At 47.9% G+C, this 137175-nt stretch overlaps 1 protein-coding gene across 1 annotated transcript; it reads left to right on the forward strand.

Moving 5' to 3' along the window:
* The first annotated feature begins 14386 nt into the window (after positions 1 to 14386).
* Positions 14387 to 111021, forward strand: LOC137537288 (uncharacterized). The gene is made up of 12 exons (XM_068259366.1): positions 14387 to 14460; positions 19407 to 20592; positions 21780 to 22804; positions 43439 to 43466; positions 46534 to 46611; positions 49699 to 49796; positions 52618 to 53425; positions 56794 to 58155; positions 62922 to 62976; positions 77007 to 77040; positions 87955 to 89137; positions 109270 to 111021. The coding sequence occupies exons 2-12, from the start codon at positions 19485 to 19487 to the stop codon at positions 110637 to 110639; spliced, it is 7149 nt and encodes a 2382-aa protein (XP_068115467.1). The 5' UTR covers positions 14387 to 14460; positions 19407 to 19484; the 3' UTR covers positions 110640 to 111021.
* The last annotated feature ends 26154 nt before the right edge of the window (positions 111022 to 137175 follow it).

The raw sequence follows: 137175 nt of genomic DNA on the forward strand, positions 1-137175 counted from the left end.
TCATATCCAGGGCCGGATTTAAGGCAAGGCCACATAGGCCATGGCCTAGGGCACCACAGGATCAAGGGTGGGTGGGCAGAAATCTGTATTGGGGGAAGGATCCCCTGGCTACCTATACTGGAGGGGGGGTAATCAGGCTATTTATATGGAAGGGGGGAGGGTCATCTGGCTTCTTATACTAGCTGGAAGGGGTTATCAGGCTACCTACACTGAAGGGGTCATCTGGCTACCTATACTGAAGGGGGCGGCTGCTGACAGTGGCCTTGGGCGGTAAAGAGTACAAATCCGGCCCTGGTCATATCAGATCCCCGTGTTTGGTATTACTAGATTCACACAATTACGCCGATTGTGAATATTCATTCGGGTTCTTGATGTGACCTACGGGAACGGAGAGAGCGGGCAAAACATAAATTGGCCCAAAATCTCTCCCGGCCTAAGGGGGCACTGCCTTATTCAAACTGCACAAGGCTGGACTTTGACGAGTCATGATCCCTCCCATCTACAGTAGGATTAAAACTCCAATGACACAAAGGTCCAGCGTCCTTCACCTTTAATCTGACGTCGAATTAACATCAAATCGACCAGCCCGCAAGAACACGAGCCAAAACCTCCATCTTGGATTATTTCTCACAAAGGCCTCAGGCCGCATGGACTACCAATAACAGTATTTGAACTGTATATTAAGACATTCTGTTTCTTTTCATCTCTATTCTCTTTCTATCAAACCAATCTGTTCTGCCGGACAGGTATATCTATCTGTGGGCTACATTAAGCTGTGTGTATGTAGTTTTAAAATAAAAACGAATGATTTTATCGTTCAGTCTTGTGCCTGTTCTGGTCATCTGATTGTTGCTACAACGAATCCGCCCTCTGAAGAGTCAGTCATACTACCGCATTGTTTTATTACTTGCTTATAAATTGTTGATTTGCTAGCTAGGTTGTAAATAACCGTTTCTTTCTTTTAGGAGTAGCTAGTTGGAGACTGTCTGCTCCATTCAACCAGACAGTGGTGGAAGTGAATTTACCCGATTTCCAGTGCAAAATCGATATTTTTAGTTTACCGATTGTACATACAATCGTGATTGTACATGTATGGGCACCTCCAACCAATCTTAACCGTTTACTACGCACACAGTGAATTTGCCTCCAGGAGTCTCTAGTGCATGAGACCTGCATGGCAACAGTGGCCTAGAAATATGGGATTGGTGAGTGGTTGTCCCATTACATATTGTCGGCAGCTGCGCGATCAATCCTTATTGTCAGTCTGCTCACTGTACTTCCTGCGTATGCTAACGGGAGCAGATTAGACGGGATTGTCACACTCTGTCACATTAACCTTCTTCCTCTGATGATCCAGCAACCAGTTTTTGTTGTCCGTCTGCTCACCGTACTTCCCGTGTACGCTAACGGGAGCAGATTAGACGGGATCGCGGGGCTGGATTGTCACAGTGTCGTACTATAAAGTAAATTAAGGAAAATCCTTAAAGTTAGGAATTAACATTTCTCGACTATTGAAACAACATTTTTCAGGCAAATTTTCTTCCAGCTGGACTAAGAAACACATCCCTTTCCTTGGTATTAAAGAGTAACAGTCAGGCTGCAAAAGCTAATTTAAACCTCTATTCTCTCGTGTTAAACAGTTTAGAAGGAAGCCAAAAAGGCAATACTGCAGTTAAAAATCTCTCTTACTTTAGATGTTTGCTGACAGCAAGGCTCCGTATTCCCAGGCTCCTAAGGAGGACGCAAGCCGAATAACAGATACTGCAAAGCATTCTGGGGCCCTCCCCTGGCTGCTAGTGAGGCTCAAGTTTCAATAGCATGTAACAGTCTAGCTCACAGCACCAGAGGCGTAGCTAGGGTTTTCAGCGCCCGGGGACAAAGACTATTAATGCGCCCCCTAAGGTGAAGGGGCGTGGCCAAATATGGGCGTGGTTATGGGTGGAGCCAAATGTACATGGAGGTTAGCAGGCTCACGCTCACCCACCCTCCCTCAGTAGGTACCTTCCAGCATGTTCCAAGACAAATTCAGCAATCATGAGCCCCCCCCCATCAAGACAAATTCCGCAATCATGAGCAAACATGACCAACTCAGCAATCATGAGGCCCCTAACAAGACAAATTTAGCAATCATGAGGCCCCCAACAAGACAAATTCAGCAATCATGAGGCCTCTAACAAGACAAATTCAGCGATCTTGAGGCCCCCAACAAATCATGAGACCCCCTACAAGACAAATTCAGTAACCATGAGGCCCCCTACAAGACAAATTCAGCAGTCATGAGGCACATAAATAGACAGCATTTCACATAAATAGGCAGAATGCCCCCTTAATATGGTAGACACCTCTCACCTGGCAGCAGTTCCCCAAAATACACTCAATCTGACAGCAGTGGTTCCCCAAAAATAGGTAGCCCCAGAATAGGTGGCCAGCAGTATAGATGTCCCCAGAACAGGTAGCCAGGAGTAGAGATGTCCACAGAACAGGTAGCCAGGGGTATATGTGCCCAGTATATGTAGGCAGGGGTATGTGTCCCCAGTATATGTAGCCAGAGGTATATGTGCCCAGTATATGTAGCCAGGGGTATATGTGCCCAGTATATATAGTCAGGGGTATATGTGCCCAGTATATATAGTCAGGGGTATATGTGCCCAGTATATGTAGCCAGGGGTATATGCCCAGTATATGTAGTTAGGGGTATATGTGCCCAATATATGTAGGCAGGGGTATATGTGCCCAGAGTAGGTAGCCAGGGGTATATATGTGCCCAGAGTAGGTAGCCAGGGGTATATGTGCCCAGAGTAGGTAGCCAGGGGTATATATGTGCCCAGAGTAGGTAGCCAGGGGTATATGTGCCCAGAGTAGGTAGCCAGGGGTATAGGTGCCCAGAGTAGGTAGCCAGGGGTATATATGTGCCCAGAGTAGGTAGCCAGGGGTATATATGTGCCCAGAGTAGGTAGCCAGGGGTATAGGTGCCCAGAGTAGGTAGCCAGGGGTATATGTGCCCAGAGTAGGTAGCCAGGGGTATAGGTGCCCAGAGTAGGTAGCCAGGGGTATATATTTGCCCAGAGTAGGTAGCCAGGGGTATAGGTGCCCAGAGTAGGTAGCCAGGGGTATAGGTGCCCAGAGTAGGTAGCCAGGGGTATAGGTGCCCAGAGTAGGTAGCCAGGGGTATAGGTGCCCAGAGTAGGTAGCCAGGGGTATAGGTGCCCAGAGTAGGTAGCCAGGGGTATATATGTGCCCAGAGTAGGTAGCCAGGGGTATAGGTGCCCAGAGTAGGTAGCCAGGGGTATATATGTGCCCAGAGTAGGTAGCCAGGGGTATATGTGCCCAGAGTAGGTAGCCAGGGGTATAGGTGCCCAGAGTAGGTAGCCAGGGGTATAGGTGCCCAGAGTAGGTAGCCAGGGGTATATATGTGCCCAGAGTAGGTAGCCAGGGGTATATATGTGCCCAGAGTAGGTAGCCAGGGGTATATATGTGCCCAGAGTAGGTAGCCAGGGGTATATATGTGCCCAGAGTAGGTAGCCAGGGGTATATATGTGCCCAGAGTAGGTAGCCAGGGGTATATATGTGCCCAGAGTAGGTAGCCAGGGGTATATATGTGCCCAGAGTAGGTAGCCAGGGGTATAGGTGCCCAGAGTAGGTAGCCAGGGGTATATATGTGCCCAGAGTAGGTAGCCAGGGGTATATATGTGCCCAGAGTAGGTAGCCAGGGGTATATATGTGCCCAGAGTAGGTAGCCAGGGGTATATATGTGCCCAGAGTAGGTAGCCAGGTCAGGTGTCCCCCTCCCCAGCAGGAGGGGAGCAGCGCAGAAAAGAGCTGCTCTCTCTCCCTCGCTGTCCCCTCCAATGTCTGTCCGGGACGGTGCTGGCAGCCGCGGGCGGAACTTACCTCCGTCTCTCGCAGCGCAGGATGGATCTGCCGCTACTCTGGTCTGGTCCAGACCAGAGCAGCGGCTGCGCACCCGAACTTCCGGCCGGCGCTGGAGCGAGACGGAGGTGAGTTCCGCCCGCCGCTGCCAGCCCAGCCACCCGGACAGACATTGGAGGGGACAGCGAGGGAGAGAGAGCACCTAAGGTGAGGGAAGGAGGGGGGATATGGCCCCCCTTCCCCACCGTCCGCACAGCTCTCTCTCTTCTCTGCGCTGCTCTCCTCACGTCTCCGCAAAAAAAACAAAAAAACAAAAAAAAAACCCCCGAAGCTCAGCTGGGCGCCCTTGGGGACCCGGCGCCCCGGGGCACTTGTCCTACCCCGACCCCCCCTAGCTCCGCGCCTGCACAGCACTAATAAATCTCGGGCAGAGTACACTGCAGGAGTCCGCTATTGTTCCTAGCCACATGGCTCATTAATATTCACTGCACAGTAGTGTTATTCATTACCAGCGTTTGTGAGAGTGGAATCATCAGGAAGCAGGGAGGACATGACGACACATTTTGCTTCATAGGAGACAGACAAACATGGAACCTGCCATGAGCTGTCAGGAGCATCATTCTGTGCAAATACTATATAAAAATTATGTGAAGTACAAACATGGACAGTGAAATGCATATGTAATGTAAGTACAGCCAATCTTTAGCTACTGATATATGTGTTTATTTTCTCTGAGACCCCATACCTAACAGCTCCTCTTTAACTTTACTAGTGCAACACATAAGCTCTATGAAGCTAACTTTCTCCAGTTACTCACCTTTATACCCAAAGAATTAGAACTCTAAATGTGAACTCTCTTGTTTCGGTAAGGTTGCAGCTTTCCAAATGAAAATATTGCCTAAACTACTTTATCTATTTAGAACAGGGGTGCCCACACTTTTTCGGACCGCGAGCTACTTTGATGACGACCAAGCCGAGGCGATCTACCGCCTAGCACAACCTGCCGCCTCCCCCCCCCCCCCCCAGGAAAAAAAAAACACATAAAGAAAGTAGGGAAATTAGACTGGTAGCAATCACTACAGTTCTCCTGTGCAATTTATCATGAATGAATGAACCAGTGATGTGTGGTGTGTGTTGGAAGTGAGAGAAGTAGAGTGTGACTGAGTCCAGAAGTACTCACTTGGTTGTGAAGTGTGACAGCAGGAGCCGCTTGATCCACACAGCCCCGGACAGAGGAAGGACGGGAGACACTGCACGTGGGTGGTCTGATGCAAATCACGACGGGTAGCTAAACCAGGGAGCCGCTTGATCAGGGGCGTAGCAATAGGGGGTGCAGAGGTAGCGACCGCATCGGGGCCCTTGGGCCAGAGGGGCCCCGAAGGGTCCACCCTCTATCACAGTATTAGCTCTCTATTGGTCCTGTGCTGGTAATAATCACTTCTATAGATGCTTTGAATAGTAGTAATCCTTAACACACTGTTCCCCAACCCCTTATTGCACCTCTGACACTGTAGTGGCCATTGGCAGGTTTTGGTGCGCCGTATCAATTGTTATGTATAGAGTGCTTAGGGGGCCCCATGTAAAACTTGCACCGGGGCCCACAGCTCTTTAGCTCTTTAGCTTGATCCCCACAAACCCAACGTGCAGACTCAGCGTACAACAGCCAGCAGTACAGCGCTGCTGAAACATGCCCCCTCCTCCAGGCTGCATGTGACATCACAGGAGGTTTCAGCCACACTGATTGGCTGTTACCGGCAGGAAAGGGCGGCCGCAGACACATTCGCTGCCCTTATTGGCTGACAGTAAGCAATCAATGCATAACCTGTCTTCAGCGTCGGATCGCAATCTACCAATTAGCCCTTCGCGATCGACTGGTAGATCGCGATCGACGCATTGGGCACCCCTGATTTAGAACAATCCATAGTCCCTTATCTAACAGCAACTATTTTATGAAGTTTAGAAAAGAAGCTATCTATGGGGAAAAATAAAACACAGGATAGCATATCACAACTAGAGATAGGCCGAAGTATTTGCCAGGCGAACACTTGACTGCGAAGATCGCGTATTCGCATTCGCCTCCTTAGGCCAATATACTGTATGGTGGATTCAGTTCGCCCCTATACATCATAATTGGGCTAAACTTTGACCCCTTACATCACAGTCAGCAAACACATGGCAGCCAATCAGCCAGCACCCCCTCCTGGACCCCCCACCCCATTAAAAACGCCAGCACGGCAGCCATATTGGATTAATTGTCTGGCTGCAGTGATAGTGAGAGCAGGGAGAGAATGAGCTGCAGTGCTGCACATAAGGAAAGCATTAGCTAGGAATCTATTCTGTGCCACCACTGCCTTGCTAGCTGCTTATACAGCGTCCTGCGCAGGGCAAAATAGTCCTTTTCAGGACTGTTATTGGTATAGGTTGTGTTTGTATAGTCTCCTCCTGAGTCCTGAGGGAGCATTAAAAGCCCTTCTCAGGGCTGCTATACACATATTACACAGATCTGTCCATCAGTCCTGAAAGAGGGACACATGAGGAGGAAAGGGGGACAGGGGGAACTATGTATACACATATTACACAGATCTGTCCATCAGTCCCAAAAGAGGGACACATGAAGAGGAAAGAGGGACAGAAGGAGCTATGTATACACATAATACACAGATCTGTACATCAGTCCTGAAAGAGGGACACATGAGGAGGAAAGAGGGACAGGGGGAGCTATGTATACACATTTTACACAGATCTGTCCATCAGTCCTGAAAGAGGGACACATGAGGAGGAAAGAGGGACAGAGGGTGCTATGTATACACATATTACACAGATCTGTCCATCAGTCCTGAAAGAGGGACACATGAGGAGGAAAGAGGGACAGGGGGAGCTATGTATACACATATTACACAGAACTGTCCCATCAGTCCTGAAAGAGGGACACATGAAGAGGAAAGAGGGACAGAAGGAGCTATGTATACACATAATACACAGATCTGTACATCAGTCCTGAAAGAGGGACACATGAGGAGGAAAGAGGGACAGGGGGAGCTATGTATACACATATTACACAGAACTGTCCATCAGTCCTGAAAGAGGGACACATGAGGAGGAAAGAGACAGAGGGAGCTATGTATACACATAATACACAGATCTGTACATCAGTCCTGAAAGAGGGACACATGAGGAGGAAAGAGGGACAGGGGGAGCTATGTATACACATATTACACAGATTTGTCCATCAGTCCCAAAAGAGGGACACATGAAGAGGAAAGAGGGACAGAAGGAGCTATGTATACACATAATACACAGATCTGTACATCAGTCCTGAAAGAGGGACACATGAGGAGGAAAGAGGGACAGGGGGAGCTATGTATACACATATTACACAGATCTGTCCATCAGCCCTAAAAGAGAGAGACATGAGGAGGAAAGAGGGACAGGGGGAGCTATGTATACACATATTGCACAGATCTGTCCATCAGTCCTGAAAGAAGGACACATGAGGAGGGAAGAGACAGAGGGAGCTATGTATACACATATTACACAGATCTGTCCATCAGCCCTGAAAGAGGGACACATGAAGGGGAAAGAGGGACAGGGGGGGCTATGTACGGTACACACATATTACACAGATCTGTCCATCAGTCCTGAAAGAGGGACACATGAGGAGGAAAGAGGGACAGGGTGAGCTATGTATACACATATTACACAGATCTGTACATCAGTCCTGAAAGAGGGACACATGAGGAGGAAAGAGGGACAGGGGGAGCTATGTATACACATTTTACACAGATCTGTCCATCAGTCCTGAAAGAGGGACACATGAGGAGGAAAGAGACAGAGGGAGCTATGTATACACATATTACACAGATCTGTCCATCAGTCCTGAAAGAGGGACACATGAGGAGGAAAGAGGGACAGGGGGAGCTATGTATACACATATTACACAGATCTGTCCATCAGTCCTGAAAGAGGGACACATGAGGAGGAAAGAGGGAGCTATGTATACACATATTACACAGATCTGTCTTTAAGTACTGAAAGAGGAGCACATGAGGAGAAAAGAGGGACAGGGAGGGGGACTGGGTTACCAAAGAGGGACTGTCCCTCCAAAAGAGGGAAAGTTGGGAGCTATGTCCTCCAAAAGAGGGACAGTTGGGATCTATGCCCTCCAAAAGAAGGACAATTGGGAGTTATGAAAAAGGGACAAAGGCGAGACAGACTTATTTCGCTCCCAAAAAGGGACTGTCCCTTCAAAAGAGGGACAGTTGGGAGCTATGAGAAAGGAAATAAATATGGCAGCCTTCACATGTCTCTTACCTCGGGTCCCTTGTAAGTATCAGTGTCTAGCTACTTTTAGATGGCTGAGTGCATGTAATTTCTAGAGTTGGGCCGAACGGTTCGCCTGCGAACGGTTCCATGCGAACTTCCGTGGTTCGCGTTCGCGTCCCGCAGGCGAACCTTTGCGGAAGTTCGGTTCGCCCCATAATGCACATGGAGGGTCAACTTTGACCCTCTACATCACAGTCAGCAGGCCCAGTGTAACCAATTAGGCTACACTAGCCCCTGGAGCCCCACCCCCGCTTATATAAGGCAGGCAGCGGCGGCCATTACGGTCACTCGTGTGCTGCCTGCGTTAGTGAGAGTAGGGCGAGCTGCTGCAGACTGTCTCTCAGGGAAAGATTAGTTAGGCTTAACTTGTTCCTGTCTGGCTGCATACCTGTGCTGTGAACCCACCACTGCATACCTGTGCTGTGAACCCAGCACTGCATACCTGTTCTGTGAACCCACCACTGCATACCTGTGCTGTGAACCCACCACTGCATACCTGTGCTGTGAGCCCACCACTGCATACCTGTTCTGTGAACCCACCACTGCATACCTGTTCAGTGAACCCGCCACTGCATACCTGTTCTGTTCAGTGGACCCGCCACTGTATACCTGTTCAGTAAACCCGCCACTGCATACCTGTTCTGTTCAGTGGACCCGCCACTGTATACCTGTTCAGTGAACCCGCCACTGCATACCTGTTGTGTTCAGTGAACCTGCCACTGCATACCTGTTCTGTGAACCCGCCACTGTATACCTGTTCTGTTTAGTGAACCCGCCACTGTATACCTGTTCTGTTTAGTGAACCCGCCACTGCATACCTGTTCTGTTCAGTGGACCCGCCACTGTATACCTGTTCAGTGAACCCGCCACTGCATACCTGTTGTGTTCAGTGAACCTGCCACTGCATACCTGTTCTGTGAACCCGCCACTGTATACCTGTTCTGTTTAGTGAACCCGCCACTGTATACCTGTTCTGTTTAGTGAACCCGCCACTGCATACCTGTTCTGTTCAGTGGACCCGCCACTGTATACCTGTTCAGTGAACCCGCCACTGCATACCTGTTCTGTTCAGTAGACCCGCCACTGTATACCTGTTCAGTGAACCCGCCACTGCATACCTGTTGTGTTCAGTGAACCTGCCACTGCATACCTGTTCTGTGAACCCGCCACTGTATACCTGTTCTGTTTAGTGAACCCGCCACTGTATACCTGTTCTGTTTAGTGAACCCGCCACTGCATACCTGTTCTGTTCAGTGGACCCGCCACTGTATACCTGTTCAGTGAACCCGCCACTGCATACCTGTTGTGTTCAGTGAACCAGCCACTGCATACCTGTTCTGTGAACCCGCCACTGTATACCTGTTCTGTTTAGTGAACCCGCCACTGTATACCTGTTCTGTTTAGTGAACCCGCCACTGTATACCTGTTCTGTTTAGTGAACCCGCCACTGTATACCTGTTCTGTTTAGTGAACCCGCCACTGCATATCTGTTCTGTTCAGTGGACCCGCCACTGTATACCTGTTCAGTGAACCCGCCACTGCATACCTGTTCTGTTCAGTGGACCCGCCACTGTATACCTGTTCAGTGAACCCGCCACTGCATACCTGTTGTGTTCAGTGAACCTGCCACTGCATACCTGTTCTGTGAACCCGCCACTGTATACCTGTTCTGTTTAGTGAACCCGCCACTGTATACCTGTTCTGTTTAGTGAACCCGCCACTGCATACCTGTTCTGTTCAGTGGACCCGCCACTGTATACCTGTTCTGTTCAGTGAACCCACCGCATCAGTGCGCATACCTGTGCAGTTAAGTGAACCCACCTACCTACGTGAGTGCACGCAGTGTGATATACCACTCCGTGCATACCCGATATGGACAAAACAGGTAGAGGAAGAGGTAGTGCCAGAGCCAGAGGAAGGCCACCCGGCAGGTCTGCGCGAGGTCGTGTAAATGTAATTTCGTGTGGACCTGGCCCACACAATACAGTGCTCGGTAGAAGGCACGTCCCATCACCTCCCAAGATTGTCAGGACGTGGTTGAGTATTTAGCGACACAGAACACCTCATCTTGCTCAGCCACCAGCGCTACTACTAGCACCACTTCCGCTGCATTTGACACTTCGCAAGAATTATTTAGTGTTGAAATCACTGATGGACAGCCATTGTTGTTACAGCCAGATGAATTTTCACCAGCTCATATGTCTGAGTTACGCGGCAACACTATGGATGTAACGTGTCAGGAGGATGAAGGACCTACTGATGGTGCAAGTTTGGATTTGTCTGAGGCAAGCGAAGCTGAGCAGGATGATTACGATGATGACGGTAATAGGGATCCTCTGTATGTTTCCAATAGAGGAGATGAAGAGGGGGACAGTTCAGAGGGGGAGTCAGAGAGTAGTAGGAGGAGAGAAGTTGCTGAAAGAAGCTGGGGCAGCTCTTCGTCAGAAACAGCTGGTGGCAGAGTCCGGCACCATGTATCGCCTCCTATGTACAGCCAGCCAACTTGCCCTTCAGCATCAGCTGCTGAGGTCCCCATAGTGCCCACATCCCAGGGTGGCTCAGCGGTGTGGAAATTTTTTAATGTGTGTGCCTCAGATCGGACCAAAGCCATCTGTTCGCTCTGCCAACAAAAATTGAGCCGTGGAAAGGCCAACACTCACGTAGGGACAAGTGCCTTACGAAGGCACCTGGAGAAAAGGCACAAACAGCAATGGGATGGCCACCTGAGCAAAAGCAGCAGCAGCACACAAAAGCAAAGCCACCCTCCTTCTCCTCTTCCTCCTCCATCAGGTGCATTATCTGCTTCTGCCGCTTTCTCCCTTCCACCTTCACAGGCACCCTCCTCCACTCCGCCTCTGCCCTTGAGCGGTTCCTGCTCCTCTGCCCACAGCAGCAGTCAGGTGTCCGTGAAGGAAATGTTTGAGCGGAAGAAGCCAATTTCGGCCAGTCACCCCCTTGCCCGGCGTCTGACAGCTGGCGTGGCGGAACTGTTAGCTCGGTAGCTGTTACCATACCGGCTGGTGGACTCTGAGGCCTTCCATAAATTTGTGGCCATCGGAACACCGCAGTGGAAGATGCCAGGCCGCACTTATTTTTCGAGAAAGGCCATACCCCAACTGCACCGTGAAGTTGAGAGGCAAGTGGTGTCATCTCTTGCGAAGAGCATTGGGTCAAGGGTACACCTGACCATGGATGCCTGGTCTGCCAAGCACGGGCAGGGCCGCTACATTACCTACACAGCCCATTGGGTGAACCTGGTGGTGAACGATGGCAAGCAGGGCGCAGCGGACCAAATTGTGACACCTCCACGGCTTGCAGGCAGGCCTCCTGCCACCTCCTCTCCTCCTGCTACATGCTCTTCGCTGTCCTCCTCCTCCTTGGCTGAGTGGCAGTTCTCCTCTCCAGCTACACAGCCCCAGCTCCACAGGGCCTATGCTGCATGCCAGGTACGATGGTGTCACGCCATCTTAGACATGTCTTGTCTCAAAGCGGAGAGTCACACTGGAGCAGCTCTCCTGGCTGCTCTTAAGAAACAGGTGGATGAGTGGCTGACCCCGCACCACCTGGAGATAGGCAACGTGGTGTGCGACAACGGCAGCAATCTGCTTGCCGCTTTGCATATGGGGAAGCTGACACACATACCCTGCATGGCACATGTCATGAATCTAGTGGTTCAAAGATTTGTGGCAAAGTACCCTAGCTTAGCGAATGTCCTGAAGCAGGCCAGGAAGTTCTGTGGGCATTTGAGGCGGTCTTACACAGCCATGGCACGCTTTGCGGAAATTCAGCGCAAAAACAACATGCCGGTGAGACGCCTCATTTGCGATAGCCCGACTCGCTGGAACTCGACCCTGCTCATGTTCTCCTGCCTGCTAGAACAGAAGAAAGCCTTGACCCACTACCTCTACAACTACAGTAGAATGAAACAGTCTGGGAAGATGGGGATGTTCTGGCCCGACAACTGGACACTGATGGAAAATGCATGCAGGCTCATGCGGCCGTTTGAGGAGGTGACCAACCTGGTGAGCCGCAGTGAGGGCACCATCAGCGACTTAATTCCCTACGCTTACTTCTTGGAGCGTGCTGTGCGTAGAGTGGCGGATGAAGCTGTGAATGAGCGTGACCAGGAACCGTTACGGCAGGAACAGGCATGGGACCAATTTTCATCAGACCCAGCTGTTTCCTCAACACCTGCGGCAGCACAGAGGGGGGAGGAGGAGGAAGAAGAGAAGTCATGTGCAGAAGACGAGTCAGACTCAGAGGATGATGAGCAAGGTGTTTCTTTGGGGGAGGAGGAGGAGGAGGAGGAGGGGACAGCGGCAGGAGAACAACCTCAGCAGGCATCGCAAGGGGCTTGTGCTGCTCAACCTTCCCGTGGTATTGTTCGCGGCTGGGGGGAGGAGGTTGACTTACCTGACGTCACTGAGGAAGAGCAAGAGGAGATGGAGGGTACTGGATCTGACTTTGTGCAGATGTCGTCTTTTATGCTGTCCTGCCTGTTGAGGGACCCCCGTATAAAAAACCTCAAGGGGAATGAGCTGTACTGGGTGGCCACACTACTAGACCCTCGGTACAGGCACAAAGTGGCGGACCTGTTACCAACTCACCGGAAGGTGGAAAGGATGCAGCACATGCAGAACCAGCTGTCAACTATGCTTTACAATGCCTTTAAGGGTGATGTGACGGCACAATGCCAGCAAGGTACCACTGCCACTAATCCTCCTCCCGTGTCCACGCAGTCAAAGACAGGACGCTCCAGCGATCTCATGGTGATGTCGGACATGCGGACGTTCTTTAGTCCAACGCCTCGCCGTAGCCCTTCCGGATCCACCCTCCACCAACGCCTGGAACGGCAGGTAGCCGACTACCTGGCCTTAAGTGTGGATGTAGACACTGCTGTGAACAGCGATGAGGAACCCTTGATCTACTGGGTGTGCAGGCTTGACCTGTGGCCAGAGCTGTCCCAATTTGCCATCCAACTTCTCTCCTGCCCTGCCGCAAGCGTCCTGTCAGAAAGGACCTTCAGCGCAGCTGGAGGCATTGTCACAGAGAAGAGAAGTCGCCTAAGTCACAAAAGTGTTAAGTACCTCACCTTTATCAAAATGAATGAGGCATGGATCCCGGAGGGCTGCTGCCCGCCCCAAGACTAAGTCAGTCCCCGCACACACAGCATCTCTGCATGCACGCCGTGTGACTGGCTGCCTGGCCTGCCCCAAGAAGACTAAGTCGCTCCCAGTCCCTCCACACAGCATGTCTGCCTGCAGGCCGCTTGACTACCTTCTCCGCCACCACCAACAGGGTCCGGGACTCCAGGCGGATTGCTGAATTTTTTAGGCCGCTGCTAGCAGCGGCCGCTGTAATAATTTTTCTGGTGCGTGTACATGACTGCCTAATTTTTCTGGCTGCACTGCGGGCAGCTGCAACAACAAAAGAAAAGGCATGTACATGCGCCCATTCCCCTTCGTGATCATTACCTTGCCGTGGTGAAGGGGCTTGCGTATCACAATGAAGCAATGACCGGCGCCTAGATGAGTGTCTCGGGGGGCACACCCACGATAATAAGGTCGTTGCCTCATTGTGGTCAGACCAAATTTGATCAGCTGGACAGTCACTGTTCTGTCATTCAGCTACATCAGCCAGGCGACCATATGGGCTGTAAAGCCACCAAAACCTGCACTCTCGCCATGGTGCGCACCAGTCCAGCACGGCCGTCACTACACAAACAGCTGTTTGCGCTGCGTTACACGGTGAGTTTGGTGTGTCAGTGTGAAGCAGTACCTTAATTACACTACCTGATTGATGTATACACATGCAAGATGTTTGAAAGCACTTTAGGCCTGTCATTTAGCATTCAATGTGATTTCTGCCCTTAAAACGCTGCATTGTGTCAAATCCAGATTTTTCCCGGGGACTTTTGGCATGTATCCCACTCCGCCATGCCCCCCTCCAGGTGTTAGACCCCTTGAAACATCTTTTCCATCACTTTTGTGGCCAGCATAATTATTTTTTTTTTTCAAAGTTCGCATCTCCATTGAAGTCTATTGCGGTTCGCGAACTTTAACGCGAACCGAACCTTCCGCAGAAGTTCAATAACCAGGTTCGCGAACCTAAAATCGGAGGTTCGGCCCAACTCTAGTAATTTCACAACCAGAGGCTGCAGTTTGCCCATTTACCACAAGATGGCAACCTTGCACAGACAGGAAGTATTACATGCGGTAACACAGTAAGAGGAGAAGTTGCAGGAAGTGGTGGGACGCGTTAGAAGAGGTATTTGTGTGATTGTTGTTATATATCGGGCAGATCAGAGGTCGGGGTGGAAATTGTGTTACAGAGGAGGTCATAGTACATCTGTCACCATCCTGATCATCCCCCTTGAAGTAACTGCCACACAAGAGACTTTTATATAACTGCTTTGATTTCTAGCGGCCCCCCTTCATGTGCCATAGATTATGGCTGCCATATTACCTTCCGAGTAATAATTCAATTCAGTCACATCACAGAGACAAGAGCATCGCCATTATCCTCCAGTATGTAATGTCCCCCACCCCAGTAATGCCATTTCTCCCCCAGTATAGCCATGTCCTCTCCTGTGTCCCCCAGCATTGCCATTATCCTCCAGTATGTAATGTCCCCCCACCCCAGTAATGCTATTTCTCCCCAGTATAGCCATGTCCCCCCTGTGTCCCCCAGCATTGCCATTATCCTCCAGTATGTAATGTCCCCCGCCCCAGTAATGCCATTTCTCTCCCAGTATAGCCATGTCCCCCCTGTGTCCCCCAGCATTGCCATTATCCCCCAGTATGTAATGTCCCCCACCCCAGTAACGCCATTTCTCCCCAGTATAGCCATGTCCTCCCTGTGTCCCCCAGCATTGCCATTATCCTCCAGTATGTAATGTCCCCCACCCCAGTAATGCCATTTCTCCCCCAGTATAGCCATGTCCCCCCTGTGTCCCCCAGCATTGCCATTATCCTCCAGTATGTAATGTCCCCCACCCCAGTAACGCCATTTCTCCCCAGTATAGCCATGTCCTCTCCTGTGTCCCCCAGCATTGCCATTATCCTCCAGTATGTAATGTACCCCCACCCCAGTAATGCCATTTCTCCCCCAGTATAGCCATGTCCCCCCTGTGTCCCCCAGCATTGCCATTATCCTCCAGTATGTAATGTCCCCCACCCCAGTAATGCCATTTCTCCCCCAGTATAGACATGTCCTCCCTGTGTCCCCCAGCATTGCCATTATCCTCCAGTATGTAATGTCCCCCACCCCAGTAATGCCATTTCTCCCCCAGTATAGACATGTCCTCCCTGTGTCCCCCAGCATTGCCATTACCCTCCAGTATGTAATGTCCCCCACCCCAGTAATGCCATTTCTCCCCCAATATAGCCATGTCCTCCCTGTGTCCCCCAGCATTGCCATTATCCTCCAGTATGTAATGTCCCCTCACCCCAGTAATGCCATTTCTCCCCCAGTATAGCCATGTCCTCCCTGTGTCCCCCAGCATTGCCATTATCCTCCAGTATGTAATGTCCCCCACCCCAGTAATGCCATTTCTCCCCCAGTATAGCCATGTCCTCCCTGTGTCCCCCAGCATTGCCATTATCCTCCAGTATGTAATGTCCCCACCCCAGTAATGCCATTTCTTTCCCAGTATAGCCATGTTCCCCCCTGTGTCCCCCAGCATTACCACTATCCTCCAGCATGTAATGTCCCCCACCCCAGTAATGCCATTTCTTTCCCAGTATAGCCATGCCCCCCCTGTGTCCCCCAGCATTGCCATTATCCTCCAGTATGTAATGTCCCCCCACCCCAGTAATGCCATTTCTCCCCCAGTATAGCCATGTCCTCCCTATGTCCCCCAGCATTGCCATTATCCTCCAGTATGTAATGTTCCCAACCCCAGTAATGCCATTTCTCCCCCAGTATAGCCATGTCCCCCCTGTGTCCCCCAGCATTGCCATTATACTCCAGTATGTAATGTCCCCACCCCAGTAATGCCATTTCTCCCCCAGTATAGCCATGTCCCCCCTGTGTCCCCCAGCATTGCCATTATCCTCCAGTATGTAATGTCCCCATCCCAGTAATGCCATTTCTCCCCCAGTATAGCCATGTCCTCCCTGTGTCCCCCAGCATTGCCATTATCCTCCAGTATGTAATGTCCCCCCACCCCAGTATTGCCATTTCTCCCCCAGTATAGCCATGTCCCCCCTGTGTCCCCCAGCATTACCATTATTCTCCAGTATGTAATGTCCCCCACCCCAGTATTGCCATTTCTCCCCCAGTATAGCCATGTCCTCCCTGTGTCCCCCAGCATTGCCATTATCCTCCAGTATGTAATGTCCCCTCACCCCAGTATTGCCATTTCTCCCCCAGTATAGCCATGTCCTCCCTGTGTCCCCCAGCATTGCCATTATCCTCCAGTATGTAATGTTCCCCACCCCAGTAATGCTATTTCTCCCCCAGTATAGCCATGTCCTCCCTGTGTCCCCCAGCATTGCCATTATCCCCCAGTATGTAATGTCCCCCCACCCCAGTAATGCCATGTCCCCCACCCCAGTATAGCCATGTCCCTCTGTGTCCCCCAGCATTGCCATTATCCTCCAGTATGTAATGTCCCCACCCCAGTAATGCCATTTCTCCCCCAGTATAGCCGTTTCCCCCAGCATTGCCATTATCCCCCAGTATGTAATGTTCCCCACCCCAGTAATGCCATTTCTCCCCCAGTATAGCCATGTCCCTCTGTGTCCCCCAGCATTGCCATTATCCTCCAGTATGTAATGTCCTCACCCCAGTAATGTAATTTCTCCCCCAGTATAACCATGTCCCCTCTGTGTCCCCCAGCATTGCCATTATCCTCCAGTATGTAATGTCCCCCACCCCAGTAATGCCATTTCTCCCCCAGTATAGCCATGTCCATCCTGTGTCCCCCAGCATTGCCATTATCCTCCAGTATGTAATGTTCCCCACCCCAGTAATGCCATTTCTCCCCCAGTATAGCCATGTCCCCCTGTGTCCCCCAGCATTGCCATTATCCCCCAGTATGTAATGTCCCCCCACCCCAGTATAGCCATGTCCTCCACGGGCGGAGCCTGTTGATGAATTGACAAGCCACAGGTAAATAGCTGGCTAGTGAGAAGCAGAATGTCGCGAGCCTGGCAGTATTTTGCAGTAGGACAGCAGAGCTGGGGGGGGGGGGGGGGGGGCAGCAGCAGAAGGACACAGAGGCAGGTCATTGTGCACAGGACAAGTCTCTGTGTCCTATTTAGATTTGAAAATGCCGCCTCGGGTTCTCTTTAAAGACAGATAAGATAACTCTCTCACCGTGAAAACGTATCTCTACACCTTAATAAGAAAAGCTTCTTTAGTTAAATAACACTGATCGAGGTGTGCTGGTAACTTTGCCTTCGCCTTATTATCTCCAGCATGATCTTAGTGAATTGAGGCCATTGATTTTCATCTGCATTCTATTTGTGAAACGGAGGAAAGATGGCCATACATCAGGCAACTTGGCCGATCGACCATCCAATTCCATTATTATAATCGAATTGGATGAAAATTGGTGCCACCAAGCGCATGCCCAACTGTCAAAGCTACCATTTTCAGGACAGAAATTGATTGCATGGTCGAACGCGGCGCACGCCGCAAGATGTCGGGCCGAAGTTGGTTGGTCAGGTATGTGGCGGTACGGCGATGATTTCTGGAATGAGCAATGAGACGATGAAACGCCCCCCCCCCCCCCCCCCCGCAACTACCGCCGCAATGTATAATGTGCTACCTCCGTGTGTGCATTTATATGTTACCTTGTCCTGTAACAGCCTCCGCGCAGTGTCCGTAACCTCCGAACACGCCACTGGCACATAGCGTCTGATATATTTACTTTCCTCGCACCTGTGCAGTAGAGCGAACCCGATCGGACTCAGCTGCTACTGCACCTGCACAAGAGTGCGGTAGATAAACATTTACCATATTTTTCGTCTTATAAGATGCACTTTTTCACCCCCAAAAGTGGGGCGAAAAGCCCCTGTGGTTTTTGGATCTATTGCAAAAAAATGTGTGTGTGTACATGGTTGCGCGTTCGCAATCGCATACGCGCAATGCAAAAACGCATAGAAAAGGGGTGTTTTTGGTGCGTCTTAAAAGGCGAAAAATACAATACCTCTTTGGTGTTTGGGGGCTGCCAGTGCTGGATTCCCGAAAGGTGAATCCTTATTAGGATCCGGAGGTTCCCTTCCCCCGGTTTCCACAGGGATGTCTTTTTTGTTACAGATCCTCTTCAACTAAATGAATTACTTTCGCACGTCGCACTTTAATGCTCTTTTATGATTTCATCTGCTAAATAATATATGTTTTGCATGCAGTCAATTATCTGTTGGCCGGCGCATACAATCTGTTAGATGTCTGTTAGTTACGGTTTTCTGGATGTGAGAGGTCCAGAGCCTGGGTGTGAGAGGTCCAGGCCCACCTGCACTCCCCTCCAGGTTTCGCGCATTGGCCTTGGGGCCCCGGCCAGTGAGAGAGGTCCGGGGCCCCTGGCCATCGTGCGAACAAATCGTGTGTTTTTAAACGTTTTCTTTCAGCTCTAGGACATGGCGGACAGGTGAGCGGTTAGGGAGGGACCCCTGTGGGAGGGATGCCTGCACGGGGCGGTCCTGCTAGCGACGCAATCTTGCGATGGCGTCCAACTGAAGCCTCCCACCTGAATGCTAATGGCTGCTAGATGTGGTATGGCAGGTAAAGGGTGTATGACAGTGCATGCTGATTGGCTGACGAGCACCTGCTGACCACTTTAAATGTAGCTGGATGCATGTACTGCTGTGTTCTATTGCTTGTGTGTGTTGGATGTCTGTTAGTTACAGGAATTTGGTTTGGCTGTTTCATACGCCGGAGTCGTTTTGGGAATATTGGGGTTGATGCGCTAACTTGCGGTAATGTTGTTGTACGCAGACAGCGTATGGCAATATTCTCCTCACTATCAGCAGTATGTACCGCAGATCGCACTAGTAGCGGAACTTACCGTACACGCTGCCGGTAGTAATCATAATATTGCTGTGTGCTGTCTGTGCCCAACAACATTATCGCACGTTACGCTACTAGTGCGACCCACAGTACACACTGCCAATAGTGAGGATAATATTGCCCTTAGTTAATGCATCAAAGCCGTTGTGTTACTTCTGTGTTCACTATTTAAATAATCAATTGTTTTGTGCATTTAGGGTGGAGAACGAATACATTTAAATGCTGTGGTTAAAGAGGAAGAAGAATAGACATATGTGAGGAGTGATCAGCAGTCTATGGAGGAGGGTGACATGATGACAAGTAAAGAGGAAGAAGAAGAGACGTATGTGAGGAGTGATCAGCAGTCTATGGAGGAGAGTGACATGATGAGGACAATTAAAGAGGAAGAAGAAGAGATGTATGTGAGGAGTGATCAGCAGTCTGTGGAGGAGGGAGACATGATGAGGACAATTAAAAAGGAAGAAGAAGAGACGTATGTGAGGAGTGATCAGCAGTCTGTGGAGGAGGGAGACATGATGAGGACAATTAAAAAGGAAGAAGAAGAGATGTATGTGAGGAGTGATCAGCAGTCTATGGAGGAGGGTGACATGATGAGGACAATTAAAAAGGAAGAAGAAGAGATGTATGTGAGGAGTGATCAGCAGTCTATGGAGGAGGGTGACATGATGAGGACAAGTAAAGAGGAAGAAGAAAAGACATATGTGAGGAGTGATCAGCAGTCTATGGAGGAGGGTGACATGATGAGGACAAGTAAAAAGGAAGAAGAAGAGATGTATGTGAGGAGTGATCAGCAGTCTATGGAGGAGGGTGACATGATGAGGACAAGTAAAAAGGAAGAAGAAGAGACGTATATGAGGAGTGATCAGCAGACTATGGAGGAGGGTGACATGATGAGGACAAGTAAAGAGGAAGAAGAAGAGACATATGTGAGGAGTGATCAGCAGTCTATGGAGAAGGGAGACCTGATGAGGACATGTAAAGAGGAAGAAGAAGAGACATATGTGAGGAGTGATCAGCAGTCTATGGAGGAGGGAGGCATGATGAGGACAAGTAAAGAGGAAGAAGAAGAGACGTATGTGAGGAGTGATCAGCAGTCTATGGAGGAGGGTGACATGATGAGGACAAGTAAAGAGGAAGAAGAAGAGACATATGTGAGGAGTGATCAGCAGTCTATGGAGGAGGGTGACATGATGAGGACATGTAAAGAGGAAGAAGAAGAGACGTATGTGAGGAGTGATCAGCAGTCTATGGAGGAGGGTGACCTGATGAGGACAAGTAAAGAGGAAGAGGAGACGTATGTGAGAAGTGATCAGCAGTCTATGGAGGAGAGTGACATGATGAGGACATCTAATGAGGAAGATGTTATTACAGGGATGAGCATTGGTGAGTGATAAAAATGATATATTTACTACTGCTTTTCTGCAGCCCTTATTCCTTGTGCCTTTTTTTGCATAGCTTTGCATACAGTACCTTGACCTTTTATTACACCTGGCATGTATATCAGGATAATGGAACTTTCTTGCAGAGGAATCCCAGTAAAATCAGCCATTATGAGGATCCTCAGTGTGGCGGATTCCCTGTAGACATCTGTTGTACAGAACATTGCTGGTCAGTCTCACTGTTGTTACTCCTCAGGTGGGAAGCTGGAAATATAAACAAATGATGGTGCAGAATGTTGTAGAATAGGAGGCGCGGTCACTGACACCCAGGAGTGACTAAGTGACAGGGCAGCTCCGCCCACAATAGTAGTGACCACCGTGTACCAGCTTCAGCCAACTATACTGCCAATACCAATGTAGTACCACAGCCGGCTACACCGGGATAACACAATCAGCTCACCAGAATATTGGGCAGAAATAAACATCTATATATAAAGCTGCAGATCCGGCCCTCAGAGTCCTTAGCATTGCATCACTTCATATCCACATTACTGTAAACTCAGCACAATGCCCACATAGTGTAAATCCCCCAGTATAGCAGAGATACACAGAATTGCACTCGCATGCAGCGCCTGTACAGTAACCAGTCCATGTTCTGGGACCACATCCGGCCAAGTGTCTCAGAAATGTCATTATGAGTCCGTCTCCCAGGCCCTACCAATGTACATCGCTGCACAAATCAGCTCAGCAATGCCTGAGGATCATCATGATTGTAGATTTTACTGGGATTTGTCTGCTGGGACTGCGTTACAATATAAGGACAAAGTATTGTTTAGTCTGAATTATTGGGGTTACATTGGTGACTGAGAGACTGGAGGGGGCTGATTACCTATATAGTGTAACTTTTATTAAGCCAAAGCTATTGGCCGCCTGTAATGAGCACAACCTTCTGCAGTTCTCTGTCAGGCTGATAACTAGTGATGGTCAGTGACATGCCAATAACTCTGAGATGGTGCAAATTGTATGCTAATTATATGCAAAGTTATGCAGCTGCTGCATTTGGTCCATTTCCAATCTGCATAAACTTTGCACCAACTTGGAACTATCAGCAGCTCACTGACCCTCCCTAATGATAATTGTTCCCCCCTCAGAATTCTCTAACAGGAAGTGATGATGTTTCTCTATTTGCAGCGCGGAGTCCTGGCATCAGGAACCTCTCAGAGACTCGTCTCTCTGTATCCACAGACTGTACAACGGATGATGATGTCACTGGACAAGAGTCTCCTGCAGATATCCTGGTGACCCCAAATATTTCCCCAGACACCCCTCACCTGTCTAACCCTGAGGAACCTCATACCCAGCACAGCTCTCCCCCTGCTGGAGGGTCTTATTCCTGTTCCACGTGTGGGAAATGTTTTGTGCAGAAATCACATCTTGTCATACATGAGAGATCTCACACTGGTGAGAAGCCCTATTCATGTGCTGAGTGTGGGAAATGTTTTGCAGTGAAAGGAAACCTTGTCATGCATGAGAGATCTCACACTGGTGAGAAGCCCTATTCATGTGCTGAGTGTGGGAAATGTTTTGCACACAAATCAAATCTTGTCATACATGAGAGATATCACACTGGTGAGAAACCCTATTCATGTGCTGAGTGTGGGAAATGTTTTGCACAAAAATCAGCTCTTCTCAGACATGAGAGATCTCACGCTGGTGAGAAGCCCTATTCATGTGCTGAGTGTGGGGAATGTTTTAGTGCTAAATCAAGTCTTGTCAGTCATGAGCGATCTCATACTGGTGAAAAATCCTATTCATGTGCTGAGTGTGGGAAAGGGTTTAGGCGTAAATCAGAACTTATCGGACATGAGAGATCTCACACTGGTGTGAAGCCCTATTCATGTACTGAGTGTGGGAAATGTTTTGGACATAAATCATTACTTGTCGCACATGAGAGATCTCACACTGGCGAGAAGCCCTATACATGTACTGAGTGTGGGAAATGTTTTGGGTGTAAAGCAAATCTTGTCAGACATAAGAGATGTCACACTGGTGTAAAGCCCTATTCATGTGCTGAGTGTGGGAAATGTTTTGGTAATAGCTCACATCTTGTTAGGCATGAGAGGTTTCACGGTAGGGAGAAGCCTTATGCATGTGCTGAGTGTGGGAAATGTTTTATACAGAAATCAGACCTTGTCAGGCATGAGAAAACTCACTGTTGAGAAGCCCTGTTCATGTGCTGAGTGTGGGAAATGTTTTGAGTGTAAATAACTGCATGTGAGACATTTGTGTACTTAGTGTGGGAAATGGTTTGGCCATATGTGTTCTTTTTCAATGTTTGTTGTACTTCTTGCAAAGTGCAATTGGCAGCATTTTACACAGAATCTCGAGGATTCTTTCTTGCTTCCCAGTGCATTGAATTGTTCAACAAACCAATGAGCCTGACTTGTCTGTGAAAGATATGCCTAAGCAGCTGATGGCGACCGGTACTTAATTCTGCACCATGACGACTTCTAAATTGGAAGAGGTGAAGGGAGAGGTTGGCCTATGGTGGGAAGATTTACACAATCTTTATAAGGACACTGGACACGGGGGGAGGGGAGTACTTATTTTTACCTTAAAGGACAACTATTAAAGTGGCTGGATAGTGTAATGGTTAAGGGCTCTGCCTCTGACACAGGAGACCAGGGTTCGAATCTCAGCTCTGCCTGTTCAGTAAGCCAGCACCTATTCAGCAGGAGACCTTAGGCAAGTCTCTCTAACACTGCTACTGCCTATAGAGCGCGTCCTAGTGGCTGCAGCTCTGGTGCTTTGAGTCCGCCAGGAGAAAAGCGCTATATAAGTGTTTGTTTGTAAAGTTAACTAAAACTCTGAATGCCCCATATATTTCCAGTAATGAATAACAAATAGCAATACAACGGTTTTTTAAAAAATCTTTTCATGTTTTATATGAAGAAAATGACATTTATAGAGAACGTTTCTCACTGTATGCATTATTATTGAGGACTGTGTCCAGAACATCCAGCATACAGAAACAATCCTCACTGTCTCTAATCCTGTGACTGGAATCTGTTCAGAATGATAGAAAGCAGAAATATAGCCTCAGCATTGTGTGTAACTAACGCATCAGCTGCTCCCATGTCTCCGCAGTGTATAGTAAACAGAGATCACAGACAGGAAGAGCTAATTTTGAATTGGGGGGGGGGGGGGGGGGTTAAAGAGACGCTGAAGTGAAAAAAATTGATGATGATTTATATGTGCAGTACAGCTAAGAAATAAAACATTAGGAGCCGAGACATAAGCCTAATGTTGTTTCCGGTACAGGAAGAGTTAAGAAACTCCAGTTGTTATCTATGCAAAAAGAGCCATTGAGCTCCACAACTTTCAAAGTCGCAGAGAGCTCTGTCTTCATAAGCTTGTTATCTCAACTGTTAGTCATTGTATTGTTTTTTTCTCTCCACAGGACAGGTCAAAAGTTCACTGGCCTGCTCTGTAAAATCATTTAGAATGCTGAGTAGTGTGTAAACTGCAAATATTAGGCAATGTTATAAAAAACACTATATACCTGAAAATAAAAAAATATGAGAATATTTTCTTTGCTTCTAATATTCTAGTTATTATCTGCACTACACAACCAATTCATTATATCATTTTTTTTTTTTTGCTTCAGTGTCTCTTTAAGTCAAGCAATAAAGTACAGGTCCTTCTCTTCAGATCCTACCTTTGTAGCTGAAACATTTCTCAGCTGTTCTTATATTATCTGTAAGAAAGCAGTCAGGGCAGAAACAACAGTAAATCATTCCTCTGAATAGTAACAGAGAAGTGGAACCTATCCACATGGTACAGCTCTGGCCCTGATGCCAACTTTGTTACAAACAGCTGATAAACAAGGCATTTTATTCACACAGGCTGTGATGAGCGACTTCTGAAAAGCTTTCTATTGTTGCTGGCTAAAAGCTCTATAAGCATGAGGTGTTTACAGAATCACAGTTTCTTTGATAGTGCCTCTTTAAAGTGGATCTGAGATGAACTTTTACTCATTGCATAATGGTGTTCCTTTCCTATTGTTTATAGGGCATTCCTCAAGCCAAATCCTTTTCTGTTTTAATACTCGAATTCCCTATAAACTAAACAAGCCTCACCCACAGGTTTTCAGAGAGCCTTGGCAGTAGCAAGGGCTCATGGGAGGAGGGGGAGGTATTACTAGCCAGAGATTTCAGAGGCAGAGGGGAGGAGGGGGGATTAGGTTTTTTTTCACAGTCTGAGTGCTGAAGATACAGATAAGCCTGCCTGTGTGTAATGTTTACAAACAACATGGCTGCTGTCGTATCACAGGAAGAAATAATCATATTCTATTGAAGCTGTTTGCAGCTAGATTTGCTGTGTAAACTAGCTAAACTTTAGATAAGATGTTTAGACAAGTCACTTGTTATAGTTAGTTTTTCATCTCGGATCCGCTTAAATTATAAGGAAGGTTAATTCAGGAGATAAAATGCTAAGGAGCATTACATTTATAAGATAAAGAGATAAGGTAACCACGTAAATGCAGTGTGTTCTATATGAGACGGTGTCCTGCCGCGTGGCCCCGCCTACTCCTGTTCTGCCTTCTCTCCATTGGCTCTGCCCTGCTATACAGCCCAGCTCACTCTCGCATGCCACCCTGGTTGTTACACACAGCTGCCCTCCTGCCTGGACTGACTCCACATTGCTGGACGTTCGCCAGCTGAATACCCATGGTCCTTGCGGGATATGGACATTGCAGTATATGCGTCTGTACCTCAGACTGTTTACTGCTGCTCACGTCTGGATTCCCCGCTGTGACTCCGCTACTGGATGTCAGCATCACCGATCCATTCGGTGGCAATTCCATCAGAGTGTCTGAACGGCCCGGAGATGCATTGGAGTGGTGAGAACTGTACAGCAGCTTATATGGCAGCTGCTTTATGTATCAGCTTGCATGCTGCTCTTTTTTTTTGATCGGCACCTGCACATCTGTCAGTTTATGGGACAATTTGGTTGGTATTTGGAGCTGTGGAAGAGGTTTCACTTCAGCTTTACGCTTAGCTGGATTTGAGCAGATGTTCATACGCTTTAAAGAGACACTGAAGTGCAAAAATAAATTGATATAATGAATTGTATGTGTAGCACAGATAATTACTAGAACATTAGTAGCAAAGAAAATAGTCTCATATTTTTAATTTCATTTAAATAGTTTTTTATAACATTGCATCATTCTCTAATATTTGTAGTTTACACATTACACTCAGCATTCTAAATGATTTCACAGAGCAGGCTTGTGAACTTTTGAACTTTACAGAAAAAACAAATTATAATGACAGACAGTTGAGATAATAAGCTTCAGAAGACAGAGCTTTCTGTGACTTTGAAAGTCATGGAGCTCAATGGCTCTGTTGCATAGATAACAACTGGAGTTTCTTAACTCTTCCTGTACTGGAAACAATATTAGACTTATGTCTCTGCTCCTAATGTTTTATTTCTTAGCTGTACTGCACATACAAATTATTGTATCATACGTTTATTTTCACTTCAGATTCCCTTTAAACATTACTTGGATAGGCTGGCCAGCTGGCTGTTGTGTATGGCTGTTGCATGTGTGATGGGATGGCCATACCATGCTGCTTTTAGGTAGTTTTACATAGTGTGGTTTGCTCAATAAAACAATTTTGATATTTTGATTAGATTTGGATTCTCGTATTTATTTCGATTCCTGCAGTCCTATTACCTCTCCCATTTGTGTTGTTGTGATTAATATGCTGTAAGGACCTCTTCCCCTTTCCTGTATTTGCAAAGAGTTTACCAGACTCGTTGCCGAATTTAGAAAAGGTCCAATCAGATCTTGCCCTCCAGAACATGGCGTACCTGTCGTAACAGAGACCAGAACCGCATTAGCATCCAACCATGCTGGTCTGGAAGTCTCCATCATGTCAGCAATAGTTATGATCACAGATATGCAAATTCTTCAGAGTTGATGCAAATGTATGCAAATTTTTATGCAAATATATGCCGCTTGAAAATGGACCAGTCCGTTTAAACCTGGGTTCAAATTGATTGGTCTGTTTTCAAACTGCATACATTTGCATTAACATTTGCATAACTTCAGAAGAATTTTCATCTCATTGATCATCCTAGTCAGCAATGTAATCCAAATCTGTCACCCTGGACCTGGAAGCGGATTTAGAATAATCGGAGTGTGCCCTTTTCTTTAGTCTCCTCTCATACGCAATGATTTCCCCTCTCAGCACCACTTTAGCAGCTTCCCAGAACAGCATTGTATCTTGTGCATGCCTAAAGTTATTTCTAGCATAGTCCAACCACCAGCTCTCTAACTGATCAAGACAATCCTCGCCCTCCACTAACTGACTGGGGAATTTCCAATCCTCGCCCTGCACTAACTGGGGTATTTCCAATCCTCGCCCTGTACTAACTGACCGGGGAATTTCCAATCCGATCGCTCAACTGATACTGAAGACCCAAAGACAACGGGGAATGTTCCAAAATCGCTATAAAAGAAATCTCAGAATTGCTCACTATTCACATGGTGTACGCATCAGCAAAAGATAGATCTCTCCGCAATAGGGAGTCATGTATTGGGGAATAAAAGGAATCGATGCACTGGATGTAAATTAGGAGATGATTGGATACAGGTGTTTGGGCTGGAGGTGAGATACAGGAATTCTGGGGGGGAGAGGGGGACAGGTTATTGTTATATGTGTTACAGTCACTGCTATAGACACCCCAATACCTCAGTGCTGCACCCCAAATGTAAATTAGGAGATGATTGGATACAGGTGTTTGGGCTTAAAGAGGAACTCCAGTGAAAATAATTTAATATAAAAAGTTGCTTAATTTTTACAATAATTATGTATACATGATTTAGTCAGAGTTTGCTCATTGTAAAATCTTTCCTCTCCTAGATTCACATTCTGACATGTATTACATGGTGACATTGTTACTGTGGGCAGATTATGTAGCTGTTCTGGCTTTAACAGACAGCTATAAACAGCCATTTCCTGTGTGTGTCATTGTTACATTGTGGCAGTTTGCCCAGAGTACCGTAGGGTACCAGAGCCTCTTGTGGGAGGGGTTTCAGCACAAAATCAGTCATACAGCGCCCCCTGATGGTCTGTTTGTGAAAATCATTATATTTTTCATGTAAAAGTGGGTATCAGCTACTGATTGGGATAAAGTTCAATTCTTGGTCGGAGTTTCTCTTTAAGGTGAGATACAGGAATTCTGGGGTGGAGAGGGGGACAGGTTATTGTTATGTGTTACAGTCACTGCTATAGACACCCCAATGCCTCAGTGCTGCACCCCAAATGTAAATTAGAAGGAGATGATTGGATACAGGTGTTTGGGATTGAGGTGAGATACAGGAATTCTGGGGTGGAGAGGGGGACAGGTTATTGTTATATGTGTTACAGTCACTGCTATAGACACCCCAATGCCTCAGTGCTGTACCCCAAATGTAAATTAGAAGGAGATGATTGGATACAGGTGTTTGGGATTGAGGTGAGATACAGGAATTCTGGGGTGGAGAGGGGGGCAGGTTATTGTTACATGTGTTACAATCACTGCTATAGACACCCCAACGCCTCAGTGCTGCACCCCAGATGTAAATTAGAAGCAGATGATTGGATACAGGTGTTTGGGCTGGAGGTGAGATACAGGAATTCTGGGGTGGAGAGGGGGACAGGTTATTGTTATATGTGTTACAATCACTGCTATAGACACCCCAATGCCTCAGTGCTGCACCCCAAATGTAAATTAGGAGATGATTAGATACAGGTGTTTGGGCTGGAGGTGAGATACAGGAATTCTGGGGTGGAGAGGGGGGCAGGTTATTGTTACATGTGTTACAATCACTGCTATAGACACCCCAACGCCTCAGTGCTGCACCCCAGATGTAAATTAGAAGCAGATGATTGGATACAGGTGTTTGGGCTGGAGGTGAGATACAGGAATTCTGGGGAGGAGAGGAGGACAGGTTATTGTTATATGTGTTACAGTCACTGCTATAGACACACCAATGCCTCAGTGCTGCACCCCAAATGTAAATTAGAAGATGATTGGATACAGGTGTTTGGGCTGGAGGTGAGATACAGGAATTCTGGGGTGGAGAGGGGGACAGGTTATTGTTATATGTGTTACAATCACTGCTATAGACACCCCAATGCCTCAGTGCTGCACCCCAAATGTAAATTAGGAGATGATTGGATACAGGTGTTTGGGCTGGAGGTGAGATACAGGAATTCTGGGGTGGAGAGGGGGACAGGTTATTGTTATATGTGTTACAGTCACATGCTATAGACACCCCAATGCCTCAGTGCTGCACCCCAGATGTAAATTAGGAGATGATTGGATACAGGTGTTTGGGCTGGAGGTGAGATACAGGAATCCTGGGGTGGAGAGGGGGACAGGTTATTGTTATGTGTTACAATGACTGCTATAGGCACCCCAATGCCTCAGTGCTGCACCCCAGATGTAAATTAGGAGATGATTGGATACAGGTGTTTGGGGTGGAGGTGAGATACAGGAATTCTGGGGTGGAGAGGAGGACAGGTTATTGTTATATGTGTTACAATCACTGCTATAGAAACCCCAATGCCTCAGTGCTGCACCCCAAATGTAAATTAGGAGATGATTGGATACAGGTGTTTGGGGTGGAGGTGAGATACAGGAATTCTGGGGTGGAGAGGGGGCAGGTTATTGTTATGTGTTACAGTCACTGCTATAGACACCCCAATGCCTCAGTGCTGCTCCCCAAATGTAAATTAGGAGATGATTGGATACAGGTGTTTGGGCTGGAGGTGAGATACAGGAATTCTGGGGGGAGAGAGGGACAGGTTATTGTTATGTGTGTTACAGTCACTGCTATAGACACCCCAATGCCTCAGTGCTGCACCCCAAATGTAAATTAGGAGATGATTGGATACAGGTGTTTGGGCTGGAGGTGTGATACAGGAATTCTGGGGTGGAGAGTGGGAGAGGTTATTGTTATATGTGTTACAGTCACTGCTATAGACACCCCAATGCCTCAGTGCTGCACCCCAAATGTAAATTAGGAGATGATTGGATACAGGTGTTTGGGCTGGAGGTGAGATACAGGAATTCTGGGGTGGAGAGGGGGACAGGTTATTGTTATATGTGTTACAATCACTGCTATAGAAACCCCAATGCCTCAGTGCTGCAGTGTGGTGAGGAGACTGGTAGATCAGACTGTATATTATTTCCACAATGTTGTGTTTTGTTCCACTGCATATAATGTAAATTGCACTATTAGATGTAGTAATCAGATTTACTGTAAGAAACTGCATTGTTATAATGAATGAGGCCAGTGTAAGCTCAGTGTGTGTAGCCAGAGCTCTCTGTAACATTGCAGGCCTCAGGTTACTGTAATACATACACTGCATTGTTATAATGAATGAGGCCAGTGTAAGCTCAGTGTGTGTAGCCAGAGCTCTCTGTAACATTGCAGGTCTGTAGTCTGTCACTGGTGATGGTAAATAATATGCAAATAATTCTGAGTTGAATCAAATTTAGATTATTTTAATTTAAATGTATGCAGCATGGAAATGGACCAGTCGAGTAAAGCTGAGGTGGGATATGGTTGGTCCATTTTCAGGGTTGAGTTAGAATTTGTATTCTTAAAACAGAAGGTATTTGATGTAATTCAACTTTAAAGGAAACCTGAGACAAGTAAACGTAAAAGTTTTATACATACCTGGGGCTTCCTCCAGCCCCATCCGCACTGATCGCTCCCACACCGCCATCCTGCATCTCCTCTGTCTTCTGTACCGGGTCTTGTTACTTCCTCCAGCCCCATCCGCACTGATCGCTCCCACACCGCCATCCTGCGTCTCCTCTGTCTTCTGTACCGGGTCTTGTTACTTCCTCCAGCCCCATCCGCACTGATCGCTCCCACACCGCCATCCTGCATCTCCTCTGTCTTCTGTACCGGGTCTTGTTACTTCCTCCAGCCCCATCCGCACGGATCGCTCCCACACCGCCGTCCTGTGTCTCCTCTGTCTTCTGTACCAGGTCTTGTTACTTCCTTTAGCCCCATCCGCACTGATCGCTCCCACACCGCCGTCCTGCGTCTCCTCTGTCTTCTGTACCGGGTCTTGTTACTTCCTCCAGCCCCATCCGCACGGATCGCTCCCACACCGCCATCCTGCATCTCCTCTGTCTTCTGTACCGGGTCTTGTTACTTCCTCCAGCCCCATCCGCACTGATCGCTCCCACACCGCCATCCTGCGTCTCCTCTGTCTTCTGTACCGGGTCTTGTTACTTCCTCCAGCCCCATCCGCACGGATCGCTCCCACACCGCCATCCTGCATCTCCTCTGTCTTCTGTACCGGGTCTTGTTACTTCCTCCAGCCCCATCCGCACTGATCGCTCCCACACCGCCATCCTGCATCTCCTCTGTCTTCTGTACCGGGTCTTGTTACTTCCTCCAGCCCCATCCGCACGGATCGCTCCCACACCGCCATCCTGCATCTCCTCTGTCTTCTGTACCGGGTCTTGTTACTTCCTCCAGCCCCATCCGCACTGATCGCTCCCACACCGCCATCCTGCATCTCCTCTGTCTTCTGTACCGGGTCTTGTTACTTCCTCCAGCCCCATCCGCACTGATCGCTCCCACACCGCCATCCTGCATCTCCTCTGTCTTCTGTACCGGGTCTTGTTACTTCCTCCAGCCCCATCCGCACGGATCGCTCCCACACCGCCATCCTGCGTCTCCTCTGTCTTCTGTACCGGGTCTTGTTACTTCCTCCAGCCCCATCCGCACTGATCGCTCCCACACCGCCATCCTGCATCTCCTCTGTCTTCTGTACCGGGTCTTGTTACTTCCTCCAGCCCCATCCGCACTGATCGCTCCCACACCGCCATCCTGCATCTCCTCTGTCTTCTGTACCGGGTCTTGTTACTTCCTCCAGCCCCATCCGCACTGATCGCTCCCACACCGCCATCCTGCGTCTCCTCTGTCTTCTGTACCGGGTCTTGTTACTTCCTCCAGCCCCATCCGCACGGATCGCTCCCACACCGCCGTCCTGTGTCTCCTCTGTCTTCTGTACTGGGTCTTGTTACTTCCTCCAGCCCCATCCGCACTGATCGCTCCCACACCGCCATCCTGCGTCTCCTCTGTCTTCTGTACTGGGTCTTGTTACTTCCTCCAGCCCCATCCGCACGGATCGCTCCCACACCGCCGTCCTGTGTCTCCTCTGTCTTCTGTACCGGGTCTTGTTACTTCCTCCAGCCCCATCCGCACTGATCGCTCCCACACCGCCATCCTGCGTCTCCTCTGTCTTCTGTACCGGGTCTTGTTACTTCCTTCAGCCCCATCCGCACTGATCGCTCCCACACCGCCGTCCTGCATCTCCTCTGTCTTCTGTACCAGGTCTTGTTACTTCCTCCAGCCCCATCCGCACTGATCGCTCCCACACCGCCATCCTGCGTCTCCGCTGTCTTCTGTACCAGGTCTTGTTACTTCCTCCAGCCCCATCCGCACTGATCGCTCCCACACCGCCGTCCTGCATCTCCTCTGTCTTCTGTACCGGGTCTTGTTACTTCCTCCAGCCCCATCCGCACTGATCGCTCCCACACCGCTGTCCTGCATCTCCTCTGTCTTCTGTACCGGGTCTTGTTACTTCCTCCAGCCCCATCCTCACTGATCGCTCCCACACCGCCGTCCTGCATCTCCTCTGTCTTCTGTACCGGGTCTTGTTACTTCCTCCAGCCCCATCCTCACTGATCGCTCCCACACCGCCGTCCTGCGTCTCCTCTGTCTTCTGTACCGGGTCTTGTTACTTCCTCCAGCCCCATCCTCACTGATCGCTCCCACACCGCCGTCCTGTGTCTCCTCTGTCTTCTGTACTGGGTCTTGTTACTTCCTCCAGCCCCATCCGCACGGATCGCTCCCACACCGCCGTCCTGCGTCTCCTCTGTCTTCTGTACCGGGTCTTGTTACTTCCTCCAGCCCCATCCTCACTGATCGCTCCCACACCGCCGTCCTGCGTCTCCTCTGTCTTCTGTACCGGGTCTTGTTACTTCCTCCAGCCCCATCCTCACTGATCGCTCCCACACCGCCGTCCTGCGTCTCCTCTGTCTTCTGTACTGGGTCTTGTTACTTCCTCCAGCCCCATCCGCACTGATCGCTCCCACACCGCCATCCTGCGTCTCCTCTGTCTTCTGTACCGGGTCTTGTTACTTCCTCCAGCCCCATCCGCACTGATCGCTCCCACACCGCCATCCTGCGTCTCCTCTGTCTTCTGTACTGGGTCTTGTTACTTCCTCCAGCCCCATCCGCACTGATCGCTCCCACACCGCCGTCCTGCGTCTCCGCTGTCTTCTGTACCGGGTCTTGTTACTTCCTCCAGCCCCATCCGCACTGATCGCTCCCACACCGCCGTCCTGTGTCTCCTCTGTCTTCTGTACCGGGTCTTGTTACTTCCTCCAGCCCCATCCGCACTGATCGCTCCCACACCGCCGTCCTGTGTCTCCTCTGTCTTCTGTACCGGGTCTTGTTACTTCCTCCAGCCCCATTCGCACTGATCGCTCCCACACCGCCATCCTGCATCTCCTCTGTCTTCTGTACCGGGTCTTGTTACTTCCTCCAGCCCCATCCTCACTGATCGCTCCCACACCGCCGTCCTGTGTCTCCTCTGTCTTCTGTACCAGGTCTTGTTACTTCCTCCAGCCCCATCCTCACTGATCGCTCCCACACCGCCATCCTGCGTCTCCTCTGTCTTCTGTACCGGGTCTTGTTACTTCCTTCAGCCCCATCCGCACGGATCGCTCCCACACCGCCATCCTGTGTCTCCTCTGTCTTCTGTACCAGGTCTTGTTACTTCCTCCAGCCCCATCCTCACTGATCGCTCCCACACCGCCATCCTGCGTCTCCTCTGTCTTCTGTACTGGGTCTTGTTACTTCCTCCAGCCCCATCCGCACGGATCGCTCCCACACCGCCATCCTGCGTCTCCTCTGTCTTCTGTACTGGGTCTTGTTACTTCCTCCAGCCCCATCCGCACTGATCCCTCCCACACCGCCATCCTGCGTCTCCTCTGTCTTCTGTACCGGGTCTTGTTACTTCCTCCAGCCCCATCCGCACGGATCGCTCCCACACCGCCATCCTGCGTCTCCTCTGTCTTCTGTACTGGGTCTTGTTACTTCCTCCAGCCCCATCCGCACTGATCCCTCCCACACCGCCATCCTGCGTCTCCTCTGTCTTCTGTACCGGGTCTTGTTACTTCCTCCAGCCCCATCCGCACTGATCGCTCCCACACCGCCATCCTGCGTCTCCTCTGTCTTCTGTACTGGGTCTTGTTACTTCCTCCAGCCCCATCCGCACTGATCCCTCCCACACCGCCATCCTGCGTCTCCTCTGTCTTCTGTACTGGGTCTTGTTACTTCCTCCAGCCCCATCCGCACTGATCGCTCCCACACCGCCATCCTGCGTCTCCTCTGTCTTCTGTACTGGGTCTTGTTACTTCCTCCAGCCCCATCCGCACTGATCGCTCCCACACCGCCATCCTGCGTCTCCTCTGTCTTCTGTACTGGGTCTTGTTACTTCCTCCAGCCCCATCCGCACGGATCGCTCCCACACCGCCATCCTGCGTCTCCTCTGTCTTCTGTACCGGGTCTTGTTACTTCCTCCAGCCCCATCCGCACTGATCGCTCCCACACCGCCATCCTGCATCTCCTCTGTCTTCTGTACCGGGTCTTGTTACTTCCTCCAGCCCCATCCGCACGGATCGCTCCCACACCGCCGTCCTGTGTCTCCTCTGTCTTCTGTACTGGGTCTTGTTACTTCCTCCAGCCCCATCCGCACTGATCGCTCCCACACCGCCATCCTGCATCTCCTCTGTCTTCTGTACCGGGTCTTGTTACTTCCTCCAGCCCCATCCGCACTGATCGCTCCCACACCGCCATCCTGCGTCTCCTCTGTCTTCTGTACCGGGTCTTGTTACTTCCTCCAGCCCCATCCGCACTGATCGCTCCCACACCGCCATCCTGCGTCTCCTCTGTCTTCTGTACCGGGTCTTGTTACTTCCTCCAGCCCCATCCGCACTGATCGCTCCCACACCGCCATCCTGCGTCTCCTCTGTCTTCTGTACCGGGTCTTGTTACTTCCTCCAGCCCCATCCGCACTGATCGCTCCCACACCGCCGTCCTGCATCTCCTCTGTCTTCTGTACCGGGTCTTGTTACTTCCTCCAGCCCCATCCGCACTGATCGCTCCCACACCGCCATCCTGCGTCTCCGCTGTCTTCTGTACCGGGTCTTGTTACTTCCTCCAGCCCCATCCGCACTGATCACTCCCACACCGCCATCCTGCGTCTCCTCTGTCTTCTGTACCGGGTCTTGTTACTTCCTCCAGCCCCATCCGCACTGATCGCTCCCACACCGCCATCCTGCGTCTCCGCTGTCTTCTGTACTGGGTCTTGTTACTTCCTCCAGCCCCATCCGCACTGATCGCTCCCACACCGCCGTCCTGTGTCTCCTCTGTCTTCTGTACTGGGTCTTGTTACTTCCTCCAGCCCCATCCGCACTGATCACTCCCACACCGCCATCCTGCGTCTCCTCTGTCTTCTGTACCGGGTCTTGTTACTTCCTCCAGCCCCATCTGCACTGATCGCTCCCACATTGCCATCCTGCGTCTCCTCTGTCTTCTGTACCGGGTCTTGTTACTTCCTCCAGCCCCATCCGCACTGATCGCTCCCACACCGCCATCCTGCATCTCCTCTGTCTTCTGTACTGGGTCTTGTTACTTCCTCCAGCCCCATCTGCACTGATCGCTCCCACACCGCCATCCTGCGTCTCCTCTGTCTTCTGTACCGGGTCTTGTTACTTCCTCCAGCCCCATCCGCACTGATCGCTCCCACACCGCCATCCTGCATCTCCTCTGTCTTCTGTACTGGGTCTTGTTACTTCCTCCAGCCCCATCCGCACTGATCGCTCCCACACCGCCATCCTGCGTCTCCTCTGTCTTCTGTACCGGGTCTTGTTACTTCCTCCAGCCCCATCCGCACTGATCGCTCCCACACCGCCATCCTGCGTCTCCTCTGTCTTCTGTACCGGGTCTTGTTACTTCCTCCAGCCCCATCCGCACTGATCGCTCCCACACCGCCGTCCTGCATCTCCTCTGTCTTCTGTACCGGGTCTTGTTACTTCCTCCAGCCCCATCCGCACTGATCGCTCCCACACCGCCATCCTGCGTCTCCGCTGTCTTCTGTACCGGGTCTTGTTACTTCCTCCAGCCCCATCCGCACTGATCACTCCCACACCGCCATCCTGCGTCTCCTCTGTCTTCTGTACCGGGTCTTGTTACTTCCTCCAGCCCCATCCGCACTGATCGCTCCCACACCGCCATCCTGCGTCTCCGCTGTCTTCTGTACTGGGTCTTGTTACTTCCTCCAGCCCCATCCGCACTGATCGCTCCCACACCGCCGTCCTGTGTCTCCTCTGTCTTCTGTACTGGGTCTTGTTACTTCCTCCAGCCCCATCCGCACTGATCACTCCCACACCGCCATCCTGCGTCTCCTCTGTCTTCTGTACCGGGTCTTGTTACTTCCTCCAGCCCCATCTGCACTGATCGCTCCCACATTGCCATCCTGCGTCTCCTCTGTCTTCTGTACCGGGTCTTGTTACTTCCTCCAGCCCCATCCGCACTGATCGCTCCCACACCGCCGTCCTGCATCTCCTCTGTCTTCTGTACCGGGTCTTGTTACTTCCTCCAGCCCCATCCTCACTGATCGCTCCCACACCGCCGTCCTGCGTCTCCTCTGTCTTCTGTACCGGGTCTTGTTACTTCCTCCAGCCCCATCCGCACTGATCGCTCCCACACCGCCATCCTGCGTCTCCTCTGTCTTCTGTACCGGGTCTTGTTACTTCCTCCAGCCCCATCCGCACTGATCGCTCCCACACCGCCATCCTGCATCTCCTCTGTCTTCTGTACCGGGTCTTGTTACTTCCTCCAGCCCCATCCGCACTGATCGCTCCCACACCGCCGTCCTGCATCTCCTCTGTCTTCTGTACCGGCTCCCGTAAGTTTGGCTAGTCACGGCCAGTCTGAACAAGTGCAGTTCCCTCCCTCTGTCTCTCTTCCCCAGGTATGTATACATTCAGTTTACTTGTCTCTGGGAAATCCTTCTTAGTGGTTATCACGAGTCCAGCTCGGGGTGGAAAAAACAATCTAAGAGCGCTTATCCCGAGCTGAACTCGTGGTAGCCGCCGGGAGGTTTATGCAGAGCAATATGCACAGTGGGCGTTTTCCACCCACCTCCCGGGGGATCCTGACGTTGGCCGTCATTCTTTTTCCTCTCCTCCGAGACTCAGCTTCGCCCTGGTGAGATCGTCATCTGTCGTCATGACGACAGCCGGCAATCTCACTATAGGGTTACAGCGCCACCCTTCCTACCTCTCTGGTATATACAGGCATAAGCAGGAGCACACGCTGCCACCCTGGAGGCACCCCTCACCTGCTGGTAACTGGATATTTCAGTAATAAACAGCTCTACCCCAACACAAGCTGCATAATGTCACATATGAGGTCATTGTGTACATCCCAGCCAGGGAATGCTTCATTCAGGAAAACACTGCCTAATACTTCTGTGCAAAACCAGGGATCCTCTGTGACATCTACTGCAGTAACTATGGTCAGTCTCCAGATGCTGCAAACGCCCTTATATGTCAGTGCATGGCTCCCTGTGAGCAGCTGTCAGAGCAGCCTGTGGGCAGCCAGGAGACCTCCGGCTGGTGGTGAGAGGGACATGGAGATAGAGACTGAGCAGCACACATTGGGCTTGATACACAAAAGAGCGCTAATCTAGGAGTGCTATGCACGGTTGTGCCTTCTTTGTTTACGTGCGTTGTTTACATAGCGACGCCTGCTTCTTTCACTGCCGGGTTCTGCTGTGAAGTATAGCGACCGCTACGATGGTAATTAACATAGTTACCATGGAATTAACATAGTTATGTAAAGAAGCACTTATTGCTATATAAGTGACGTGCGTAACTAAGGAAGGAACGCTATGCTGCACGACTGTGCATAGCTTGTGCTCCTACCTTGTTATTAACTCACGCTGCTGCACTAGCGCTCTTACGAATCAAGCCCCTTGTCCTTATAATTGCCGGGAAATAGAAATTATGATTTTATATCACAATTGCAAATTATGATGATAAATTACACATGTTAAATTTCATCTCAACTCTTAGGGCCCTTTTCCACTAGAGCGATTGTGATTGCTGAATCGCAAAATCGCAAATCGCTAGTGATTTTTAAATCGCTAGAGTTGTTACTTTATTTCTAGAAATCACGAGAAGTATTTTCCACTACAGTGATTCGATTTGGAAATCGCTAATCGCAAATCGCAATTGCTTGCTGGAGCGATTTTTACAATGATAATGCAATGCAAATGAAAATCACAAATCGCAATCGCATAACAGAATTAATGAAAAATCGCAATCGCAATCGCTGGCGTTTGTGATTTGTGATTGCGATTGCTAGTGGAAAAGGGCCCTAAGGATAATCTTATCTTAATAATGCTAAAAAAACCCCAAACTTTTTATTAAAGAGAACCTGTAACAAAAAAATTCCCCTGGGGGATACTCACTTCGGGAGGGGGGAAGCATCAGGGTCCCAATGAGGCTTCCCCCATCCCTGTAGCTGCAGACAGTCCAGCGCTGGCTCCCCCGAAGTGTCCCGGAATCCTCCCTCGACAAGCCTGACAAGCGCTGATTTATTTACCTTTCCTGGCTCCAGCAGGCGGCGCTGTTGCGGCTCTCTGCACGGAGATAGGCAAAAATAGCCCATCTCTGTCGGGGCCGCTCTACTGCGCAGGAGACCTGCAGGAGACTTGCGCCTGCACCGTAGAGCGGGCCGACAGCGATCGGCTATTTCCGCCCATCTCCGAGGCAGAGAGCTGATACTGCGCCTGCGCTGGAGCTGGGAAGGTAAATATTTACATCCCCGCTGTTCGTTGAGCTTTATCGCCACCGCTGTGGGACCGAGGAGGGCAGGGGAAACCTCAATAGGATCCGGAGGCTTCCCCCACTCCAGGTGAGTACCCCCCAGGGTAGGTTTTTTGTTACAGGTTTTCTTTAAGGCATAAGGCGGTTGATTCACTAAGCATAGCGCCATGTAACATTGTGAGCTAGCTGCTGTTACGCTCGCTAGTTAATCAGCGGGCCTTAATTCTGTCTCCCTGCACACTACACGCAGTAGTAGCAGCATCAGGCACAGTCAGGGGAGCGGGCACTCTGCGCACGTTATGCTGCTGTATTGCAGCATAGCAAATGCAGTAACTGAACGTCCACTCCACTCCTCCCGCCCTCATCACCAGCGGTTCCAGTCATTAAAGGGGAACTGAAGTAAGAGGTATACGGAGGCTGCCATATTTATTTCCTTTTAATCAATACCAGTTGCCTGGCAGCTCTGCTGGTCTATTTCTCTGCAGTGGTATCTGAATAACACCAGAAACAAGCATGCAGCTAGTCTTGTCAGATCTGACTTTAAAGTCTGAAACACCTGATCTGCTGCATGCTTGTTCAGGGGCTATGGCTAATAGTATTAGAGGCAGAGGATCAGCAGGGCTGCCAGGCAACTGGTATTGCTTAAAAGGAAATAAACATGGCAGCCTCCATATACCTCTCTCTTCACTTCCCCTTTAAAGGACCTGATCCTGCACTCTGATTGGCCCAACAGGCTGCCTGTCACTTGAGAGATGGCGAGCATGGGTGGATGAAGACAGGAACTCGGAGGGACCACACGCGGGGACCTGTGAGTCGGCATTAGTGACAAAACGTCACATGAGCCCTGGGAGGACATACTTATAGCAGGCAGCAACCTGAGGAGAACAGCCGGGTCGGGGGTCCGGGGAGGAAGACTTGGCACGGGCCCCAGCCCCCAGGGATGACATGCAAAAGCTGGCGGAGAAGGGGGGCAGCAGTCAGGGAAGGGCCCCCCAGGTTAATTTTGCCCCAGGGCCTCTGTGGCTTTAACTGGCCCTGACCTCAGGATAGCTCCAGAAGCTTCCTCCATCCTTGTACCAGCCCATTGCAGCATTGGGACCACTGAAGTGTGGCCTCTGCACAGGCACAGAAGCACTCAGGCCCAGATTTGTGGGAAGGCCGAGGCCTAAAAGCTGAGGGGCAGCAGCTGGCAGGACTCAGGATCAGATCTCTCCTGTTCCACAGCCCCGGCCGCCCTGCTTTGCTCTGCACACTGACACTATGTGCTGCTGCTGTCAGTGGCCACAGAGGAAGGGATGGGCTGTGCGCTGCATGACCTTCTCTCTTACCTAACCTGGCCTGCTGTCCTGTCCCTTTCCCTGGCCTGACCGGCGGCTCCAACGTTTTGTCCTACATTGTCGAAATGTCCTACGCTAATGACAGAATGATGGCAACTCCATCGAGGAGACCTACAAATCGAAATAACCTACTATGGAAATAGGCTGATTGTATATGTATTTCACTGTGTGTTATTGCTAATAAAGTAATAATGGAAATAAGTTTGAAAATGTAGCAGTTATAGATGATTAATCTGTGCTCAGGGCGGCTGCTCATTAGGACACACTTGCCGCTGCACTGCCTCCAACCACAGGCTATTACTCCGCTCACCCGTAGGGTAAAACGATGAGGGGAAATGAGAAAACCTAAATGCGCATGTGCAGAGTGGGCGTGGAAAGTACTGAGCATGCGCAGAAGGTAAAGTAGGCAAAATCGACGCGTAGGACAAAACGTTGGAGCCCCGGCGGCTCCTATGTGTCCAGCAATCCATGTGTGCACTGTGACTAAGGCAACTATCTGCACCCTCCTCCACAGCCTCCAACCAATGAGCAGAGGAGAGGGGCGGGACATTGCAGGGCCAGCCAGGAGGAAAAAGCAAGGGGAGGTCTCGCTGTGCCGCTGGGGCTGATGGACAGGACAAGATACCCCAGGGTGCAGGCGCAGAGCAAGATCTCCTAATACCAGTAATAAAGCCTCCTCCAGTGATGTCACACATGACAGGGGGACCCAGCAATGCAGGCCCTGGTGAGATCGGTGGTGTGAGAGCAGCTGCTGCTGACAGCTGGGAGGTAAGAAAAACTACTCATCAAAACTTCCCTGAGACCCCCCTTCACTACAGGGCCCCAGGCAAAATTAACCAATTACCCTGCCCTCCACTGACACCCCCTCTAGTAAGTGATATTAATGCTGAGTTTGATCCCCCCCATGTGCCACTTCTCCGTGATCTGGTGCATGTTATCACATTATACATGCTGCCGGGTCACTGAGAAGATGCAGCCAGCGAGGATGAAGAGGGGAAGGCATGGACTAATGGAGGAGAGCACCAGCTGGACAGGCAAATCACACGCTGCCGGAAACTTTTGTAGGAAATTTGGGGACCACTATATAGCAGGTAGGAGACATGGAGGGGGTGGTGGGTGACAGTGGGCCTTGGGCGGTGAAGGGTACAAGTCTGACCCTGGTAGCCCCCTGGTAGCAGAAATAGCCAGGCCTGATCGGGTCCATGCTATTACGCAAGTGCAGACAGCTCACGCCTGCTCAGCAGCATGGACCCAATCAGGCTCGGCTTTTCCTGCCAGAGACCGACCATGACGGCGCTACTGCGTATGTGTGACCTGCTGACAAGGCTCTTGTCGGAGGAGAGGGACAAGGGAAGCCTCTGTATAAACCAGCTTCCCTCTGCTCAGGTAGACTGAAACGTCCTACAAAACAGCTGTCACTGAGATGCTGGGCTTTCTTATGGCATTTTTAGAGATTTTGCTCTGGATATTTGCCTGATGAAGCTGGAACCTAGTCCTGAGAAACGCGTTGCATTCTCTAGAGCTGATGCAGAACAGGCTGATAACATTCCACACTGCACACCAATGTAACCAGCCTGTACTGAACACAATAATGCTCTTTGTGCCAACATCAAATGCCCATCATAGTCTAGGGCCAGCTTGGTTACTGGGTAATATATAATACCCTTAGCTTGATCAGCTACGTTCTACTGACTGTGCAGGCGGCCTGCGGATCTCAGCACTGGATCCGGTCAGTGCAGGGCGGGGAATACTCTTTAGGACCCGGCGGCTTCCCCTCCGGAGGTGAGCTCCCCACAAGGGCATGTTCACATCTCACAGGTTCCTTTTAAAGTGGACCTGAACTCTTGGTAACTGGAACAACAGTAATGGAGTGAAAGGCACATGGGAATGCTGGGATTTACTGTTCACCAGCTGTCATGTTTAATGGGGCTAGGTATTACATGGGGATTGCATCAGCCAGGGGGATGGCGTAATCAGCCTTAGGTATTGCATCAGCCAAGCTTTCAGCATAGGTAGAGAGTGTAGCAAGGGGTAATGTGTTACATTGTTTCATTTTACAGGTGTATCTGGGCGAATCTGTGGATCTTCTCACCTGACATTGGAGTGTCAGTTTAGGTGGGAACCAATGGCTGATGTTTGGACTGTATATAAGTCCTTCTCTCTCTCACAGTACATCTGGATTTCTGCATTGCCGCCCCCCTCCCTCCCCCGCACCCACTTTGTCGTAGGCATGTTTATTGTCTGAGAAAGCTGTTTATTACCATCACCGGGCTATTGGACTTTTGAAGAAAAAATAAAATGGACAGCAATTTGTCTATGGACTGTTTTTATAATTGGTTATTTTGTTACCGTATATTTAGTCTGTTTCAGTTATTCAGTTATGTGAATTAATATATATTTATTAAAGTCTAATCATTTATTGTTTTTTCCCAAATAATGCCTACGGCCAATATTTTGCCCTTAAAGAGAATCTGTACTATAAAATTTTTACAATAAAAAGCATACCATTCTATTCATTGTGTTCTCCTGGGCCCCTCTGTGCTGTTTCTACCACTCCCTGCTGCAATCCTGGCTTGTAATTGCCAGTTTTAGGCTGTGTTTACAAACAAGACATGGCTGCTAAAAGCTTGTGATAGGTTCTGAGAAGCTCAGTCTGTGACTCACACAGAGCCTGCAGGGGGGCGTGGAGAGGGTGTGTATAGCTTCTATCCTATCACAAGAAGAGCAGCACATTCCTGCCTGAGTGCCTGACCCCGACAAAGCCATCAGAGGAAAGAAGATTAGATTATATAACAGAGATAACACAGCCACTGTACAACTAGGAAAGGCTGCAGTAAAACAGACCACATTAGAACAGGTATAGGAACTTATAGGATAGAAGAAATAGGGCTGTGTTGTTGTGTTGTCTTTTATTTTAGATAAGTTAATATAATTAATATCTCAATGCATTCCTCGTGCACAGGACAGAAGGAGAACATAGACAAATGCACCCTGCGTGCAGGGCCGGTTCTCTCATGAAGCAAGGTGAAACATTTGCATCAGGCACAGAGATTTCAGGGGCAGCATGTTTGTACTGTGTGTACCTTCCTGAGGAGGAATGGAGTGGCTGAGGGTGAGCAGTTTGTTTGTCACAGACTCACAGCCAGCCAGTGTGCTATTGTGTTGAGCTGCAGCATGTCATGTGAGAACAATAAATGAAGCCGAGTAAATTGTCAGGTGCTGTGCGATCATTCCAGATCAGGGGGGGGGGGGGGGGGGCGCATTTTCACAAGTTTGCCTCAGGCAGCAAAAAGTCTGGTACCAGCCCTGCCTGTATGCATTAAATCTCACAGGTCCGCTTTTAGTATAAGCGTACGGCTATTTTCAGATGGGGGAGTCATTACATGTACACTAGTTGCACAACCAGAGGCTGCAGTTAGCCTATTCACCACAAGATGGCGACATCAATCCTCCCAGGTGGAACGCACAGACAGGAAGTAATGAAGCCACAGAGAGGATGTGATGTAACGGCAAGAGGAATTGTAGGAGTTGAAGACACGCGTCTGTAAAAGAGGTAATTGTTGATATATATTAAGCAGAGCAGAGGTCGGGGTGGACATAACAGGAGGTCATAGTGCACCTGTCACTATCCTGATCATCCCCCTTGAAGTAATTGCCATAGAAGAGACTTTTATATAACAGCTGTGACTAGTGTTGCCACCCAGCTGGCATTTGGCAGCAAGGCCCATATTTTATGTAAGAAGCCGAATGCTGGTATTTCATTATTACCTGCCCACCATTTGCCAGTAATCCTGCAGCCAGAAGCTCTGAGAGCCAGCCCTCCAGAGTTGTAAGCGGAGGTCTCTCAGGTCCAGGTTCCCTCACAGGCAGGCTTGCTCCCCACAAGCTAATCACAAATCACCACAGTGATTACTCGTGGTTCAAATGAGCTGTAATTGGTGCAGATGTGTGGCTGGATGCGGCGGGGTTAATTACCCATAATACCGCCATCTGCCCTGCGTTTCAACGAGCTTGCTAGCGTCTTATTGGTCGCGTTGCAAGCCTCGCTATAGCGCACTTCCTCCTTCAAACCTTTAAGAGTGACTGTGGTTACTCGTGATTAACTGGTGAGGAGCAAGCCTGCTCACAGGCTCACTTTCTCCCCAGCTCTGCTCCCAGCTGGTCTCCATGGATGTTCTAGCCGTCTTTCATCATGTGACATCTCTATGCGTGCCTGCCGGTCACACACCACCTACACTAATGAAGTACAGACATTAGGCAGCAATGAGGAGAAGAATCTAGCTATCTACCTATATTTAGGAGGGATTCTGGCTACTATTAGGGGGAAATCTGGCTACCTATGTTAATTAAAGGAGGGGGGCACTGGCTATGTAAACTACTTTGGAATCCATAAAAACAGGGAACACCAAGAGCCCCAATAGTGTAATACGTACTGGACAAGAACTCAGAGCAAAAGTTGCCATAGCGTAATAACGTTTAATCAAATAAAATTATAAATACATCGTGCACTCACATTCCATACGATAAAAATGCGCATATAGTAAATCCTCAGACGTCCTAATAGCTGCTGCAGGTACTCTCCGCGTCTCTCGCACCACGACCGAGGCATCGTCGTGGTGCGAGATCGTATGGAATGTGAGTGCACGATGTATTTATAATTTTATTTGATTAAACGTTATTACGCTATGGCAACTTTTGCTCTGAGTTCTTAAAGGGACAAGAAGTTGGATGTGCTTATGAACGGTTGTACAAAGTGTGGGTGCTGGTTCCTTGCGATCAGCCAAAGCTTCTGGTGAGCAGATAATATAGCCTTTATCACACACGGGAGAGATCACAGCACAGTGTGTTGGAGGTGTGTTTGGCACAGGGGGGAGTGAAATCACGGTGATATAAAGCATAACAAGATTACGCTATGTTTGCCTCTCTCTGCTTGCTTCCGAGCATTTGAACTGCTGGAGCCTGGAAGACCAGGAGGAACAGGAACAGTACATGTGATTATTGCTGACTATAACTAATCAGCTACAAGTTCTGGTGAGCGCATTTTATTGCTTTTAATGGGAGGAAGAGCAACATTTGGATAAGTGGATGGAGAATAGACTGATGAACTTTAAAACACGAAGCACTGTTGAATGTTGAGCGCGACACTACTGTTTGACAAACATAATTTACAGGGTGGTGATACCAACACATAGTGTGGCGAACCATTTTTATAGTGTGTCAGCTAATTGAATAGATTAGATTATTGTTGAGAAAAGAGGAGCGCATATACCGCTTAAATTTATCAATAAGTTTGTATTGCTAAATACTCACAAGTCAGGGTCACCAGCAGGCAACCACTGTAAAGGCAGGTGGGGAGATTGTCCTGACCCCACTCAGGATTAAGAAGTCGCTCTCTGTAGACAGGAAGAAAGGGGTAACACCCCTCCACCAAGGGTGGACTCCAAATTGTATACAATGAACAGAGGCGCCAAAAGTATAAGATTAGATTAAATGAGCTTAAAAACCAACTTAAATGGCAAAATTGAAGGAGGAAGTGGTGGTCTTACCTCCCTCAAGCAGACACGACAACGACTGAGATTCAGACAGTAAAACACATTTATTAGGAACTCCAAAAAGAAATGCAACGCATTTCGCAGGTTCAACCCCGCTTCATCAGGCAATATAGGGAGGAGTATCAAACAATCTGCACAAGGATTCAAGTTAAGTGCCTCTGTAAGGAGAGGCGCTTAACTTAAATCCTTGTGCAGATTGTTTGATACTCCTCCGCCTCTGTTCATTGTATACTACTTTGGAATCCAGCTGCCTGTACTGGGGGGGGGGGGGGCTTTGCCACATAGGGGGGAGAGGAACCTGGCTACTTATACTGGGAGGGGGCAGTGGTATATAAGGCTACCTATACTGGGAGGGGCATTGGGCTATTTATCCTAAGTAGGGGGGGCACTTTAAGCAGAACTGAAGTATTCCTAAAACAGTGTTTCACTTACCTGGGGCTTCTGTCAGCCCCCCGCAGCCGACCGATGCCCTCGCAGTCCTGGACCGATCCTCCGGTACCCCGCCACAGCTCACTTTCACTTCACGCAGTGGGTGTCCACTGCGCCTGTGCGGCCCTGGCTGCAGGGTCCCTCGTTCACGCTCCTGTCGCCGGGCAGTAGGCACAGTAGAGATTTTCTCGTGCTGCCTGTGCCCTGTACGCTCCTGGCTACTGGAACACATACGAGGATATACGAGGCCAGGGCGCAGTGTATATCGACTTAGACGCCGGATTCCACTGCGTGAAGAAAAAGGAACTGTGGCGGGGGAACGGAGGATCGTGGAGGACCGGCGTGGGCACAGGTCGGCTGCAGGGGGCTGGCAGAAGCCACGGGTGAGTGAAGCTCTTTTTTTTTAGGGATACTTCAGTTCAACTTTAATACTTCATGCACATTTGCCTCCTATACTGCAGCAGGCACAATTCAGGTGGGGGACTCTCTGGTGCTGAAGAACCTAGTCCCAGACCCAAGGAGTGGAATTTCAGCAGATGGAGACAGTAATGCCAAGTGATGTGTCTGGGTGGTGACTGTATCATTGTGCGTCAGGTTCCTACAAGGAGTCACAATGTCACTGTCTGTTTCTCCATGCAGGAGGGGCAGTATATAGAAGACACAAGAAGTTTTACAAGGACAACATGATGGAGAGTCAGTCGCCCCTCACATCACCGGGTAAGAGGAGACTTTCATTACTTGTACAGGAGAGAGCAGTACTTGGGGTCCACCTAGATCCCCCATCATCTGATAATCACATAGAGACAGTGTATTCAGTTAGTGTGTGTGTTTCCTACAGATGTATCCAGTAACAGCAACCCACCAGAGAGATGTACAGGTCCTCTTTATTCCCAGGATTGTCCGCCTAGATCCCCCCCTCATCTGATAATCCATAGAGACAATGTATTCAGTCTGTGTGTGTTTCCTACAGATGTATCCAGTAACAGCAACCCACCAGAGAGATGTACAGGTCCTCTTTATTCCCAGGATTGTCCACCTAGATCCCCCATCATCTGATAATCACATAGAGACAATGTATTCAGTCAGTGTGTGTTTCCTACAGATGTCTCCAGTAACAGAAACCCATCAGAGAGATGTACAGGTCCGCTTTATTCCCAGGATTTTCCACCTAGATCCCCCATCATCTGATAAACACATAGACAATGTATTCAGTCAGTGTGTGTTTCCTACAGATGTATCCAGTAACAGAAACCCACCAGAGAGATGTACAGGTCCTCTTTATTCCCAGGATTGTCCACCTAGATCCCCCATCATCTGATAATCACATAGAGACAATGTATTCAGTCAGTGTATGTGTTTCCTACAGATGTATCCAGTAACAGAAACCAACCAGAGAAATGTACAGGTCCTCTTTATTCCCAGTATTGTCCACCTAGATCCCCCATCATCTGATCATCACATAGAGACAATGTATTCAGTCAGTGTGTGTTTCCTACAGATGTATCCAGTAACAGAACCCCACCAGAGAGATGTACAGGTCCTCTTTATTCCCAGGATTGCCCACCTACACCCCCCATCATCTGATAAACACATAGAGACAATGTATTCAGTCAGTGTGTGTGTTTCCTACAGATGTATCCAGTAACAGAAACCCACCAGAGAGGTGTACAGGTCCTCTTTATTCCCAGGATTGTCCACCTAGATCCCCCATCATCTGATAATCACATAGAGACAATGTATTCAGTCAGTGTGTTTGTTTCCTACAGATGTATCCAGTAACAGAAACCCACCAGAGAGATTTACAGGTCCTCTTTATTCCCAGGATTGTCCACCTAGATCCCCCATCATCTGATAAACACATGGGGCTCGATTCACCAAGCGGTGCAAAGTGTTAGCACCGTGGTGAAAAGGCCCTTATCACGCCTAAAGTCACTTTAGGCATGATAAGAAGAAACTCGCGCGAAGTTGCCGCGCGTACGCGCGCAACACCCGACGCTTCGCGCGAAGCTCCCATTAAGCCCTATGGGACTTTGCGCGCGCTCTCACGCGCGTACGCGCTTACGCGCGGTAACTTCGCGCGAAGAGCAGGAAAAATCGGTGATAACTCAGTGGTGAAAAGGTCATCACGCCTAAAGTCTTTTAGGCGTGATAACTGGGTTATCACCGCTTTGTGAATCGAGCCCATAGAGACAATGTATTCAGTCAGTGTGTGTGTTTCCTGCAGATGTATCCAGTAACAGAACCCCACCAGAGAGATGTACAGGTCCTCTTTATTCCCAGGATTGCCCACCTACATCCCCCATCATCTGATAATCACATAGAGACAATGTATTCAGTCAGTGTATTTTCTACAGATGTATCCAGTAACAGAAACCCACCAGAGAGATGTACAGGTCCTCTTTATTCCCAGGATTGTCCACCTAGATTCCCCATCATCTGATAAACACATAGAGACAATGTATTCAGTCAGTGTGTGTGTGTCCTACAGATGTATCCAGTAACAGAAACCCACCAGAGAGGTGTACAGGTCCTCTTTATTCCCAGGATTGTCCACCTAGATCCCCCATCATCTGATAATCACATAGAGACAATGTATTCAGTGAGTGTGTGTGTTTCCTACAAATGTATCCAGTAACAGAAACCCACCAGAGAGATGTACAGGTCCTCTTTATTCCCAGGATTGTCCACCTAGATCCCCCATCATCTGATAAACACATAGAGACAATGTATTCAGTCAGTGTATGTGTTTCCTACAGAAGTATCCAGTAACAGAAACCCACCAGAGAGATGTACAGGTCCTCTTTATTCCCAGGATTGCCCACCTAGATCCCCCATCATCTGATAATCACATAGAGACAATGTATTCAGTCAGTGTGTGTGTTTCCTACAGATGTATCCAGTAACAGAAACCCTCCAGAGAGATGTACAGGTCCTCTTTATTCCCATCATCTGATAATCACATAGAGACCATGTATTCAGTCAGTGTGTGTGTCTCCTACAGATGTATCCAGTAACAGAGACCCACCAGAGAGATGTACAGGTCCTCTTTATTCCCAGGATTGCCCACCTAGATCCCCCATCATCTGATAATCACATAGAGACAATGTATTCAGTCAGTGTGTGTGTTTCCTACAGATGTATCCAGTAACAGAAACCCTCCAGAGAGATGTACAGGTCCTCTTTATTCCCAGGATTGTCCACCTAGATCCCCCATCATCTTATAATCACATAGAGACAATGTATTCAGTCAGTGTGTGTGTCTCCTACAGATGTATCCAGTAACGGAGACCCACCAGAGAGATGTACAGGTCCTCTTTATTCCCAGGATTGCCCACCTAGATCCCCCATCATCTGATAATCACATAGAGACAATGTATTCAGTCAGTGTGTGTGTTTCCTACAGATTTATCCAGTAACAGAAACCCACCAGAGAGATGTACAGGTCCTCTTTATTCCCAGGATTGTCCACCTAGATCCCCCTCATCTGATAATCACATAGAGACAATGTATTCAGTCAGTGTGTGTGTCTCCTACAGATGTATCCAGTAACAGAGACCCACCAGAGAGATGGACAGGTCCTCTTTATTCCCAGGATTGTCCACCTAGATCCCCCATCATCTGATAATCACATAGAGACAATGTATTCAGTCAGTGTGTGTGTTTCCTGCAGATGTATCCAGTAACAGAAACCCACCAGAGAGATGTACAGGTCCTCTTTATTCCCAGGATTGTCCACCTAGATCCCCCATCATCTGATAATCACATAGAGACAGTGTATTCAGTCAGTGTGTGTGTTTCCTGCAGATGTATCCAGTAACAGAAACCCACCAGAGAGATGTACAGGTCCTCTTTATTCCCAGGATTGTCCACAGGAAGGTCCCCTCACCCCCCAGCATTGTCAGGTAGGTGGGCCTGAGGGTCTCCAGAGACACCAAACTGTGACACATTCTTTCCTTCTGTGTGTGCATTATCTTTTTTTTCATCTCAGATGCATTCCTGGTGCGGGAAGCATGTCAGCTAATGGCGTAGCAGCGTTTAGCAGCTGTCCGCCAGCGCTGGGTAACGCCATCATCATGGTTTGACAGTTACGTAAATAAACGTTATTATTGCATCCTATATTTGTCTATATATGAGCATTTATCATTTCCCATACCCATTCCTCCCTTCCTCGAGCTGACCACTCTGTCAGAAGCTTTACGTCACCTATCTCGGGAGACGGCAGGAAGGTTATTCTGTAGATCTAACTGACGTCTTTCATCCCACTGTCCAATCTCAACCTGCACTCCTAAAGTACATACATACAGAGTCTATTCCGAGCCTGTATGCAGTCCTGTACTTACTGTCCCCCCAACCGTTCCATTGCCTTCCTTACCCCCTCAATATCATATACAAAAATGTATGGTTTGTCCAGGTATGTTTTTTATAAGTATTTGCCACATATTATTATACAGTCTTAACCATTGGGAACAGACTAAGTCAGGTATATGGCTTGCTTTAACATCTACCACAAGTGCTTCACCACCGCATAACAGATCTATTCTGCTGATCCATTCGTCCAAACTTGGTGGGGACGGGTCTTTCCCCTTATCTGCTATCATTTTTTTGCAACCTTAGTACCTACTTCTGTGATTAAGGTACTTCCTTTACTACTCCCTGAGACAGAGATACCAAAGATATCTTCGCTAGCTGAAAGAACAAAAAACCCTTCTAGCAGCTCACCACTGAAATTGATTATTCTTTTCCAAAAAGTCTTGATCACGGGGCAGGTCTACCACATGTGCAGCTCTTTGTCCCCCACCCACACCTGCAACAAACCAATTTTCTTCTGGAAAATTGTTGAATACGGGCTGGTGTAATACACCATCTAGCTAAGGTCTTGTATTGGACAGGTCGGAGTCCCTCATCCTGGATCTTCCAGTTACCTTGCCAGATCTTCGGCCATTTGCTATCTAGCGAACAACCAAGGGCTTTTTCCCATTTTGTACAATGGGCGGGGTGGGGGGGGGGGGGGCATGGAGGTAAATTTGTAGCTCTAACCTGGAAAAATGAGTCTGTTTAGTTTAGACAAGGCTTTGTCCATTTTCTTATTGAGGATAAGAATATGTTTTTCTAGAATATTTAGATCTTTCCTTGTTTTAGTAAATTTAGAGTTCATTGTATGCAGGAAACGCCGGACTTCGGTTAAACCCCAAGTATCTTTCTGCCCGTACTTGTTTAGTAGATTAGGAATTCCCAAAGTGGAGTCGCCCATAAGGTTGATAATGCGTGTTTCGCTATTTCTTATTCCTGGAGAACCAAGACTTTGCCAAACCTGGAATGAAATCCAGGTTCTCCCTCCAGGTGCTCAGAGGTGAGGGGCCGGTTTCTTTGTGCCATTCTGCCACGAACCAATTGAGAGCTTTTAATGTTGGCCTTATTAGAGGATGATGAGTAGTAGATTATACACTTTATGAAAGTTGCTCGGAATCCAAGTGAACATTAGATTGAAATCACAATGCTCCTTTTGTAGTACAGTCCACACTTTATCTGTTCCGCTGGTGGAAGACTCTATTCTCCAGTCTGGGACTATAGCCAAGTGTGCACATGTGTAATAATTTTGAATGTTAGGTGCAGCTAAACCTCTCGCCTCTTTTCCCCTCACGATGATTTTGTAACTTATCCAACATCTGGACTTACTCCAGATGAAGTTTTGAAAGATTTTATGCCAAGCCTGGACCCATGAGCTGGGGATGGCCACTGGCAAACTCCGATATAAAAAACAAGTTGGGGTAGTACTGGCATTTTAATGATGTTAATCCTTCCAATGATGATAAAACAGGGGCGGTCCCAAGATTGGAGTTTCTTCTTATACACATTTACAATTGAGAAAAATTGGCCTTAAATAAATCATTGGGGGTTGTAGTGAGTTTTATTCCGAGATATATATTCTCACAATTGTTCCATTTAAAATTACTAATTTGTTTTATATTGTGAATAGTATTGAGGGAGCATCCTAAATTAAAGGAGTTATCAGGGCAACTGTAATGAAAATAAGGGCTACTTACCCGGGGCTTCCTCCAGCCCCAAGATCCCAGCACGTCCCTCGCCGCAGCTCTGCCCACAGCCATTCGCCGCAACTCGCTCCCGGTCCACGGTGATGACGTCACACCGACCGGGAGGTTGGCCTGTACTGCGCCTGTGCGAGCAGCGCTATCAATCTACTACTGTGCCTGCGCAGTAGGCTCTGGTCCACGTGGCGGTGATTGACAGCTCCGCTCGCACAGGTGCAGTACAGGCCGACCTCCAGGTCGGTCTGACATCATCACCGCGGACCGGGAGGCAGAGCGGCAAACGGCTGCGGGGAGAGCTGCGGCGAGGGACGTGCTGGGATCTTGGGGCTGGAGGAAGCCCCGGGTAAAAGTAGCCCTTATTTTCATTACAGTTGACTGATAACTCCTTTAAGGATAATAGTCTTCTCATGGTTGAGTTTGAAGTTAGAGTACAGGGAGAAAGTATTGAGGAGTTCCTTCCACCTAGCCATAGATTGGACCGGATCAGTTAGGATTAATAAGTCGGCAGCATATGCGAGAATCTTTAACTTGTCTTTGTTAGTTTGAATTCCTTTTACCATATTGTCATTCTAAATTAGTTGAATAATTGCTTCTAGACTGAAGTTAAATTACCAGGAAGTGTATGCATTTTCTGTGTTCACATTTTATATTATCTCTCACTTTATGCTCTTAGGGTGATGAACTTCTACAAGGAAGTGTTGTGGTTAAAGAGGAAGAAGAGAAGTATGTGAGGAGTGATCAGCAGTCTATGGAGAAGGGTGACATGATGAGGACAAGTAAAGAGGAAGAAGAGACGTATGTGAGGAGTGATCAGCAGTCTAGGGAGGAGGGTGACATGATGAAGACATGTAAAGAGGAAGAAGAAGAGACGTATGTGAGGAGTGATCAGCAGTCTATGGAGGAGGGTGACATGATGAGGACATGTAAAGAGGAAGAAGAAGAGACGTATGTGAGGAGTGATCAGCAGTCTATGGAGGAGGGTGACATGATGAGGACAAGTAAGGAGGAAGAAGAGACGTATGTGAGGAGTGATCAGCAGTCTATGGAGGAGGGTGACATGATGAGGACAAGTAAAGAGGAAGAAGAAGATACATATGTGAGGAGTGATCAGCAGTCTATAAAGGCAGGTGACATGATGAGGACATTTAAAGAGGAAGAAGAAGAGACGTATGTGAGGAGTGATCAGCAGTCTATGGAGGAGGGTGACATGATGAGGACAATTAAAGAGGAAGAAGAAGAAACGTATGTGAGGAGTGATCAGCAGTCTATGGTGGAGGGTGTCATGATGGTGAAAATTAAAGAGGAAGAAGAAGAGACGTATGTGAGGAGTGATCAGCAGTCTATAGAGGAGGGTGTCATGATAGTTAAAATTAAAGAGGAAGAAGAGGAGACATATGTGAGGAGTGATCAGCAGTCTATGGAGGAGGGTGACATGATGAGGACAAGTAAAGAGAAGGACACAGTTACAGAGGGCAGAAGAGGTTAGTCATCAGCATTATTCTTAACTTATAATTATATTGAAAGTGTTTGGTTTGCACTCAGCAGTTTTCTGGTCGCTGGAAGATGATGTGCAGTGTGACGGCTCCCAGAGGGAGACACTGAACTAGCAATCGCTGAAGTAAATAAACCCCACAATACCTGTTCATATAACATTGCTTCCTATACTTTAGCACTGTAAATATACACTTCATATGACATAAACACATTTACATATTACATCACAAAGCTACTAAACATATACAGGACCATTCCTCAACTTAGCAGTGACCCAGACAGCAATAAAAAACACTGAGGCCCCGTTCACAGTGCGGTGCTCTCCAACAGACTACAGTACTCCAGCGCACAGCATGCAGTGTTATCGCATAGCATGGGTTTACACAGAGACAGTGAAGAATACTTTTCCTTGCCTATATGCTTCACTAAATGCGACACAAAGGATGCATGATGCGCTGTGCGACTTTTATTTTTGTTCCTTTTGCATTCCTGTTTTTATTATTTGCGTCTTATTGACCATCCCTAATGGAGACATCTGAACATGCTGCTGAATGTCACACACATTGTTACAGAGAGGCGGGGATCACACCTGAGACACCATTTCTGCAGGCGTTAGAGAACACACTTGAGCTGACAGTAGCTGACTGTTGGTAACTGGAATGGCACACACATTGTTACAGAGAGGCGGGGTCACACCTGAGACGCCTTTTCTGCAGGCGTTAGAGAACGCACATGAGCTGACAGTAGCTGACTGTTGGTAACTGGAATGGCACACACATTGTTACAGAGAGGCGGGGTCACACCTGAGACGCCTTTTCTGCAGGCGTTAGAGAGCGCACTTGAGCTGACAGCAGCTGACTGTTGGTAACAGGAATGGCACACACATTGTTACAGAGAGGCGGGATCACACCTGAGACGCCTTTTCTGAAGCCGTTAGAGAGCGCACATGAGCTGACAGTAGCTGACTGTTGGTAACAGGAATGTCACACACATTGTTACAGAGAGGCGGGGATCACACCTGAGACGCCTTTTCTGCAGGCGTTAGAGAGCGCACTTGAGCTGACAGCAGCTGACTGTTGGTAACAGGAATGTCACACACTGGGCTTGATTCACAGAAGCGTGATAACTTTGCCGCATTTGCACGCGTGCAAAATCTTCATGTTCCCCTTCCCTCACTCCATCATCACTACAATATATCAAATATTTCACCAGTGGCTCAGATCAAACTTATTATAGTAAGAAAGAGAGATCGTTTTCATTTTAAAACATTGCATTAAAATCTCAGTAAAATCGTGGCAAAAAAGATCACAATTTTGCGGAAAGTGGCAGCAATTTTGCTGCAATTTAATGCAAGACAATGGGAGCATTTTGTTTTTTCATAACAATCCAAAAAGCGCTCTCCAGCTTAACTAACTAATATCAGCACTAACATATATTCACATCAGGGCTTAAGCCTGGCACACACTTTCAGTTATGATTGCACGTAGTATGACGGTGTACCTGCACAATCTGTTGATAGTATTCAATATCTGTTGACTGTTTTACTACACGGAGGTGAGTGATTGGCCAATCACAATTAAGGGGGTGGACCAGGCTTTCATCATGGACCTGCAACTGCCCCAATGGGCACTACTTTACTAGTTGTTTCTTTATTGAAGTAGTTGGGAGTATCTGTGAACGAGTATGGAAGCTGTTGGCGCTGGAACTTCCTCTCTTGTACTGCAGAGGGCAGTCATATCATTTATATGGGGATACATTGGCAGCATGTGCATTTCCTGTGAGTAGGCGTGACTTCATGATTCGCACATGCGCAGTGGGAGGAGCTGCTTGTGTATAAAGGAGAGAAGACCTGCAGCAGTCATTCCTGTTACTAAGCTCATTCACATCCACTTCCTGTATACAGGATTCATAACCGCTGTGCCAACCAGGAAGGGGAGGGACAGAGGAAGCAGCGAGAGCAGTAATGCGAGCATATTCTCCCAAGTATTTTGGCACTGATTGCATTGTTTGAATGTCAGCAAGCATTTTTTGAATTCCGCGGTTAATTTGCATAACAAATGGCTGTTTGATTGTTAAGATGGTATGTATTGCATGTCTTTTCACTGGTGAGGTTGTATATGATTTTGCTGCCTATGCCTTCACAAAGGGGGCCCTGAAACGATTGTCGGCCCAAATGGTCAGATGAACATTGCATGTGTGTAATGGAGCAATAAAAACTTGCACTTTTTTGCTTCACTAAGACGTATGTGTGCGGACCTCTCCTTTAGAGACTTGTTTATGCTGTCTTGGAGTCCTGCACCAGAACTCACACAATAAGGTGTGCTGTTCTTTTTCTACACAGTAATACCATCCACACAACACTATGTACATCACTAATCAATTCATCAAATACACATCGTGTCATGTCAGGTTTGTTAAAAATGTGGAGGGGGTTTCCCAAGTTTTGCAGGGGGGCCCAGTGATTTCTAGTCACTCCCATTCCCCACCCCCACTGATCTCCCGTCCAATAGGAGCTGCAGTGCTCTTTGGTTCCTCAGATACGGCTATACTGTATATATAGGAGTATATATATGTATGTACTGTACGCATATCCAGCTACAGCAGTATTAGTGGTTTGGGATCTCCATGACATAAATGGATAATTCCTCCACCTCGCAGCTCCTATAATTTAGTGTTGTGTAACATCACAATATCTTTATTTGCACAGTTGGGGACAAGAGAGAGATAAAGGGACATTACAAGGGGCATATGAGTGACACGAGGATACAATGGTAATAAGAATGTGTAAGTGACACCACATTGCTCTACAAACATAACACAGATTTCTTGCTATAAGTACATAGAGGTCTGTTGTCACAGGAGTAACACATTGCTGCCATTGTCTCATCAAGCTCTACAATTTACTGCTTTCCATGTATGGCCAATGCTTTATGTGTAGGGAAGTCAAAGAGATGTAGGTAACTCTGTAGTTGTATGCAAATATAATGCAAATTGTATGCAGCTAATAACATTTCTCAGGCAATGTATTTTCATTGTTCAAATTTCAAGATACAGAAAATGTGCATGCAAAGTTATTGTCCTGTGATTGGCTGCCTGTAATGAGCACAACCTTCTGCAGTTCTCCGTCAGGCTGATAACTAGCGACGGTCAGTGACATGCCCATATCTCTGAGATGGTGCAAATTATATTATAATTATATGCAGAGTTATGCAGATACTGCATCAGGCCCATTTCCAATCTGCATCATCTTTGCACCAACTTGGAATTATCAGCAGCTCACTGACCCTCCCTAATGATAATTGCTCCTCCCTTCAGAATTCTCTAACAGGAAGTGATGATGTTTCTCTATTTGCAGCGCGGAGTCCCAGCATCAGGAACTTCTCAGAGACTCGTCTCTCTGTATCCACAGACTGTACAACGGATGATGATGTCACTGGACAAGAGTCTCCTGCAGATATCCTGGTGACCCCAAATATGCCCCCAGACTCCCCTCACCTGTCTAACCCTGAGGGGCCTCATACCCAGCACAGCTCTCCCCCTGCTGGAGGGTCTCACTCCTGTTCCACGTGTGGGAAATGTTTTAAACATAAATCAAAGCTTGTCACACATGAGAGATCTCACACTGGCGAGAAACCCTATTCATGTGCTGAGTGTGGGAAATGTTTTACACGTAAACCAAGCCTTCTCGCACATAAGAGATCTCACACTGGGGAGAAGCCCTATTCATGTGCTGAGTGTGGGAAATGTTTTGCACACAAATCAGACCTTGTCAGACATCAGAGATCTCACACTGGTGAGAAGCCCTATTCATGTGCTGAGTGTGGGGAAGGTTTTGCAGGTAAATTACAGCTTAGCAGACATGAGGCAGCTCATACTGGTGTGAAACCCTATTCATGTTCTGAGTGTGGAAAATGTTTTACCTTTAAGTCATATCTTGTCACACATGAGCGATCTCACACTGGTGATAAGCGTTATTCATGTGCTGAGTGTGGGAAATGTTTTGGACAGAAAGGAATCCTTGTCAGACATGAGCAATCTCACGCTGGTAAGAAGCCATATTCATGTATTGAGTGTGGGAAATGTTTTGCGCAGAAATCTCAGCTAGTTATACATGAGAGGTCTCACACTGGTGAGAAGCCCTATTCATGTGCTGAGTGTGGGAAAGGCTTTAGGAGTAAATTTTTGCTCGTCACCCATGAGAAATCACACAGTGTTGAAAAGCCCTATTCATGTGCTGAGTGTGGGAAATGTTTTAGCCTTAAATCATATCTTGTCTTACACGAGAGATATCACACTGGTAAGAAGCCCCATTCATGTACTGAGTGTGGGGAATGTTTTGAATTTAAATCACAGCTTGTTATACATGAGAGACGTCACACTGGTGAGAAGCCCTATTCATGTGCTGAGTGTGGGAAATGTTTTACAAAGAAATCAAGTCTTGCCGTTCATGAGAGATCTCACACTGGTGAGAAGCCCTATTCATGTGCTGAGTGTGGGAAATGTTTTAGCCATAAATCATATCTTGTCTTACATGAGAGATCTCACACTGGTGAGAAGCCCTATTCATGTGCTGTGTGTGGGGAATGTTTTGAATTTAAATCAGGTCTTGTCAGACATGAGAGACGTCACACTGGTGAGAAGCCCTATTCATGTGCTGAGTGTGGGAAATGTTTTACCCGTAAATCAAATCTTGTCATCCATGAGAGATTTCACAGTGGTGAGTGAGTGGTGAGATTTCTCATGAATAAGTCGGGCATTATTGTCATACCTCCCTCAGTACTTCTGCCTGCAAGTTCACTTTAGGAGAAAGGTCTATCGTAACCCCCAGATATTTAACCACTTCACCTCAAAGGGGTTTTCTCCTTAAAAAAACAGAGCAGTTTTCACCTGTCAGCGCTCCTTCCATTTATGCGCCTATAACTTTATTACTACTTATCACAAAGAAACCATCTATATCTTGTTTTTTCGCCACCAATTAGGCTTTTTTAGGGGGATACTTTTTGCTACGAATTATTTTATTTCAACTGCATTTTAACAGGAATAATAAGAAAAAAATGGGAAAAAATTATTTCTCAGTTTTCGGCCATTATAGTTTTTTAAATAATACATGCTACTTTTATTAAAATCCACACATTTTATTTTCCCCTTTGTGCCGGTTATTGCAACATTTAACATTTTTCCCCAGTACAATGTAGGGAGCCAATATTTAATTTCGAAGTAAAGGTAGATTTTTTTTTTTTGCAGTTTTGCTTCCATCCCTAATTACAGGTCCATAATTTATAAAGTAACAGTAATAAATCCTCTTTACATACATATTAAAAAAGTTCAGTCCTTAAGGTAACTATTTGTGTATTTTTTCTTTATTTGTAATTTTTTTTAATTTCCTTTATTTTTTCAGGGGTTAATTTTAAATGTGAAAATAAGGGAAACATACTGTATGTTCTTTATTGGAAAAAAAAAAAAAAAAAAGTAGATGTAATTTTACTTTTTGGCCACAAGATGTCCTCGCCACTCACTTTCTCATGCTAATATTATAATATAATATTAGCAAGCAAAGGGGAAGCGATGCGTGGACGGGTTTTGTGAATGGCGGAGCCTAAATAGATGGCTGCGGTTATTCACACGGGGACTTAGATCCTGACGATGCGCCACAGTGTATAGAGGCACGAAACAGCTGTCGACCTCCCCACCAGCCTAGTACCTCTCTCAGCATTGTACTGGATGTAATGTATGCCGTTTTTAATTTTTCTACATTAAAAGTAAAGTTTTACAAGGGATGTGCATAGCCCCTTTTTTTTCTCTACCTAGGGGACTTAGATCAATGTGTTTCCATTTATTGATCTAGCGGCTAGCAATTGGCAGTAACGAGCGCGTGTGTGTGGGGGGGGAGCGGGAACGCGCGGTGGGGAGGGACGTAGTAGCTACCTCCCTGCACAGAGTTGTGGCATTTTCCAGGGATGTAGTTACTCGTCTCAGCAGAGGGGAAGTGGTTGAAGGATGCACCACCTGGAGCTGAACCGGGCACAGATTAACTGCAGCAAGAGGTTGATCAATGTACATGAGCACAGACTTACTTTTGCTGCAAGTCGCAAACCTGAGTAAAAACCAGCCTCTTCTATAGACTGGAGAGCAATAACAAGGGAGGCCCCTGGATCAGCCAAAAACAGGATGGTGTCATCTGCTTATAGGCCTATTTTTTCCTCTCTGCTTTCAGTGCAAAAACCATGTATGATGGGGTGAGCAGGTATGATGGTCCGACCGCTAATGCATACAGTAGAGGGGAGAGCGGGCACCCCTGTCTAGTTCCACGACCCAAGGGAAAGGACTGGGATAGCCAACTGTTGGTACCTACTCGTGCCACTCGTACAAAAGCTGCACTCACTTTATAACATCTTCCCCAAAGCCAAACCTGGCAAGGACCGTCATGAGATAGGGCCACTCACCCCTATCAAAAGCTTTCTCCATATCAAGGGAGACCACTACCCGGGATCCACTGTCTAAGTGTTTGGTTTGAATGTTGGTCATTAACCATCATATATTATTGGGTTTCTCAGGCATGAAACAAGTTTGGTCATAGTGAACTAGTGACTGAGTGAAATCTGATAGCCAGTAATTTGGCAAGAATTTTAATATTCGTGGTTAAAGAGAACCCGAGGTGAGTTCTAACAATGCTAACAGCACACAGAGGCTGGGTCTGCATATACTGCCCAGCCTCTGTTGCTATCCCAATCCCCCCTAAGTTCCCCCTTCGCTCTGCTATGCCTCATAAATAATCAGCTGAGCTGTCGACACAGCGTGTCGCAGCCGGCTGTTTACCTCTGTAAGTGTCAGGCTCGCTGCTCCCCCGCCTCCTCCATAGCTCTGGTCCCTGCCTGCGTCCCTCCCCGCTGATTGGAGGGAAGGGACACAGGCAGGGGTCCGAGCTATGGAAGAGGCGGGGGAGCAGCCGAGACTGACACTTACAGAAGTAAACAGTCGGCACGGCTCCACTGATTTATGGGGCATAGCAGAGCGAAGGGGGAACTTAGGGGGGATTGGGATAGCAACAGAGGCTGGGCAGTATAGGCAGACCCAGCCTCTGTGTGCTGTTAGCATTGTTAGAACTCACCTCGGGTTCTCTTTAAAGGGGAACTGACCTTAAAATTTGATACTGTAAAAAATATCTGATGTGTTGCATAATACTGCTTTAATAAATAAAAATATATGTTTGCTCTAATATACCTGTCAGATGTCCTAATTTCTGTTACTGTATTCTAGTGCAGTGTGGAGCCATATGTTCGTTGGCAAGTTTACAGTGCCATTTAGCTGATTTCTACTTCCTCCAGCCCCTCCCTCCTCAAGCAGCTCCTTTCTCTAATCAGTATGCAAATTAGCCTCTGATAGTGTAGAGTTACAGTGATGTCACCTGGCTGCGCCTGTGTATGAATGTTTGCCTGAGTTTTCCAGCCTGTCATTTTTCTTCTCTGTATTTTGTCTATCCTCTGTAGTTATTCCTCAACTGTCAGTATATCGCACTGGGCACATTTTACACTAGGGGAGGGGGGCCATCCCCGGGGGTTCCGTCATGTTTGTCATCACAATATCTCACTACATTTCTACTGTGCACCACATTGAGCTGATCAATACAAGGAACACAAAAATGGTTGCATCGTCAATTGGACATGCTTTTGGTGGCACCAATCTTCATTCGATTAGAATAGTGGAATCAGATGGTCGATTGACTGCCAAGTTTCCAGATGTATGGCCAGCTTTACACAACGCACATATCTATATCAGTTATGAAATGCAAGTTGTCTCCCACACGAGACCTAGCAACTTACAATTAATTAAAAAATTCACCAACGACCACCACATATTACAACAGAAAACAACTCCATAAGATTTATAAGCCAAGATTTGGGGAAGCAAGGTGGCATAGTGGTTAGCGCTCTCGTCTTACAGCACTGGGTCCCGGGTTCAAATCCCAGCCAGGGCTCTATCTGCATGGAGTTTGTATGTTCTCTGTGTCTGTGTGAGTTTCCCCCGGCACTTAGATTTCCTCCCACATCCCAAAAACATATATATGCACTACACAATACACACAGATATATGACTATGGTAGGGATTAGATTGTGATTAGCCCTTCTGAGGGACAGTTTGTGACAATATACTCTGTATAGCACTGCGTAATACGTCGGCACTTTATATATACTTTAATAGCCCCGGCAATATCCCTCCTAATAAAGTATGTGCCCAGTGTAACAATACATTACCTGTCCGCGGCCTCCGCTTGTCCCTCCGCTGCTCCGGGCGCATTCCCCTCTCCATACACGCACACCCCACGTAGTTTCCTAGTAAGATCGCACGTATGACATCACACACGACCTTACTAGGAAACCACGTGGGGCACACGTGTAGGCAGGAGGAATCCCGGAGCAGTGGGGGACAAGCTTAGGTCATAGACCCTATAAAAAGTCCACTTGCAGCCTAGACAAGGCTGACCCCCCCCTCCCATAAAGCCTACCTCTTATATGGACTACTTCCCCCTCCCCCCCCCCCCTTCGTCTCCCCCATCCCCAGAAAACTTGCCTTTACACACAAAAAAACACAAGCACACACACACACACACTCACACACTGGCGCACACATAATGGACACAAAGACAAACACACACACACATTCTGGTACATACATACACACTCTGTACACATACAGACACAAACACACACACACGCTGTACACATACAGACACAAACACTCTGGCGCACATATACACACACACACTGTGGACAGACACACATACGCATGCTGTGCACACAGACACAAACACACATTGTGGACACATACAAACTGTACACAGCACACACACTTTTTTTCTCTGGCTCTCACACACACACACACACACACTATGGACACACACTCTGGAACGCTCATATACATGCTGTGCACACAGACACACACAAACACACATTGTGGACACACACATATAAAAACTGTACACACAACTTTCTCTCTTTGGTACACCCACTATGGACACACAGACACTCGGGCACCCACATACACATATAGTGTACACACATGCTTCCTCTCTTTGGCACACACACACGCTCACACACAAAATGTCAATGACACACACACACACACTCTGTCAACCCCCTCTCCCCTCCTCCCTAGCTAGCTTTGGAAGAAATAAAAAACACTTAACCACCGGCAGCCTCAGCCTTTGAACTTTACTGGAGGGGGGAGAGAGCATCACACACACACTATCTGTAGGGCTGAAGCTGCGGTATCCTGGCTGTTCCCTCTGCGTGTCTGTCCACTCCAGCCCATGGAGAAAGCAGCATAAGCTGCTATGCTTGAGCGGGCACAGTTTGTAAACTCCAGAGAGACCCGACAGGAAGGAAGTGCACACCGGCCCTTCCCCCTCCCCAGTCCAGGGGAATGACACATAAACAGATCCAGGGAGGCTGTACTGTTAGCCACAAACCTCTTGTATTTCTTCAGCCCACAGCACCTCCACCCGGGAACTACAGAAAGGGAACTACAGAAAGAAGCCGGTGTAATGTCAGATATTGCAGCCCGGAAGCAGCCTTCCTCACTGAGTATCGCGCATGCTCAGTGGGAAGTTAGACATTATTTACCTGAAATATCTCCGCTTCCGCACCACGTACACCCCCGAAATTTTCAGGGGAGGGAGGGGACCCCCAGATCTAGCTCTGTGTCGAATTGCAGCCCCCGAGCCCCGCTAGTTCCCGAGATAGGTTTGCTGCAATCAGTCTCGGGAACCAGCGGGGCTCGGGGGCTGCAATTCGGCACAGAGCTAGATCTGGGGGTCCCCTCCCTCCCCTGAAAATTTCGGGGGTGTACGTGGTGCGGAAGCGGAGATATTTAGGACGTTTTATGTGGCTGCACAACTTAATGGGACGCAGGCTTCAACTGCGCATGCGGGGCTGCAAAACGTGCAGGGCTGCAATTGCTGACATTACACCGGCACTTGCAAATGACGTGACGTGATGCTTCAGGAGGAAGCATCACGTGATATCAGTTAACTACACTGCAGCCACATAGAGATCCGGCAAGAGAAAGAGCACGCTGTGCATGATGGGGCCATGCCGCGGCAGCAGAAGCTTGGGGGGCGTGGCTACGGCTTCTGTTTTTGCATAACTTCTTTTCTAATATGTTTTTTAAAAAAAGATTTTAAAAACACCCATATTTATTGGTATATTTACCTAATAGATATAGTGAAAAGTTAAGGTTAGTTCCACTTTAAAGGACACCCGAGGCGAAAAATAATTCATGAAATAAACGATTGTATCTATCTTCCTTCTCCTAAAAATGACTTAAGATTTTCCACAGTTTTATTTTATGTTTAAATCTGCTTTTTAAGTTTTAAATGTTTTATTGTTTTTGCTGAATGACACATTCATTGAATATGCCAGAGCTAAAATATATGAACTATTGACCCTTTTTATCTCTGTCCTGCTCTCGGAAGCCATTTTCTGCTAGGAAAGTGTTTTGTAGTTGGAATGTCTTATTAGTGAGGGTCACACTGAAGTCACTTCCTGAGTCAGCCACTTACATACCTGATATTTAACTCTTTCAGATAGAAAAAGAAAAAAAGGAACACAGCCTAGTTATTTGTGTGCTAGGCACTGTACATACCCATGTCTATCTCATCATGTCACATGTCACCTCGGGTGTCCTTTAAATGTGAAATTGGGTGATAGAAGTCACAACACAAGGGGGTCCCTGCCGGGTTTGGGAAGAACAATCAAAGCCTCTCTCATGGAATCGGGGAGAGAACCTTTCTCAAAGGCTTCATTAACCTCCTTGCCGGTCTAAAAAATCCGGCAAGGAGGCAGCGCCGCACTTTTTTTTTTTTTTTAATCATGTAGCGAGCCCAGGGCTCGCTACATGATAGCCGCTAAGCGGCGGCATCCCCCCACCCACTCCGATCGCCGAACGGGATTTCCTGCAGTGCTCGCTACATGATAGCCGCTAAGCGGCGGCATCCCCCCACCCACTCCGATCGCCGAACGGGATTTCCTGCAGTGCTCACTACATGATAGCCGCTGAGCGGCGGCATCCCCCCACCCACTCCGATCGCCGAACGGGATTTCCTGCAGTGCTCACTACATGATAGCCGCTGAGCGGCGGCATCCCCCCACCCACTCCGATCGCCGAACGGGATTTCCTGCAGTGCTCGCTACATGATAGCCGCTGAGCGGCGGCATCCCCCCACCCACTCCGATCGCCGAACGGGATTTCCTGCAGTGCTCACTACATGATAGCCGCTGAGCGGCGGCATCCCCCCACCCACTCCGATCGCCGAACGGGATTTCCTGCAGTGCTCACTACATGATAGCCGCTAAGCGGCGGCATCCCCCCACCCACTCCGATCGCCGAACGGGATTTCCTGCAGTGCTCACTACATGATAGCCGCTGAGCGGCGGCATCCCCCCACCTACTCCGATCGCCGAACGGGATTTCCTGCAGTGCTCGCTACATGATAGCCGCTGAGCGGCGGCATCCCCCACCCACTCCGATCGCCGAACGGGATTTCCTGCAGTGCTCGCTACATGATAGCCGCTGAGCGGCGGCATCCCCCCACCTACTCCGATCGCCGAACGGGATTTCCTGCAGTGCTCGCTACATGATAGCCGCTGAGCGGCGGCATCCCCCCACCCACTCCGATCGCCGAACGGGATTTCCTGCAGTGCTCGCTACATGATAGCCGCTGAGCGGCGGCATCCCCCCACCCACTCCGATCGCCGAACGGGATTTCCTGCAGTGCTCACTACATGATAGCCGCTGAGCGGCGGCATCCCCCCACCCACTCCGATCGCCGAACGGGATTTCCTGCAGTGCTCACTACATGATAGCCGCTGAGCGGCGGCATCCCCCCACCCACTCCGATCGCCGAACGGGATTTCCTGCAGTGCTCGCTACATGATAGCCGCTGAGCGGCGGCATCCCCCCACCCACTCCGATCGCCGAACGGGATTTCCTGCAGTGCTCGCTACATGATAGCCGCTGAGCGGCGGCATCCCCCCACCTACTCCGATCGCCGAACGGGATTTCCTGCAGTGCTCGCTACATGATAGCCGCTGAGCGGCGGCATCCCCCCACCTACTCCAATCGCCGAACGGGATTTCCTGCAGGGCTCACTACATGATAGCCGCTGAGTGGCGGCATCCCCCCACCTACTCCAATCGCCGAACGGGATTTCCTGCAGTGCTCACTACATGATAGCCGCTGAGCAGCGGCATCCCCCCACCCACTCCGATCGCCGAACGGGATTTCCTGCAGTGCTCACTACATGATAGCCGCTGAGCGGCGGCATCCCCCCACCCACTCCGATCGCCGAACGGGATTTCCTGCAGTGCTCACTACATGATAGCCGCTGAGCGGCGGCATCCCCCCACCCACTCCGATCGCCGAACGGGATTTCCTGCAGTGCTCACTACATGATAGCCGCTGAGCGGCGGCATCCCCCCACCTACTCCAATCGCCTTCGGCGATCAGAGTAAGCAGGAAATCCCGTTCAGAACAGGATTTCCTGCAGGGCTTCCCCGGTCGCCATGGCGACGGGGCGGGATGACGGACGTCAGAGGGAATCCCGATCCGCCCCTTAGCGCTGCCTGGCACTGATTGGCCAGGCTGCGCAGGGGTCTGGGGCGGGGGGGCGCGGTGCGGCGGGTAGCGGCGAATCGGAGGCGATCGCGTACTACACGCAGCTAGCAAAGTGCTAGCTGCGTGTAGGGAAAAAAAAATTATGCAAATCGGCCCAGCGGGGCCTGAGAAATCCTCCTGCGCAGGTTACCCCGAACTGAGTTCGGGATAACCGGCAAGGAGGTTAAAGGTCTGCAGCAGAGGCGGAGCTATGTTTTCATTATACCTTTTATAGATCTCTATAGGCGTCCCATCCAGCCCTGGGGCCTCTTTGCTTGGCGAGCTAGCAATTGCTGTGTAAATTTCGTCACAGGTAAGAGGCATATATAAGGCATCCCTCTGAGCTGGAGATAGCCTGGGAAAATTCACTTTTGACACCATAGTTTGTAAACGCTATAACTTTTACCCAAACCAATAAATATACACTGAATGTTTTTTTTTTTTTTTTTTTTTATCACAGACATGTAGCAGAATACATTTGGACAAAAATGTATATAGAAATGTTACTTTGACAAATTTTATCACAGAAAGTTAAAAAAAATCATTTTTTTGACAAAATTCATGTATTTTTTTTATAAATATAATAAAAACTAAAAATTGCAGCAGCGATCAAATAGCACCAAAAGAAAGCTGTATTAGTGACAAGAAAAGGAGGTAAAATTCATTTAGATAGTAGGTTGTATGACCGAGCAATAAACCGTTAAAGCTGCAGTGGTCTGAATGGAAAAAAAGACTCTGGTCCTTAAAGCGGATCCAAACCAAACATTTTTTTAATTAAAAATATTTAGTTGCACCACTCTGACACATACAAAGATAAATAAACACTCATTCAAACCTATGAGCATTTCAGTGCATGCTTTTCACCCTTCTCTTTTCATAACTAGGGTTATACAGGTGGCAGCCATTAGCAATTCCTCCTTTGCTGGACACCACCTACTCCACCAGTTTGCAGGAAAAATCCCGGCAATTTGAAAGGAAGGGAGGGGTTTCTCCAATAAATGTAAAATATTTTATATTTGTCATCATGCAGCTGAAAAAAGGCTGCTATTTATTATTATTTTTGTATGGTTTGGACCATACCCACCCATATATCTCTCACAGTGTTTTATTTATTATTATAATTTAGAAAATAGATTTTATTTCTGAAATCTTGTATTTTTAATTTGGGTCCACTTTAAGGGGTGAAAAGACTGCGGTCCTTATGTGGTTAAATACATTTTTTAGTAGATAACATACATATATTTACATAGATCTGTCCATCAGTCCTGAAAGAGGGACACATGAGGAGGAAAGAGGGACAGGGGGAGCTATGTATACACATATTACACAGATCTGTCCATCAGTCCTGAAAGAGGGACACATGAGGAGGAAAGAGGCACAGGGGGAGCAATGTATACACATATTACACAGATCTGTCCATCAGTCCTGAAAGAGGAACACATGAGGAGGAAAGAGGGACAGGGGAGCTATGTATACACATATTACACAGATCTGTCCATCAGTCCTGAAAGAGGGACACATGAGGAGGAAAGAGGGACAGAGGGAGCTATGTATACACATATTACACAGATCTGTCCATCAGTCCTGAAAGAGGGACACATGAGGAGGAAAGAGGGACAGTGGGAGCTATGTATACACATATTACACAGATCTGTCCATCAGTCCTGAAAGAGGGACACATGAGGGGGAAAGAGGGATATATGAGGGGGAAAGAGGGACAGAGGGGAGCTATGTATACACATATTACACAGATCTATCCATCAGTACTGAAAGAGGGACACATGAGGAGGAAAGAGGGACAGGGTGAGCTACGTATACACATATTACACAGATCTGTCCATCAGTCCTGAAAGAGGGACACACGAGGAGGAAAGAGGGACATGGACAGATCTGTGTAAAATGTGTATACATAGCTCCCCCTATCCCTCTTTCCCCCTCATGTGTCCCTCTTTCAGTACTGATGGATAGATCTGTGTAATATGTGTATACATAGCTCCCCTCTGTCCCTCTTTCCCCCTCATATATCCCTCTTTCCCCCTCATGTGTCCCTCTTTCAGGACTGATGGACAGATCTGTGTAATATGTGTATACATAGCTCCCACTGTCCCTCTTTCCTCCTCATGTGTCCCTCTTTCAGGACTGATGGACAGATCTGTGTAATATGTGTATACATAGCTCTCTCTGTCCCTCTTTCCTCCTCATGTGTCCCTCTTTCAGGACTGATGGACAGATCTGTGTAATATGTGTATACATATCTCACTCTGTCCCTCTTTCCTCCTCATGTGTCCCTCTTTCCGGACTGATGGACAGATCTGTGTAATATGTGTATACATAGCTCCCCCTGTCCCTCTTTCCCCCTCATGTGTCCCTCTTTTAGGACTTAAAGACAGATGTGTGTAATATGTGTATACATAGCTCCCTCTGTCCCTCTTTCCCCCTCATGTGTCCCTCTTTTAGGACTTAAAGACAGATCTGTGTAATATGTGTATACATAGCTCCCCCTGTCCCTCTTTCCCCCTCATGTGTCCCTCTTTCAGGGCTGATTAACAGATCTTTGTAATATGTGTATACATAGCTCCCCCTGTCCCTCTTTCCCCCTCATGTGTCCCTCTTTCAGGACTGATGCTCAGATCTGTGTACTATGTGTATACATAGCTACCCATCAGTCCTGAAAGAGGGACACATGAGGAGGAAAGAAGGACAGATGAAGCTATGTATACACATAGTACACAGATCTGTCCATCAGTCCTGAAAGAGGGACACATGAGGAGGAAAGAGGGACAGGGGGAGCTATGTATACACATATTACACAGATCTGTCCATCAGTCCTGAAAGAGGGACACATGAGGGGGAAAGAGGGACAGGGGGAGCTATGTATACACATATTACACAGATCTGACCATCAGTCCTGAAAGAGGGACACATGAGGAGGAAAGAGGGACAGGGGGAGCTATGTATACACATATTACAAAGATCTGTCCATCAGTCCTGAAAGAGGGACACATGAGGAGGAAAGAGGGACAGGGGGAGCCATGTATACACATATTACACAGATCTGTCCATCAGTCCTGAAAGAGGGACACATGAGGAGGAAAGAGGGACAAGGGGAGCCATGTATACACATATTACACAGATCTGTCCATCAGTCCTGAAAGAGGGACACATGAGGGGGAAAGAGGGACAGGGGGAGCTATGTATACACATATTACACAGATCTGTCCATCAGTCCTGAAAGATGGACACATGAGGAGGAAAGAGGGACAGGGGGAGCTATGTATACACATATTACACGGATCTGTGCATCAGTCCTGAAAGAGGGACACATGAGGAGGAAAGAGGGACAGAGGGAGCTATGTATACACATATTACACAGATCTGTCCATCAGTCCTGAAAGATGGACACATGAGGAGGAAAGAGGGACAGGGGAAGCTATGTATACACATAGTACACAGATCTGAGCATCAGTCCTGAAAGAGGGACCCATGAGGAGGAAAGAGGGACAGAGGGAGCTATGTATACACATATTACACAGATCTATACATCAGTCCTGAAAGAGGGACACATGAGGAGGAAAGAGGGACAAAGGGAGCTATGTATACACATATTACACAGATCTGTCCATCAGTCCTGAAAGAGGGACACATGAGGAGGAAAGAGGGACAGGGGGAGCATGTATACACATATTACACAGATCTGTCCATCAGTCCTGAAAGAGGGACACATGAGGTGGAAAGAGGGACAGGGGGAGCTATGTATACACATATTACACAGATCTGTCCATCAGTCCTGAAAGAGGGACACATGAGGGAGGAAAGAGGGACAGAGTGAGCTATGTATACACATATTACACAGATTGCTCCATCAGTCCTGAAAGAGGGACACATGAGGAGGAAAGAGGGACATGGGTAGCTATGTATACACACATTACACAGATCTGTCTTTAAGTCCTAAAAGAGGGACACATGAGGGGGAAGCAGGGACAGGGGAACTATGTATACACAAATATTACACAGATCTGTCCATTAGTCCAGAAAGAGGGACACATGAGGAGGAAAGAAGGAAAGAGGGAGCTATGTATACACATATTACACAGATCTGTCCATCAGTCCTGAAAGAGGGACACATGAGGAGGAAAGAGGGACAGGGGCAGCTATGTATACACATATTACACAGATCTGTTCATCAGTCCTGAAAGAGGGACACATGAGGAGGAAAGAGGGACAGGGGGAGCTATGTATACACATATTACACAGATCTGTCCATCAGTCCTGAAAGAGGGACACATGAGGAGGAAAGAGGGACAGGGGAAGCTATGTATACACATATTACACAGATCTGTCCATCAGTCCTGAAAGAGGGACACATGAGGAGGAAAGAGGGACAGGGGGAGCCATGTATACACATATTACACAGATCTGTCCATCAGTCCTGAAAGAGGGACACATGAGGAGGAAAGAGGGACAGGGGGAACTATGTATACACATATTACACAGATCTGTCCATCAGTCCTGAAAGAGGGACACATGAGGAGGAAAGAGGGACAGAGGGAGCTATGTATACACATATTACACAGATCTGTCCATCAGCCCTGAAAGAGGGACACATACGGAGGAAAGAGGGACAGAGGGAGCTATGTATACACATATTACACAGATCTGTCCATCAGTCCTGAAAGAGGGACACATGAGGAGGAAAGAGGGACAGCGGGAACTATGGATACACATATTACACAGATCTGTCCATCAGTCCTGAAAGATGGACACATGAGGAGGAAAGAGGGACAGGGGGAGCTATGTATACACATATTACACAGATCTGTCCATCAGTCCTGAAAGAGGGACACATGAGGAGGAAAGAGGGACAGAGGGAGCTATGTATACACATATTACACAGATCTGTCCATCAGTCCTGAAAGAGGGACACATGAGGAGGAAAGAGGGGCAGAGGGAGCTATGTATACACATATTACACAGATCTGTCCATCAGTCCTGAAAGAGGGACACATGAGGGGGAAAGAGGGACAGAGGGAGCTATGTATACACATATTACACAGAACTGTCCATCAGTCCTGAAAGAGGGACACATGAGGAGGAAAGAGGGACATAGGGAGCTATGTATACACATATTACACAGATCTGTCCATCCGTCCTGAAAGAGGGACACATGAGGAGGAAAGAGGGACATGGGGAGCTATGTATACACATATTACACAGATCTGTGCATCAGTCCTAAAAGAGGGACACATGAGGAGGAAAGAGGGACATGGGGAGCTATGTATACACATATTACACAGATCTGTCCATCAGTCCTGAAAGAGGGACACATGAGGAGGAAAGAGGGACAGAGGGAGCTATGTATACACATATTACACAGATCTGTCCATCAGTCCTGAAAGAGGGACACAAGAGGGACAGAGGGAGCTATGTATACACATATTACACAGATCTGTCCATCAGTCCTGAAAGAAGGAAACATGAGGAGGAAAGAGGGACAGAGAGAGCTATGTATACACATATTACACAGATCTGTCCATCAATCCTGAAAGAGGGACACATGAGGAGGAAAGAGGGACAGGGGAGCTATGTATACACATATTACACAGATCTGTCCATCAGTCCTGAAAGAGGGACACATGAGGGGGAAAGAGGGACAGAGGGGAAGCTAGGTATACACATATTACACAGATCTGTCCATCAGTCCTGAAAGAGGGACACATGAGCAGGAAAGAGGGACAGAGGGGAGCTATGTATACACATATTACACAGATCTGTCCATCAGTCCTGAAAGAAGGTAACATGAGGAGGAAAGAGGGACATGGGGAGCTATGTACGGTATACACATATTACACAGATCTGTCCATCAGTCCAGAAAGAGGGACACATGAGGAGGAAAGAGGGACAGAGAGAGCTATGTATACACATATTACACAGATCTGTCCATCAATCCTGAAAGAGGGACACATGAGGAGGAAAGAGGGACAGGGGAGCTATGTATACACATATTACACAGATCTGTCCATCAGTCCTGAAAGAGGGACACATGAGGAGGAAAGAGGGACAGGGGGAGCTATGTATACACATATTACACAGATCTGTCCATCAGCCCTGAAAGAGGGACACATGAGGAGGAAAGAGAGACAGAGGGAGCTATGTATACACATATTACACAGATCTGTCCATCAGTCCTGAAAGAGGGACACATGAGGAGGAAAGAGGGACAGGGGGAGCTATGTATACACATATTACACAGATCTGTCCATCAGTCCTGAAAGAGGGACACATGAGGAGTAGAGATGGCCCGAACGGTTTCAGGCGAACTTCCAGTGGTTGGCATTCGCCATGTAAGGCGAACTTTTGCGGAAGTTCGGTTCGCCCCCATAGTGCACCATTAGTATCAACTTTGACCCTCTACATCACAGTCAGCAGGCACATTGTAGACAATCAGGCTACACTCTCTCCTGGAGTCACTCCTCCCCTTATATAAGGCAGGCTCCACCGGCCATTACACTCACTCGTGTCCCTGCAATAGTGAGAGAAGGGACAGCTGCTGGCAGACTCTCATAGGGAAAGATTAGTTAGGCTCTTGTCAGCTTGCTCCTGGCTGATTGTTATTGCTAAAATAGCACCCCACAACAGCTCTTTTGAGAGCTAATCTTGTTTTTGTGATCAATTTTTTTTCTCTGTGTGTCCCACTGACACTTGTGTTGCATAGACAGCCTTGCTAATTCATACTGTGTGTGTGCCACTGCCAGCCAGGCCCAGCACATTCAGTGACTACCTGTGTGACAGGTGCACATTGTAATACCCAGTACTGCATATACCTACCTACCAGTTGTGTTTAGTGCACCCACCTCATCGCATATACCTACCTGTTGTGTTCAGTGAACCCACCTCATCACTGCATTTACCTACTTGTTGTGTTCAGTGAACCCACCTCATCACTGCATATACCTACCTGTTGTGTTGAGTGAACCCTCCTCATCACTGCATATACCTACCTGTTGTGTTCAGTGAACCCACCTCATCACTGCATTTACCTACCTGTTGTGTTCAGTGAACCCACCTCATCACTGCATTTACCTACTTGTTGTGTTCAGTGAACCCACCTCATTACGGCATATACCTACCTGTTGTGTTGAGTGAACCCACCTCATCACTGCATATACCTACCTGTTGTGTTCAGTGAACCCACCTCATCACTGCATTTACCTACCTGTTGTGTTCAATGAACCCACCTCATCACTGCATGTACCTACCTGTTGTGTTTAGTGAACCCACCACCTATATATACACTAAAGGGGGATCTGCCTACATACAGTGAAAGGGGGGGGGGGGTCTGCCTATATACACTAAAAGGGGGGATCTGCCTATATACACACCAAAGGTGGGGTGCCTATATACACTAAATGGAGGGATCGCAAAGAGATGACGGGGGGGGGGGGGGCACCAAAATCTGGTTACGCTCAGGGAGCTGTGAAACCTAAGGCCGGCCCTGCATATACCTACCTGTTGTGTTCAGTGAACCCACCTCATCACTGCATTTACCTACCTGTTGTGTTCAGTGAACCCACCTCATCTCAGCATATACCTACCTGTTGTGTTCAGTGAGCCCACCTCATCACTGCATTTACCTACCTGTTGTGTTCAGTGAACCCACCTCATCACTGCATATACCTACCTGTTGTGTTCAGTGAACCCACCTCATCTCAGCATATACCTACCTGTTGTGTTCAGTGAGCCCACCTCATCACTGCATTTACCTACCTGTTGTGTTCAGTGAACCCACCTCATCACTGCATTTACCTACCTGTTGTGTTCAGTGAACCCACCTCATCACTGCATTTACCTACCTGTTGTGTTCAGTGAACCCACCTCATCACTGCATATACCTACCTGTTATGGTTAGTGAACCCACCTCATCACTGCATATACCTACCTGTTGTGTTCAGTGAACCCACTTTTTGTAGTGCGGGACGCCGCCGGGAAGCCATATGCTGGCTCCACAGGACCTCCAGCACCACCGGTCAGATGTGCCTACTTTCATCTTTTAGCTTGTAAGTAGGTGATTGGCGCGAGAAGCACGGATGTGGAATTTAATTGCTTAGATATACTACGCAATGAGGAGTTTTACTGTGTTTTATATTAAAGTTTTATGAAGATTAAATATATTTTCTACCGTACTGGATGTTGTGGTTCACTGAAGGACCGAGTGAGACTCAGATTTGAGCCTGAGACCCACCTGAAAACCGAGGTGGCTAGAATCTGGTGAGCCCCTTTGATGTTGGTGGTGTGTGCACGCGTACAGGCATGGTTCACACTAGCACGTTTGCGATAAAGGAGCACATTTGAAGCAGGATCACGCGATGTGCAGTGTGTTTTTTAGGTCCATGCAATCTAAATGAGAGTGCAGTGGAATGCTTTACCTATTGTCTTCATACTAAGGATACCCCCACAGCGAACTCATAGGACTCATAGGCAGATTTTCCCATAAGGACTTTGGTATTTATGAACTTTTGAGTGCATAATAAGTGGCGCAGCCAGTGATATTGTATAAATTACAGTACAAGGACACAATCTGGGGAGATGGGGATGTTGTGGCCCAACAACTGGACACTGATGCGAAATGCATGCAGGCTCATGCGGCCCTTTGAGAAGGTGACCAACCTGGTGAGTCGCAGTGAAGGCACCATCAGACTTGCCCTCCAAAACAGATTCTCGTTAAAGGATTTAAAGTTGATTCATTTCACATGTACATCATGGCCTCGAAAGTCCTCCTGTATTTTTATTTTTGGTCAATACCTCGGGACGTGCATGCCATGCCTGCTGCCTTCCTTGGATGTGTGGCTACCAAGCCGTTTCTTAGGCTCCAACTCCGGACCGAAATCGAACCAGGATTCCCCGGCCATTACCCGTGGTCACCATGGTACTGAGAAAGTACCATAGAAAGTTTCACACAGTTGAATGAATGGCATACTTGCCTTCCATAATAACACATTCTTGGCAAATGCTTTCGATTTGGTTCGTCTTGCGCTGTTTCAAGGGTCCATCTGACCACAGATGCCTGGTCTGCAAAGCATGGTCAGGGCAGGTACATTACTTATAGCATGGGTCTCAGGCTCATATTCTGGACCGGAATAGAACCCTGATTCCCCGGCCATTACCCATGGTCACTCACAATGGCAGACTTGCCCTCCATAACAGATTCTCGCCTCCTTGTGGAGGTGACCAACCTGGTGAGTCGCAGTGAAGGCATCATCAGACTTGCCCTCCATAACAGATTTTCGTTAAAGGATTTAAAGTTGATTCAATTCACATATACAGCAGGGCCTCGAAAGTCCTCCTGTATTGTTATTTTTGGTCACTACCTCAGGACATGCATACCATGCCTGCTGCCTTCCTTGGATGTGCGGGGGTGGTAGCCATTTCTTAGGCTCCCACTCCGGACCGGAATCGAACCAGGATTCCCCGGCCATTACCCGTGGTCACTCACAATAGCAAACTTGTCCATCAGTCCTTAAAGAGGGACTCATGAGGAGGAAAGAGGGACAGGGGGAGCTATGTATACACATAATACACAGATCTGTCCATCAGTCCTGAAAGAGGGACAAATAAGGAGAAAAGGGGGACAGGGAGAGCTGTATACACATATTACACAGATCTGTCCATCAGTCCTGAAAGAGGGACACATCAGGGGGAAAGAGGGACAGAGGGAGCTCTGTATACACATATTACACAGTTCTGTAGATCTGTCTATCAGTCCTGAAAGAGGGACACATGACATGAGGAGGAAAGAGGGACAGCGGGAGCTATGTATGCACATATTACAAAGATCTGTCTATCAATCCTGAAAGAGGGACACATGAGGAGGAAAGAGGGACAGGAAGAGCTATGTATACACATATTACACAGATCTGTCCATCAGTCCTGAAAGAGGGACACATGAGGAGGAAAGCGGGACAGAGGGGAGCTATGCATACACCTATTACACAGATCTGTCCATCAGCCCTAAAAGAGGGACACATTAGAGGGACAGAGGGGAGCTACGTATACACATATTACACAGATCTGTCCATCAGTCCTGAAAGAGGGACACATGAGGAGGAAAGAGGGACAGAGGGAGCTATGTATACACATATTACACAGATCTGTCCATCAGTCCTGAAAGAGGGACACATGAGGAGGAAAGAGGGACAGGGGAGCTATGTAAACACATATTACACAGATCTGTCCATCAGTCCTGAAAGAGGGACACATGAGGAGGAAAGAGGGACAGAGGGAGCTATGTATACACATATTACACAGATCTGTCCATCAGCCCTGAAAAAGGGACACATGAGGAGGAAAGAGGCACAGGGGGAGCTATGTATACACATATTACACAGATCTGTCCATCAGCCCTGAAAGAGGGACACATGAGGAGGAAAGAGGGACAGAGGGAGCTATGTATACACATATTACACAGATCTGTCCATCAGCCCTGAAAGAGGGACACATGAGGAGGAAAGAGGGACAGAGGGAGCTATGTATACACATATTACACAGATCTGTCCATCAGTCCTGAAAGAGGGACAGGGGGACTGGATTCCCAAGGAGGACAGGGTTCCCACACACTTGTTTCATGTGCACGATCACACGCAAACCTTCGCTTAGCAAAGTTATCTTTTACGCTCGCAAAGCGCTGCGCAGGGCGGATCGCGTGATAAGTGCTACGATAGCAATTATCACACTATAGTGAATCAAGCCCCAAGTGTAAATGGGAAGTGTATAGCTACTTTTAGCTGAGCATGCACTGGCTGAGTGCATGTAATTCTACAACCAGAGGCTGCAGTTTGCCCATTTACCTCAAGATGGCAACCTTGCAGACAGGAAGTATTAAAGCCACAGAGAGGATGTGATGTGACATAACAAGACGAGAAGTTGCAGGAAGTGGAAGGAGTCATTGTTAGAAGAGGTAATTGTGTTATTATTATATATTGCACAGAGCAGAGGTCGGGGTGGACATACTTGTTATATATTGGGCAGAGCAGAGGTCGGGGTGGACATACTTGTTATATATTGGGCAGAGCAGAGGTCGGGGTATACATACTTGTTATATATTGGGCAGAGCAGAGGTAAGGGTGGACATACTTGTTATATATTGGGCAGAGCAGAGGTCGGGGTGGCCATACTTGTTATATATTGGGCAGAGCAGAGGTCGGGGTGGACATACTTGTTATATATTAGGCAGAGCAGAGGTCGGGGTGGACATACTTGTTATATATTGGGCAGAGCAGAGGTCGGGGTGGACATACCTGTTATATATTGGGCAGGGCAGAGGTCGGGGTGGGCATACTTGTTATATATTGGGCAGAGCAGAGGTCGGGGTGGACATGCTTGTTATATATTGGGCAGAGCAGAGGTCGGGGGACATGCTTGTTATATATTGGGCAGAGCAGAGGTCGGGGTGGACATACTTGTTATATATTGGGCGGAGCAGAGGTCGGGGTGGACATACTTGTTATATATTGGGCGGAGCAGAGGTCGGGGTGGACATACTTGTTATATATTGGGCAGAGCAGAGGTCGGGGTGGACATACTTGTTATATATTGGGCAGAGCAGAGGTCGGGGGGGACATACCTGTTATATATTGGGCAGAGCAGAGGTCGGGGTGGGCATACTTGTTATATATTGGGCAGAGCAGAGGTCGGGGTGGACATAGTTGTTATATATTGGGCAGAGCAGAGGTCGGGGTGGGAGTACTTGGTATATATTGGGCAGAGCAGAGGTCGGGGTGGTCATACTTGTTATATATTGGGCAGAGCAGAGGTCGGGGTGGACATACTTGTTATATATTGGGCAGGGCAGAGGTCGGGGTGGGCATACTTGTTATATATTGGGCAGAGCAGAGGTCGGGGAGGTCATACTTGTTATATATTGGGCAGGGCAGAGGTCGGGGAGGTCATACTTGTTATATATTGGGCAGAGCAGAGGTCGGGGTGGGCATACTTGTTATAAATTGGGCATAGCAGAGGTCGGGGTGGACATACATGTTATATATTGGGCAGAGCAGAGGTCGGGGTGGACATACTTGTTATATATTGGGCAGAGCAGAGGTCGGGGTGGAAATACTTGTTATATATTGGGCAGAGCAGAGGTCGGGGTAGACATACTTGTTATATATTGGGCAGAGCAGAGGTCGGGGTGGATATACTTGTTATATATTGGGCAGAGCAGAGGTCGGGGTGGACATACTTGTTATATATTGTGCAGAGCAGAGGTCGGGGTGGACATACTTGTTATATATTGGGCAGAGCAGAGGTCGGGGTGGACATACTTGTTATATATTGGGCAGAGCAGAGGTCGGGGTGGACATAGTTGTTATATATTGGGCAGAGCAGAGGTCGGGGTGGCCATACTTGTTATATATTGGGCAGAGCAGAGGTCGGGGTGGCCATACTTGTTATATATTGGGCAGAGCAGAGGTCGGGGTGGACATACTTGTTATATATTGGGCAGAGCAGAGGTGGGGGAGGACATACTTGTTATATATTGGGCAGAGCAGAGGTCGGGGTGGACATTCTTGTTATATATTGGGCAGAGCAGAGGTCGGGGGACATACTGGTTATATATTGGGCAGAGCAGAGGTCGGGGTGGACATACTTGTTATATATTGGGCAGAGCAGAGGTCGGGGTGGACATTGGTCAGAGCAGAGGTCGGGGTGGACATACTTGTTATATATTGGGCAGAGCAGAGGTCGGGGTGGACATACTTGTTATATATTGGGCAGAGCAGAGGTCGGGGTGGACATACTTGTTATATATTGGGCAGAGCAGAGGTCGGGGTGGGCATACTTGTTATAAATTGGGCATAGCAGAGGTCGGGGTGGACATACATGTTATATATTGGGCAGAGCAGAGGTCGGGGTGGACATAGTTGTTATATATTGGGCAGAGCAGAGGTCGGGGTGGACATAGTTGTTATATATTGGGCAGAGCAGAGGTCGGGGTGGGCATACTTGTTATATATTGGGCAGAGCAGAGGTCGGGGTGGACATAGTTGTTATATATTGAGCAGAGCCGAGGTCGGGGTGGGAGTACTTGGTATATATTGGGCAGAGCAGAGGTCGGGGTGGTCATACTTGTTATATATTGGGCAGAGCAGAGGTCGGGGTGGACATACTTGTTATATATTGGGCAGAGCAGAGGTCGGGGTGGACATACTTGTTATATATTGGGCAGAGCAGAGGTCGGGGTGGACATACTTGTTATATATTGGGCAGAGCAGAGGTCGGGGTGGACATACTTGTTATATATTGGGCGGAGCAGAGGTCGGGGTGGGCATACTTGTTATATATTGGGCAGAGCAGAGGTCGGGGGGGACATACTTGTTATATATTGGGCAGAGCAGAGGTCGGGGTGGCCATACTTGTTATATATTGGGCAGAGCAGAGGTCGGGGTGGACATACTTGTTATATATTGGGCAGAGCAGAGGTCGGGGTGGGCATACTTGTTATATATTGGGCAGAGCAGAGGTCGGGGTGGACACACTTGTTATATATTGAGCCGAGCAGAGGTCGGGGTGGTCATACTTGTTATATATTGGGCAGAGCAGAGGTGGGGGAGGACATACCTGTTATATATTGGGCAGAGCAGAGGTCGGGGTGGTCATACTTGTTATATATTGGGCAGAGCAGAGGTCGGGGTGGTCATACTTGTTATATATTGGGCAGAGCAGAGGTCGGGGTGGACATACTTGTTATATATTAGGCAGAGGACGGGGTGGACATGCTTGCTATATATTGGGCAGAGCAGAGGTCGGGGTGGGCATACTTGTTATATATTGGGCAGAGCAGAGGTCGGGGGGGACATACTTGTTATATATTGGGCAGAGCAGAGGTCGGGGTGGCCATACTTGTTATATATTGGGCAGAGCAGAGGTCGGGGTGGACATACTTGTTATATATTGGGCAGAGCAGAGGTCGGGGTGGACATACTTGTTATATATTGGGCAGAACAGAGGTCGGGGTGGACATACTTGTTATATATTGGGCAGGGCAGAGGTCGGGGTGGGCATACTTGTTATATATTGGGCAGAGCAGAGGTCGGGGTGGACATACTTGTTATATATTGGGCAGGGCAGAGGTCGGGGAGGTCATACTTGTTATATATTGGGCAGAGCAGAGGTCGGGGTGGGCATACTTGTTATATATTGGGCAGAGCAGAGGTCGGGGTGGACATACATGTTATATATTGGGCAGAGCAGAGGTCGGGGTGGACATACTTGTTATATATTGGGCAGAGCAGAGGTCGGGGTGGAAATACTTGTTATATATTGGGCAGAGCAGAGGTCGGGGTGGACAAACTTGTTATATATCGGGCAGAGCAGAGGTCGGGGTGGACATACTTGTTATATATTGGGCAGAGCAGAGGTCGGGGTGGTCATACTTGTTATATTTTGGGCGGAGCAGAGGTCGGGGTGGACATACTTGTTATATATTGGGCAGAGCAGAGGTCGGGGTGGACATACTTGTTATATATTGGGCAGAGCAGAGGTCGGGGTGGATATACTTGTTATATATTGGGCAGAGCAGAAGTCGGGGTGGACATACTTGTTATATATTGTGCAGAGCAGAGGTCGGGGTGGACATACTTGTTATATATTGGGCAGAGCAGAGGTCGGGGTGGACATACTTGTTATATATTGGGTAGAGCAGAGGTCGGGGTGGACATACTTGTTATATATCGGGCAGAGCAGAGGTCGGGGTGGACATACTTGTTATATATTGGGCAGAGCAGAGGTCGGGGTGGACATACTTGTTATATATTGGGCAGAGCAGAGGTCGGGGTGGACATACTTGTTATATATTGGGCAGAGCAGAGGTCGGGGTGGACATACTTGTTATATATTGGGCAGAGCAGAGGTCGGGGTGGACATAGTTGTTATATATTGGGCAGAGCAGAGGTCGGGGTGGCCATACTTGTTATATATTGGGCAGAGCAGAGGTCGGGGTGGCCATACTTGTTATATATTGGGCAGAGCAGAGGTCGGGGTGGACATACTTGTTATATATTGGGCAGAGCAGAGGTGGGGGAGGACATACTTGTTATATATTGGGCAGAGCAGAGGTCGGGGTGGACATTCTTGTTATATATTGGGCAGAGCAGAGGTCGGGGGACATACTGGTTATATATTGGGCAGAGCAGAGGTCGGGGTGGACATACTTGTTATATATTGGGCAGAGCAGAGGTCGGGGTGGACATTGGTCAGAGCAGAGGTCGGGGTGGACATACTTGTTATATATTGGGCAGAGCAGAGGTCGGGGTGGACATACTTGTTATATATTGGGCAGAGCAGAGGTCGGGGTGGACATACTTGTTATATATTGGGCAGAGCAGAGGTCGGGGTGGGCATACTTGTTATAAATTGGGCATAGCAGAGGTCGGGGTGGACATACATGTTATATATTGGGCAGAGCAGAGGTCGGGGTGGACATAGTTGTTATATATTGGGCAGAGCAGAGGTCGGGGTGGACATAGTTGTTATATATTGGGCAGAGCAGAGGTCGGGGTGGGCATACTTGTTATATATTGGGCAGAGCAGAGGTCGGGGTGGACATAGTTGTTATATATTGAGCAGAGCAGAGGTCGGGGTGGGAGTACTTGGTATATATTGGGCAGAGCAGAGGTCGGGGTGGTCATACTTGTTATATATTGGGCAGAGCAGAGGTCGGGGTGGACATACTTGTTATATATTGGGCAGAGCAGAGGTCGGGGTGGACATACTTGTTATATATTGGGCAGAGCAGAGGTCGGGGTGGACATACTTGTTATATATTGGGCAGAGCAGAGGTCGGGGTGGACATACTTGTTATATATTGGGCGGAGCAGAGGTCGGGGTGGGCATACTTGTTATATATTGGGCAGAGCAGAGGTCGGGGGGGACATACTTGTTATATATTGGGCAGAGCAGAGGTCGGGGTGGCCATACTTGTTATATATTGGGCAGAGCAGAGGTCGGGGTGGACATACTTGTTATATATTGGGCAGAGCAGAGGTCGGGGTGGGCATACTTGTTATATATTGGGCAGAGCAGAGGTCGGGGTGGACACACTTGTTATATATTGAGCCGAGCAGAGGTCGGGGTGGTCATACTTGTTATATATTGGGCAGAGCAGAGGTGGGGGAGGACATACCTGTTATATATTGGGCAGAGCAGAGGTCGGGGTGGTCATACTTGTTATATATTGGGCAGAGCAGAGGTCGGGGTGGTCATACTTGTTATATATTGGGCAGAGCAGAGGTCGGGGTGGACATACTTGTTATATATTAGGCAGAGGACGGGGTGGACATGCTTGCTATATATTGGGCAGAGCAGAGGTCGGGGTGGGCATACTTGTTATATATTGGGCAGAGCAGAGGTCGGGGGGGACATACTTGTTATATATTGGGCAGAGCAGAGGTCGGGGTGGCCATACTTGTTATATATTGGGCAGAGCAGAGGTCGGGGTGGACATACTTGTTATATATTGGGCAGAGCAGAGGTCGGGGTGGACATACTTGTTATATATTGGGCAGAACAGAGGTCGGGGTGGACATACTTGTTATATATTGGGCAGGGCAGAGGTCGGGGTGGGCATACTTGTTATATATTGGGCAGAGCAGAGGTCGGGGTGGACATACTTGTTATATATTGGGCAGGGCAGAGGTCGGGGAGGTCATACTTGTTATATATTGGGCAGAGCAGAGGTCGGGGTGGGCATACTTGTTATATATTGGGCAGAGCAGAGGTCGGGGTGGACATACATGTTATATATTGGGCAGAGCAGAGGTCGGGGTGGACATACTTGTTATATATTGGGCAGAGCAGAGGTCGGGGTGGAAATACTTGTTATATATTGGGCAGAGCAGAGGTCGGGGTGGACAAACTTGTTATATATCGGGCAGAGCAGAGGTCGGGGTGGACATACTTGTTATATATTGGGCAGAGCAGAGGTCGGGGTGGTCATACTTGTTATATTTTGGGCGGAGCAGAGGTCGGGGTGGACATACTTGTTATATATTGGGCAGAGCAGAGGTCGGGGTGGACATACTTGTTATATATTGGGCAGAGCAGAGGTCGGGGTGGATATACTTGTTATATATTGGGCAGAGCAGAAGTCGGGGTGGACATACTTGTTATATATTGTGCAGAGCAGAGGTCGGGGTGGACATACTTGTTATATATTGGGCAGAGCAGAGGTCGGGGTGGACATACTTGTTATATATTGGGTAGAGCAGAGGTCGGGGTGGACATACTTGTTATATATCGGGCAGAGCAGAGGTCGGGGTGGACATACTTGTTATATATTGGGCAGAGCAGAGGTCGGGGTGGACATACTTGTTATATATTGGGCAGTGCAGAGGTCGGGGTGGTCATACTTGTTATATATTGGGCAGAGCAGAGGTCGGGGTGGACATACTTGTTATATATTGGGCAGAGCAGAGATCGGGGTGGACATACTTGTTATATATTGGGCGGAGCAGAGGTCGGGGTGGACATACTTGTTATATATTGGGCAGAGCAGAGGTCGGGGTGGACATACTTGTTATATATTGGGCAGAGCAGAGGTCGGGGTGGACAGACTTGTTATATATTGGGCAGAGCAGAGGTCGGGGTGGACATACTTGTTATATATTGGGCAGAGCAGAGGTCGGGGTGGGCATACTTGTTATATATTGGGCAGAGCAGAGGTGGGGGAGGACATACTTGTTATATATTGAGCCGAGCAGAGGTCGGGGTGGGCATACCTGTTATATATTGGGCAGAGCAGAGGTGGGGGAGGACATACCTGTTATATATTGGGCAGAGCAGAGGTCGGGGTGGTCATACTTGTTATATATTGGGCAGAGCAGAGGTCGGGGTGGTCATACTTGTTATATATTGGGCAGAGCAGAGGTCGGGGTGGTCATACTTGTTATATATTGGGCAGAGCAGAGGTCGGGGTGGACATACTTGTTATATATCGGGCAGAGCAGAGGTCGGGGCGGACACACTTGTTATATATTGAGCCGAGCAGAGGTCGGGGTGGTCATACTTGTTATATATTGGGCAGAGCAGAGGTGGGGGAGGACATACCTGTTATATATTGGGCAGAGCAGAGGTCGGGGTGGTCATACTTGTTATATATTGGGCAGAGCAGAGGTGGGGGAGGACATACTTGTTATATATTGGGCAGAGCAGAGGTCGGGGTGGACATACTTGTTATATATTGGGCAGGGCAGAGGTCGGGGGACATACTTGTTATATATTGGGCAGAGGTCGGGGGACGTACTTGTTATATATTGGGCAGAGCAGAGGTCGGGGTGGACATTCTTGTTATATATTGGGCAGAGCATAGGTCGGGGTGGACATACTTGTTATATATTGGGCAGAGCAGAGGTCGGGGTGGACATTCTTGTTATATATTGGGCAGAGCAGAGGTCGGGGGACATACTGGTTATATATTGGGCAGGGCAGAGGTCGGGGTGGACATACTTGTTATATATTGGGCAGGGCAGAGGTCGGGGGACGTACTTGTTATATATTGGGCAGAGCAGAGGTCGGGGTGGACATACTTGTTATATATTGGGCAGAGCAGAGGTCGGGGTGGACATACTTGTTATATATTGGGCAGAGCAAAGGTCGGGGTGGGCATACTTGTTATATATTGGGCAGAGCAGAGGTCGGGGTGGACATACTTGTTATATATTGGGCAGAGCAGAGGTCGGGGTGGACATACTTGTTATATATTGGGCAGAGCAGAGGTCGGGGGGGACATACTTGTTATATATTGGGCAGAGCAGAGGTCGGGGTGGTCATACTTGTTATATGTTGGGCAGAGCAGAGGTCGGGGTGGACATACATGTTATATATTGGGCAGGGCAGAGGTCGGGGGACATACTTGTTATATATTGGGCAGAGCAGAGGTCGGGGTGGACATACTTGTTATATATTGTGCAGAGCAGAGGTCGGGGTGGACATACTTGTTATATATTGGGCAGAGCAGAGGTCGGGGTGGACATACTTGTTATATATTGGGCAGAGCAGAGGTCGGGGGACATACTTGTTATATATTGGGCAGGGCAGAGGTCGGGGTGGACATACCTGTTATATATTGGGCAGAGCAGAGGTCGGAGTGGGCATGCTTGTTATATATTGGGCAGAGCAGAGGTCGGGGTGGTCATACTTGTTATATGTTGGGCAGAGCAGAGGTCGGGGTGGACATACTTGTTATATATTGGGCAGAGCAGAGGTCGGGGTGGACATACTTGTTAAATATTGGGCAGAGCAGAGGTTGGGGTGGGCATACTTGTTATATATTGGGCGGAGCAGAGGTCGGGGTGGACATTCTTGTTATATATTGGGCAGAGCAGAGGTCGGGGGGACATACTTGTTATATATCGGGCAGAGCAGAGGTCGGGGTGGACATACTTGTTATATATTGGGCAGTGCAGAGGTCGGGGTGGACATACTTGTTAAATATTGGGCAGAGCAGAGGTCAGGGTGGACATACTTGTTATATATTGGGCAGAGCAGAGGTCGGGGTGGACATGCTTGCTATATATTGAGCAGAGAAGAGGTCGGGGTGGTCATACTTGTTATATATTGGGCAGAGCAGAGGTCGGGGTGGACATGCTTGTTATATATTGGGCAGAGCAGAGGTCGGGGTGGACATGCTTGTTATATATTGGGCAGAGCGGAGGTCGGGGTGGACACACTTGTTATATATTGGGCAGGGCAGAGGTGGGGGTGGTCATACTTGTTATATATTGGGCAGAGCAGAGGTCGGGGTGGACATACTTGTTATATATTGGGCAGGGCAGAGGTGGGGGTGGTCATACTTGTTATATATTGGGCAGAGCAGAGGTCGGGGTGGTCATACTTGTTATATATTGGACAGAGCAGAGGTCGGGGTGGACATACTTGTTATATATCGGGCAGAGCAGAGGTTGGGGTGGACATACTTGTTATATATTGTGCAGGGCAGAGGTGGGGGTGGTCATACTTGTTATATATTGGGCAGAGCAGAGGTCGGGGTGGTCATACTTGTTATATATTGGACAGAGCAGAGGTCGGGGTGGACATACTTGTTATATATTGGGCAGAGCAGAGGTCGGGGTGGACATACTTGTTATATATTGGGCGGAGCAGAGGTCGGGGTGGACACACTTGTTATATATTGGGCAGAGCAGAGGTCGGGGTGGACATACTTGTTATATATTGGGCAGAGCAGAGGTCGGGTGGACATACTTGTTATATATTGGGCAGAGCAGAGGTCGGGTGGACATACTTGTTATATATTGGGCAGAGCAGAGGTCGGGGTGGACATACTTGTTATATATTGGGCAGAGCAGAGGTCGGGGGGGGGGGGGGACATTCTTGTTATATATTGGGCAGAGCAGAGGTCGGGGGACATACTGGTTATATATTGGGCAGTGCAGAGGTCGGGGTAGACATACTTGTTATATATTGGGCAGAGCAGAGGTCGGGGTGGTCATACTGGTTATATATTGGGCAGAGCAGAGGTCGGGGTAGACATACTTGTTATATATTGGGCAGAGCAGAGGTCGGGGTGGACATACTTGTTATATATTGGGCAGAGCAGAGGTCGGGGTGGACATACTTGTTATATATTGGGCAGAGCAGAGGTCGGGGTGGACATACTTGTTATATATTGGGCAGAGCAGAGGTCGGGGTGACATACTTGTTATATATTGGGCAGAGCAGAGGTCGGGGTGGACATACTTGTTATATATTGGGCAGAGCAGAGGTCGGGGTGGACATACTTGTTATATATTGGGCAGAGCAGAGGTCGGGGGGGGGGGGGGGGGACATACTGGTTATATATTGGGCAGAGCAGAGGTCGGGGGGGGGGGGGGACATTCTTGTTATATATTGGGCAGAGCAGAGGTCGGGGGACATACTGGTTATATATTGGGCAGAGCAGAGGTCGGGGTGGACATACTTGTTATATATTGGGCAGAGCAGAGGTCGGGGGGGGGGGGACATACTGGTTATATATTGGGCAGAGCAGAGGTCGGGGTGGACATACTTGTTATATATTGGGCAGAGCAGAGGTCGGGGTGGACATACTTGTTATATATTGGGCAGAACAGAGGTCGGGGTGGACATACTTGTTATATATTGGGCAGAGCAGAGGTCGGGGGGGGGGACATACTTGTTATATATTGGGCAGAGCAGAGGTCTGGGTAGACATACTTGTTATATATTGGGCAGAGCAGACGTCGGGGGGGACATACTTGTTATATATTGGGCAGAGCAGAGGTCGGGGTGGACATTGGTCAGAGCAGAGGTCGGGGTGGACATACTTGTTATATATTGGGCAGAGCAGAGGTCGGGGTGGACATACTTGTTATATATTGGGTAGATAAACACATAGAGACAATGTATTCAGTCAGTGTGTGTTTCCTGCAGATGTATCCAGTAACAGAAACCCACCAGAGAGATGTACAAATGCTCTTTATTCACAGGAATGTCCACCTAGATCTCCCATCATCTGATAAACACATAGAGACAATGTATTCAGTCAGTGTGTTTCCTACAGATGTATCCAGTACTAGAAACCCACCAGAGAGATGTACAGGTCCTCTTTATTCCCAGGATTGTCCACCTAGATCCCCCATCATCTGATAATCACATAGAGACAACGTACTCAGTCAGTGTGTGCGTTTCCTGCAGATGTATCCAGTAACAGAAACCCACCAGAGAGATTTACAGGTCCTCTTTATTCCCAGGATTGTCTAGGTCACACCACCCCCCACCATTATCAGGTAGGTGGGACTGAGGGTCTCCAGAGACACCAAACTGTTCACATTTTATAATATTTCTCACTTTATGCTCTTAGGGTGAAAAACTTCTACATGGAAGTGTTGAGGTTAAAGAGGAAGAAGAAGAGACATATGTGAGGAGTGATCAGCAGTGTATAGAGGAGGGTGACATGATGGGGACAAGTAAAGAGGAAGAAGAGGAGACGTATGTGAGGAGTGATCAGCAGTCTATGGAGGAGGGTTACATAATGGTGAAGATTAAAGAGGAAGAAGAAGAGACATATGTGAGGAGTGATCAGCAGTGTATAGAGGAGGGTGACATGATGGGGACAAGTAAAGAGGAAGAAGAGGAGACGTATGTGAGGAGTGATCAGCAGTCTATGGAGGAGGGTTACATAATGGTGAAGATTAAAGAGGAAGAAGAAGAGACGTATGTGAGGAGTGATCAGCAGTCTATGGAGGAGGGTGACATAATGGTGAAAATTAAAGAGGAAGAAGAAGAGACGTATGCGAGGAGTGATCAGCAGTCTATGGAGGAGGGTGACATAATGGTGAAAATTAAAGAGGAAGAAGAAGATACAGATGTGAGGAGTTATCCGCAGTCTATGGAGGAGGGTGACATGATGAGGACAAGTAAAGAGGAAGAAGAAGAGACGTATGTGAGGAGTGATCAGCAGTCTATGGAGGAGGGTGACATGATGAGGACAAGTAAAGAGGGAGAAGAAGAGACGGATGTGAGGAGTGATCAGCAGTCTATGGAGGAGGGTGACATGATGAGGACAAGTAAAGAGGAAGAAGAAGAGACATATGTGAGGAGTGATCAGCAGTCTATGGAGGAGGGTGACATGATGAGGACAAGTAAAGAGGAAGAAGAGACATATGTGAGGAGTGATCAGCAGTGTATGGAGGAGGGTGACATGATGAGGACATGTAAAGAGGAAGAAGAGACGTATGTGAGGAGTGATCAGCAGTCTGTGGAGGAGGGAGACATGATGAAGACAAGTAAAGAGGAAGAAGAAGAGACATATGTGAGGAGTGATCAGCAGTGTATGGAGGAGGGAGACATGATGGGGACAAGTAAAGAGGAAGAAGAAGAGAAATATGTGAGGAGTGATCAGCAGTCTATAGAGGAGGGTGACATGATGAGGACATGTAAAGAGGAAGAAGAGACGTATGTGAGGAGTGATCAGCAGTCTATGGAGGAGGGTGACATGATGAGGACAAGTAAAGAGAAGGACACAGTTACAGAGGGCAGAAGAGGTTAGTCATCAGCATTATTCTTAACTTATAATTATATTGAAAGTGTTTGGTTTGCACTCAGCAGTTTTCTGGTCGCTGGAAGATGATGTGCAGTGTGACGGCTCCCAGAGGGAGACACTGAACTAGCAATCGCTGAAGTAAATAAACCCCACAATACCTGTTCATATAACATTGCTTCCTATACTTTAGCACTGTAAATATACACTTCATATGACATAAACACATTTACACATTACATCACAAAGCTACTAAACATATACAGGACCATTCCTCAACTTAGCAGTGACCCAGACAGCAATGAAAACCACTGAGGCCCCGTTCACAGCGCGATGTTGTGGTGCAGCCTGAAGGGGGCATCGGAATGCAGAAAGTCACACTGCAATGTTAACCTTCCTGGCGGTAAGCCCGAGCTGAGCTCGGGCTATGCCCCCGGAAGGCACCGCTCAGGCCCCGCTGGGCCGATTTGCATAATTTTTTTTTTTTGCTCGCAGCTAGCACTTTGCTGGCTGCGTGTGCAATCCGATCGCCGCCGCTATCCATCGCGCCGCACCTGCCCTCCCCAGACCCCTTTCGCTGCCTGGCCAATCAGTGCCAGGCAGCGCTGTGGAGTGGATCGGAGTCCCCTTTGACGTCACGACGTCGAGGACATCGTTGACATCATCCCGCCCGTCGCCATGGCGATGGGGGAAGCCCTCTAGGAGATCCCATTTTTTGAAGGGGCTGGGGGGATGCTGCTGAGCAGCGGCTATCATGTAGCGAGACCTTGTCTCACTACATGAAAAAGAAAAAAAATGCTTTGCTGCCCCCTGGCGGATTTTAATAAACCGCCAGGAGGGTTAAAGGATACCCGAGGTGACATGTGACATGATGAGATAGACATGGGTATGTACATTGCCAAGCACACAAATAACTAGGCTGTGTTCCTTTTTTTCCTGTGCCTGAAAGAGTTAAATATCAGGTATGTAGAAGGCTGACTCAATCTGGACTCAGACAGGAAGTGACTACAGTGTGACCCTCACTGATAAGAAATTCCAACTATAAAACACTTTCCTAGCAGAAAATGGCTTCTGAAAGCAGGAAAGAGATAAAAAGGGTCAATAGTTCATAGATTTTAGCTCTGGCATACTTCAATGAATGTGTCTTTGAGCAACAACAATAAAACAGTTAAAACTTAAAGTAGATTTAAACATAAAATAAAATTATGGAATGTCTTAAAAAGTCATTTTTTAGGAGAAGGAAGATAGATACAATCGTTTTTCATTAGTTAATTTTCGCCTCGGGTGTCCTTAAAATCTATGCCATGTTCAGAGTGCATGTAGTGCGATGCTCTCCAACAGACTACAGTACTCCAGCGCACAGCATGCAGTGTTACCGCATAGCATGTGTTTACACAGAGACAGTGAAGAATACTTTTCATTGCCTATATGCTTCACTAAATGCGACACAAAGGATGCATGATGCGCTGTGCGACTTTTATTTTTGTTCCTTTTGCATTTCTGTTTTTATTATTTGCGTCTTATTGACCATCCCTAATGGAGACATCTGAACATGCTGCTGAATGTCACACACATTGTTACAGAGAGGCGGGGATCACACCTGAGACGCCTTTTCTGCAGGCGTTAGAGAAGGCACTTGAGCTGACAGTAGCTGACTGTTGGTAACAGGAATGTCACACACATTGTTACAGAGAGGCGGGGATCACACCTGAGACGCCTTTTCTGCAGGCGTTAGAGAACGCACTTGAGCTGACAGTAGCTGACTGTTGGTAACAGGAATGTCACACCCATTGTTACAGAGAGGCGGGATCACACCTGAGACGCCTTTTCTGCAGCCGTTAGAGAACGCACTTGAGCTGACAGTAGCTGACTGTTGGTAACAGGAATGTCACACACATTGTTACAGAGAGGCGGGATCACACCTGAGACGCCTTTTCTGCAGGCGTTAGAGAAGGCACTTGAGCTGACAGTAGCTGACTGTTGGTAACAGGAATGGCACACACGTTGTTACAGAGAGGCGGGGATCACACCTGAGATGCCTTTTCTGCAGGCGTTAGAGAAGGCACTTGAGCTGACAGTAGCTGACTGTTGGTAACAGGAATGGCACACACATTGTTACAGAGAGGCGGGGATCACACCTGAGACGCCTTTTCTGCAGGCGTTAGGGAACACACTTGAGCTGACGGTAGCTGACTGTTGGTAACAGGAATGTCGCACACATTGTTACAGAGAGGCGGGATCACACCTGAGACGCCTTTTCTGCAGGCGTTAGAGAACGCACTTGAGCTGACAGTAGCTGACTGTTGGTAACAGGAATGGCACACACATTGTTACAGAGAGGCGGGGATCACACCTGAGACGCCTTTTCTGCAGCCGTTAGAGAACACACTTGAGCTGACAGTAGCTGACTGTTAGTAATGGGAATGTCACACACATTGTTACAGAGAGGCGGGATCACACCTGAGACGCCTTTTCTGCAGGCGTTAGAGAACGCACTTGAGCTGACAGTAGCTGACTGTTGGTAACAGGAATGGCACACACATTGTTACAGAGAGGCGGGATTACACCTGAGACGCCTTTTCTGCAGCTGTTAGAGAACACACTTGAGCTGACAGTAGCTGACTGTTGGTAACAGGAATGTCACACACATTGTTACAGAGAGGCGGGGATCACACCTGAGACGCCTTTTCTGCAGGCGTTAGAGAAGGCACTTGAGCTGACAGTAGCTGACTGTTGGTAACAGGAATGGCACACACATTGTTACAGAGAGGCGGGGATCACACCTGAGACGCCTTTTCTGCAGGCGTTAGGGAACACACTTGAGCTGACGGTAGCTGACTGTTGGTAACAGGAATGTCGCACACATTGTTACAGAGAGGCGGGATCACACCTGAGACGCCTTTTCTGCAGCCGTTAGAGAACGCACTTGAGCTGACAGTAGCGGACTGTTGGTAACAGGAATGTCACACACATTGTTACAGAGAGGCGGGATCACACCTGAGACGCCTTTTCTGCAGCCGTTAGAGAACGCACTTGAGCTGACAGTAGCGGACTGTTGGTAACAGGAATGTCACACACATTGTTACAGAGAGGCGGGATCACACCTGAGACGCCTTTTCTGCAGGCGTTAGAGAACGCACTTGAGCTGACAGTAGCTGACTGTTGGTAACAGGAATGTCACACACATTGTTACAGAGAGGCGGGATCACACCTGAGACGCCTTTTCTGCAGGCGTTAGAGAACGCACTTGAGCTGACAGTAGCTGACTGTTGGTAACAGGAATGTCGCACACATTGTTACAGAGAGGCGGGATCACACCTGAGACGCCTTTTCTGCAGCCGTTAGAGAACGCACTTGAGCTGACAGTAGCGGACTGTTGGTAACAGGAATGTCACACACATTGTTACAGAGAGGCGGGATCACACCTGAGACGCCTTTTCTGCAGGCGTTAGAGAACGCACATGAGCTGACAGTAGCTGACTGTTGGTAACAGGAATGGCACACACATTGTTACAGAGAGGCGGGATCACACCTGAGACGCCTTTTCTGCAGCCGTTAGAGAACGCACTTGAGCTGACAGTAGCTGACTGTTGGTAACAGGAATGGCACACACATTGTTACAGAGAGGCGGGGTCACACCTGAGACACCTTTTCTGCAGGCGTTAGAGAACACACTTGAGCTGACAGTAGCTGACTGTTGGTAACAGGAATGGCACACACATTGTTACAGAGAGGCGGGATCACACCTGAGACGCCTTTTCTGCAGCTGTTAGAGAACACACTTGAGCTGACAGTAGCTGACTGTTGGTAACAGGAATGTCACACACATTGTTACAGAGAGGCGGGATCACACCTGAGACGCCTTTTCTGCTGCCGTTAGAGAACGCACTTGAGCTGACAGTAGCTGACTGTTGGTAACAGGAATGGCACACACATTGTTACAGAGAGGCTGGGATCACACCTGAGACGCCTTTTCTGCAGGCGTTAGAGAACACACTTGAGCTGACAGTAGCTGGCTGTTCGTAACAGGAATGGCACATACATTGTTACAGAGAGGCGGGATCACACCTGAGACGCCTTTTCTGCAGGCGTTAGAGAACGCACATGAGCTGACAGTAGCTGACTGTTGGTAACAGGAATGTCACACACATTGTTACAGAGAGGCGGGATCACACCTGAGACGCCTTTTCTGCAGTCGTTAGAGAAGGCACTTGAGCTGACAGTAGCTGACTGTTGGTAACAGGAATGGCACACACATTGTTACAGAGAGGCGGGATCACACCTGAGACGCCTTTTCTGCAGTCGTTAGAGAAGGCACTTGAGCTGACAGTAGCTGACTGTTGGTAACAGGAATGTCACACACATTGTTACAGAGAGGCGGGATCACACCTGAGACGCCTTTTCTGCAGTCGTTAGAGAAGGCACTTGAGCTGACAGTAGCTGACTGTTGGTAACAGGAATGTCACACACATTGTTACAGAGAGGCGGGATCACACCTGAGACGCCTTTTCTGCAGTCGTTAGAGAAGGCACTTGAGCTGACAGTAGCTGACTGTTGGTAACAGGAATGGCACACACATTGTTACAGAGAGGCGGGATCACACCTGAGACGCCTTTTCTGCAGTCGTTAGAGAAGGCACTTGAGCTGACAGTAGCTGACTGTTGGTAACAGGAATGTCACACACATTGTTACAGAGAGGCGGGATCACACCTGAGACGCCTTTTCTGCAGCCGTTAGAGAAGGCACATGAGCTGACAGTAGCTGACTGTTGGTAACAGGAATGTCACACACATTGTTACAGAGAGGCGGGATCACACCTGAGACGCCTTTTCTGCAGTCGTTAGAGAAGGCACTTGAGCTGACAGTAGCTGACTGTTGGTAACAGGAATGGCACACACATTGTTACAGAGAGGCGGGATCACACCTGAGACGCCTTTTCTGCAGTCGTTAGAGAAGGCACTTGAGCTGACAGTAGCTGACTGTTGGTAACAGGAATGGCACATACATTGTTACAGAGAGGCGGGATCACACCTGAGACGCCTTTTCTGCAGTCGTTAGAGAAGGCACTTGAGCTGACAGTAGCTGACTGTTGGTAACAGGAATGTCACACACATTGTTACAGAGAGGCGGGGTCACACCTGAGACACCTTTTCTGCAGGCGTTAGAGAACACACTTGAGCTGACAGTAGCTGACTGTTGGTAACAGGAATGTCACACACATTGTTACAGAGAGGCGGGGATCACACCTGAGACGACTTTTCTGCAGCCGTTAGAGAACGCACTTGAGCTGACAGTAGCTGGCTGTTGGTAACAGGAATGGTACACACATTGTTACAGAGAGGCAGGGTCACACCTGAGACGCCTTTTCTGCAGGCGTTAGGGAACGCACTTGAGCTGACAGTAGCTGACTGTTGGTAACAGGAATGGTACACACATTGTTACAGAGAGGCGGGGTCACACCTGAGACGCCTTTTCTGCAGGCGTTAGGGAACGCACTTGAGCTGACAGTAGCTGACTGTTGGTAACAGGAATGTCACACACATTGTTACAGAGAGGCGGGATCACACCTGAGACACCATTTCTGCAGGCGTTAGAGAACACACATGAGCTGACAGTGGCTGACTGTTGGTAACAGGAATGTCACACACATTGTTACAGAGAGGCGGGGATCACACCTGAGACACCATTTCTGCAGGCGTTAGAGAACACACTTGAGCTGACAGTAGCTGACTGTTGGTAACAGGAATGGCACACACATTGTTACAGAGAGGCGGGATTACACCTGAGACGCCTTTTCTGCAGCTGTTAGAGAACACACTTGAGCTGACAGTAGCTGACTGTTGGTAACAGGAATGTCACACACATTGTTACAGAGAGGCGGGGATCACACCTGAGACGCCTTTTCTGCAGGCGTTAGAGAAGGCACTTGAGCTGACAGTAGCTGACTGTTGGTAACAGGAATGGCACACACATTGTTACAGAGAGGCGGGGATCACACCTGAGACGCCTTTTCTGCAGGCGTTAGGGAACACACTTGAGCTGACGGTAGCTGACTGTTGGTAACAGGAATGTCGCACACATTGTTACAGAGAGGCGGGATCACACCTGAGACGCCTTTTCTGCAGCCGTTAGAGAACGCACTTGAGCTGACAGTAGCGGACTGTTGGTAACAGGAATGTCACACACATTGTTACAGAGAGGCGGGATCACACCTGAGACGCCTTTTCTGCAGCCGTTAGAGAACGCACTTGAGCTGACAGTAGCGGACTGTTGGTAACAGGAATGTCACACACATTGTTACAGAGAGGCGGGATCACACCTGAGACGCCTTTTCTGCAGGCGTTAGAGAACGCACTTGAGCTGACAGTAGCTGACTGTTGGTAACAGGAATGTCGCACACATTGTTACAGAGAGGCGGGATCACACCTGAGACGCCTTTTCTGCAGCCGTTAGAGAACGCACTTGAGCTGACAGTAGCGGACTGTTGGTAACAGGAATGTCACACACATTGTTACAGAGAGGCGGGATCACACCTGAGACGCCTTTTCTGCAGGCGTTAGAGAACGCACATGAGCTGACAGTAGCTGACTGTTGGTAACAGGAATGGCACACACATTGTTACAGAGAGGCGGGATCACACCTGAGACGCCTTTTCTGCAGCCGTTAGAGAACGCACTTGAGCTGACAGTAGCTGACTGTTGGTAACAGGAATGTCACACACATTGTTACAGAGAGGCGGGATCACACCTGAGACACCTTTTCTGCAGGCGTTAGAGAACGCACATGAGCTGACAGTAGCTGACTGTTGGTAACAGGAATGGCACACACATTGTTACAGAGAGGCGGGATCACACCTGAGACGCCTTTTCTGCAGCCGTTAGAGAACGCACTTGAGCTGACAGTAGCTGACTGTTGGTAACAGGAATGGCACACACATTGTTACAGAGAGGCGGGGTCACACCTGAGACGCCTTTTCTGCAGGCGTTAGAGAACGCACATGAGCTGACAGTAGCTGACTGTTGGTAACAGGAATGTCACACACATTGTTACAGAGAGGCGGGATCACACCTGAGACGCCTTTTCTGCAGGCGTTAGGGAACACACTTGAGCTGACAGTAGCTGACTGTTGGTAACAGGAATGGCACACACATTGTTACAGAGAGGCGGGATCACACCTGAGACGCCTTTTCTGCAGCTGTTAGAGAACACACTTGAGCTGACAGTAGCTGACTGTTGGTAACAGGAATGTCACACACATTGTTACAGAGAGGCGGGATCACACCTGAGACGCCTTTTCTGCTGCCGTTAGAGAACGCACTTGAGCTGACAGTAGCTGACTGTTGGTAACAGGAATGGCACACACATTGTTACAGAGAGGCTGGGATCACACCTGAGACGCCTTTTCTGCAGGCGTTAGAGAACACACTTGAGCTGACAGTAGCTGGCTGTTCGTAACAGGAATGGCACATACATTGTTACAGAGAGGCGGGATCACACCTGAGACGCCTTTTCTGCAGGCGTTAGAGAACGCACATGAGCTGACAGTAGCTGACTGTTGGTAACAGGAATGTCACACACATTGTTACAGAGAGGCGGGATCACACCTGAGACGCCTTTTCTGCAGTCGTTAGAGAAGGCACTTGAGCTGACAGTAGCTGACTGTTGGTAACAGGAATGTCACACACATTGTTACAGAGAGGCGGGATCACACCTGAGACGCCTTTTCTGCAGTCGTTAGAGAAGGCACTTGAGCTGACAGTAGCTGACTGTTGGTAACAGGAATGGCACACACATTGTTACAGAGAGGCGGGATCACACCTGAGACGCCTTTTCTGCAGTCGTTAGAGAAGGCACTTGAGCTGACAGTAGCTGACTGTTGGTAACAGGAATGTCACACACATTGTTACAGAGAGGCGGGATCACACCTGAGACGCCTTTTCTGCAGCCGTTAGAGAAGGCACATGAGCTGACAGTAGCTGACTGTTGGTAACAGGAATGTCACACACATTGTTACAGAGAGGCGGGATCACACCTGAGACGCCTTTTCTGCAGTCGTTAGAGAAGGCACTTGAGCTGACAGTAGCTGACTGTTGGTAACAGGAATGGCACACACATTGTTACAGAGAGGCGGGATCACACCTGAGACGCCTTTTCTGCAGTCGTTAGAGAAGGCACTTGAGCTGACAGTAGCTGACTGTTGGTAACAGGAATGGCACATACATTGTTACAGAGAGGCGGGATCACACCTGAGACGCCTTTTCTGCAGTCGTTAGAGAAGGCACTTGAGCTGACAGTAGCTGACTGTTGGTAACAGGAATGTCACACACATTGTTACAGAGAGGCGGGGTCACACCTGAGACACCTTTTCTGCAGGCGTTAGAGAACACACTTGAGCTGACAGTAGCTGACTGTTGGTAACAGGAATGTCACACACATTGTTACAGAGAGGCGGGGATCACACCTGAGACGACTTTTCTGCAGCCGTTAGAGAACGCACTTGAGCTGACAGTAGCTGGCTGTTGGTAACAGGAATGGTACACACATTGTTACAGAGAGGCAGGGTCACACCTGAGACGCCTTTTCTGCAGGCGTTAGGGAACGCACTTGAGCTGACAGTAGCTGACTGTTGGTAACAGGAATGGTACACACATTGTTACAGAGAGGCGGGGTCACACCTGAGACGCCTTTTCTGCAGGCGTTAGGGAACGCACTTGAGCTGACAGTAGCTGACTGTTGGTAACAGGAATGTCACACACATTGTTACAGAGAGGCGGGATCACACCTGAGACACCATTTCTGCAGGCGTTAGAGAACACACATGAGCTGACAGTGGCTGACTGTTGGTAACAGGAATGTCACACACATTGTTACAGAGAGGCGGGGATCACACCTGAGACACCATTTCTGCAGGCGTTAGAGAACACACTTGAGCTGACAGTAGCTGACTGTTGGTAACAGGAATGGCACACACATTGTTACAGAGAGGCGGGATTACACCTGAGACGCCTTTTCTGCAGCTGTTAGAGAACACACTTGAGCTGACAGTAGCTGACTGTTGGTAACAGGAATGTCACACACATTGTTACAGAGAGGCGGGGATCACACCTGAGACGCCTTTTCTGCAGGCGTTAGAGAAGGCACTTGAGCTGACAGTAGCTGACTGTTGGTAACAGGAATGGCACACACATTGTTACAGAGAGGCGGGGATCACACCTGAGACGCCTTTTCTGCAGGCGTTAGGGAACACACTTGAGCTGACGGTAGCTGACTGTTGGTAACAGGAATGTCGCACACATTGTTACAGAGAGGCGGGATCACACCTGAGACGCCTTTTCTGCAGCCGTTAGAGAACGCACTTGAGCTGACAGTAGCGGACTGTTGGTAACAGGAATGTCACACACATTGTTACAGAGAGGCGGGATCACACCTGAGACGCCTTTTCTGCAGCCGTTAGAGAACGCACTTGAGCTGACAGTAGCGGACTGTTGGTAACAGGAATGTCACACACATTGTTACAGAGAGGCGGGATCACACCTGAGACGCCTTTTCTGCAGGCGTTAGAGAACGCACTTGAGCTGACAGTAGCTGACTGTTGGTAACAGGAATGTCGCACACATTGTTACAGAGAGGCGGGATCACACCTGAGACGCCTTTTCTGCAGCCGTTAGAGAACGCACTTGAGCTGACAGTAGCGGACTGTTGGTAACAGGAATGTCACACACATTGTTACAGAGAGGCGGGATCACACCTGAGACGCCTTTTCTGCAGGCGTTAGAGAACGCACATGAGCTGACAGTAGCTGACTGTTGGTAACAGGAATGGCACACACATTGTTACAGAGAGGCGGGATCACACCTGAGACGCCTTTTCTGCAGCCGTTAGAGAACGCACATGAGCTGACAGTAGCTGACTGTTGGTAACAGGAATGGCACACACATTGTTACAGAGAGGCGGGGATCACACCTGAGACACCATTTCTGCAGGCGTTAGAGAACGCACTTGAGCTGACAGTAGCTGACTGTTGGTAACAGGAATGTCACACACATTGTTACAGAGAGGCGGGGATCACACCTGAGACGCCTTTTCTGCAGGCATTAGAGAACGCACTTGAGCTGACCGTAGCTGACTGTTGGTAACAGGAATGGCACACACATTGTTACAGAGAGGCGGGGATCACACCTGAGACGCCTTTTCTGCAGCCGTTAGAGAACACACTTGAGCTGACAGTAGCTGACTGTTGGTAACAGGAATGGCACACACATTGTTACAGAGAGGCGGGGTCACACCTGAGACGCCTTTTCTGCAGGCGTTAGAGAACACACTTGAGCTGACAGTAGCTGACTGTTGGTAACAGGAATGTCACACCCATTGTTACAGAGAGGCGGGGTCACACCTGAGACGCCTTTTCTGCAGGCGTTAGAGAACACACTTGAGCTGACAGTAGCTGACTGTTGGTAACAGGAATGTCACACACATTGTTACAGAGAGGCGGGGATCACACCTGAGACGCCTTTTCTGCAGGCGTTAGAGAACGCACATGAGCTGACAGTAGCTGACTGTTTGTAACAGGAATAGCACACACATTGTTACAGAGAGGCGGGGATCACACCTGAGACGCCTTTTCTGCAGGCGTTAGAGAACGCACATGAGCTGACAGTAGCTGACTGTTGGTAACAGGAATGGCACACACATTGTTACAGAGAGGCGGGGATCACACCTGAGACACCATTTCTGCAGGCGTTAGAGAACGCACATGAGCTGACAGCAGCTGACTGTTGGTAACAGGAATGTCACACCCATTGTTACAGAGAGGCGGGGTCACACCTGAGACGCCTTTTCTGCAGGCGTTAGAGAACACACATGAGCTGACAGTAGCTGACTGTTGGTAACTGGAATGTCACACACATTGTTACAGAGAGGCGGGGTCACACCTGAGACGCCTTTTCTGCAGGCGTTAGAGAACGCACTTGAGCTGACAGCAGCTGACTGTTGGTAACTGGAATGGCACACACATTGTTACAGAGAGGCGGGATCACACCTGAGACGCCTTTTCTGCAGGCGTTAGAGAACGCACTTGAGCTGACAGCAGCTGACTGTTGGTAACAGGAATGGCACACACATTGTTACAGAGAGGCGGGATCACACCTGAGACGCCTTTTCTGCAGGCGTTAGAGAACGCACTTGAGCTGACAGCAGCTGACTGTTGGTAACAGGAATGGCACACACATTGTTACAGAGAGGCTGGGATCACACCTGAGACACCATTTCTGCAGGCGTTAGAGAACACACATGAGCTGACAGTAGCTGACTGTTGGTAACAGGAATGTCACACACATTGTTACAGAGAGGCGGGATCACACCTGAGACGCCTTTTCTGCAGGCGTTAGAGAACGCACTTGAGCTGACAGCAGCTGACTGTTGGTAACAGGAATGGCACACACATTGTTACAGAGAGGCGGGATCACACCTGAGACGCCTTTTCTGCAGGCGTTAGAGAACGCACTTTAGCTGACAGCAGCTGACTGTTGGTAACAGGAATGGCACACACATTGTTACAGAGAGGCTGGGATCACACCTGAGACACCATTTCTGCAGGCGTTAGAGAACACACATGAGCTGACAGTAGCTGACTGTTGGTAACAGGAATGGCACACACATTGTTACAGAGAGGCGGGGATCACACCTGAGACGCCTTTTCTGCAGGCGTTAGAGAACGCACATGAGCTGACAGTAGCTGACTGTTGGTAACAGGAATGTCACACACATTGTTACAGAGAGGCGGGGATCACACCTGAGACGCCTTTTCTGCAGGCGTTAGAGAACGCACTTGAGCTGACAGTAGCTGGCTGTTGGTAACAGGAATGGCACACACATTGTTACAGAGAGGCGGGGATCACACCTGAGACGCCTTTTCTGCAGGCGTTAGAGAACGCACTTGAGCTGACGGTAGCTGACTGTTGGTAACAGGAATGGCACACACATTGTTACAGAGAGGCGGGATCACACCTGAGACGCCTTTTCTGCAGCCGTTAGAGAACGCACTTGAGCTGACAGTAGCTGACTGTTGGTAACAGGAATGGCACACACATTGTTACAGAGAGGCGGGATCACACCTGAGGCACCTTTTCTGCAGGCGTTAGAGAACACACATGAGCTGACAGTAGCTGGCTGTTGGTAACAGGAATGGCACACACATTGTTACAGAGAGGCGGGATCACACCTGAGACGCCTTTTCTGCAGGCGTTAGAGAACACACATGAGCTGACAGTAGCTGACTGTTTGTAACAGGAATGGCACACACATTGTTACAGAGAGGCGGGATCACACCTGAGACACCTTTTCTGCAGGCGTTAGAGAACACACTTGAGCTGACAGCAGCTGACTGTTGGTAACAGGAATGGCACACACATTGTTACAGAGAGGCGGGGTCACACCTGAGATGCCTTTTCTGCAGGCGTTAGAGAAGGCACTTGAGCTGACAGCAGCTGACTGTTGGTAACAGGAATGTCACACACATTGTTACAGAGAGGCGGGGGTCACACCTGAGACGCCTTTTCTGCAGGCGTTAGAGAACGCACATGAGCTGACAGTAGCTGACTGTTTGTAACAGGAATGGCACACACATTGTTACAGAGAGGCGGGATCACACCTGAGACACCATTTCTGCAGGCGTTAGAGAACGCACTTGAGCTGACAGCAGCTGACTGTTGGTAACAGGAATGTCACACACATTGTTACAGAGAGGCGGGATCACACCTGAGACGCCTTTTCAGCAGGCGTTAGAGAACGCACTTGAGCTGACAGTAGCTGACTGTTGGTAACAGGAATGGCACACACATTGTTACAGAGAGGCGGGATCACACCTGAGATGCCTTTTCTGCAGGCGTTAGAGAACGCACTTGAGCTGACAGTAGCTGACTGTTGGTAACAGGAATGGCACACACATTGTTACAGAGAGGCGGGATCACACCTGAGACGCCTTTTCTGCTGCCGTTAAAGAACGCACATGAGCTGACAGCAGCTGACTGTTGGTAACAGGAATGTCACACACATTGTTACAGAGAGGCGGGATCACACCTGAGACGCCTTTTCTGCAGGTGTTAGAGAACGCACTTGAGCTGACAGCAGCTGACTGTTGGTAACAGGAATGTCACACACATTGTTACAGAGAGGCGGGGTCACACCTGAGACGCCTTTTCTGCAGGTGTTAGAGAACGCACTTGAGCTGACAGCAGCTGACTGTTGGTAACAGGAATGTCACACACATTGTTACAGAGAGGCGGGATCACACCTGAGACGCCTTTTCTGCTGCCGTTAGAGAACGCACTTGAGCTGACAGCAGCTGACTGTTGGTAACAGGAATGTCACACACATTGTTACAGAGAGGCGGGGATCACACCTGAGACGCCTTTTCTGCAGGCGTTAGAGAACGCACTTGAGCTGACAGCAGCTGACTGTTGGTAACAGGAATGTCACACACATTGTTACAGAGAGGCGGGATCACACCTGAGACGCCTTTTCTGCTGCCGTTAGAGAACGCACTTGAGCTGACAGTAGCTGACTGTTGGTAACAGGAATGTCACACACATTGTTACAGAGAGGCGGGATCACACCTGAGACACCATTTCTGCTGCCGTTAGAGAACGCACTTGAGCTGACAGCAGCTGACTGTTGGTAACAGGAATGTCACACACATTGTTACAGAGAGGCGGGATCACACCTGAGACACCATTTCTGCAGGCGTTAGAGAACGCACATGAGCTGACAGTAGCTGACTGTTGGTAACAGGAATGGCACACACATTGTTACAGAGAGGCGGGGATCACACCTGAGACGCCTTTTCTGCAGGCGTTAGAGAACGCACATGAGCTGACAGTAGCTGACTGTTGGTAACAGGAATGTCACACACATTGTTACAGAGAGGCGGGATCACACCTGAAACGCCTTTTCTGCAGCCGTTAGAGAACGCACATGAGGTGACAGTAGCTGACTGTTGGTAACAGGAATGTCACACACATTGCTACAGAGAGGCGGGGATCACACCTGAGACGCCTTTTCTGCAGGCGTTAGAGAACACACTTGAGCTGACAGTAGCTGACTGTTGGTAACAGGAATGGCACACACATTGTTACAGAGAGGCGGGGATCACACCTGAGACGCCTTTTCTGCAGGCATTAGAGAACACACTTGAGCTGACAGTAGCTGACTGTTGGTAATGGGAATGTCACACACATTGTTACAGAGAGGCGGGATCACACCTGAGACGCCTTTTCTGCAGGCGTTAGAGAACGCACTTGAGCTGACAGCAGCTGACTGTTGGTAACAGGAATGTCACACACATTGTTACAGAGAGGCGGGATCACACCTGAGACGCCTTTTCTGCAGGCGTTAGAGAACACACTTGAGCTGACAGTAGCTGACTGTTGGTAACAGGAATGGCACACCCATTGTTACAGAGAGGCGGGGATCACACCTGAGACACCTTTTCTGCAAGCATTAGAGAACACACTTGAGCTGACAGTAGCTGACTGTTGGTAACAGGAATGGCACACACATTGTTACAGAGAGGCGGGGATCACACCTGAGACGCCTTTTCTGCAGCCGTTAGAGAACACACTTGAGCTGACAGTAGCTGACTGTTGGTAATGGGAATGTCACACACATTGTTACAGAGAGGCGGGATCACACCTGAGACGCCTTTTCTGCAGGCGTTAGAGAACGCACTTGAGCTGACAGCAGCTGACTGTTGGTAACAGGAATGTCACACACATTGTTACAGAGAGGCGGGATCACACCTGAGACGCCTTTTCTGCAGGCGTTAGAGAACACACTTGAGCTGACAGTAGCTGACTGTTGGTAACAGGAATGGCACACCCATTGTTACAGAGAGGCGGGGTCACACCTGAGACGCCTTTTCTGCAGGCGTTAGAGAACGCACATGAGCTGACAGTAGCTGACTGTTGGTAACAGGAATGTCACACACATTGTTACAGAGAGGCGGGGATCACACCTGAGACGCCTTTTCTGCAGCCGTTAGAGAACGCACTTGAGCTGATAGTAGCTGACTGTTGGTAACAGGAATGTCACACACATTGTTACAGAGAGGCGGGATCACACCTGAGACGCCTTTTCTGCAGGCGTTAGAGAACACACATGAGCTGACAGTAGCTGACTGTTGGTAACAGGATTGGCACACACATTGTAACAGAGAGGCGGGGATCACACCTGAGACACCTTTTCTGCAGCCGTTAGAGAACACACATGAGCTGACAGTAGCTGACTGTTGGTAACTGGAATGTCACACACATTGTTACAGAGAGGCGGGGTCACACCTGAGACGCCTTTTCTGCTGCCGTTAGAGAACGCACTTGAGCTGACAGTAGCTGACTGTTGGTAACAGGAATAGCACACACATTGTTACAGAGAGGCGGGATCACACCTGAGACGCCTTTTCTGCAGGCGTTAGAGAACGCACATGAGCTGACAGTAGCTGACTGTTGGTAACAGGAATAGCACACACATTGTTACAGAGAGGCGGGGATCACACCTGAGACGCCTTTTCTGCAGGCGTTAGAGAACACACTTGAGCTGACAGCAGCTGACTGTTGGTAACAGGAATGTCACACACATTGTTACAGAGAGGCGGGATCACACCTGAGACACCATTTCTGCAGCCGTTAGAGAACACACTTGAGCTGACAGTAGCTGACTGTTGGTAACAGGAATGTCACACACATTGTTACAGAGAGGCGGGGATCACACCTGAGATGCCTTTTCTGCAGCCGTTAGAGAACACACATGAGCTGACAGTAGCTGACTGTTGGTAACAGGAATGTCACACACATTGTTACAGAGAGGCGGGATCACACCTGAGACACCATTTCTGCAGGCGTTAGAGAACGCACTTGAGCTGACAGTAGCTGACTGTTGGTAACAGGAATGGCACACACATTGCTACAGAGAGGCGGGGATCACACCTGAGACGCCTTTTCTGCAGGCGTTAGAGAACGCACTTGAGCTGACAGTAGCTGACTGTTGGTAACAGGAATGTCACACACATTGTTACAGAGAGGCGGGGTCACACCTGAGACACCATTTCTGCAGGCGTTAGAGAACGCACTTGAGCTGACAGTAGCTGACTGTTGGTAACAGGAATGTCACACACATTGTTACAGAGAGGCGGGGTCACACCTGAGGCACCATTTCTGCAGGCGTTAGAGAACGCACTTGAGCTGACAGTAGCTGACTGTTGGTAACAGGAATGGCACACACATTGCTACAGAGAGGCGGGGATCACACCTGAGACGCCTTTTCTGCAGGCGTTAGAGAACGCACTTGAGCTGACAGTAGCTGACTGTTGATAACAGGAATGTCACACACATTGTTACAGAGAGGCGGGATCACACCTGAGACGCCTTTTCTGCAGCCGTTAGAGAACGCACATGAGCTGACAGTAGCTGACTGTTGGTAACAGGAATAGCACACACATTGTTACAGAGAGGCGGGATCACACCTGAGACACCATTTCTGCAGGCGTTAGAGAACACACATGAGCTGACAGTAGCTGACTGTTGGTAACAGGAATGGCACACACATTGTTACAGAGAGGCGGGATCACACCTGAGACGCCTTTTCTGCAGCCGTTAGAGAACGCACTTGAGCTGACAGTAGCTGACTGTTGGTAACAGGAATGTCACACACATTGTTACAGAGAGGCGGGATCACACCTGAGACACCATTTCTGCAGGCGTTAGAGAACGCACTTGAGCTGACAGTAGCTGACTGTTGGTAACAGGAATGGCACACACATTGCTACAGAGAGGCGGGGATCACACCTGAGACGCCTTTTCTGCAGGCGTTAGAGAACGCACTTGAGCTGACAGTAGCTGACTGTTGATAACAGGAATGTCACACACATTGTTACAGAGAGGCGGGATCACACCTGAGACGCCTTTTCTGCAGCCGTTAGAGAACGCACATGAGCTGACAGTAGCTGACTGTTGGTAACAGGAATAGCACACACATTGTTACAGAGAGGCGGGATCACACCTGAGACACCATTTCTGCAGGCGTTAGAGAACACACATGAGCTGACAGTAGCTGACTGTTGGTAACAGGAATGGCACACACATTGTTACAGAGAGGCGGGATCACACCTGAGACACCATTTCTGCAGGCGTTAGAGAACGCACTTGAGCTGACAGTAGCTGACTGTTGGTAACAGGAATGTCACACACATTGTTACAGAGAGGCGGGATCACACCTGAGACACCATTTCTGCAGGCGTTAGAGAACGCACTTGAGCTGACAGTAGCTGACTGTTGGTAACAGGAATGGCACACACATTGTTACAGAGAGGCGGGATCACACCTGAGACACCATTTCTGCAGGCGTTAGAGAACGCACTTGAGCTGACAGTAGCTGACTGTTGGTAACAGGAATGTCACACACATTGTTACAGAGAGGCGGGGATCACACCTGAGACACCATTTCTGCAGGCGTTAGAGAACGCACTTGAGCTGACAGTAGCTGACTGTTGGTAACAGGAATGTCACACACATTGTTACAGAGAGGCGGGATCACACCTGAGACACCATTTCTGCAGGCGTTAGAGAACGCACTTGAGCTGACAGTAGCTGACTGTTGGTAACAGGAATGTCACACACATTGTTACAGAGAGGCGGGATCACACCTGAGACACCATTTCTGCAGGCGTTAGAGAAGGCACATGAGCTGACAGCAGCTGACTGTTGGTAACAGGAATGTCACACACATTGTTACAGAGAGGCGGGATCACACCTGAGACGCCTTTTCTGCAGGCGTTAGAGAATGCACTTGAGCTGACAGCAGCTGACTGTTGGTAACAGGAATGTCACACACTGGGCTTGATTCACAGAAGCGTGATAACTTTGCCGCATTTGCACGCGTGCAAAATCTTCATGTTCCCCTTCCCTCACTCCATCATCACTACAATATATCAAATATTTCACCAGTGGCTCAGATCAAACTAATTATAGTAAGAAAGAGAGATCGTTTTCATTTTAAAACATTGCATTAAAATCTCAGTAAAATCGTGGCAAAATAGATCACAATTTTTCGGAAAGTGGCAGCAATTTTGCTGCAATTTAATGCAAGACAATGGGAGCATTTTGTTTTTTCATAACAATCCAAAAAGCGCTCTCCAGCTTAACTAACTAATATCAGCACTAACATATATTCACATCAGGGCTTAAGCCTGGCACACACTTTCAGTTATGATTGCACGTAGTATGACGGTGTACCTGCACAATCTGTTGATAGTATTCAATATCTGTTGACTGTTTTACTACACGGAGGTGAGTGATTGGCCAATCACAATTAAGGGGATGGACCAGGCTTTCATCATGGACCTGCAACTGCCCCAATGGGCACTACTTTACTAGTTGTTTCTTTATTGAAGTAGTTGGGAGTATCTGTGAACGAGTATGGAAGCTGTTGGCGCTGGAACTTCCTCTCTTGTACTGCAGAGGGCAGTCATATCATTTATATGGGGATACATTGGCAGCATGTGCATTTCCTGTGAGTAGGCGTGACTTCATGATTCGCACATGCGCAGTGGGAGGAGCTGCTTGTGTATAAAGGAGAGAAGACCTGCAGGAGTCATTCCTGTTACTAAGCTCATTCACATCCACTTCCTGTATACAGGATTCATAACCGCTGTGCCAACCAGGAAGGGGAGGGACAGAGGAAGCAGCGAGAGCAGTAATGCGAGCATATTCTCCCAAGTATTTTGACACTGATTGCATTGTTTGAATGTCAGCAAGCATTTTTTGAATTCCGAGGTTAATTTGCATAACAAACGGCTGTTTGAATGTTAAGATGGTATGTATTGCATGTCTTTTCAGTGGTGAGGTTGTATATGATTTTGCTGCCTATGCCTTCACAAAGGGGGCCCCGAAACGATCGTCGGCCCTAACGGTCAGATGAACATTGCATGTGTGTAATGGAGCAATAAAAACTTGCACTTTTTTGCTTCACTAAGACGTATGTGTGCGGACCTCTCCTTTAGAGACTTGTTTATGCTGTCTTGGAGTCCTGCACCAGAACTCACACAATAAGGTGTGCTGTTCTTTTTCTACACAGTAATACCATCCACACAACACTATGTACATCACTAATCAATTCATAAAATACACATCGTGTCATGTCAGGTTTGTTAAAAATGTGGAGGGGGTTTCCCAAGTTTTGCAGGGGGGCACAGTGATTTCTAGTCACTCCCCCTTCCCCACCCCCACTGATCTCCCGTCCAATAGGAGCTGCAGTGCTCTTTGGTTCCTCAGATACGGCTATACTGTATATATAGGAGTATATATATGTATGTACTGTACGCATATCCAGCTACAGAAGTATTAGTGGTTTGGGATCTCAATGACATAAATGGATAATTCCTCCACCTCGCAGCTCCTATAATTAGTGTTGTGTAACGTCACAATATATTTATTTGCACAATTGGGGACAAGAGAGAGATAAAGGGACATTACAAGGGGCATATGAGTGACACGAGGATACAATGGTAATAAGAATGTGTAAGTGACACCACATTGCTCTACAAACATAACACAGATGTCTTGCTATAAGTACATAGAGGTCTGTTGTCACAGGAGTAACACATTGCTGCCATTGTCTCATCAAGCTCTACAACTTACTGCTTTCTATGTATGGCCAATGCTTTATGTGTAGGGAAGTCAAAGAGATGTAGGTAACTCTGTAGTTGTATGCAAATATAATGCAAATTGTATGCAGCTAATAACATTTCTCAGGCAATGTATTTTCATTGTTCAAATTTCAAGATACAGAAAATGTGCATGCAAAGTTATTGTCCTGTGATTGGCAGCCTGTAATGAGCACAACCTTCTGCAGTTCTCTGTCAGGCTGATATCTAGTGATGGTCAGTGACATGCCCATAACTCTGAGATGGTGCAAATTATATTATAATTATATGCAGAGTTATGCAGATACTGCATCTGGCCCATTTCCAATCTGCATCATCTTTGCACCAACTTGGAATTATCAGCAGCTCACTGACCCTCCCTAATGATAATTGCTCCTCCCTTCAGAATTCTCTAACAGGAAGTGATGATGTTTCTCTATTTGCAGCGCGGAGTCCCAGCATCAGGAACTTCTCAGAGACTCGTCTCTCTGTATCCACAGACTGTACAACGGATGATGATGTCACTGGACAAGAGTCTCCTGCAGATATCCTGGTGACCCCAAATATTCCCCCAGACCCCCCTCACCTGTCTAACCCTGAGGGGCCTCATACCCAGCACAGCTCTCCCCCTGCTGGAGGGTCTCACTCCTGTTCCACGTGTGGGAAATGTTTTAAACATAAATCAAAGCTTGTCACACATGAGAGATCTCACACTGGCGAGAAACCCTATTCATGTGCTGAGTGTGGGAAATGTTTTACACGTAAACCAAGCCTTCTCGCACATAAGAGATCTCACACTGGGGAGAAGCCCTATTCATGTGCTGAGTGTGGGAAATGTTTTGCACACAAATCAGACCTTGTCAGACATCAGAGATCTCACACTGGTGAGAAGCCCTATTCATGTGCTGAGTGTGGGGAAGGTTTTGCAGGTAAATTACAGCTTAGCAGACATGAGGCAGCTCATACTGGTGTGAAACCCTATTCATGTTCTGAGTGTGGAAAATGTTTTACCTTTAAGTCATATCTTGTCACACATGAGCGATCTCACACTGGTGATAAGCGTTATTCATGTGCTGAGTGTGGGAAATGTTTTGGACAGAAAGGAATCCTTGTCAGACATGAGCAATCTCACGCTGGTAAGAAGCCATATTCATGTATTGAGTGTGGGAAATGTTTTGCGCAGAAATCTCAGATAGTTATACATGAGAGGTCTCACACTGGTGAGAAGCCCTATTCATGTGCTGAGTGTGGGAAAGGCTTTAGGAGTAAATTTTTGCTCGTCACCCATGAGAAATCACACAGTGTTGAAAAGCCCTATTCATGTGCTGAGTGTGGGAAATGTTTTAGCCTTAAATCATATCTTGTCTTACACGAGAGATATCACACTGGTAAGAAGCCCCATTCATGTACTGAGTGTGGGGAATGTTTTGAATTTAAATCACAGCTTGTTATACATGAGAGACGTCACACTGGTGAGAAGCCCTATTCATGTGCTGAGTGTGGGAAATGTTTTACAAAGAAATCAAGTCTTGCCGTTCATGAGAGATCTCACACTGGTGAGAAGCCCTATTCATGTGCTGAGTGTGGGAAATGTTTTAGCCATAAATCATATCTTGTCTTACATGAGAGATCTCACACTGGTGAGAAGCCCTATTCATGTGCTGTGTGTGGGGAATGTTTTGAATTTAAATCAGGTCTTGTCAGACATGAGAGACGTCACACTGGTGAGAAGCCCTATTCATGTGCTGAGTGTGGGAAATGTTTTACCCGTAAATCAAATCTTGTCATCCATGAGAGATCTCACACTGGTGAGTGAGTGGTGAGATTTCTCATGAATAAGTCGGGCATTATTGTCACAATTCCCTCAGTACTTCTGCCTGCAAGGTCTATCGTAACCCCCAGATATTTAACCACTTCACGTCAAACGGGTTTTCCCCTTAAAAAAACAGAGCAGTTTTCACCTGTCAGCGCTCCTTCCATTTATGCGCCTATAACTTTATTACTACTTATCACAAAGAAACCATCTATATTTTGTTTTTTCGCCACCAATTAGGCTTTTTTAGGGGGATACTTTTTGCTACGAATTATTTTATTTCAACTGCATTTTAACAGGAATAATAAGAAAAAAATGGAAAAAAAATTATTTCTCAGTTTTCGGCCATTATAGTTTTTTAAATAATACATGCTACTTTTATTAAAATCCACATATTTTATTTTCCCCTTTGTGCCGGTTATTGCAACATTTAACATTTTTCCCCAGTACAATGTATGGAGGCAATATTTAATTTCGAAGTAAAGGTAGATTTTTTTTTTGCAGTTTTGCTTCCATCCCTAATTACAGGTCCATAATTTATAAAGTAACAGTAATAAATCCTCTTTACATACATATTAAAAAAGTTCAGTCCTTAAGGTAACTATTTGTGTATTTTTTCTTTATTTGTAATTTTTTTTAATTTCCTTTATTTTTTCAGGGGTTAATTTTAAATGTGAAAATAAGGGAAAAATACTGTATGTTCTTTATCGGAAAAAAAAAAAGTAGATGTAATTTTACTTTTTGGCCAAGAGATGTCCTCGCCACTCACTTTCTCCTGCTAATATTAGCAAGCATCGAGGAAGCGATGCGTGGACGGGTTGTGTGAATGGCGGAGCTTAAATAGATGGCTGCGGTTATTCACATGGGGACTTAGATCAATGTGTTTCCATTTATTGATCTAGCGGCTAGCGATCGGCAGTAACGAGCGCGTGTGTGTGTGTGGGGGGGAGCGGGAACGCGCGGTGGGGAGGGACGTAGTAGCTACCTCCCTGCACAGAGTTGTGGCATTTTCCAGGGATGTAGTTACTCGTCTCAGCAGAGGGGAAGTGGTTGAAGGATGCACCACCTGGAGCTGAACCGGGCACAGATTAGCTGCAGCAAGAGGTTGATCAATGTACATGATCACAGACTTACTTTTGCTGCAAGTCGCAAACCTGAGTAAAAACCAGCCTCTTCTATAGTCTGGAGAGCAATAACAAGGGAGGCCCCAGGATCAGCCAAATACAGGATGGTGTCATCTGCTTATAGGCCTATTTTTTCCTCTCTGCTTTCAGTGCAAAAACCATGTATGATGGGGTGAGCACGTATGCGGCAGGCTGATGGTTCGACCGCTAATGCATACAGTAGAGGGGAGAGCGGGCACCCCTGTCTAATTCCACGACCCAAGGGAAAGGACTGTGATAGCCAACTGTTGGTACCTACTCGCGCCACTGGTACAAAAGCTGCACTCACTTTATAACATTTTCCCCAAAGCCAAACCTGGCAAGGACCGCCATGAGATAGGGCCACTCATCCATATCAAAAGCTTTCTCCATATCAAGGGAGACCACTACCCGGGATCCACTGTCTAAGTGTTTGGTTTGAATGTTGGTCATTAACCGTCATATATTCCTAGCTGTGTGGGTTAATCAGGCATGAAACAAGTTTGGTCATAGTGAACTAGTGACTGAGTGAAATCTGATAGCCAGTCATTTGGCAAGAATTTTAATATTCGTGGTTAAAGAGAACCCGAGGTGAGTTCTAACAATGCTAACAGCACACAGAGGCTGGGTCTGCATATACTGCCCAGCCTCTGTTGCTATCCCAATCCCCCCTAAGTTCCCCCTTCGCTCTGCTATGCCCCATAAATAATCAGCTGAGCTGTCGACACAGCGTGTCGCAGCCGGCTGCTTAACTCTGTAAGTGTCAGGCTCGCTGCTGCCCCGCCTCCTCCATAGCTCTGGTCCCTGCCTGCGTCCCTCCCCGCTGATTGGAGGGAAGGGACACAGGCAGGGGTCCGAGCTATGGAAGAGGCGGGGGAGCAGCCGAGACGGACACTTACAGAAGTAAACAGCCGGCACGGCTCCACTGATTTATGGGGCATAGCAGAGCGAAGGGGGAACTTAGGGGGGATTGGGATAGCAACAGAGGCTGGGCAGTATAGGCAGACCCAGCCTCTGTGTGCTGTTAGCATTCTTAGAACTCACCTCGGGTTCTCTTTAAAGGGGAACTGACCTTAAAATTTAAAGAGTAGAGAAACCGAGAGCCCAATATAGTGTAGTATGTTAAGCATAAATGAAGTAAAGGTTATCGTGAGAAAATTATACTCACAAACATGGGTTACCACACAGGCAACCACTGTATAGGCAGGTGAGGAGATTAGACCTGTCCTCACTCAGGGATAAGAAGTCGCTCTCTGTAGATGCGAAAGGGGGTAGATCACCCCTCCACCAGGGGTGGACACGGTATAGCAGTAGGAGAACAGAGGCGCCAGCAGGATAAAAGTGGATAAAAACTTTAAAATTTGCTGGGAGGAAGTGGTGGACTTACCTCCATAAAGCAGACACGAAAGACTGTCTGAATAGTAGTCACATTTATTAATTAGTACCCCAAAACAGTGCAACGCGTTTCGCAGGCCCAGCCCGCTTCATCAGGCAATAAAAATGGGGACAAGACAGAATTTCAGCAATAGCAGGTGTAGCGCCTCTGAGGCGCTACACCTGCTATTGCTGAAATTCTGTCTTGTCCCCATTTTTATTGCCTGATGAAGCGGGCTGGGCCTGCGAAACGCGTTGCACTGTTTTGGGGTACTAATTAATAAATGTGACTACTATTCAGACAGTCTTTCGTGTCTGCTTTATGGAGGTAAGTCCACCACTTCCTCCCAGCAAATTTTAAAGTTTTTATCCACTTTTATCCTGCTGGCGCCTCTGTTCTCCTACTGCTATGACCTTAAAATTTGATACTGTAAAAAATATCTGATGTGTTGCATAATACTGCTTTAATAAATAAAAATATATGTTTGCTGTAATATACCTGTCAGATGTCCTAATTTCTGTTACTGTATTCTAGTGCAGTGTGGAGCCATATGTTGGTTGGCAAGTTTACAGTGCCATCCAGCTGATTTCTACTTCCTCCACATCCCTCCCTCCTCAAGCAGCTCCTTCCTCCAATCACCGTGCCGTATGCAAATTAGCCTGTGATAGTGTACAGTTACATTTACAGTGATGTCATCTGGCTGCGCCTGTGTATGAATGTTTGCCTGTGTTTTCCAGCCTGTCATTTTTCTTCTCTGTATTTTGTCTATCCTCTGTAGTTATTCCTCAACTGTCAGAATACCGCACTGGGCACATTTTACACTAGGGGAGGGGGGCCATCCCCGGGGGTTCCGTCATGTTTGTCATCACAATATCTCACTACATTTCTACTGTGCACCACATTGAGCTGATCAATACCAGTGTTCTCCCCAGAAATTTTTTCCAGCCAGGTGGCATGAAAAAGTAGACGGGTGGGGAAGTAAGGACACATGAGTGGAGAAGGGACGGGGTCACGCCGGGGGGGGGGGGGGGTTGTGGCTGGGGAGTTGGGACAAGGGTGTGTGTGTAGAGGATCACAAAAAGTGTCAGGTGGGGTATTTTGATCACCCTGAGTAATACTAGGTGTGAGAGAAGCTTGCGCCGTGTGCTACTGGATGTGGAGATAATACCACTGACAGCTATCAGGTGGGGAGGGAGATCTCACCCTTGGTGCAGCTGATGTGGGTGAGGGGTTCATACTAGATGCTTCACATTGTGTTTCTAGTGGATTGAGGGAACATGACTGGCTGCTGCTAATGGACAAGGAACCATCTCGGGGTCTCACACTCTGTAATATTTATCAGCTCCTCCCTGGCTTGCATAGGCAGAACAGACCCATAGGAGTCCAGGAGCGATTTATTAATGAAGGATTGCAGTCTGGACTTTCACAGGACACAGGACTTTCACAGCACAAGCACACATATAGAACAAGAGAGCTATGTGCTTCCACAGCCACGGGCTCTCACACAGTTCTGTCTGCAGTTTACATTGTGGCTGACTCCAGACAGCATTCTATCTCTCACCATGACCTGCTCAGGATCCTCCTGCTATAAATTACAGCCCACCACACTGCTCAGTCCTGCTGTCAGCTCCCCTATGACCCTTGTTCTATGAATCACAGACTGCCGCACTGCTCCGTCCCGCTTTATGCACTGAACTTCGTGCACATAAATTAACACGTTCAGACGGTCAATGATTGCGCTCTGCCTGCCTCTAGTCTCTGCCCAGCACATCCCCACACAGCTTACACTTACACAGTCATGAGCCTCTGCAGTGACATTCGGCAGCTAGCGCCATGGTCACACCTCTTACCATGCGCTGAGCCAATCAGTGCAGGAGCTCGCCGGGAAGCACGAGATCTCGTGTGCAGAGGGGAAGAAGCACATCCTGACAGCCGGGTACTTGTCAGTGAAGAGTGCGGCTAGCGGTGACAGCGATTTCATCAGCCGGGCGGTAACTTATCTTACCCGGGCGCTCCGCCCGGCTGATTGATCCTGGGGAGAACACTGAATACAAGTAACTCAAAAATGGTTGCATCGTCAATTGGACATGCTTAGTGGCACCAATCTTCATTCGATTAGAATAGTGGAATCAGATGGTCGATTGACTGCCAAGTTTCCAGATGTATGGCCAGCTTTACACAACGCACATATCTATATCAGTTATGAAATGCAAGTTGTCTCCCACACACGAGACCTAGCAACTTACAATTAATAAAAAAATTCACCAACGACCACCACATATTACAACAGAAAACAACTCCATAAGATTTGAAAGCCAGGATTTATAAGCCAAGATTTGGGGAAGCAAGGTGGCATAGTGGTTAGCGCTCTCGTCTTACAGCACTGGGTCCCCGGTGCAAATCCCAGCCAGGGCACAATCTGCATGGAGTTTGTATGTTCTCTGTGTCTATGTGGGTTTCCCCCGGCACTTAGATTTCCTCCCACATCCCAAAAACATATATATGCACTACACAATACACACAGACATATGACTATGGTAGGGATTAGATTGTGATTAGCCCTTCTGAGGGACAGTTTGTGACAATATACTCTGTATAGCACTGCGTAATACGTCGGCACTTTATAAATACTGTAATAGCCCCGGCAATGTCCCTCCTAATAAAGTATGTGCCCAGTGTAACAATACATTACCTGTCCGCGGCCTCCGCTTGTCCCTCCGCTGCTCCGGGCGCATTCCCCTCTCCATACACACACACGACCTTACTAGGAAACCACGTGGGGCACACGTGTAGGCAGGAGGAATCCCGGAGCAGTGGGGGACAAGCTTAGGTCATAGACCCTATAAAAAGTCCACTTGCAGCCTAGAAAAGACTGCCCCCCCCCCCATAAAGCCTACCTCTTATATGGACTACTTCCCCCCCCCCCCCCCCCCCAGGGCACTTCTGCCAATCTGCCCCAGCCTGGGCAATACCCTCATCTCCCCCATCCCCAGAAAACATGCCTTTACACACAAAAAAACACAAGCTCACACACTGGCGCACACATAATGGACACAAAGACAAACATACACACACACTGTACACACACACACACACACACGCTGTACACATACAGACACAAACACTCTGGCGCACATATACACACACACACTGTGGACAGACACACATACGCATGCTGTGCACACAGACACAAACACACATTGTGGACACATACAAACTGTACACAGCACACACACTTTTTCTTTCTGACACACACACACACACACACTATGGACACACACTCTGGAACGCTCATATACATGCTGTGCACACAGACATACACAAACACACATTGTGGACACACACATATAAAAACTGTACACACAACTTTCTCTCTTTGGCACACCCACTATGGACACACAGACACTCTGGCACCCACATACACATATAGTGTACACACATGCTTTCTCTCTCTGGCACACACACACAGACGCTCACACACAAAATGTCAATGACACATGCACACACACACTCTGTCAACCCCCTCTCCCCTCCTTCCTAGCTAGCTTTGGAAGAAAAAAAAAACACTTTACCACCGGCAGCCTCAGCCTTTGAACTTTACTCGAGGGGGGAGAGCATCACACTATCTGCAGGGCTGAAGCTGCGATATCCTGGCTGTTCCCTCTGCGTGTCTGTCCACTCCAGCCCAGGGAGAAAGCAGCATAAGCTGCTATGCTTGAGCGGGTTTGTAAACTCCAGAGAGACCCGACAGGAAGAGAGTGCACACCGGCCCTTCCCCCTCCCCAGTCCAGGGGAATGACACATAAACAGATCCAGGGAGGCTGTACTGTTAGCCACAAACCTCTTGTATTTTTTCAGCCCACAGCACCTCCACCCGGGAACTACAGAAAGGGAACTACAGAAAGAAGCCGGTGTAATGTCAGATATTGCAGCCCGGAAGCAGCCTTCCTCACTGAGTATCGCGCATGCTCAGTGGGAAGTTAGACATTATTTACCTAAAATATCTCCGCTTCCGCACCACGTACACCCCCGAAATTTTCAGGGGAGGGAGGGGACCCCCAGATCTAGCTCTGTGTCGAATTGCAGCCCCCGAGCCCCGCTAGTTCCCGAGATAGGTTTGCTGCAATCAGTCTCGGGAACCAGCGGGGCTCGGGGGCTGCAATTCGGCACAGAGCTAGATCTGGGGGTCCCCTCCCTCCCCTGAAAATTTCGGGGGTGTACGTGGTGCGGAAGCGGAGATATTTAGGACGTTTTATGTGGCTGCACAACTTAATGGGACGCAGGCTCCTTCTGCGCATGCGGGGCTGCAAAACGTGCAGGGCTGCAATTGCTGACATTACACCGGCACTTGCAAATGACGTGACGTGATGCTTCAGGAGGAAGCATCACGTGATATCAGTTAACTACACTGCAGCCACATAGAGATCCGACAAGAGAAAGAGCACGCTGTGCATGATGGGGCCATGCCGCGGCAGCAGAAGCTTGGGGGGCGTGGCTACGGCTTCTGTTTTTGCATAACTTCTTTTCTAATATGTTTTTTAAAAAAAGATTTTAAAAACACCCATATTTATTGGTATATTTACCTAATAGATATAGTGAAAAGTTAAGGTTAGTTCCACTAAAGGACACCCGAGGCGAAAAATAATTCATGAAATAAACGATTGTATCTATCTTCCTTCTCCTAAAAATGACTTAAGATTTTCCACAGTTTTATTTTATGTTTAAATCTGCTTTTTAAGTTTTAAATGTTTTATTGTTTTTGCTGAATGACACATTCATTGAATATGCCAGAGCTAAAATATATGAACTATTGACCCTTTTTATCTCTGTCCTGCTCTCGGAAGCCATTTTCTGCTAGGAAAGTGTTTTGTAGTTGGAATGTCTTATTAGTGAGGGTCACACTGAAGTCACTTCCTGAGTCAGACACTTACATACCTGATATTTAACTCTTTCAGATAGAAAAAGAAAAAAAGGAACACAGCAATAGTTATTTGTGTGCTAGGCACTGTACATACCCATGTCTATCTCATCATGTCACATGTCACCTCCGGTATCCTTTAAATGTGAAATTGGGTGATAGAAGTCACAACACAAGGGGGTCCCTGCCGGGTTTGGGAAGAACAATCAAAGCCTCTCTCATGGAATCGGGGAGAGAACCTTTCTCAAAGGCTTCATTAACCTCCTTGCCGGTCTAAAAAATCCGGCAAGGAGGCAGCGCCGCACTTTTCTTTTTTTTTAAATCATGTAGCGAGCACAGTGCTCACTACATGATAGCCGCTGAGCGGCGGCATCCCCCCACCTACTCCAATCGCCTTCGGCGATCAGAGTAAGCAGGAAATCCCGTTCAGAACGGGATTTCCTGCAGGGCTTCCCCGGTCGCCATGGCGACGGGGCGGGATGACGGACGTCAGAGGGAATCCCGATCCGCCCCTTAGCGCTGCCTGGCACTGATTGGCCAGGCTGCGCAGGGGTCTGGGGCGGGGGGGCGCGGTGCGGCGGGTAGCGGCGAATCGGAGGCGATCGCGTACTACACGCAGCTAGCAAAGTGCTAGCTGCGTGTAGGAAAAAAAAATTATGCAAATCGGCCCAGCGGGGCCTGAGATATCCTCCTGCGCAGGTTACCCCGAACTGAGTTCGGGATAACCGGCAAGGAGGTTAAAGGTCTGCAGCAGAGGCGGAGCTATGTTTTCATTATACCTTTTATAGATCTCTATAGGCGTCCCATCCAGCCCTGGGGCCTCTTTGCATGGCGAGCTTGCAATTGCTGTGTAAATTTCGTCACGGGTAAGAGGCGTATATAAGGCATCCCTCTGAGCTGGAGATAGCCTGGGAAAATTCACTTTTGACACCATAGTTTGTAAACGCTATAACTTTTACCCAAACCAATAAATATACACTGAATGTTTTTTTGTTTTTTTATCAAAGACATGTAGCACAATAAATTTGGACAAAAATGTATATAGAAATGTTACTTTGACAAATTTTATCACAGAAAGTTAAAAAAATTTTTTTTTTTGACAAAATTCATGTATTTTTTTTATAAATATAATAAAAACTAAAAATTGCAGCAGCGATCAAATAGCACCAAAAGAAAGCTGTATTAGTGACAAGAAAATGAGGTAAAATTCATTTAGATAGTAGGTTGTATGACCGAGCAATAAACCGTTAAAGCTGCAGTGGTCTGAATGGAAAAAAAGACTCCGGTCCTTAAAGCGGACCCAAACCAAACATTTTTTTAATTAAAAATATTTAGTTGCACCACTCTGACACATACAAAGATAAATAAACACTCATTCAAACCTATGAGCATTTCAGTGCATGCTTTTCACCCTTCTCTTTTCATAACTAGGGTTATACAGGTGGCAGTTATTAGCAATTCCTCCTTTGCTGGACACCACCTACTCCACCAGTTTGCCGGAAAAATCCCGGCAATTTGAAAGGAAGGGAGGGGTTCCTCCAATAAATGTAAAATATTTTATATTTGTCATCATGCAGCTGAAAAAAGGCTGCTATTTATTATTATTTTTGTTTGGTTTGGACCATACCCACCCATATATATCTCACAGTGTTTTATTTATTATTATAATTTAGAAAATAGATTTTATTTCTGAAATCTTGTATTTTTAATTTGGGTCCACTTTAAGGGGTGAAAAGACTGCGGTCCTTATGTGGTTAAATACATTTTTTAGTAGATAACATACATATATTTACATAGATCTGTCCATCAGTCCTGAAAGAGGGACACATGAGGAGGAAAGAGGGACAGGGGGAGCTATGTATACACATATTACACAGATCTGTCCATCAGTCCTGAAAGAGGGACACATGAGGAGGAAAGAGGCACAGGGGGAGCTATGTATACACATATTACACAGATCTGTCCATCAGTCCTGAAAGAGGGACACATGAGGAGGAAAGAGGGACAGGGGAGCTATGTATACACATATTACACAGATCTGTCCATCAGTCCTGAAAGAGGGACACATGAGGAGGAAAGAGGGACAGGGTGAGCTACGTATACACATATTACACAGATCTGTCCATCAGTCCTGAAAGAGGGACACATGAGGAGGAAAGAGGGACATGGGTAGCTATGTATACACACATTACACAGATCTGTCCATCAGTCCTGAAAGAGGGACACATGAGGAGGAAAGAGGGACATGGACAGATCTGTGTAATATGTGTATACATAGCTCCCCTCTGTCCCTCTTTCCCCCTCATATATCCCTCTTTCCCCCTCATGTGTCCCTCTTTCAGTACTGATGGATAGATCTGTGTAATATGTGTATACATAGCTCCCCTCTGTCCCTCTTTCCCCCTCATATATCCCTCTTTCCCCCTCATGTGTCCCTCTTTCAGTACTGATGGATAGATCTGTGTAATATGTGTATACATAGCTCCCCTCTGTCCCTCTTTCCCCCTCATATATCCCTCTTTCCCCCTCATGTGTCCCTCTTTCAGGACTGATGGACAGATCTGTGTAATATGTGTATACATAGCTCCCTCTGTCCCTCTTTCCTCCTCATGTGTCCCTCTTTCAGGACTGATGGACAGATCTGTGTAATATGTGTATACATAGCTCTGTCTGTCCCTCTTTCCTCCTCATGTGTCCCTCTTTCAGGACTGATGGACAGATCTGTGTAATATGTGTATACATAGCTCCCTCTGTCCCTCTTTCCTCCTCATGTGTCCCTCTTTCAGGACTGATGGACAGATCTGTGTAATATGTGTATACATAGCTCCCTCTGTCCCTCTTTCCTCCTCATGTGTCCCTCTTTCAGGACTGATGGACAGATCTGTGTAATATGTGTATACATATCTCACTCTGTCCCTCTTTCCTCCTCATGTGTCCCTCTTTCCGGACTGATGGACAGATCTGTGTAATATGTGTATACATAGCTCCCCCTGTCCCTCTTTCCCCCTCATGTGTCCCTCTTTTAGGACTTAAAGACAGATGTGTGTAATATGTGTATACATAGCTCCCTCTGTCCCTCTTTCCCCCTCATGTGTCCCTCTTTTAGGACTTAAAGACAGATCTGTGTAATATGTGTATACATAGCTCCCCCTGTCCCTCTTTCCCCCTCATGTGTCCCTCTTTCAGGGCTGATGGACAGATCTTTGTAATATGTGTATACATAGCTCCCCCTGTCCCTCTTTCCTCCTCATGTGTCCCTCTTTCAGGACTGATGCTCAGATCTGTGTACTATGTGTATACATAGCTACCCATCAGTCCTGAAAGAGGGACACATGAGGAGGAAAGAAGGACAGATGAAGCTATGTATACACATAGTACACAGATCTGTCCATCAGTCCTGAAAGAGGGACACATGAGGAGGAAAGAGGGACAGGGGGAGCTATGTATACACATATTACACAGATCTGTCCATCAGTCCTGAAAGAGGGACACATGAGGGGGAAAGAGGGACAGGGGGAGCTATGTATACACATATTACACAGATCTGTGCATCAGTCCTGAAAGAGGGACACATGAGGAGGAAAGAGGGACAGGGGGAGCTATGTATACACATATTACACAGATCTGTCCATCAGTCCTGAAAGATGGACACATGAGGAGGAAAGAGGGACAGGGGAAGCTATGTATACACATAGTACACAGATCTGAGCATCAGTCCTGAAAGAGGGACACATGAGGAGGAAAGAGGGACAGAGGGAGCTATGTATACACATATTACACAGATCTATACATCAGTCCTGAAAGAGAGACACATAGAGAGGAAAGAGGGACAGGGGGAGCTATGTATACACATATTACACAGATCTGTCCATCAGTCCTGAAAGAGGGACACATGAGGAGGAAAGAGGGACATGGGTAGCTATGTATACACACATTACACAGATCTGTCTTTAAGTCCTAAAAGAGGGACACATGAGGGGGAAGCAGGGACAGGGGAACTATGTATACACAAATATTACACAGATCTGTCCATCAGTCCAGAAAGAGGGACACATGAGGAGGAAAGAGGGACAGAGGGAGCTATGTATACACATATTACACAGATCTGTCCATCAGTCCTAAAAGAGGGACACATGAGGAGGAAAGAGGGACAGGGGCAGCTATGTATACACATATTACACAGATCTGTTCATCAGTCCTGAAAGAGGGACACATGAGGAGGAAAGAGGGACAGGGGGAGCTATGTATACACATATTACACAGATCTGTCCATCAGCCCTGAAAGAGGGACACATGAGGAGGAAAGAGAGACAGAGGGAGCTATGTATACACATATTACACAGATCTGTCCATCAGTCCTGAAAGAGGGACACATGAGGAGGAAAGAGAGACAGAGGGAGCTATGTATACACATATTACACAGATCTGTCCATCAGTCCTGAAAGAGGGACACATGAGGAGGAAAGAGGGACAGGGGGAGCTATGTATACACATATTACACAGATCTGCCCATCAGTCCTGAAAGAGGGACACATGAGGAGGAAAGAGGGACAGGGGGAGCTATGTATACACATATTACACAGATCTGTCCATCAGTCCTGAAAGAGGGACACATGAGGAGGAAAGAGGGACAGAGGGAGCTATGTATACACATATTACACAGATCTGTCCATCAGTCCTGAAAGAGGGACACATGAGGAGGAAAGAGGGACAGGGGAGCTATGTATACAAATATTACACAGATCTGTCCATCAGTCCTGAAAGAGGGACACATGAGGAGGAAAGAGGGACAGGGGGAGCTATGTATACACATATTACACAGATCTGTCCATCAGTCCTGAAAGAGAGACACATGAGGGGGAAAGAGGGATATATGAGGGGGAAAGAGGGACAGAGGGGAGCTATGTATACACATATTACACAGATCTGTCCATCAGTCCTGAAAGAGGGACACAGGAGGAAGAAAGAGGGACAGAGGGAGCTATGTATACACATATTACACAGATCTGTCCATCCGTCCTGAAAGAGGGACACATGAGGAGGAAAGAGGGACATGGGGAGCTATGTATACACATATTACACAGATCTGTGCATCAGTCCTAAAAGAGGGACACATGAGGAGGAAAGAGGGACAGAGGGAGCTATGTATACACATATTACACAGATCTGTCCATCAGTCCTGAAAGAGGGACACATGAGGAGGAAAGAGGGACACATGAGGAGGAAAGAGGGACAGAGGGAGCTATGTATACACATATTACACAGATTTGTCCATCAGTCCTGAAAGAGGGACACAAGAGGGACAGAGGGAGCTATGTATACACATATTACACAGATCTGTCCATCAGTCCTGAAAGAAGGAAACATGAGGAGGAAAGAGGGACATGGGGAGCTATGTACGGTATACACATATTACACAGATCTGTCCATCAGTCCAGAAAGAGGGACACATGAGGAGGAAAGAGGGACAGAGAGAGCTATGTATACACATATTACACAGATCTGTCCATCAATCCTGAAAGAGGGACACATGAGGAGGAAAGAGGGACAGGGGAGCTATGTATACACACATTACACAGATCTGTCCATCAGTCCTGAAAGAGGGACACATGAGGGGGAAAGAGGGACAGAGAGAGCTATGTATACACATATTACACAGATCTGTCCATCAGCCCTGAAAGAGGGACACATGAGGAGGAAAGAGGGACAGAGGGAGCTATGTATACACATATTACACAGATCTGTCCATCAGTCCTGAAAGAGGGACACATGAGGAGTAGAGATGGCCCGAACGGTTCCAGGCGAAGTTCCAGTGGTTGGCATTCGCCATGTTAGGCGAACTTTTGCGGAAGTTCGGTTCGCCCCCATAGTGCACCATTAGTATCAACTTTGACCCTCTACATCACAGTCAGCAGGCACATTGTAGACAATCAGGCTACACTCTCTCCTGGAGTCACTCCTCCCCTTATATAAGGCAGGCTCCACCGGCCATTACACTCACTCGTGTCCCTGCAATAGTGAGAGAAGGGACAGCTGCTGGCAGACTCTCATAGGGAAAGATTAGTTAGGCTCTTGTCAGCTTGCTCCTGGCTGATTGTTATTGCTAAAATAGCACCTCACAACAGCTCTTTTGAGAGCTAATCTTGTTTTTGTGATCATTTTTTTTTTCTCTGTGTGTCCCACTGACACTTGTGTTGCATAGACAGCCTTGCTAATTCATACTGTGTGTGTGCCACTGCCAGCCAGGCCCAGCACATTCAGTGACTACCTGTGTGACAGGTGCACATTGTAATACCCAGTACTGCATATACCTACCTACCAGTTGTGTTTAGTGCACCCACCTCATCGCATATACCTACCTGTTGTGTTCAGTGAACCCACCTCATCACTGCATATACCTACCTGTTGTGTTTAGTGAACCCACCTCATCACTGCATATACCTACCTGTTGTGTTCAGTGAACCCACCTCATCACTGCATTTACCTACTTGTTGTGTTCAGTGAACCCACCTCATCACTGCATATACCTACCTGTTGTGTTGAGTGAACCCTCCTCATCACTGCATATACCTACCTGTTGTGTTCAGTGAACCCACCTCATCACTGCATATACCTACCTGTTGTGTTTAGTGAACCCACCTCATCACTGCATTTACCTACCTGTTGTGTTCAATGAACCCACCTCATCACTGCATGTACCTACCTGTTGTGTTTAGTGAACCCACCGCCTATATATACACTAAAGGGGGATCTGCCTACATACAGTGAAAGGGGGGGGGGTCTGCCTATATACACTAAAAGAGGGGAACTGCCTATATACACACCAAAGGTGGGGTGCCTACATACACTAAATGGAGGGATCGCAAAGAGATGACGGGGGGGGGGGGGGGCACCAAAATCTGGTTACGCTCAGGGAGCTGTGAAACCTAAGGCCGGCCCTGCATATACCTACCTGTTGTGTTCAGTGAACCCACCTCATCACTGCATTTACCTACCTGTTGTGTTCAGTGAACCCACCTCATCTCAGCATATACCTACCTGTTGTGTTCAGTGAGCCCACCTCATCACTGCATTTACCTACCTGTTGTGTTCAGTGAACCCACCTCATCACTGCATATACCTACCTGTTGTGTTCAGTGAGCCCACCTCATCTCAGCATATACCTACCTGTTGTGTTCAGTGAGCCCACCTCATCACTGCATTTACCTACCTGTTGTGTTCAGTGAACCCACCTCATCACTGCATTTACCTACCTGTTGTGTTCAGTGAACCCACCTCATCACTGCATTTACCTACCTGTTGTGTTCAGTGAACCCACCTCATCTCAGCATATACCTACCTGTTGTGTTCAGTGAACCCACCTCATCACTGCATATACCTACCTGTTATGGTTAGTGAACCCACCTCATCACTGCATATACCTATTTGTTGTGTTCAGTGAACCCACCTCATCACTGCATATACCTACCTGTTGTGTTCAGTGAACCCACTTTTTGTAGTGCGGGACGCCGCCGGGAAGCCATATGCTGGCTCCACAGGACCTCCAGCACCACCGGTCAGATGTGCCTACTTTCATCTTTTAGCTTGTAAGTAGGTGATTGGCGCGAGAAGCACGGATGTGGAATTTAATTGCTTAGATATACTACGCAATGAGGAGTTTTACTGTGTTTTATATTAAAGTTTTATGAAGATTAAATATATTTTCTACCGTACTGGATGTTGTGGTTCACTGAAGGACCGAGTGAGACACAGATTTGAGCCTGAGACCCACCTGAAAACCGAGGTGGCTAGAATCTGGTGAGCCCCTTTGATGTTGGTGGTGTGTGCACGCGTACAGGCACGGTTCACACTAGCACGTTTGCGATAAAGGAGCACATTTGAAGCAGGATCATGCGATGTGCAGTGTGTTTTTTAGGTCCATGCAATCTAAATGAGAGTGCAGTGGAATGCTTTACCTATTGTCTTCATACTAAGGATACCCCCACAGCGAACTCATAGGACTCATAGGCAGATTTTCCCATAAGGACTTTGGTATTTATGAACTTTTGAGTGCATAATAAGTGGCGCAGCCAGTGATATTGTATAAATTACAGTACAAGGACACAATCTGGGGAGATGGGGATGTTGTGGCCCAACAACTGGACACTGATGCGAAATGCATGCAGGATCATGCAGCCCTTTGAGAAGGTGACCAACCTGGTGAGTCGCAGTGAAGGCACCATCAGACTTGCCCTCCAAAACAGATTCTCGTTAAAGGATTTAAAGTTGATTCATTTCACATGTACATCATGGCCTCGAAAGTCCTCCTGTATTTTTATTTTAGGTCAATACCTCGGGACGTGCATGCCATGCCTGCTGCCTTCCTTGGATGTGTGGCTACCAAGCCGTTTCTTAGGCTCCAACTCCGGACCGAAATCGAACCAGGATTCCCCGGCCATTACCCGTGGTCACCATGGTACTGAGAAAGTACCATAGAAAGTTTCACACAGTTGAATGAATGGCATACTTGCCTTCCATAATAACACATTCTTGGCAAATGCTTTCGATTTGGTTCGTCTAGTGCTGTTTCAAGGGTCCATCTGACCACAGATGCCTGGTCTGCAAAGCATGGTCAGGGCAGGTACATTACTTATACAGCATGGGTCTCAGGCTCATATTCTGGACCGGAATAGAACCCTGATTCCCTGGCCATTACCCATGGTCACTCACAATGGCAGACTTGCCCTCCATAACAGATTCTCGCCTCCTTGTGGAGGTGACCAACCTGGTGAGTCGCAGTGAAGGCATCATCAGACTTGCCCTCCATAACAGATTTTCGTTAAAGGATTTAAAGTTGATTCAATTCACATATACAGCAGGGCCTCGAAAGTCCTCCTGTATTGTTATTTTTGGTCACTACCTCAGGACATGCATACCATGCCTGCTGCCTTCCTTGGATGTGCGGGGGTGGTAGCCATTTCTTAGGCTCCCACTCCGGACCGGAATCGAACCAGGATTCCCCGGCCATTACCCGTGGTCACTCACAATAGCAAACTTGTCCATCAGTCCTTAAAGAGGGACTCATGAGGAGGAAAGAGGGACAGGGCAGTGCTGGGCCGAAATTACGCATTAGCGTAATTACGCATCGTAATTCACTACAAATGCACCGTAAGCGTTACGTGTAAGGTTACGGTATTACGCGTAATTAATTACGCGTAGACCGTAGGGTTACGTTTTACGCGTAACAAATTACGCGTAAGACAGTAAACTCCCATTGAAATTACAGTCTGCCGTAATCGCGTAATATTACGATCCCGTATAATATAAAAAAGCCGCCGACTTTAAGGGTTAATAGCAAAGCCCCCTTAAGTGCTAAGAGCCTCAAATTTGGAGAATATATTAAGGAGATCAGAACGAATAAGAGGAAAAAATTTTTTTTCAAAAAGACCTTATAGTTTTTGAGAAAATCGATGTTAAAGTTTCAAAGGAAAAATATATACATTTAAAAACCCGCCGACTTTAACGGGTAATAGCAAAGCCTGCTTAAAAAATTTAGGAACACCAAATTCACAGGGTATATTAAGGGGATCAGTGGGAATAAGAGGAAAAGATTTTTTTTCAAAAAGACCTTATAGTTTTTGAGAAAATCGATTTTTAAGTTTCAAGGGCGAAAATGTTATTTAAATGCGGAAAATGTCATTTTTTTTTGCACAGGTAACAATAGTGTTTTATTTTCATAGATTCCCCCAAGTGGGAAGAGTTTTACTTACTTCGTTCTGAGTGTGGGAAATATAAAAAAAAAATGACGTGGGGTCCCCCCTCCCAGACCTCTTTAACCCCTTGTCCCCCATGCAGACTGGGATAGCCAGAATGCGGAGCACCGGCCGCGTGGGGCTCCGCACCCTGACTATACCAGCCCGCATGGTCCATGGATTGGGGGGTCTCGGAAGGGGAGGGGCAGCCAAGCTTTCCCCTCCCCCTCCGAGCCCTTGTCCAATCCAAGGACAAGGGGCTCTTCTCCACCTCCGATGGGCGGTGGAGGTGGAGGCCGCGATTTCCTGGGGAGGGGTTCATGGTGGCATCTGGGAGTCCCCTTTAAAAAGGGGTCCCCCAGATGCCCACCCCCCTCCCAGGAGAAATGAGTATAGAGGTACTTGTACCCCTTACCCATTTCCTTTAAGAGTTAAAAGTAAATAAACACACAAACACATAGAAAAAGTATTTTAATTGAACAAAAAACATAACCACGAAAAAAGTCCTTTAATATTCTTAATTAACCATTAATACTTACCTGTCCCTTTAAAAGCCAGTTCCCACGCAATATCCTCGGAAATATACTAATCAGTTACAATGTAACAAAGTTATTACAATGTAACAACTTTGTTACATTGTAACTACGCCGCACCCGACGTCACTCACCGCCGCCGCCGCCGCATCTGTGCTGCAGGACCCGACAGAGCTCTGAGCTATAGCTCAGAGCTCTCTAAGCATCTTTGTATTTGGGCTCCAAGGAGCCCCATTGGTCCTTAGCAGACCAATGGGGTTCCTTCTGATTTGAAGGAACCCCATTGGTCTGCTAAGGACCAATGGGGCTCCTTGGAGCCCAAATACAAAGATGGTTTCAAGAGCTCTGAGCTAATATAGCTCAGAGCTCTGTCGGGTGAAGGGACGCTAAGTCCCCGCCGGCTCCGCTGCCCTCCCCGCCTCTTCCACATGTCACCTATATACATGCTGGCACCCATGGGTGCCAGCATGTATATGAGTGACAGGTGTGGGCGGAGTGGACGGCGGGAGCCGGCGGGGACTAGCGTGTATGCGGCGGCCGGCGGGTGAGCGGCGAGTGACGTCGGGTGCGGTGGTGTTACAAAGTAACAAAGTTGTTACATTGTAATAACTTTGTTACATTGTAACTGATTAGTATATTTCCGAGGATATTGCGTGGGAACTGGCTTTTAAAGGGACAGGTAAGTATTAATGGTTAATTAAGAATATTAAAGGACTTTTTTCGTGGTTATGTTTTTTGTTCAATTAAAATACTTTTTCTATGTGTTTGTGTGTTTATTTACTTTTAACTCTTAAAGGAAATGGGTAAGGGGTACAAGTACCTCTATACTCATTTCTCCTGGGAGGGGGGTGGGCATCTGGGGGACCCCTTTTTAAAGGGGACTCCCAGATGCCACCATGAACCCCTCCCCAGGAAATCGCGGCCTCCACCTCCACCGCCCATCGGAGGTGGAGAAGAGCCCCTTGTCCTTGGATTGGACAAGGGCTTGGAGGGGGAGGGGAAAGCTTGGCTGCCCCTCCCCTTCCGAGACCCCCCAATCCATGGACCATGCGGGCTGGTATAGTCAGGGTGCGGAGCCCCACGCGGCCGGTGATCCGCATTCTGGCTATCCCAGTCTGCATAGGGGACAAGGGGTTAAAGAGGTCTGGGAGGGGGGACCCCACGTCGTTTTTTTTTAATATTTCCCACACTCAGAACAAAGTAAGTAAAACTCTTCCCACTTGGGGGAATCTATGAAAATAAAACACTATTGTTACCTGTGCAAAAAAAACTGACATTTTCCGCATTTAAAAGACATTTTCGCCCTTGAAACTTAAAAATCGATTTTCTCAAAAACTATAAGGTCTTTTTGAAAAAAAATCTTTTCCTCTTATTCCCACTGATCCCCTTAATATACCGTGTGAATTTGGTGTTCCTAAATTTTAAGCAGGCTTTGCTATTAACCGTTAAAGTCGGCGGGTTTTTAAATGTATATATTTTTCCTTTGAAACTTTAACATCGATTTTCTCAAAAACTATAAGGTCTTTTTGAAAAAAAATTTTTTCCTCTTATTCCTTCTGATCTCCTTAATATATTCTCCAAATTTGAGGCTCTTAGCACTTAAGGGGGCTTTGCTATTAACCCTTAAAGTCGGCGGCTACCTAACATTGATCCATGCGTCAACTTTTCCGCTTGGCAGCATGACCTTACGCATTAATAGCTAGTAGGATTTTACGCGTAAGCCTATAACGTAAGAACCTGAATTACGGTATACTTACGCGTAATTGCGTAAGTGCTATGCGTAATTATGGACATGTACCGAAATTGAATGTCTATGCCGTAAGTGTAATTTCGTAATGCGTAATAGCGTAAAATTACGCGTAATGATCTGTAAGCGTAGCTTTCTCCATTACGACCAGCACTGGGACAGGGGGAGCTATGTATACACATAATACACAGATCTGTCCATCAGTCCTGAAAGAGGGACAAATAAGGAGAAAAGGGGGACAGGGAGAGCTGTATACACATATTACACAGATCTGTCCATCAGTCCTGAAAGAGGGACACATCAGGGGAAAAGAGGGACAGAGGGAGCTCTGTATACACATATTACACAGTTCTGTAGATCTGTCTATCAGTCCTGAAAGAGGGACACATGACATGAGGAGGAAAGAGGGACAGCGGGAGCTATGTATGCACATATTACAAAGATCTGTCTATCAATCCTGAAAGAGGGACACATGAGGAGGAAAGAGGGACAGGAAGAGCTATGTATACACATATTACACAGATCTGTCCATCAGTCCTGAAAGAGGGACACATGAAGAGGAAAGCGGGACAGAGGGGAGCTATGCATACACATATTACACAGATCTGTCCATCAGCCCTAAAAGAGGGACACATTAGAGGGACAGAGGGAAGCTACGTATACACATATTACACAGATCTGTCCATCAGTCCTGAAAGAGGGACACATGAGGAGGAAAGAGGGACAGAGGGAGCTATGTATACACATATTACACAGATCTGTCCATCAGTCCTGAAAGAGGGACACATGAGGAGGAAAGAGGGACAGGGGGAGCTATGTATACACATATTACACAGATCTGTCCATCAGTCCTGAAAGAGGGACACATGAGGAGGAAAGAGGGACAGGGGAGCTATGTAAACACATATTACACAGATCTGTCCATCAGTCCTGAAAGAGGGACACATGAGGAGGAAAGAGGGACAGAGGGAGCTATGTATACACATATTACACAGATCTGTCCATCAGTCCTGAAAGAGGGACACATGAGGAGGAAAGAGGGACAGAGGGAGCTATGTATACACATATTACACAGATCTGTCCATCAGTCCTGAAAGAGGGACACATGAGGAGGAAAGAGGGACAGGGGGAGCTATGTACACACATATTACACAGATCTGTCCATCAGCCCTGAGAGAGGGACACATGAGGAGGAAAGAGGGACAGGGGGAGCTATGTATACACATATTACACAGATCTGTACATCAGCCCTGAAAGAGGGACACATGAGGAGGAAAGAGGGACAGAGGGAGCTATGTATACACATATTACACAGATCTGTCTGTCGGTCCTGAAAGAGGGACAGGGGGACTGGATTCCCAAGGAGGACAGGGTTCCCACACACTTGTTTCATGTGCACGATCGCGCGCAAACCTTCGCTTATCACGCAAAGTAATCTTTTACGCTCACAAAGCGCTGCGCAGGGCGGATCGCGTGATAAGTGCTACGATAGCAATTATCACACTATAGTGAATCAAGCCCCAAGTGTAAATGGGAAGTGTATAGCTACTTTTAGCTGAGCATGCACTGGCTGAGTGCATGTAATTCTACAACCAGAGGCTGCAGTTTGCCCATTTACCACAAGATGGCAACCTTGCAGACAGGAAGTATTAAAGCAACAGAGAGGATGTGATGTGACATAACAAGACGAGAAGTTGCAGGAAGTGGAGGGAGACATTGTTAGAAAAGGTAATTGTGTGTTATTCTTATTATATATTGCACAGAGCAGAGGTCGGGGTGGACATACTTGTTATATATTGGGCAGGGCAGAGGTCGGGGTGGGCATACTTGTTATATATTGGGCAGAGCAGAGGTCGGGGTGGTCATACTTGTTATATATTGGGCAGAGCAGAGGTCGGGGTGGTCATACTTGTTATATATTGGGCAGGGCAGAGGTCGGGGTGGTCATACTTGTTATATATTGGGCAGAGCAGAGGTCGGGGTGGTCATACTTGTTATATATTGGGCAGAGCAGAGGTCGGGGTGGTCATACTTGTTATATATTGGGCAGAGCAGAGGTCGGGGTGGTTATACTTGCTATATATTGGGCATAGCAGAGGTCGGGGTGGTCATACTTGTTATATATTGGGCAGAGCAGAGGTCGGGGTGGACATACTTGTTATATATTGGGCAGAGGTCGGGGTGGACACACTTGTTATATATTGGGCAGAGCAGAGGTCGGGGTGGACACACTTGTTATATATTGGGCAGAGCAGAGGTCGGGGTGGACATACTTGTTATATATTGGGCGGCGCAGAGGTCGGGGTGGACATACTTGTTATATATTGGGCAGAGGTCGGGGTGGTCATACTTGTTATATATTGGGCAGAGCAGAGGTCGGGGTGATGTTAAAGGAAATAAACTTACTCAATGAGACTTCTCCATTCAGTTGCCAATGAAAATGAAATCTTTATTCACTTGTACAAGGGCGTTTTCTCAGCCAGCATGAGTATGGACACTATGACTACACAGGTCCTGCATAGCAAGAAAAAGCAAACTCTTCCTGTGCGCAGAGGCTTTTAAACCTAATGAATATAATAAAATATTCCTCCCTTTGGGCAGTTCTTTCTGTTAAAAGTCCAATCATCATGTCCAGTTCCTCCTTTTAGGTGGGGTCGTTCTTCCTCTGTGTCCCTCATGAATAAATGAAAGTCAACAGGAAGAAGAAATCCTCTGACATCAGTTCCTTGTCTTATGTCCTTCAAAATCACCCATACTTTCAGAGAACTGGTTTTAGGCTGTTCTTTTCAACTCACTGCCCCGTGCTTGGTACAGAGTGACACTGGGAGATCTGAAGGTCGTTCTGGCTTACTGTGAAGGAATATAGAAAGCTATACACAGTGAATGGTTCAAAACATATATTCAGTGTTATTGTGATAACTCCTTGGTTAACTTAAAGTGTCATTCTAACACAATAATCTAATCTTGTGCATGTGGTCTGTATAGTCACATAGGTTACACAGGATTTACATGATATACAGGGTATACATAAAGATTAACAGATTTAATTATAAAATTCTTTCCACATTTCCCTCCTGTTTATAATTAATACTGTGGGTTGTGGCTTGATTACATATGTGTATAAAAGGAATATTTACATTCACATTTCTGTGCTTATGTTTACTTAAACCTCAGGTATCTGCAAATGTGTCTCCACTACAGGGGTTAGAGATTCAAGCAAACACAGCCTTCTACTCCCCTTTGCTGCAAATGGGTATGCACTACAGCAAATCAGGGCATAGAAGTGAAATGATCAAAAACAAAAATCAGGCTCTGGCCGTGAGCTGGAGTTATTGCCTCACACGTTGGCCTGGCCATCTCCCTCCAGCATTCCATCATAATCTCCTCCCAAATCACCGTATGCTTCTTCATCATGCTGTGCTAAGGCTGCATACATAGTAGTACTCATATGCTTATCTATCAACCTTGCAAAAAATGTTCTCAGCATTGGAAAAATACAGCAGGCTAGTAGGAACAAAACCATAAGTACAGTTAGGAATGCGATACCAAAACTCTGAAAAAATGAAGTCCAGCTTCCAAACCAGTTCTGTAACCAATCCGTTATTGGGTTTGAAACACCTGAGTTTCGTTTCAGCTCTTCAGATAGGTCTTTTAACTGCTGAAGAGCCACTGTCACTTTTCCATCAGGGGACGTGTTATCTGGAATGTAGGTACAACATTGTTCCCCCAAAAATTCACATACACCCCCTTTCTCTGCCAGCAGCATATCTAATGCAATTCTATTCTGCAATGCTGTTAATGATGTTGCTTTCAGTTGTTCTGCCAAACCTTCGATAGCATCTCTAGTATAATTAACAAATCTTTGCTGATTGTAATAAATGTAATTAATCCAATCTACATTTTTGTTAACTGTTGGCCATAGGAAAATGGACTCAAACCCTGCAGCAATTTGGTTCCTAGCCTTGAACTCGTCTGGCACCCCTCTGGGGACCCCTATTGCATCAATATATACATATGGGTCCAAACTCCCTTTTGGTGCCTCCCTTTTACTCCGGTGTACCTTTTTATCCACCAAAATTTTAAAGGACTCATAGGGCAATATAGTGACATGTTCTATCATCCAGACAGGGGCACACAACCCTTTCCATTCTGGTGGCAATGATGATTCTGCTTTGTTGGGTTCACAAGTCCACCAAGTATCTTCTAACTGCCATTTTGTTCCTAGGCTTAACCCTTTATCATTGGTTATCTCCACTATTTCTCCACAATACTTGATCATTGGATGGTTACTGGGGGCAGATCTATTATAGCACGTAAGATTGCTGGCTGTGGCAAATGCACGCTGTGGCGTGCCTGGTACCTTCATACGGACTCTCTCTGTAGTACAGTTCCGTGGTTGATTCACACTTATCATACTTTGTATCATACATTCTAATTCAGTCCCACTCGCCACTACTGGTACCAGAGCAATCTGCGGTCTAGCCGCTGCACACACAATACAGTCAGACACATTCATTTGATTTGCAGTAAAAGTTGCCAAAGTGGTCCAAAGATTCCCCCTGTATTCTACCTCGTTTAATAGATGGAGTAGCTTAGGGAGTAGCTGCTCTCCCTTTACTAAAACCTTGTTACTAGTCACGTCCATCCTGTTAACACTGTTCAATGGGGATGGGTCAGTAGTCTTTTTGTCTGGCCTGCCATTTCTGTTCAATGGAGGTCGTTCAGTGGTTTGTTCGGGTCGAACAGTTATTGTCATTGTCATAATAACATAGGGATCTGTCCCTGGGATCGTAACCCCAAGCACGTATGTGCCAGTATCTGTCGCCTCAGGTCTTTTTAATATTATCCAAACTTCATTTGCGACTTTCTGGATGCTTATTCTGTCGTACAGGTTTATATCTTTGGGATCTAACTTTGTACTCGATGTCTCCCACCCAGATGGATCAGTAGTCTTCCACACATCTTTCCAGCTCAATATGGGTAGTCTGTCCCTTGCTCCCAAATAAAAATTGTAGTTAGTTCCATACTTATCCACAAATATTTCAGCGGGCTTTAGCCTAAACACTACATTGTCCATACCAGGTGAGATGGTTGCATTCAAGTCGATCACCCCTGTCCCATACCCGTGGTTAGTATATTTGGACGTTCTTTGTGTGATTAGTTTTCTAACTTGTCTAGTTAAAGTCTCGTCGGTAGGGAGTTGTAACCAGGTGATTCCTTCAACTATGATCACAATCAGGGCCAATGTTACCATAGCAACTATGGTTCCTTTTCCCACTGGAGTTTTAAAGAAACCCACATCCATTATACTCATATGCGGGGGTGCCCTCTTTCCCTCCTCTACCTCCTTCATCCTGCTTTAAACAAGAACAGCCGTATAGGTGAGAAGCAACCTGCTAATATATTTCTCACCCTCGGCCCCTCTTGACCAGTTCAGGCAAATGTTCCTTCCCTGGAGACAGGTAGGGGGCACCCTTTTACAGTGAATCAGATGGATCTAGGCTTCAGGAACTTGGTAAGGGCCCTCCCACCCTGGGGAAGGGCAATGCTCCTTCTTTGTTACCTTGTCCTGTCCTTTTCTGTGGGTATTGGGCCTGGGTAAGTGTTTGGTGCTTGCGGGTATGTCTCAGGTTATCTGTCAGTCACCCCTCCTCTGGAGCTATTCCTGTGTATTGAAAAAGAGGACACCTGTTTGTTTCACAACTGCGGACAACATCTCAAAGCATCACAATTTTTCCATGTGGTGTTTTTCTAGTTTAGTTACCACACCCTTAGTTACCGCACCATCCCTCCTGTTGACACATGTGCAAAAAAGAAAACCATGTGTCATTACTGCAAGTCAGTGTAAACATCACATCAGTCAATAAAAAAAAATTAGTAGGTCAGCAGTATACAGGGTGACCTCAAAGTGAAGCCTGAGACAGCAAAGCTGCAGAGGGAGCTGTAGTTGCAGACGTTAGGACTGCCAAACCGTTGCCACTGGAGATGAGGGGACTGGGAGGTTGCTCACAAGTGGATGGCCAGTGCTGCGGGAGCCCGCATAACATCCATGGTCTGTAGGACAGGTGGGCTCTTCAGTTGCTGGCACCAAACCCTGCGGACACCACCAAGCCGCAAACATATGCATGATGGGAAAGCATACAGGCTGGTAGTGAAAACAGTGGGGGACGGAATCCCATATAACAGGGTAAGTAATAAACACACAGCTTGAGCAGAGACGCAGAAAGAAGCTTATCTATTCCACGATGTTCTTCAGCTCACTACTGTAAGACCAGGACAATCATTGGTGTATTCCCTCCTATGCACATAGAACTGATCCACAAAGATTTGTTAATTGCCTTGCGGACAAGTCACTGCGCGCAGATACGGACGGGAGAAACATCCTCTGGTCAATAAACAACACAGAAAACAAAAGTACAGGGGCCAGGGTGGTGCAGCTTTTTGGACAATGAAGACGTAAATGCCCAAGCAAACTGGCTGTGCAGCATAGGCAGGGGGGGGGGGATGGATGGATGGAGCTGGTGGGGGGTGGGGTGGGGCTGGTGGGGGTGGGGTTGGGCTCTTGGCAGAGAACTACAATCATGCATCCCTCTCTGCAGTCCGCCATTAGACAAGGCATTGTGGTCAAAATATCTCTATCAAAGTCATTTTACTGAACTTCTTCTAACATACCCACAATTTATAAAAATTTAATCAGATGTCAATCAAAACAGTCAATCAGTCGATGACAATGACCCACATACTACAGCAATACAGCAATCAATTGTTCCCAGAAACAAAAACAAAAATCATCATATTTACTCTTATAATTGAAAGTAATATTTGCGGGGTTTCTCTTTTTCTTTTATTTTTTTTTTTTTTTTTTTTTTTTTATCCCGCATTCTGGGTTTCACAAAATATATATATAAACTTCTTGCAAACAAACCTTTCATCTTGCTGCATACATTCTCTCAAATCACTCCGTTCTGCTCCAACACACATCTAGGCTGGGACTCATAGTCCATGAAGCCTCTTGCCCCCTCCTCAGAAATGTGGGCGTAACTCATACCTTCTCACAGATTCCAGACAGAAACTCCACTCAAATTTCACAGAA

This window comes from Hyperolius riggenbachi, chromosome 10 (genome assembly GCF_040937935.1).
Source record: "Hyperolius riggenbachi isolate aHypRig1 chromosome 10, aHypRig1.pri, whole genome shotgun sequence".
NCBI lineage: Eukaryota > Metazoa > Chordata > Amphibia > Anura > Hyperoliidae > Hyperolius > Hyperolius riggenbachi.

Excerpts from the sequence above, each read along its gene's own strand:
- LOC137537288 (XM_068259366.1), top strand. The coding sequence starts at position 19,485 with ATGGAGGAGGGTGACATGATGACAAGTAAAGAGGAAGAAGAAGAGACG. Across the intron at positions 43,467-46,533 it reads GACACGCGTCTGTAAAAGAG|GAGGGGCAGTATATAGAAGA; the intron begins GTAATTGTTGAT and ends TTCTCCATGCAG. Across the intron at positions 77,041-87,954 it reads AGGAGTCATTGTTAGAAGAG|GGTGAAAAACTTCTACATGG; the intron begins GTAATTGTGTTA and ends TTATGCTCTTAG.